Source organism: Natator depressus, chromosome 8 (assembly GCF_965152275.1).
Source record: "Natator depressus isolate rNatDep1 chromosome 8, rNatDep2.hap1, whole genome shotgun sequence".
NCBI classification, from domain to species: Eukaryota; Metazoa; Chordata; order Testudines; family Cheloniidae; genus Natator; species Natator depressus.
The window spans coordinates 87,153,817-87,297,995 of NC_134241.1; the positions used below are offsets into that span (position 1 = coordinate 87,153,817).

The 144,179-nt window shown below is 41.2% G+C and overlaps 3 protein-coding genes across 9 annotated transcripts in view; 1 reads left to right on the forward strand and 2 right to left on the reverse strand.

The window, feature by feature from the left end:
• Window positions 1-12,815: 12,815 nt before the first annotated feature.
• Window positions 12,816-40,272, forward strand: SERBP1 (SERPINE1 mRNA binding protein 1). 5 transcript variants are annotated; one of them, XM_074961562.1, is made up of 10 exons: window positions 12,823-13,325; window positions 18,078-18,231; window positions 19,149-19,295; window positions 19,441-19,512; window positions 20,769-20,843; window positions 28,278-28,455; window positions 32,195-32,242; window positions 34,206-34,379; window positions 35,773-35,811; window positions 37,334-40,272. In XM_074961562.1, the coding sequence occupies exons 1-10, from the start codon at window positions 12,938-12,940 to the stop codon at window positions 37,388-37,390; spliced, it is 1,332 nt and encodes a 443-aa protein (XP_074817663.1). In that variant the 5' UTR covers window positions 12,823-12,937; the 3' UTR covers window positions 37,391-40,272. The 5 variants fall into 5 exon arrangements, with proteins under 5 accessions (XP_074817665.1, XP_074817663.1, XP_074817662.1 ...); XM_074961561.1 differs by having other exon boundaries at window positions 12,825-13,325; window positions 19,417-19,512; XM_074961564.1 differs by lacking the exon at window positions 19,441-19,512 and having other exon boundaries at window positions 12,816-13,325.
• A 10,240-nt stretch (window positions 40,273-50,512) lies between these two features.
• On the reverse strand, window positions 50,513-84,989 carry IL12RB2 (interleukin 12 receptor subunit beta 2). 3 transcript variants are annotated; one of them, XM_074961567.1, is made up of 17 exons: window positions 84,883-84,989; window positions 84,450-84,592; window positions 79,906-79,996; window positions 77,999-78,214; window positions 76,847-76,961; window positions 75,177-75,352; window positions 74,738-74,880; window positions 73,217-73,292; window positions 70,173-70,252; window positions 64,697-64,916; window positions 63,329-63,520; window positions 62,164-62,265; window positions 61,924-62,079; window positions 57,008-57,145; window positions 55,364-55,451; window positions 53,022-53,121; window positions 50,513-52,708 (listed from the first exon to the last, which is right to left on the reverse strand). In XM_074961567.1, exons 3-17 carry the CDS (start codon window positions 79,961-79,963, stop codon window positions 52,163-52,165), a joined length of 2,406 nt encoding a protein of 801 aa, XP_074817668.1. In that variant the 5' UTR covers window positions 79,964-79,996; window positions 84,450-84,592; window positions 84,883-84,989; the 3' UTR covers window positions 50,513-52,162. The 3 variants fall into 3 exon arrangements, with proteins under 3 accessions (XP_074817668.1, XP_074817667.1, XP_074817669.1); XM_074961566.1 differs by having other exon boundaries at window positions 73,217-73,361; XM_074961568.1 differs by lacking the exon at window positions 62,164-62,265 and having other exon boundaries at window positions 73,217-73,361.
• A 23,610-nt stretch (window positions 84,990-108,599) lies between these two features.
• The window catches only part of IL23R (interleukin 23 receptor), a 37,768-nt gene continuing 2,188 nt past the window's right edge, over window positions 108,600-144,179 (reverse strand). The window contains exons 2-15 of the mRNA XM_074962273.1: window positions 139,312-139,413; window positions 136,894-137,190; window positions 135,099-135,222; window positions 132,651-132,811; window positions 131,823-131,968; window positions 130,183-130,342; window positions 123,632-123,714; window positions 121,964-122,180; window positions 120,815-121,012; window positions 118,483-118,584; window positions 113,438-113,512; window positions 112,072-112,168; window positions 109,950-110,040; window positions 108,600-109,241 (exon numbers count right to left, since the gene is read on the reverse strand). Of these exons, the coding sequence (XP_074818374.1) occupies window positions 108,600-109,241; window positions 109,950-110,040; window positions 112,072-112,168; window positions 113,438-113,512; window positions 118,483-118,584; window positions 120,815-121,012; window positions 121,964-122,180; window positions 123,632-123,714; window positions 130,183-130,342; window positions 131,823-131,968; window positions 132,651-132,811; window positions 135,099-135,222; window positions 136,894-137,190; window positions 139,312-139,369 (2,451 nt within the window). The 5' untranslated portion in view covers window positions 139,370-139,413. The remainder of the gene's footprint in view (window positions 109,242-109,949; window positions 110,041-112,071; window positions 112,169-113,437; window positions 113,513-118,482; window positions 118,585-120,814; window positions 121,013-121,963; window positions 122,181-123,631; window positions 123,715-130,182; window positions 130,343-131,822; window positions 131,969-132,650; window positions 132,812-135,098; window positions 135,223-136,893; window positions 137,191-139,311; window positions 139,414-144,179) is intronic.

Genomic DNA, 144,179 nt, shown 5'->3' on the forward strand with positions numbered 1-144,179 from the left:
AAAATGCCACATTGATAGTGCTAGGGCGTAAGGTATTCTGTAATCCACAAAAAGTGCGACCCGGGCAGCAATAAAGCAAGATTTACCACCAACGCGTCTCTCTCCTGACAGAGGTGTCATTTATATAATTGAGTACGGTGGTAGAAAGGGGTTGGATGCCAAGTAATTTTCAAAGTAAAATTACCAAAATAAAACAATTATCAAAATTAATAAGGAGAAAACAATTAACTAGATTACATTATTCATTGATTCTCCTATGACTAGTTCAGGAAAACCAACTCAAAAGATGGAATTATTGATTATTGTTATTGAGATTGCATTCAAGGAGTAGCCACATAAATTTCACCAAGGATTCTTTCTCCTCTACACTAAGGGATGCCCCAAAATAAACAATTGAACTTGACTTTGAAATAAAGAAATGTTTATTTAAATCAAAATGATAAAAAAAACCCCAAACAATTAAATCAACAACGATTAGGCAAATGTGATACACCAGACAAAAAGGTAAATAAAACAAGTGATTAGCAATAAGTGACAAGCAATATTTAAAACAACACAATTGTAAAATATAAAGTACAATAACACAAAATTGGCTAACTGTATTGAATGGACTAGTAGTATACAACTGAGTGTAAAATTCAAAACCTATAGCATCAACCACAGTGGTATTCACTTAGGATACTAACAGCATCAACAGATAGTCTTAATTACAATAAACAAACTAGCAGCAAACGTTATTATCATCTAACAACTAAGCTTAATACTTTGTTATATACTATTCCTTTAATGAAATAACTAGATTACAGAAATTATAATTCAACTTTACAGCAAAACTCTTAAACTAATGAATGAATTAGGATGAAACTAGATTGAATAGGACAATTTAATTGAAAGTAGTGTTAACTTAAACAAAAGCTAGTAAAACCATTACTACTTCTATTACTTCTGTCTTAAGAAAATAGTATTCTGAGGCCTGGTCTACACTAGGAAATTAAGTTGGTGTATAACTACGTCGCATAAGGGAGTGAAAAATCCTCTTGGCGGGGGTGGAGTACCTATGCTGACAGGAGAACTTGTCCCATTGATGTAGGTAGTGTCTTCGCTGACGTGCTGCAGTGGTGCAGTCGCTGTAACGATTTATGTGTAGACATACCCTGAGGTTAACCATAATTCTTAAAGCAAGTTCACAGTCATATGACCATTACAGCTCAGAATTAAGCTGTGTTTAGAAACATGTACGTAGCTGGAAATGTTACAATGATGCATACAAAGCTGAAGTACCAGAATCACCAAATGAGAGATCAGCTATGTCTACACTACAGCTGATGTCGGCAGAACTTAAGTCACTTGGGGCGTGAATAAAGCACCCTGCCTCCTGAGTGACATAAGTTACACTAATGTCAGCGCTGGTGTGGACAGCGCAGATATACCTCTACAAGCGGCAGAAGCTAGTTTTGTTATGCCAGATAGGGAGAGCTCTCTCTCGTTGGCCTAGAGTGTCTTCACCAGACGTGCTGCATCAATGCAGCTGCGCCACTGCAGTGCTGTATGTGTAGACATGCCCATAGATACAGCAACCCAGAGCAGATCAGATAAGCTCTGATATAGTGGAGTCAATAGTCAATTTACAACTCTAAATGTTTAGAAAGCAGTTTGATTAAGCAAGGTATTAAAATTAAAGTTAATTAAACAGGTTGAGGGAGTGTTCGTAGAGAGCTGATAAGTATTGAAGGGAGATCCTGGTGTCTGAGTTAATTGGCAGAAGAAATTATTAAAGGTAATACTATGCACTTGTTTAAACACTGCAATACTTTTCTGTATTTAAATATTATAAAGTACCCTGCTTTTGGTATTTAAAATAGACAAAGGTAAGATAGTTACTAGTTAGGTTGCCTCATCAAGATTGGAAAAAGGCTAGTGTGGAATGTAAGGTATAAAAATAGATTAGATAACTTAGTAGTTAAAAACACACACTGTTCTCTCACTGACAGGTAACTCGTGTTATTGTAGCCATGTTGGTCTCAGGATATTAGAGAGAGAGAGAGAGAGAGAGGTGGGTGAGGTAATATCTTTTATTGGACCGACTTCTGTTGCTGAGAGAGAGAAACTTTGAGCTTACACAGAACTTTTTTTTAGGTCCGGAGAAATATACTCAGAGTGTCACAGCTAAATACAAGGTGGAACAGACTGTTTAGCATAAGTAGTTAACAGTTATAGGGAAGAAATGGGGGGAAGGTTATATAGATTGTTGTAATAAGCCATAAATTCAGTGTCTCTATTCAGTCCATAATTTTTAATATCTAGCAAATTATGAATTTAAGCTGCTTGTCTTTTGAAGATGTTATACAGGTTCCTTTAAGGATAAGGACTGATAGGTCAGATACAGAGTTATCATTCTGTGCAAAATATTCACTCACAGGTGATAGGGTGTTTTTGTCTTTTATCATTTTTCTGTGTGAGTTCATTTGAGAGCATAGTTATTGCCTGATTTCACCTACATAGTTGTTGTTGGGGCATTTAGTGCATTGGATGAGGTACCCTATGACAGGCATGGATCTTGAAAGATGTGTTGTGGGCAGTGTTGATCATTGTAGCTGTGCAGATATGTCTACAGGTTTTGCATCAGTTGTTGTGGCAGGGTCTGTTGCTGCTTTGAGTTGGTGTGTTTGGGGAGCTTGCTTCTGATGGTGAGCTTGGAGGTTGTTTGATGGCCAGAAGTGGGGGCTCAGGAAAGATTTATTTCAGGATGTGATCCCCATCAAGTATGGGCTGTAATTGTTTAATGATACTCAGTATGAGTTTCAGTGTGGGGAGGTACATGACAACTGGAAGTGTGTGGTCAGAGGGGGTTTTATTTCAGTATTGTAGCAGGTTTTCTCAGGGTATTTGGGTGGCGCATTTCACAATGCAATCTACTTATCTGGTGGGATATCCTTGTTTGGTGAAGGCAGTTTTAAGTGTGTTAAGGTGTATATCCTGGACTTTCTCTTCAGAGCATATTCTGTGATATCTGAGTACCTGGCTGTAGCTAAGAGATTTCTTAGTGTGTTTGGTGTGGATACAGGACCTGTGAAGGTAGGTGTGGTGATATGTAGGTTTCTTGTATATTGCTGTCTGTAGGATTCTTTTGTTGAAGCTGATTGTGGTGTCCAGGAAGTTGATTCTAGTGGGGGAGTGTTCTAAAGGGACTTCACTGGTGGTGGTTGAAGTTTTGGTGGAAATTTATGAGGCAATTTAGGTTGTCTGTCCAGAGGATGAAATCTCATTGATGTATCTCAGGCATATCACTGGTTTCATGGTGATTTGTCCAGAAATCCTTCTTTAAGTTGGATTTGCTAGATACTAAAAATCATAAGGTGAATAGAGACACTTGATTTACAGCTTATTGTAACAATCTATAGCCACTTACCTCCCCACTCCCAGATTTTTTTTTTCCCCTTTCCTCTCCTCTCCCCCATGACTGGACCACTTCACCTTCAATGGTCCCTTGTTGTAATATGGTTACTAGTATGCTAACTACTTATGCTAAATGATCTGTTACACCTTGTATTTAGTTGTGACACTCCACATTTCCCCGACCTGAAGCAGAGCTCTGTGTAAGCTCAAAACCTTGTCTCTCTAACCAACATAAGTTGTTCCAGTAAAAGATAGTACCTCAACTAACTTGTATCTCAGGTAACTTTCACTCACACATGCAAGGCAGCAAAGCAAAATTAACCATTAAACAATGAATTTCTACAAAAATATGATAACTCTCTTAACTGTACATGTTATGTACTTATCAAACCAAAGATTTTAAGGTTAGCTCTCAAGTAGTAAGACAGATAATTTTGTAAGCCAAGTGAAGTGAGCTCAGCACTAAACACCAGGTGTGAACAATAACTCTTGCAGTTACAGGTGACAGCATTGGCACCAAATCAGTTTTAAGTACAACAGTGTTTGATTTAAATCCTATAACTTAGTCCAGTTATGTTTGTAGGAGAATTTCCCCAATTTTAAGCTACTTTAAGGCTCTGTTTCATTTTACATTTCATGTCTACTGTAATTCTATTCTTTGGCTTATTTGGAATCAGGTTATCTTATAGTATCTATGGAAACTGATACATTTATGACTTTGGTATTTTCCAGTGAAGAGGTTTTTTTACCAGCCTAAGAGTCTTGTTTTATGGAATACGGCTGAAATCTAATGGGTTCAGTGTTCTAGGAAAACAATAATTATGCTCTTCAAGGCCAAATTTTGACTTCCTTTGAAGCACAGAAATAATCCATGGAATTTTAGCAATAAGCATTGATTTCCTAAATCTTTCTGCACATTTAAGCAGGTGGAATTTCTCACTCTTCCTTCTGTTGTTTGGTGTGCTGTCTTCTTTTTCGTGGTGGGACTTAGGATTCTGTCTTCAGGGAAATCTCTTTCCCCAAGATGCTAATAATTGTGATTCTGGATGTTAGTTTTCCAGGATCTAAGATTTGTTCTTAGTGAAGGACTCTTAGTTTAAAAAAAAAAATCTCTCTGAGTTAAACAAACACTTTTATTACGTGGAATGGACCAGCTCATTGATCTGCTTAAGGTAGGCTTTGCTGGACAAAGATTTGAGCTTGACAATCCTTTCTATGTATAAATCTCTCCTTTGGTTGCACTGGGGAGCTTGGTCTACCCCAAAAAGTACATATTTGGCAATTTTCCATTGGCCCGTTTTCTTCTGGGGAGGTGGTCGTTGATTAACTGGATAGGTTGAAGTGTCATGGCAAGTTTCCTGCCCATCCAATAGACGGCATTCAAGCCTCACACAAAGTTCCTTTCCAAGGGCTTCCAGCCTTTCCTTGGAATCCTTAATGTCTTCTTTAGCATAGTTAATTAAAATATACACTAACAGAATTCTTCAAAGTGTCTTTTGGCTCACATTTTGTTTCTAGTTCTTGAACCACCATTTAACAACAGAATAAAGCTTTCTCATATTGTAACTAGGTAATTATCTTCCAGAAGTTGTATTCTTCTTACTCTTAAAATTTTCCTCAAATTAAAGTTATTCCAGCCCACTTCTAAATGTGGGAAGAAATTACCCCCCATTTGATTCTAATTTACAACTTCCAGGTTTATTATAAAATCAGTATCTTAACTCCAAATGGTTAGACTAGATTAGCTGGTTTTAAGCATTACCCCGATACTTCAAAACACTAGCAACACAACAAGAGTGCTCCTTCTTACTAATAATGGCTTCTAATGTAATTTAACAGTTGCTCCACTTAATCTTTTTTATACCATGTTTCTAGATTTATTAATATGTGAGCATATACTACAGTTCTATATACCAAAATCATCTTTTTGTTAGTAAAAAGATATTTCCATATATATGTTTGTGGTAGTGTTGTAGCTGTGTTCGTCCCAGGATATTAGAGAGACAAGGTTGGTGAGATAATATCTTTTATTGGATCGACTTCTGTTGATGAGAGAGATGAGCTTTCAGGGGTGCTGGAACTAGGGATGAGACCCATACCCTCTGGCTTGAAGTAGTTTCCATCATATACAGGGTTTACAGTTTTGTTCAATGGCTTTCAGCACCCCCCCCCACTATAAAAATTGTTCCAGCACGACTGCAAGCTTTCACAGAGAAGCTGTAGGTAAGGAGAAATGAGTTTCTCTGTGAAAGCTCATGTCTCTCACCAACAGAAGTTGGTCCCCTTAAAGATATTATCTCACCCACCTTTCTATATATATACATATGAACTTATTCAGTGGTACAAAAACTTACTTTATTAGAAAAACCTTTGTTTGATCACTTTAAACCAGGGGTCGGCAACCTTCGGCACGTGGCCAACGTAAACAAAATGTCTTGCAGCCCGCCTGCGGATTACCCTGATGGGGTTGCTGACCCCTGCTTTAAGCCTTAACCAAAAAGTCATAATGTGATTTGGTCTTAGAGTTTTATGGCTCTCTAGGTGGCTAAAACATTAGTTGTTTACTTTTGTTCACCTTATGAACTAGGGAATGTTGTGAGATTACTTATTAAGTTAATTTATTTATTTGCACATTTCTAAGAGGTGCATTAATGGTTGTGATGGAATCATTTAGTTTGCTCCAAGTGAAGAAATAAGCATTTCCAAAACAATTTCGGAGATGTTGATTTTAGAAACACTTGGGTTTATAGTCCCACTTTACTGGGACCTTGACTCATTAACAAGGAGATATTGCTGGAATGGGAACAGAGAAAACAGATTGTAGCATCCTTTGTGAGCAGGTTTCTGTGTCACTTATGAGGAGATTAATTGAAACATTTGTTTTGATATTACCTATATTTTGAGAACTCTTTGGCATGTTACCTTTTGTTTCAGACTTCATTAGTGATTTAGTTTAATACAGGCTTATTCAAGATGTTAATAGAAATCTAGATGAAAGCGGGGAAGGACAGGTCACTCTTTAAGGATCTTGAATGTGTGGAGATATGAAGGCCTGGTCTCCACTGCAAAGTTAGGTCAATGTAAGAAGACTTGGTGTTGATCTAGTTGTGCGTGTGTCTATGCTTAAATTTGTGTCCCACCATGGGTGGCAGGTGGAACCCCCCTTTGGAGAGGCTAGCCCTTGGCTCCTCCCTTTCTGCCTGTGCCCTCCCCACGGCTGAAGCCCCCAAACTCCCTGCCCCACCTGCAGCTGGAGCCACAAGCCCCCTCCACCCAGACCACACACCCCCTCCCTGGGCTACAGGAGCCACAGGCCAGCCGCAGCCTGGAGCATGCCACCCCACCCTTGGCTGCAAAAGCCCTGGGCTGGCTGCAGCGCCGAGGCACCCCCCTCCCCTCCGGGCTGTCTGAAGCCATCTGTTAGAAGACACTTTTGATATGCCCCATGCAGATTCTGGGGCAGCAGAGGAGGCATATGTGCCTCCTCTGCTGCCCCAGAACCTGCATGGGGCATAATAAAACAAACCACCTCCAAACTCTGCAACCGGGGGTCTGGCAGCCACGCCAAGGGAGGCAGAGCCTCCCCGGCTTATTATACCCACCATCCATCTGTCCCACCTTGTAAGTGCCCCATTACAGTGAGGCAGTAAAACCACCTTCCTGAGCAGCGATGAGCCATGGTCAGTGTATTGAGTCAACACAGCATGAGTGTAGACTCTGCGGTACTTATGTCAATCCTAACAGTCCTCTAGCAGCTGTCCCAGAATGCCCAACACTGACCACTCTACTCACAATTGTGAACTCCACTGCTCAGGAGTCACAGACACCAGAAGCCACCCCCCCCCCCGGCCCCCTTTTAAAGCCCATTGAATTTTTGAAATGTCTTTTCCTGATTGTCCAGCTTGGTGAGCACACCTTGCAGCTCTCTGTTGTTGTGAGGAGCTGACCCTGCCGGAGCCACGCTCTGGCTTAGAATAGACGAGATATTGGATCTCTGCTGCCTGTGGGCAGAAGAGGCTGTCCAAGCACAGCTACAGTCCAGCCATAGAAATGTGAACATCTACCAGCAGATTGCATGGGGGATGCAGAAGGGCTATGACAGGGACCAGCAGCAGTGACGTGTGAATTGAAGGAACTGCGTCAGGCATATCAGAAGGCCAGGGAGGCCAACACTGCAGTCGATCCAGTGCCGAGCCACAGACCTGAAGCTTTTACAAAAGGCTGCATGCCATGTTTGGCAGAGACCCCACCTCCACCCTGCAGACCAGAATGAATCCCACAGCCCCCTGGCATGAACCGTGAGGAGATGGAGGAGGAAGATGTGGGACATACAACCAAGGGATCAAGTTATGCCATTAGCCAGAACCTGTTTGAGACTCTCCCACAGTCCAATCAATCCAAGCAGCCAGGCATGGGTTAGCCCAATGTAGGGGAAGGAAGCTCAGGTAAGTGTAATTGTATTTCCCATTGCAATGACAGACTGACGGTGCTCCCAACTTAACAGAATTCATTAACCTTTCGTTAACTTACCCATACCAGAACAGGTAGCAATACAACAAAGAGAGGAAGAGTTATCTCCTTTTCATTCCCCTGCAGAGTTGGGCAAGATGGGTCATGCAGAGCAGTTTGTTTGTTTGTTTGTTTATATACACAGGGGTGTTCCTTGAATCCTCCTGAGAGATCACAATGAAATTTATGTGGCGGTACTCTGCAGTCCTCTTCCGACTGTTTCTAGGGTTGGCAGTCTTATTTCTTTCTCTGCGGTAGGATGCTTCCCCACACAGCAATCACTTCAGCAGGCACCATTGCAGCAGGCTAGCAGCATACGGGCCCAAGCGGCTCCAAGAAGGCCGCAGAAGCTGTGCTCTCTGTGCCCTAGTTACCCTCAGGAGTGAGATATTAACTAAAATCACCACTACCTGTGGAAAACGGTGCCAGTGTTCAGTGCCATTGTCCTGTACTTATAGTTTCATGTAACCAAGCAATTCCCTCCTCTTTTCCCTCACCCCTGGTGGGCCATACTCACCATGGCTGATACTGTGAGCGGTGCCATACACGAGCACTCTGACGCAGATGTGTCAATAAGCATGTCTTGGTTAAAACTTTAAAGGGAGCAAGGGAAGGGGGAGTTCAGAATCTTAAGTTTCACTTTCCATTGTGACTATACTGGTGATACTATATCTGTGTTTTTATCCGAAGCTGCTGCTCTTGCAGCCTTGGGGGGTTCCCCCTCCATACAGGAGTCCCTAGAAATGGGGGGGCCATCGGTACCAGAACCGTGTCCCACCCCCCCACTTGCTCCTCTCTCCCCACTTGCCCCATTGCTTGCCCATAAGGCAGGAAAAAAAAGCACTCCCGCTTCTGTAAGTGATGGGGCCATGGCCCCCCTATTCAGATGCCCCTTAGCTGAGTTGCTCCAGCATCAGCACATACAGCCTCTCACTGGTTGGCTCAGCTGTGGGACTCCTCCTGGTGTGTGTGCAGAGCCCAGAACAACTTAGCTAAAGGGTGCCTGAATGGGTGGGAGGGGCATAGAAAAGTAGATCTTTCTGTGGCAATGTGGTCTGGTGCCAAAAGAGGGATATTAAAAATGTATGTGCAGGGGCCAAAATCAGACCCTTTAGGCACTCCAAGTAATTCAGCCCCTATGTCTATTAATCCTAGGAACTTCTGCCAAGTTTGTAAATCAGGTACCAGATGTAATGGGTGCTTTTGTCTGATGATGTGAATATTCATCCACCAGTACCTAGGATGAGATCACCCAAACATTTTATAGAGGACCCAAGCAGGTGATAACTAATGTTGATCATTAAATCAAAGCTGGATTTGATTTGGTGACCTAGAGGTGTGTGATAGCTGTGAAATATGATGGACTAGGTGGTAGCACTGTTTTCTTCTCAAATTTCTGATTCTCTGAAGGACTAGGATTGCACATCTCAAGCACTAAAGTATTCTCCCTGGCTCATAATACAAGAGTAGAGGGACATTTAATTATATGAAAAGGTGGTAAATTAAAAACTAATAAAAGGACTTTTTTCACAGGTGTGGTTTAAGTGTGAAACTTACTGCTTTAGGAAGTCACTGAAACCACCAATTTAACTAGATTCAAAAAGAGATTGGACATTCTTTATCGTAACTCTGGGTATTTTTAATAGCCATATAAATCACTATGAAAGAATTGGAAGGGATATTAAACTCATGCTCCAGGGTTTAAACCAGTCTCTATTGGAGACCAGAATGAGACCTGTGTTAGGGGCAGATTATCCCACATCTGCCTACTGCAAGGTTCTTACACTTTCCTCTGAAGCATCTGGTACTGGCTGCTGTCAGAGACAGGATAGTGGACTAGATGGACTTTGGATCTGATCCAGTCTGACAATTCCAATGTTAATGCATCTTTCACATCCTGGGTACACAATTCTTTAGTGACTTTGCTGGAACATGTTTATCCTCTAATTATGTGGGGGATAGAGGGGGTGAGGTTTCAAATGTTCACCCAGGATTTAACATGTAGGTGATCTTCACGCCTTATCTGCATTACTCCTAGGACTGATTTAACAGTTCTTCTTCATCATCATCATCATGTAAGAATCCTCTTAATCTCCAAATCAAATAGTAGATAACAGTAACTGACATCTTTCTGCCATTCAGTGCATAGCGCACTAACATTGTTTCCTCCTCCTTAACATGTGAAAGTCCTGAAAGTGGCTATTAGATGCATCTGAACTCAGAAATAATACAACAGTAGAGGATATGGGAGCAACAGCGACATTTTGTCACATTGCATGGAGCCAGAAAGGGCCCTATGTTTCAAAAGGTTTGTGCTAGGAGCTTTAATTGCAACAAAATACCAATTACTGAGTACAGTACTTTCAATATTAAAAAGAGAAGTGGGGGAATCTAAACAATGTTTCCCACTGGTCAATAGGGCAATAAAAATAAAAGTAAACGAAGTGATCTCAGATTTCATGGATGGATTGATACCTATATTTTAGATTTTAAAATACCATGTAAAATTATCTGAACATATAAGTCAGTCACAGCTCTGTGATTCTTGCCTTCACTCTGGGCTATCAACATACTCTTAAGTTTTTGTACACAGATAATTATATAAAAGTACCTGAAAATTGTAAATATACAGTGGCCAAATTGAGTCATCCCTGAAATAATGAAATATGAATTCAGCCATCCCTGAAATGGCTTCTGTCTCATTTTAAAAGTAGGATTAAATGTCCTCGGAAGGATACCTGAAGAATATTTCACAAGTGGTTCCACACCCACAGGGGAATCCTGAAATGCAGTGTTTCTCTATTGACTCCTTATCTGTGGGTATGTACTAGGCTTGTGATGAGGTGTTTTGGGCAGGTAGCTGACATGGATATTTTTTTAAAATATCACATTCAGATATGAGGAGTTGAGAGGTGCAACACCTATTTGGATTTTGCTGATTGCTTGATATTTATATTACTGTAGCACCTGTGATTATTGAGCCATGTTAATACTAAATCATTTTTTGTTTGTTTTAAAGTATTTAAGTTACTCAATAGCTTTCAGGCATGAGTGCTTTTATTCATTAAAATGTGGTGTAACTTGCAAAAACGTTTAAAAATTAGGTTTAATTGTAGATTTACCAACCTTGACAGTATCTCTTTAAGGTAATTCCTGTATTCATGAAGTTTTTCCATTTCAACAGTTAATTCTGATACATTTCTGATTATTGCTAGTGTAACCCACTGGTCAGTGTGTGTTATGAGATACACAGGTACACAGAGGGTAACAGAAGGTATTAATAAGTTACAGCCCTGATCTACAGCACCTAGTTCAAGTTGCCAAGACTCCTGCTTTCAGCTCTGGAAATCCCTGGTTCAATCTTTAGGTTGGTGAAGATGGCTGCCATCACACCAGCAGTATGGTGGGTACAGTTAATGACATAGCTCAGATCATATTGTTAATGGATGTGTTACATATATATCTGCTGTGGAGCCCATTTCAGGCTTAGAGAGAGCCATATGAGCAAACCTCTGTTTGCAGGGAGTTTCAGTAGGGGACTGTACAGGTGCAGAGTTCATTGTAGGAGTGGAGCCTTAGTTAGTAACACCTAAAAATATTAAAATTGACTTTTATTGTCCATGCTGAGATGGCTGACAAGTTAAAAAAAAAAAAAGCATAAATATGGTAAAAAGTAAAATAGAGACTTAAAAATGGTCAATTTTTAAAAAACCAGTTAAAAATCTTGTCAGGCTTGAGAGTAGAAAAGTCTGAACAGCATAGTTTCACTTTGGTTCATAGCCAATTTGTTTCTACTATTGTAAACTATTAAATGTCAGGTTTACAAATAGAGAGACAAGGTGGGTGAAGTAATACTACAGCCAAAGTTTTGTTTTAAAGTAATTGTTTATACTCGCACTAAAACAAACCTATAAAAAACTTCTTCTACCAGTTCTAAAAGCATGATTTTACCATGGCCAAATCTGAGTTGCCCCTTAACTTGTATGGGTTTACAATCAGATTTTCCTGTTTTAAAAAGTGTCTTTCGCAATAGGTGAGGAAGAAACAAATGCACTGTGAAACTGGCCCCAAGGTGCTCTCATGTGCACAGAGTAAGCTGTAGCTCACAAAAGCTTATGCGCAAATAAATTGGTTAGTCTCTAAGGTGCCACAAGTACTCTTTTCTTTTTGCGAATACAGACTAACACGGCTGCTACTCTGAAAAGAGTAAAACACCGTACATTCCTCCCCCTTCACTCACTCATAGTAACCTTGTAACAATAGAAAACAAACATCACTTTTGCCTTTTTTTTTAAAAAAAAGCTGTAGGTATCCCTGTAACAGGACCCATCTGTGTTCAAACACAGCAGGGGCTAGGAGAGTTTCGGCTCCAGTGTGGACATGAGTTAGCTGCAACCAAGATCCGCGGGATGAAATACACCAGTGTTCACGCACTATTTATGGTAATACACTGGGAAGGGGGTGGGGGGCTGCTCCCTGGTCATTTCCTGCACAGGCTGTGAACACCCTTTTAAAAGTGATGGGGAGCCAGCTCTGAACAACGGCGCTGGCTGCAGCAGCGCCAGGGAGGCTGGGCTTGTGCGGGGCCTTGTTCCCCTCGCAGCAGCAACTTGCCGCCCCGCCAGCGCCAGCACCGCGCGAGGCACTGAGGGAAGGGGAGGCCTAGCCCACGTGCGGAGCCATTGCAGCTGGGCCTGCGCGAGACAGGTGTCCGGCCCGGCCCCCGGTCCAGCTCCGCGTTAGTCTCCGTTCGCCACCCCTCACAGCGCACGCTTCTTCACGCCCCCCCCGCACTACGCGGGTCCTGCGCTGCATCCTGGGAACTGTAGTCCCGCCCCATCGCCCGCGCGGGCTCCCGTCGCGGTAGGCCGCCTCCAGCTCCCGCGATGCTCTGCGCGCGGCAAAGCCCGGCTGTTCCTGGCGCCGGAAGAGAAGCGGGTCTCTTTGGGGCCGGCCATCTTGTGGGGTATCGCGAGCAGGGGGCTGGGGCCTGGGCAGCATCGGAGGAGGATCCCGCCGAGAGGGGCCCATCATGCCCGGACACCTGCAAGAAGGGTTCGGCTGCGTCGTCACCAACCGCTTCGACCAGCTCTTTGACGACGAGTCGGACCCCTTCGAGGTGCTGCGGGCGGCCGAGAGCCGGAGGAAGGAGAGCGGCGGCGGCGGGAGCCAAGGGGGCGGCGGCGGTGGGGCCCGCAGCGGGCAGGCGGCCCAGGCCAACTCCTCTGGCGGGGTCGGCAGCGGGGGCTCGGGCCAGGCTGGGGGAGGTGGCGGCAGCAGCAGCGCGGCCAAGCAGCTGCGCAGGGAGTCCCAGAAAGAGCGCAAGAACCCGCTGCCCCCCTTCGCTGCCGCGCCCGGGGGCGCCGGCGACCGCAGGGAGGAGGGCAGCGGGCAGCCCGCCGCGCCGCTGAGGAAGGAAGGTGAGCGGGGACGACGGGCGGGGAGGCGGCCCATGCGGCCCGCGCACAGTCCGCCAGGGCGGCGGGAGTTTGAGACGCCAGACATGCGGTCGCGCTCCCTGCCCTGGTGTGGGGCCCTGGAGGGTCCGGGCTCAAGCCCCCGCCGGTTTCCCTTGGGGAGGGAGGGTCCACAGCCGAGCAGGCTTCAGACTCTTTAAGCCACCTTGGGCCTGCAGAGAAGCGGCGCATCCCCCTCCTGGCCTGGGGAGGGAGAGCTGCCGCCCCTGGGTGACAGCCCGTTCCCTCCACACGCGGCCTGGCAGCGCAGGCTGAACTTCGTGAAAGCCCCAGGTGGGCCACCTCCTGCTAGATCCCCTCAGAGGCACCACCTGCTCCTTGGGGTGGCGGGGTGGAGTAGTCGCAGGCCGGGGTTGTTGCTTCTCTACCCACGTGGGGGGAAGTGAGGCCTGTCGCACACGCTTGTTGGGAAAGAAGGGGCTGCATCCAAGTGGGGGCGAGGGGGTGGGCGGAAGAGGTTTTAACAGTGTTAGTGGCCGGGGATGGGTGGAGGAGGCTCGGGGTGACCCAACTATGCAGGGTTAGGAAGGAGGATTCAGTAAGGTCTGCTGGTGCTTGTATGTTACCCAGTACTTGTGGCCCCGGAGCATTGCACCGACAGACTTGTGGAGGCTGGATGACCCTGCTGACGATAAGAGTCTGGGTGGGATGGCAGCCCGCGTGTGAGGACGAAAAACTGTCCGCAGACTCTGTTTTTCCAAAGGGAGTTGCATCACTTTTTAAAGCACGGTAGCCGCATGTTCGTGTTAGTGCAGCTGTGCTAATTATACCTGAGCCACGTGCGTTTTCAGTGTGTTGTCGATCCCTTTTCCTTAACGCAGTAGCTGAAGCTATCTGCCGCCGCCTTCCACCGCCTGGGAAGCTCAAAATGGAGCCGTTTAATTTGTGGTGCATCTGATGTCTTTATTTTTGTATGTTTGGACCCAGTTATGATAAAATTTTCATTGTTGAAGTGGGGTACTCACCGATCTGGCAAGAGAGCCATGAGTACGGAAACATATTTGGGAATATGAATTAGAGACTGATTAATAATCGGCTGTTAAGCCTAAAGTGCATCTGTAAGGACATGTCCCATTTAATAGTTTCATTCTGAAATACTGTTGGTTTACTAAGGATAATTTGGATTGAGATTAGTAATAAAAGTACATTTTCTTTCAGATACATTATTACTGAAGTTACACTCATATATAAATGTATGGTAAACATTTTTATGGACTGTAACAAAGTTTAATTTCTCTTATGATCAAGTGAAGGAATACGAAAATATAGTGACATTAAAATTAATGTCTTTGATTTACTTTTTTATGGGTTGATCCTGCAAAAATTATACTTAATTTTAACCATGTGTATAGTTCATTGGCAGATAATGTGGGACACTAGATCTCAAAGCACTTTAAGGAGGAAATCAGTATCATTTTCCCTGTTTTACAGATGTCGAAACTGAGGCATAGGGAGGGAAGATACTTGTGAAAGGTCCCCTAGCAGGACAGTGATAGAGGGCTTTTTATGTACATAAACTTCGGCACATGCATGATTGAAAGATTGTGGCCAAAATTTGTAGTAATCATCATATAATTTTTGAGTGCATTGAAAGTGCTTGGTAATATTTGGATAAAGAACTATTTGGCAAACTAATAAGATAATTATTACTTAACCAACACTAAATGACCTCTTAAAAATCTTGCTCCCCAGAAGAGTAGAAATAATTACAGAACTAAAGATTAACACATTGCATTTCTTTTAAAGAAAAAATACATTGCAATATTGTCTCCGGGTGCTTTTTTTGAACTTTGGTAAGAGCGAAATTATCTTTAACAAAATATGTCACTTTAACCAAAGAAATACTAAGTAAAGCATTTTTTGTGAAGGACAAATAGGAAATAAAAATCAAAAATGTGTGTTTTACATTACTGTGCCTATGGACATCTTGCACATCAAAGTCTGGTAGTTGGATTTTTTTTCTGAGCACTGGAATAAAAGGTTCAGAAAATACCAGCTGACATTTACTAACCTGGTAGCTTTTTTGAAAGACCAGGTATCATAAACTAGCTCTGTCTTCCCTCATGAAATAGATTTTTAAATGTGTGTAATATTCCTGAATAAAGCTACAGAACAGTAAGATTTTGACCCTTAAGACAACTATCATATTATAAGAGCCTGACTTACTTTTGTTTCTTCCTGACCAACATGGGTGTCTACCAGTTCTAAAAATTTTCTCAAAAAATGAACAGTATCTATATGGAAAGAAATAACTCAGTATTTTGGGGATTTATAGTAGAAATCTATTAAATAAGGGCAAATCCATTCACTGAAATAATAAAGGTAGAGGGAGTTTTAAACTTGGCATATTGTATTAAGGGAAAATTCACTCATAAGTTTGTAAGCATGCCTGATTTTCTATAGAGCACAATTGTTTTATTTCACTTTTAATGACATGCTTAATTTTATTTTCCAAGTAAATTTGTATATTGGTACATGTGTAAATACAGTCGCCAGTCATGAATAGTCATGACATTGTCTAAACTGCATCCCCAATATATTAGTCTCAAAATATAAGAGCTGATGAACTGCACCTTCAGGAACTCATAAAAAAGGCTGCTAGAAATGAGAATTTTTGTGGTGAAAGCACTGGACTTGTACTTTTGAGATCTAAATTAAATTCCAGGTTCTGCAGCATATGTCCTGTACGGCCTGAGGCTAGTCACTTAATTTCTCTTCCCTTCACCTGTGCATCTGTAAAATTGAGCTAATACTACTTTTCCTCCAAAGAATTTTATTAGAGTAAATCTCTGAGAGTTTAACTTCTATCTTTTCATATGGAAAAGGATTATTTATCAAGAGTTTTGGGTCTTGAAAACATGTTTGTAGGGTAAGGAAGTTATTGTTCATTTGTGTGTGTTTGGCTTGGATATCATTACAAATGTGCTAGTTCTTATATCTCCACCCAAATATGGCATTGCTTGTTCTTTAGGCGTTTGTTCAGCTGGCTTATAGAGATTGAAATTTGGCAGTTTTAAATGTTGGGATCAAAGACAACATGGCTTGACTCTTGTAGGCTCTTATTCATAAAACAGTACAGTAGGTTAATGGGGAATATGGGTGTTTTCATAGCTGAATTGTGGTTTTTAAAAAAAAGTTTAAAAAATTACAGTTTGTGTGGTTGTGTTGCTTTTTTCTAATGCTGATATACATTGTTTTCCTGCTTGTTTTGATTTTATGTTAAAGCAGCTGATGTCTCATGAAAATGTTTTTTTAAAAAAAAAACCAGCTTTTGTATATTTTTAGCATTCTGAACTTTGCAATACAATACAAAAGAAATTTTCGTAAAAGCAGGGTCGCTTCTTCCTTGAGTTCTTTTGTCCCTTCTGATCATAACTTATGAAGTCATAATGGTCTTTTTGACATAATCTAATTTTGAAGATATCAATTAACTTCTTTCCACATGAGGAGCGAACAACATGAGGATATTAATACCAATAAACAAAGGTCCCTTTTTCATGAAAATAACCTTAGTAGCATAAAACAGGGAAATGAAATATCTAAAATTCTCTAACTAGAATGTGTTTAGGAGAGAATCCTAGAAATCAGGGTGTTTCTGTTGCTTTGAAATGATGTGGTTTGTTATGGAAGATAATGGCAGAGTGGAAAGCAAGCTTAAAACAAATTTGTTCTGGTGACCTGACTGTTTTCATTCTAAAGAGCAGTAAGCTAACTTTTTCTAAAAGAACAGTACCATACAATTGTCTATTTGAGTCCTCCAGACATCCCGCAGTGAAAAACTGGTGATGGCCCTTTAAAAGTGACTTGCAAATGGGAGTGGGGAAAGTGAGCTCCTGCAGGAAGAAAATAAACTTACAGCTGGTGGCACAAAGTGTTCCTAAAGCTTATAAAGGTTTGGGTGAATCTTTTGCTGTCACAGAGCCAGAATAGCTAGTTCTACACCATTTGGTGGGCAGAGGGAAAAGTTTATCCGGTGCATATCACATGGGGTCTCTGTCTATGACTAGGGCTCCTAGGCACCACAGTAATACAAATAACAAACAATAATATCTGGAGTAGGAGGATGCTTGGTTAGAGCACATGGGGCCCTGGCAATCGCCAGCCACTTTACCAGTTCCTAGGATGAGTGAAGATGCAGCAGAAATGTGATGTAAAGGCACTTTCATTCATCCACATCGCAGAGCAGAGCTCCAGTGCATCTGATGCAGATGCTTACTTTCTCTAATGTGCACCAAAGCAGTGACACATCTGAAGCACAGTTGCCAACTTTCACGTGGTGAATAAGCACCCTGACTTTCACAATAAGCCAAAAATCAAGCTAATCCCATTTCAAAACAAGCCAATCCCTAAGAACCCCAACACTCCATGTGACTAGATCCCCTGGGCGTGCAGTCTGGGACTGGTGGGCCTGCTCTACACTGCTTCCCCTGCCGCCCCCCTTTGCCCCTACTTGCCAGGAGCCAATTGTTTTTTTTTTTTTTTTTTTTTTTTTTAAAGGGAACAAGCTGCTACATCGTGGTAGTAAAAGGACAAAACATTACTTGTAAGAGGAAATCCTCCCAAACCTCTGGCCATCAGGAGATTGGAAGTAAAACCTAAACGTCAATTCTGTATTGTGTTTTGCTTTTGTGCTGGTAGAGTCACAATTTCTTGGTTGCTCAATAATTTGCTGATGCAGATTGTCTACTATTTTAGGTATAAGACGAATTGGCAGACGGCCTGATCAGCAGCAGCCTCAGGGTGAAGGCAAGCCTATTGAGAGGAGACAAGAGAGACGACCGCCTCGTGAACGCCGATTTGATAAACCTGCTGAAGAGAAGGGTGAAGGAGGGGAATTTTCTGTGGAGAAGTAAGACTTTTTCATCTTGCAAACAATCTTTGTGGTGATTTGGGTCAGTACTCTTATTTCCATCTACTGGTATACAAAATTAATAAAATCTTTGAGCTGATTGGATTAGAACACTGGTATCTTAATTTTGTTAACTTCATCAGAAAAGATGTGTAATCATGCAAAGTAGAATAACTATCTTTATCATTATTGCATGACTTTTTTTATATACTTGACCCAAATTAATGTGGACCCAATGTCTAGTGTAAACAGATAGTTGAACTGATTTAACTAAAGATGTGTTTTTTTGAACTTGTGGAGAACTCTGTCCGGACGCTGTTACAGGTCTAAATCAGTTTAGCTTCTGTCATTCAGTTTATAGTCAAAAGCTAAACTTATAGATCAAGTTTTAAGCCGGTATAAGTATGTGCATACAGGGGATTCTGTCAGTTTAATTAGAGGTTTTCAAACTGATTTTAGTTAGACCAATGCAATTTGTGTGTAGACAAAGCCTAAGTTATGTGAATTCCAGAATTGTGAGTTTTAAATACAGTGCTACCAGGTATTATAATTTTTAAGCAATTGTGCCACAATGAAAATATAAAGAAATAAGCTAAGGGGAGAAAGACCATTATTAAAGAGAAAATGTGGTGCTTGTGATATTTGTTGTATTACTTGCAATAATATGTTGTTTACTAGATGAAATAAGGTAAGCAGTTGACTTTTTTTAAAGCATTGTTTCAGGATTTTAGAACTCAGGCAGCATTTAAAATGCTATTTTTTTCAGATAGTAATTAGATGGTAGTATTCCTAAATGATGATTATATTTGACGAACAATATACAGCATAGAGTTTAAAAACAAATATATTGAAAGGCTCTGTGAGCTGTGCTTTACATTTTGGAAATGTAATATTTAATGGCCTCTGTTCTGTGATAGACCCATTATTGACCGACTTATACGTGGTCGTGGTGGTCCAGGCGGAAGAGGTGGACGTGGTGGTCGTGGACGTGGAATGGGCAGAGGAGATGGCTTTGACTCCCGTGGCAAGCGTGAATTTGACAGGCATAGTGGAAGTGATAGATCGTAAGTCTTAAATTTAAACTCCTCCTATTGTGTTTTTCACTAGCCTTTAATAGAATACAATTCTTAATTTGCCTTTGAATTTCTGTATCCAGACACTATTATGTTAACTCAGTTTTGTTAGTTCTCTCTCACATTCCCATTTCAGTGGCCTAAAGCATGAGGATAAACGTGGTGGCAGTGGATCACACAACTGGGGAACCGTCAAAGATGAGCTAACGTTAGTAATTTGTAATTTCTTGAAATTTTTAAAATTAGAAAAGTTTAAACAGGTCCCCCTGTTTCCACTGGTTATAAAATATAAAAAATGTATTTGCCTTTCTGGAATTTGTATTTTTTTGTGGGACTTTTTAAGTCTCCAGTGTTAGTGGAAACAGCATTAGTTTGTTTTCTTAAACTCAGTTTTGAAACCTTATTAACACTTGCCAAGCAAAAGTTACCTAATAGCTTGCTGGTAACATTTGAGGTTACTTGGACTTTGACTCTGAGTTTAAACTGATGTTTTTCTGTTGCACGTTTTGAAAAACTTATTGTCACTTTGCATCATTTTACATCTACACTTTCTCAAGGGCTTCATTGTCTTTCTAGTCCTCAATTTAATGCCTGGGTCAGTTTTACGTTTGAGGAGGAGGCAGGACACTTGAAGTATTGGGGATTGATACTAAGAGCGATACAAATCTTGGGGAAAACTGCCCAGAAAATTGCAGCAAATGGCCGCCTTAAATCTATAAAGAGACTCACGTTTTTCATGAAATAGTGAGAAAAGTTCAACTTCATGACCAAGGCTCTGTGTTCCACACAGATTCCGTGACCTCTGTGACTTCTGCAGCGGTTGGCCCGGGGGCTGCCTGAGCAGTGCAGGCAGCCTCTGGGCCAGCCGCTGCTGAGGCAGTCTTGGGCCCCTCGTTCCCCAGCAGCAGGAGTTTGGGGGTGTGTGGGGTCTCAGGGCTGGGGATTGGGGTGGGGGGCAGTGCTTACCCGGGGAGGTGGGGGCGGCGCTTCCCGGACGGGCGACAGCAACTCCCTTCGCTCAGGTCCTGCAGTCACTGGCCACGGCTCCCAGCCAATAGGAGCTGCAGAATCGGGGCTTAGGGCGGAGTGGAGGCAGCAGGTGGAGCTAGGAGCTGGGGTCCCTGCTTCCCAGAAGCAGGATGGGGAGAATCAGCACCCCTTCCCCCACCCTCTCCCGAGCACCCAGGCTGTGACCTGCGGTGCCCCCAGGGCCGCCATCCCAAGTTGCACCCCCCCACCCCCCCAAAGTTTTACTGAGGGGTATATAGTAAAAGTCATGGACAAGTCACAGGCCATGAATTTTTGTTTATTGCCCGTGACCTGTCCATGACTTACTAAAAATACCTGTAACTAAAATGTAGCCTTACTCATGACAATTAAGTGAATCTGAGTTAGAGATTCAGTAACATCTTAGTAGTTTTAAACAGTTAGGTGCTGGTTTGGAGAAAAATCTCTTAATTGCAGTGATTTGGATCAGTCAAACGTGACCGAGGAAACGCCAGAAGGAGAGGAACATCCACCTGCTGATTCTGAGAATAAGTGAGTACTCTTCTTTTTACAACTTTCTTCAATTGCTTCACATACCATTTTTGAACTACACCTCTACCCCGGTATAATGCAGTCCGATACAACGCAAATTCGGATATAACGCGGTAAAGCAGTGCTTTGGGGAGCGGGGCTGCTTTACCTTGGTATATCCGAATTTATGTTACCACAAGCGGTTCCTTTGCGCCCCTCCCCCCCACTTGCTGTGGCCCCCCCCCGCACCAGCTCACCTCCGCTCCTCCTCACCTGAGTGTGCCACCATCACTCTGCTTCTTCCCCTCGCTCTCCCCCCAGCTTGCCGCAAATCAACTGTTTGGCACGGCAAGCCTTGGAGGGAGGGGGGAGAAGCGGAGCGGCGGTGGCGCACTCAGGGGAGGAGGCAGAGGCGAGCTGGGGCAGGGAGCAGTTTCTCTCCCTACCCCAATATAACGCAGTCTCACCTATAAGACGGTAAGATTTTTTTGTTCCCAAGGATCGTGTTATATCGGGATAGAGGTGTATTTTACGCTTTAGTTTCTTGGGTTCTTTGGCCATGGTGCCATTGGCATGAGCTGTTACCTGTGGGACCACTGGTATTTCTTCCACAGATATGTAAATGGTCATAGTACTGTTGAAAGACTGGGGAGAAGAGAGGCATGTTCTAAACTACCTTTATTTCTAGATGGTTACGTGTTATTGGTTCATCAACTGCTAGGCCGCCTTTAGATTTATTTTGCTAGTAATCAGTTAAATGATAGTTTTAATATGCTTCCAAAATAAGATCTTCAAATCAAAACAGAAAAACTTGAAAGCTACCCAGCCACATCTGAGCAGAGTAACTACGCAGGAGGAGATAGTTGGTAGGCAGCACGTTTTTACTTCTGGGTTTCCAAAGTAGTTGTATTGATGATGGCCAAACTTTTGAGGAAAATATTGCATGTCTCCCCAGTTCTGTTGTTGTGTGTTTGTATGATTTGCAGATTAACTTGACTACTTTTAATTTAACTTGACCCTCAAAGAAAGAGGGAACCAGAGAATTGGAAATCAGTGATTTTAACACCTGTTGGATTGGTTTAATAAAAGCAAGTGGCTATAGGAAACAAGATAATCAGTAGTGGGACATGGGGTTCATGAAAACGTAATGTGAAACTTTGATAAAATGATAAATGTAGCAGATGAATGAAATGTAGTTTATCAATTTTAGTATGGCATGTGATACGGTTTCATGTGACAATGTCATAAGAAAATGACAACTGGATTAGAGGGCATCTCAGAGTATACATTTGTCTAAGAAAATTCTAATAAGGGACGTAGTACCAGTCAGTTTTCTCATTAATGACTTTGTGAATAGTCATAAAGAGGAGGGCAAAATTATTATTCAGTGAGGGAAATTAGGTAAGCATGAGAATCGTCAGACCAAAGGTCCATCTAGCCCAGTATCCTGTCTTCCGATAGTGGTCAGTGCCAGGTGCCCCAGAGGGAATGAACAGAACAGGTTCTCATCAAGTGATCCATTCCTTGTCGTTGTCCATTCCTAGATTGAATATTAAAGGCCAGTTTTTGCCCCTCCAAGGCTGTGGAAGACTCTGGTACAGCAGAAGTGCAGTTTGCCCCATGTCCCATGCATCTCTGTTGTGGTGAAGATCCCCACCTTCTAGTATGTAGGTGAGCAGAAGTGGGGTCAGTGGATCCACCAGCAGATTTCCCGTGCACTAGGGTTGGTGGGGAAGCGCTCAGGATGCGGAACATCTTGATTGGTCCTCCAGAGCCTGAGGCAAGTGTATGTGATGCATTTTCAGGGATTTCTGGCTCAGTCTAACCACTTGCTGCATGCTAGTGTTTGAGATTTGGCCCCTAAAACAACAAACAGTAACACAAAAATCTGCTGTGGAAGGGAGACTTACTCAAGGTTAGAGTAGGGATCCACTCAACAGGGAGGGTTTACAGATATACTCAATTCTGCTGCACTGTGGAAAATGTGGTTATGATGCACTAGATTTCCACTACCCAAAATGATAAATCAGTTCTTAATATAAAAATGTTCTTTAAAACAGATTATCTCTGAAACACTTGATGTGAAGTTGGGTGGATGAATGAATGAAAGTGCATGCTTAAATGTTAACATTTTGTTCTTTACCCAAATGTAGCTCCTGACATCACCCAAAATGCCCAACTAGTAAGAACAGGGTTTTTTTGTTTTTTTTTTTTAATCAGCTTTGAGAGCAGTAGTATGATAAACATATTACTGATTAGATTATTTAAAATAATTACATTGACATAATTGAAGTTTTGGAACGGAGTCCATTACTACTTGTTACAGCTGTTTAGACAGTTTGGTTCATGTTGAAAATTTTAAAGTGTGAATCACATGGAAGTCTTGCATTTGCCTCCCAGAAGTGCATTCAATATATACTTTATAGGAAAACAATTGTTAAATTTAAAACCACTAATTTCTGTAGCCGTAATGTTAAGCATATTTTGCTGGACATGTTAGAAGCTTACAGTTTGTCATTATTAAAGCTTGTGTTAAAAATCAAGTGTTTCAAACCAAAACAGACTAACGTTACTAATATTAAATATGTTTAATAGTTGATCAAACAATTTTTGCTTCTCCTGGAAGTTATTGGAGTAATATCCTATTCCAGCATGCATCTCAGTAGCATACTAGTGTGAATCTCAGGTGAGCTGCATTTAATGAAAATCAGGTTTCCCCTGCAGCATGGAGTAGCTTAGGTACCTTTGAAGCAGATCTGGAGTATAGAATGCTAAAGTAGGAGAAAGAAGTCTAGTCATTTTTATTTTGGTCAAGTTTAGGTAAAAGATGGGTGGGATAGAAAATAAGAAAGGAAGTTTGCAAGCTCACACACTGCTGTACATCTTCAAAGAGCAGTGCGTAAGTTTATGAGTGTCTTATTGAATTAGGATGTGTTTATATTGAACCATGGGGTGGTTTACATAGAATTTCACCGTAAATTGGAATAGCAATTTGTAATCTGTTTAAATAGCATGTAGGACACTTTCCGTTAGTAAAATCTGCAGAATGCCAACAGAAGGGACGTCCTTAGCCAAATAGGGACAAATAGGTAGAAGGTAACTCGGACACGGGGCACTGGTCAGTAAAGTTAACTGTGGATGTGTTAGTCTACATAAGCTTCATGGACCAGATTGGAAGGGAAATTATCCATTGGGAAGCTGCCCCCACCACCTGAGACAGCATAGAAAGTAGCATGGAAATGAAATTATGCAAAGAAGATAAGAGGTGGTTGGTCAAACAGGCTTGAGTGCGAGCATAAGAGATGTCTGTCTGGATGAAAATGGAAATGATGTGGGTAAGTGGGTACTGATGTTGTGTTCTCATGTAAATGGGGCTTCTGTTCGTACAGATCTATTTATATATCTTGGAGTTTACACTGAACTCATTTTATTTACGTTAGATTTATTTTAAATGTTTATTTAACACATGGATCATACATTTCAACATTTTTTTCCCTAAAAATGTTCTTTAAACGATCAAATTAAAATTATTTACCCCTTGTTAGTGAGACAGGTTTATAGATTAACAGAAAGCTCTCTGAGGTTTTTAAAATTTTATAATGAGGTATTTGGTAAACTTCTTGTTGGAAACGGAGATGAGGGAGGGAAAACTAAACAAATCCAAACTACTTTGCCACTAATTTTTTTTATTATTTCTTTCGTTGTAAGTAAAGACTTTTGAATTCAGTTTTCTCCTGATTGATCTCATATTGAAGCCACTATGGCCATATGATATTAAGGAATTGATTGCCACAACTGATGACTTCAGGGTAGCATGAACTAACAGGAGAGGAATATACTTGAATTGAGAAAACCCTGGCTTGAGCGCTAATAACTTATAAAGTCCTTCTTTAGGCACATCATGACCTACTGGTATTTGTTAGAAAGGGCCAGTGCAGTGACTTACTGTAGCTTTTTGTATTGATAGAGAATTTTCCAGTGCTGGAGAAAGACAAATCTCCTGGATGTGTATTTGATTTATGAGGCATAAAGCTGTCTGATTCAATGGCAGCATGTATTCCATCCAAAAAACCTACACTAAAAGAACATGAAGGTTGCAAAATCAAGTACTCAAAATTAGAAAATGCCAGAATTAAAGGTGCCTGTGGAACCTTAATTTGGCGCTCTTGTGTGTATGCATTGTGAAACAGTCCTTAACTATAAGAGCACATGACCCTTGCTTCATGCACAGGTCTGTGCCCTGGGGGGTGAATCAGGGTTTTGTAGTTGTCTGGAGGAACCCCTACCTCGTTTGTAGTGGAAGTTGGAAGATGTACAGTGAATGAGGCATGGAATTGCAGGTAGAGAAAGAATGTGGTTAATATAATTGAAAGCCACCCTTGAAAGATGGATTCTATCCCTGCCTCTGCCAGAGAGGAGTTATAGGATTCTGGGAAAGTCATGTAAACAAAAATTTTCATAGGTAGTTCTAGGTTTCTCATTTTCTGGTTACCCTGTGAGACATCCAGGGTCTGAGTTGCAGCGGTTGGGAGCGCTCAGAACTGCAACTGTTGTAAATGGGGGCTCTCGTTTGAATGTATAAAGTGCTATAAAAAGCTAAGTAATATGAAAAAACAGGCCGTAAATGTAAATGAGGTACTACAGCAGACCCTCGCTAAAGCGTGCATCGCTAGAGTGCGGATTCGCATATAGCGCGGTTGCAGCGCTGTATCCCAGATTTAATTTTGGCTTTAATCTCTGTCTCAGTGGATATGATGCTACTTCGCTTCACACGCGTGTTATGAATCATTTTTACCTTCATGTTTGTAAAGCAGTATATTGTCATAAGCGCTATAGAAAGGGCCCAGAAGAAATTAATGATACTGTTTTCAGGTTTGGATGAAGATAAAAAGAAATATTGAATAGCTTCCTTGTTAGTGAGTGCTGTCCATCCTGTGTTGAATGAGGCTGGGTCATATGGGGGAAAATAATATGTGATCATGTAATTAAAGACAAGATCATAATGCATATGTACCAGAGGGGCTAATGCTGTACAAGCAAACTTAATTTTGGAATTTCCTAACTTTTGAGTGCTTGACTTAGCAATGTTAATGTTCTTTTAACATGATTTCTGGGTGCAGTTTCCTACGGTTTTTTATTTTTTTTAAAGCTTAAAACTTGAAATTAAAAAATCACGTGGAACTATATTGACAACCGTGCCCATGGGTCATCAGCAGGTTGGGATCTTTAAATTCACAGTAGTCCTCTACTGCTTGAGCTAATAGAGTAACTGTGGTAACAGAAGAAGGTTGTGTATCTGTGTGTACCTGCCATTAGAAGGAGCTGTTTGCTAGACAGGAACAGAAAGTTCACTCAGGAATCATGAAATCAATTCTAGGTCCTCTAAAGGCACATCTACACTACAAAGTTAAGTCAACCTATGTTAGGTCGACTTACAGCACCGCAGTAATTACTGCGGTTTTTCATGTCCACACTGCTGTCCTTCTGTGGGTGCTGTCCCTCCTCACTAGGAGGGCTTGCACTGACTGCAGGGGGCAGTGTGGGGGGCTGAGAGCCCAGGCTCTCAGCTTGGCACCTCGGTCAAGCCGGAAGCTTGGCTGCTACCCAGGTTCTCAACTCCCCAGGGAGCTCCCAGTTGGAGGTCGGGTACTACCGGGGCTCTCCGCTCCCCACTCCGTGCGGCAGACAGTATACAGACGCTGCGTCACCCAAACTACATCAACCTAAGCTGTATGCCTCTTGTTGAGGTGGATTTACTAGGTTGGTGTAGCAGGCAAGTTACTGTGGCAGGAGGAACACTGTAGTGTGTACGTTTACATAGTTAAGTTGATGTAAGCATGTCCTAAGAGAATGTGCTTTACTGGTTACAGACCCTTTTGCCCTTGCCTGCCACTTCTGCTCCTGTCCCCTCTGCTGCTACTCCTTGTTGCCTCTAGTCTTCTTCCCCATGCTTTTTTCCTATCTGCCCAGCATCACTTCCCCTATCATCCTCTTCTGCATTTGAGCTTCTTCATTTTCCATCCATGCTCCATGGGCACCAGGAGCGGGTAGTATTGAGGGTGAAAGACAGGCATTCCTGTTTTTATATCCAGTGCCCCTAGGGATAGCACATGCAGTCTGATCTCAGGAGCTGTGCTGTGCTGAGGAAATGGAGCATGCTGAGTGCATACAGAGTGTTTGGAGAATTTAGCTGCCAAACTGTAACAAGTCTCTGCTGAACATGTGCAAACTGAGATATTTTTGGAGGCTTATCTTTCTACATCTGTGCAAATTTTCACAGAGATGGCAAAAGGCACATTCCTGAAACCTGGGTGATCCTCCTCGCCAAATTTCAGATCCTTCCTCCAAAGCATGGAATAGTAGAGCTTTTCAGCAGAGTAGCTGAAAACAATTTTTTTAACATGTCCAAACATATTTTTCAATAACCGTGTTCTTTGAAACAGCTGAACCATTTCAACTGAGTACTTAAGTCTGAGTCTTTGTTTAACATAGAAAAAATACTTTTCCATTATCACACCAAAAATTAAGATTACTAAATAACAAGAAACTTTCTCATTTAGTTGATGCTTTTATAGTATCTTACATATGCCTGTGTATACCATTCTCCCAAAAAGTCCAATGAAATGTAAATACTGAATGTAAGCGGTATCATTTGCCCCATGTAAACATACTAGGTGAAATAGGTACAGAGTTTGTGTTCTCAGTATGGATAACTAGAGCACAATCTGTTACTGAACACAGTGATCGAGTATGTATTTAAGTTACAAAATAGTTTTTTGGTTGGGATCAGAGACACTTAGTGAAACTGCAAAACTTAGGAATCAGATCTTAAGTTGTTTACAATTACTGTTTCAAGCCAGGTGAAACTATAACTGTGATCAGCTGGTGGAGGTGTAAACCATTTTGCGCATTTTAAGATGGGAAATTGAATGAAGAAACAAAATTATTAAAATACGTATTTGAAAAATTGCTAAGACTGAGAACAGCATGTGACAGTGTCCCTCACTTAATTTGCTTACCAGTCTTATTTTCATCATCTACTATCGGACAGCTGAAAAACTGATTCCATGGCAAAAGATAAAAATCTCATTTGCAGTGAAAAATAACGTTAATGCGTATAGGGATACCTTGGGCCACCACTAACTTGAAACTGTTTACTGTGCTATACTCCCATTTTGTTGTTCAGAGGCACCTTGCTCTGCTGTTGCTGAGTGTTTATTGGTTGGTTGCGGTGGACATCCCATCTTACTTTTGAAAAGCAATACACCCTTTCTGTAGGGCAGAGTTCTGAAGATTTTCTACTCTGTATCCTAATAATTACTACTAAATCTTTGACGTAATGAATTCCCATGTATTCTGACACTGATGCACTGTTTTTGGATTTGCTATGCATAGTTATTTAAAATATTAATGAATAGAAATTAAGTAATCATAATAAAAATGAATTTCATTCAGAGAGAATGAGGTGGAAGAGGTTAAGGAAGAAGGCCCAAAAGAAATGACCCTGGATGAATGGAAAGCTATTCAGAATAAGGATCGTGCAAAAGTTGAATTCAACATCCGTAAACCAAATGAGGGTGCTGATGGGCAATGGAAAAAAGGATTTGTTCTCCATAAGTCAAAGAGTGAGGAGGTAAAGTAAAACTTAATGGTATTCCAAAGTACCTAGATCTCATGCTGTTAAAATATATTTACTGTTTGACTTGCAGATTTTACTTCTTGACATGTGAAGATTATGGCAATAAAATTGCTGTTTAAAAGCAGGAGTAGGGTGGTTTGCTACTAAAATTTTTAAGCAGCATAAATAAAACAATGTTTAGTGCAGTCAGTTTCCGCTACTGGGCTGTCTCTTTTTAGCTTAGTGGGTATTATATTTTTATCCATAAAAGTAATGTGTTAAACTCTGGAGAGGTAATGCAGTTTTGATAGGTTCATAAGGAAGCTCTTTTTGAGCATTTAAAATAAAACCTTACCTTATCAACATGTAAGTGCATTTAAACAAATTATATCTTAAACTTTGAAAGGCATTTGATCAAGTATCAAATAATACATTCAGTAATTTTTTATTGTTACTATCATGCCCAAAGGTCTCAGTCAGGATATGAGCTCGTTGTAGTAGGTTCTGTACAAACGTGTCTGAACATATGGGCCCTGTCTGAAACATCTTAAAATCTAATAGAACATCTAATTTCATAATGCTGGTATCTTGATGTTTTGCCGTATAACTGCATGACTACCTGGAGTGCCTGTAAAGAATATTAAATTCAAGAAACCATGGAGTACTTGCTATTTTTCTGTAATGTTTTATGAATCAGAAGCAGGGAAGTCCTGTGTTGTGAAGAATCACAGTATCCAATTCCCACAATATCTAGCGGATTATTGGACCTCGCACACCGATTTTAGAAGCGTCACAGATGCAAATTCCTTTAAGTTTTAGGAGAGGAAGCAAATTCAAACTGCATCGTTTTCTAATGCAGCCTAGCCAGTGGTTTAAAACAGCTTTGAAAACAGCTGTTAAGGGTTTTTTTAGTTGGTCTTTGTTTTAAATATTAGCTTCAAAAAAGGATGAATGACCTGGTCTGTGACAAGCCAAGGATCTAGACTTTTGTTCCGTAGTTTGCACTGACTCCACTAAGCCAGTATATTGTCATTACTCTCCTTAGTTTTTCTAATTGGATAAATTGATGCTCTCAACTTTTTACATCTGTCACTCTTGTTAAGTATACATACCTAGTTTATTTTTCATAGAATTTAAACTACATGTATGGATAGATGAGCACTCTAGCCCCAGTTCGTTGTCTATAAAATGAGGGTACTAATATTAGCCTCTTGTTGAAGAATACATTCTGAGACTAGGCAGTACTTGGATAATACTGTGATTGTGGCTATATAAGTGCTTAGATCTGTGCGCTGTTATACACTCAATACTTTCCATTTTAGTTAAACTAAAGAATATTTAAAATTTGTCAATAAAAACACTTGAATGTGTTTGGCATCAGTAGAAAATAATAGGTTTTTTAATTTAGTTTAAATTTTACCTCGCAGTATAGAAATAAATGAATTCACTCTTTTGAAAAGCCTTTTATAATGACATCATTGGGAGTCCATATTTTATGGGGAAAATAAGTTGTAAGCTGGGGGGCAGTGACTATCTTTTTATTCTGTGTTTATACACTGCCTAGCACAGTGGGGTTCTGATCCATCAGTAGGGCTCCTAGATGCTACAGTAACACATAAAAAATAATTTCCTGGGTTAATTTTGTGTCTGTAATAAGACCCAGCCTTGCTAGAAAGGCTAAGTGGTGAATGACCTGAGATTATACTAAGAAAAGCTGACTTCCAAGGCATATAGACCATCTAATCCCTTTAGAGCTAGTGGCAGAGAGAGAGAGAGAGAATTTTCCAATGATAGTTAGATTGATTTTTATTTACCTATATGTTTGTGCGTTAAGGCAATCTAATATGGTTTTGGAAGTTTAGCAGCTCTTGAAGTCATGCAGACAGGCTGGAATCTTTTTTCTAAACCAGATTGGTTTGGTATCTGGCCAGGGAGACTTGAATTTTATTGTCTCCTCTAAAAAATAAAATAAGGGTGAAATACTGCAGCAATACTGTAGTCATCTTAGCAGCACATGCAAAGGTACATACATACTATATCTTTTATCTTAATTAGTAACTATTTTGTTTTCTGGAGTTGCAGTTTTCAATATTTAAAAATGTTTATAAAGACTTTCAGTATTTCAGCCCAACAAACATCTCTCCCCACCCCATATTGATCTGTCGTTGAGTCAAAGAAGGGAGATAAATTTTTGTTAGCGAAATATAGAAGGGGAGCTTTTGATAACACAAAAGTCCAGAATAGCAGTTGCATGAGCTCTCTACCAACAGATTGAGGAGTACAATAATCCAAAAGTGGTCAAACAAAATCCAGAAATCGATTATTTCCATTCTTCCTTCTCTCATACCACCTGATCAACCATGAAAACTACTGATGTGATATGGAATAATTCACATTTAGACCACTTGTGCAAACCTTGCTCTGGTCGATAGCAATCAAAACTTACCATGCAACAGTGGTTTGACTTATATATAGGTTTGAGGTTTCAGTCGAGGTCCTTCTGGACTGTTGGTGAACAATACAGATGATCACAATGTGCCTCAATTGATAGTCTTAACAGAGTAATCAGGGATTGAATGGGCTTGGTGATGGAACAGTTTTCAACCCTTCAGCTACGTTTTGAGGTAATTGGTGGGCAAGTGCCACCCCGAGCCTTTTTAAGGATAGAGGACTAAAGTGTCCAGTGTTCATCATCTGCCTTAAAGTTGTGAAAGAATTGTCCCCCATATCAACCTCAGTTTTCTTTTTTGCTGTTTCAAGGAGTTACAGCCAAGCATTTATCTAGCTGTTTTATCCTTTTCACGTTTTCCATGAAACAGTAAAAAAAAAAACAGTGGATGTCTAGTAAAATTCACTCAAAAGTTTCTCATTGTTAGATTTAAGATGAGATCTGTTGAATTTTGGGAATCTTGATCCAAATCCAATAAAACCCTTTGCACATACACATTACATTGCATTGTGTGACATAAAACAAATCTCAGTGTTTCCCTTCAGATTTGCTTTACTGAGTCAAATACACAAATTCTGTTGAAGTAGCTGAAAAATCAAAATGTAAATGGCATTGTGAAAAGCATTTAAAGTTTCAGGTGTAAATAGTTTTACTGGTGAAAAGCTTGCTTGCTGGAAAATCAGTCTATATCAGACATGTTTGCTATGCTTCCAAGCTTTCTTGCCTCTCCTAATTTTCATAGTGAGAGATGTAGTGTGATGGGAGGTACCTGAAAAAGCTTTAAATTGTTTGTTGGAAAATACCTGATATCTTTGAAAATTCAGAAAATAGTAAGTCATCTTTGAAAACTTTTTCTTTGGTTTTTTTATGACCCTTTGTGGAAAAACACAAGATTTCTTACATTGAAGGCTTATATCGGCGTTACAGTTGGAACAGTGACACACAAATCCAAACTATGTGTAGATTTTTTTTTTTTTTACCGGATGAGCAATACTTCAACCTAGGTTCTTACACTGTACCACTCACTGTGGTGGCTGAGAACCTGAGATGTGAATTTGCATCTTGGTTTCCTCACAGGGTTTGCAGTTGTGGTATTTTAAATTTGATCGCTGTTGAATCAAGATACTTCACTCCATAAGTCTTCTTTGTGGGTACTTGTGTAGCCTTTTGTTGTTTCATGTACTCAGTGGCATATGTATTCAGTGGTTTCACTTAATCTTAGTGCCTGGTATTTCTGTATGTAATGGAGTCTCATTTCTTCCTTTCGTTTTTATATCTTGGGTGTGGACACACAACTTGCATCAGACAAAGGGGATGACAGAAATGCCGGGGAGTCCGCTGGAGTCAAATGAGGTACCTGATCCTTTATATCTGTAATTAAGGAGGTCACATCAAAACATAAATATCACTAATAAGCTAATCATTAGATGAAAACATTTATATGTAAGGAAATTAATAACAATAGAGTATATAAATATATGGTATACAACTCTTCTGTCCATGCCCGGTGCCTTGCTGTGTATCATGTATGACCGTTTCATAACTAGCATGTTTGCTTCCTAAGTGTCTACTTGTCTGCTTCTTTCATAAGTTCCTCTTACTTTTTTCATCCAGTACCTTATACACAGAAGCCACTTCTCTGAGCCCATAAAGTTCTTTTTCACAACCCACCTCAGGACCCAATTCTGCCGTGATGCCTACAGGAAACCATCAGCTGATAATGGCGAGATAGTGCCAGAGAGAATTGCTGATGTTTATTCATACTTAGAATAGCTTTCAAAATGAGGTGTAAACATCAAGCATATAGTGTGCCTGTGTAATCATATATTCTTATTACTATTACCCTCATCCCTTTCCTGTTTTTTTTACTCTTTTGTTAGTTTGTCTTAAATTAGATTGTAAGTTCTTTTGAGCAGGGACAGTATCTTCAGATATGTTTGTATAGAGCCTAGCACAATGAAGCCTCCTTGATCCTCAGTGGGGCTTTTATGTGCTACCGCAGTTTACTAAAATAGATTCACTTTTTGATGTGTTATGCAGCCTGTGGTTGTTCAAGCCATAATGTGTATTTATTACAATAGTTGAATCCCACCCAAAAAAAGCATAGTAGAAAATGATTGGTCTGAAGTTGACAGACATTTATTTTGTCAGCGAAAAAGGGGAGATTATGTTCTCTTTGAAATTAAATTAAATTATTTAATGTTAAGTATTGCTAACTGACAATTGCTGTTTATGGCTCTTTATTCTGATAAAATCTGTTTTTGAGTAAGCTAACTGTTTTATTAAAACTCATTCTTCTGGTGGGCCATTAAGTGTTCAGTTACAGTAAGCACATTTCAGGAAGCCAGCTCAAAAAAGATGCGTGTAAATGGCTTTTTAATGTTGATACAGTTTTCTTGACTTCTCACTGGTGTTTTTTTTTTCCGTTTTTTTTAATGATTAATTGTATTATGTATGTGTTTGTTAATAACACCCCCAACCTTACTGACTTGCCAATATATATTTTGGTACTAGAATTTAGGATTCCTCAACACAATAAATGGTGAATACCTGAGGGATCAACTAGCTCCAGAAGACTTTTTTTTTTTTTTTTAAGTATACGCTAATATGGCACAAGGTTGGGGCTCTTGTAAATTTTCACTATAGCTGATGATACCAATTTGTTCTTTATTTAAGCATGGTATGTTAGCTGCCATCATGGTTGCAGTATATTGTGCATACATCTCATCCATTGGCCATTGGGGCAGATGGATTGTATGGTGAATGAAGTACTATAAAACTTTTTTCTTGGCTTTAGATAGTACAGCGGGATATACAAATGGAGAAAGTTAAAAAGCAGTCATGTTAAATATGCAAAGGTTATTGACACTGAATGAATAACAATTGAAATATAGAACTAGCAGGAGTCCTGGAAGAGGACTTTTTATTGTTTTTTAGTGAGAAAGATACGGATGTTAAGTAAATTCTTTCAGTTCTGTTTTCAGAAAAGCTAAATCAGCTCTTGTTCCTTTAATGGAATACAAGAAAGATCTAGGAATAGCCCAGTGTGTTTCATTTAAAGTTCTTTTGGTAAATGTTTCCTTTGCTGTATGCTAGCTAGTATGTTAGTGGAGTTCCTGTATTATTCAAACAAAGTTGATATATTTCTCACAAGGAGAAGAACCTGCTGGTTTCTTGATCCTTAGACTCTGAACCTAGCATACTTTTGTACTACTTGCTTAAAGCTAAGCTTATAGATAAGTGATTGTAAAAGTAGGGCTTTAAATTGGAAAAAAAAAAAATTAAGTGGTGGTGGATGCTCTCGTTTTAATTTTAGGCTCATGCTGAAGACTCTGTAATGGATCATCACTTCCGTAAACCAGCAAATGATATTACGTCCCAGCTGGAGATCAATTTTGGAGACCTTGGTCGCCCCGGACGTGGTGGCAGAGGTGGTAGAGGTGGCCGGGGACGTGGTGGAAGGCCCGGGCGTGGAAGCAGAACTGACAAAGTAAGTAATCTGTGCTTAGATCCACAAATTATTTTCTTTTTAACAGTCTCTTTTCCAGCAAATTGGGTTAATAAATAAATAAAGCTTTTCCAGAAATCTTTGCCATTTTTAGAGAAGCCATTATTTTTACCATGAGAGTAGTTAACAAGTGTAACAGTTTACCAAGGGGTGTGGTGGTTTTCCATCAGTGACAATTTTTAAATCAAGATTGGATGTTTTTCTAAAAGATATTTTCTAGGAATTATTTTTGGGAAGTTCTGTGGCCTGTGTTGTACGGGAGGCCAGACTAGATGATCACAGTCGTCCATTCTGGCCTTGGAATCCGTGATTTATGTGTATTCTTTTTATAGAGATCATTGTTTTAGTAGTCCGTCCTTTTTCCTCCTGCTGGAGTGGAGAGAGAGCCTGTCACAGCTAGGAAACACATAATCAGCACTTCTATGGTACTTACACGCTAATTGTGCAGTTTATCCCTTTAAGTTTCAGGTAAACTAGCTTTCTGCTAGAACTTAAGGATGCAGCTTGGTAATGTTTTCATTATTGGCAAAATTGACTCTAAAATGTTAGTCTCTCTCTACAGGGATTCTTTCAGGTTTCATCACAGGTTACAAAGTGCCTAGGAATGCTTTGTCATCTCTAATTGTCTATATTATCCCTGACACAAAATTCCCAGTTTATGGTTGCATTTTCTCCATTGACTCAGACATGTTCCAGAAGATGTAAATTTTCCTCTAGAAAAGTATGTAAAGTTAGCAGACTGTAGAAATCGGGTCTTCATGTTTTCACCTAAAATACTTCTTAGTTCCCTCTACCTTTTCTTGTCCTTGGTAGACTTCTGTCATTACTGTTTTAGTAGTTTCTGTTTTCCTGGTTTCTGCAATAATTCTCTCTCACTAGAAAGCAAAAGCACCTAGGGCTTGTCTGCACTGGAAGAACAGTGTAACCCTAAAGCAAATCATCCCTCCTGTAGGTACAGTACGAGCAAGTTTAGTTGGTCATTTAACCAGTTTAAGTGCATCTGTGCTGGAGGTTTTCACCTTTAAATTTATTTAGTTGCAGCCCTGGTGCAGTTTTTCAAATGTAGGCCTGCTTGTAGTCACGCCTTATTCAAAATACCTTGCTCACTTGCACCACTCACAGAAATGTGGTTTTCTTTTCTCTTCTGCATTAGCTCATCTTGGATGTTTAGAGTTAGTAGTTGGGAAATGGTTCTACAAATGCAGTTGAATTGGGTTTTCTGTCCTTAGAAGCATGCCCAAAATCCAGGTATTTCTTGTTCTAACTTGGTACTCCAGTATGACATCTAGTTTCTTTGACTGTTTTTGTGATGGCATTCTTAAAGGCTTTCAGGTCTTGCAGCTATTTTGTGTTGACTTTGTGTGTTTCCTTCCAGTTGGTGAAGGAGTTTGACGTGATCCACACACCCAGTCAGGTTGGTGATTTACAATGATAGTGTTTTGTTTATTTTACCTTTGAATTAGGCTAGCCTATTGTGGAGACAATTGGTTTCTGCGTGGATTGGCTTTTATGGCTTATCTTTTAGTTTTGATGGAATGGAAAAAGGGGAGGGCTAGAGACCTGTCATAGCAGATCCTTGCCCTACTGATGTCCAGCAGTGTATGTGTGTGTATGGAATAGGGGACTACTTTCTTGCCTCAGTCTTCTATTTGCTTTTTGGCATTTCTGTCCCCTCTGTTTGTTTGAAATTCCTTCTTGCTTGCAATTGCAGTTTGGATTTTTGGGTTGAGTAATAATAAATAAATGGTAACCTATACTGTAGTGCTATAACTAAACCTCTTTGCTCCTGGTGAATGAGTATGCCCCTTTCTCTTCTTCTCCCCACCTCCCCCACCCTTTCCATCCCCTACAATATCAAGGGGTTAGAAGCCTCTTAATTCCTAATTTAGTCATTACATCCTTATTCAGGTTCAGCCTAGCAACCTTCTTCATAAAAGATGGTTGAAGATGTGCTTAAGGGACCATTTTTTTTTTTAATTATTAAAAGTTCAGCTTTAGATTGCCAATTGTTGCTTGGTGTATTTCAACTCTAGTATATGTTAGCACAGGTTTCCACTTGAACTCAGACTTGCATTTAACAGAATTCTGTTCCTGAAAAACTAATCTTTCTTAAAATTCTGTGAATTCCCAAGAAACTTATTTTTCCCAGTTCTATTGTATATCTCTGTATTGGCATGAATAGTTACATATTTTAAAGTGAAAAAATATTTATATTTTTATCTATGAATAAAAACTATACAGTCAACAAAACAGTTGTGACCCATCCCTTCATGCCATGACAAGACTTAGAATTTGTGTCAATATATAGCCACATCACAGGTTGTCACTTTGTTTGTGTCTAAGGTTGTACTTCTAATAGAATGGGATCAGCCATCTGTAAGGTACTTCACACACGGAGATAGTTATTTTATACCTTTTGAAAAACACATGGCACTATGAGAGAGAGATTCTGTAACTATAGTGAGTAGGTTGACCAGATGTCCCGATTTTATAGGGAGAGTCCCGATATTTGGGGCTTTTTCCTTATATAGGCTCCTGTTACCCCGCACCCTTTGTCCTGTTTTTTCACACTTGCTGTCTGGTCACGCTAATAATGAGGCGTGAACATGGTTAATAGATGCCCAGAATGGATAACTGAATAGTGGAGTAGCAGCAGTAAAATGTTAGTGTGAGAGATCTGACAGTACTTAGCCTAAGTCTCAGTGTGATTTACTGTGGAAAAAATCATAGGAAATTTCAGTAATTTTATTTTGACTGTTTTATATACTACTTTAAAATGCCAAACAATGGGTTTTCAGCCACTTTTCTTAATTTTAAGCTTCCAACTTGCTAGACACAAGTGTATCATTATGCATAACATTAAAAAAGATGAAAAGTGTAAAGATTAAAAACTTTGTGGTTCTCCAGTTAATTTCTATAATATGTTTTTCTTTCAGTCAAGTGCTTCTGCTCCTGATGTAGATGACCCAGAGGCTTTCCCAGCTCTGTCCTAAACTGGATGTCATAAGCCAACTCTACCCCCTCGCTGGGCCCTCCTCTACGAGGCTTGCATGCTTAAGGATCCTAAACAACTAAGAAATTTAAAAAATGAGACTGTCATTCATACCATTCACACCTAAAGACTGAATTTTATCTGTTTTGAAAATGAACTTCTCTCGCTACTCAGAAGCAACAATATGGTAGTCAGTTTTGTATTTAGAAATGTAATGGTAGCAGGGATGTTTTCATAATTTTTTCAGAGATTATGCATTCTTCATGGATACTTTTTTGTATTGCTGCTTGAAAATATGCGTTTCCAAACTTGAAATATAGGTGTGAACAGTGTGTACCAGTTAAAGCTTTCACTTCATTTGTGTTTTTTAATTCGGGATTTTAGACGTTTTCCCCAAACTACAAACTGTTTTTTAAATATTGCACATTATTTCTGTTTCCTTTAGTACCTACTTAGCAGATTTTTATCAACCCATGGTCAGTTGGGATATGTAGAATTTAATTTGGCAAATTGTTAGTACCATGTGGAATACTATTCTGGAATAGTTTAATTTAGTTTTTAATACTTAATTTCAGACTTGGAAAAACAGTCATTTTTCATCTATCTTTGGTAGTTCATTGTGTTTGCAGAATCTTTATACAAAGTTGATATCAAATACTTGAAAAATAGTCAAAGCACATTGGTTTATAGTCAAATACCTGCATATCGATCCAGCAGTGATGTGCAGATGATTGGTCTAAAAAGTTTTTTAAAATTATATTACACCTTTCACTCACCCTTTTTTCCTTTATTCCTTTCTCCTTTCAACAGAACTAGATACTTTATTGATAAAAGTTGTTTATCCTACTGAATATTATTCTTTGAGAAAGTATCCTCTAGACTGGGGTAATTCTTTCTGTTCTACAGGACTGGGAGGTGGGAAAGAGAGCATCGTCTATTTCTAATACAGTCTATTTAAATTCCATTTGGAATATGGAATTTTGGCAGTGCAGTCTGTTTATATAAATACATCACTATCTGACGTATTTACGCACTGTTCCATTAGCTGCAATTCTTATTCTGAAGAGGAAAACGACACCATCTAGGTCTGGGAGGAGAATATTTGACTCATTTAAGTCTGAGAACAAATCCCTTCGAAAGGAGACATCTGTGGTCTACATGGGATACAAACCAAAAAAAAGCTTACCTTTTGCTCTAAATTTTGTTCTGAATTTTTGTTCCATTTCTTCACCCTTTGGTCTCTGATTACTCGCTGACAAATAAATGTTTTTCAGAGGGTGATTGTAAGAAGACCCACTACGCCTTGTAGAAATTCCTTCTAGGTTAATTTAATCCCTGTGAACAGGAACATTACCACTTTCCAAATATGAAAGGACTTGAGAGAATGACTAATAAAAAGAAAAGATTTCTTAGGTTTTTTCTTTTGTCTGCAGCATTTGTTAGGAGACTAGAAACAGGTTGCTCATTTTATTTAATGTTTTATTCTTAGAGCAGTTTATAAAATATTTGTAGTTTCTTAACCAGGTAGATAGAAAACAAATGGTAATGCCCTATTTTTTTAAAAGCTGTATAGGACAGGCAAAAAATATTGGTAGCCTTTGGATATGAAACTTTTGCTGTTTAGCTGGCTTGCTTTATCTAAACTATTTTCTACCCAAAAAACCCCAATACACATTTGTGCTGATTTAAACAAATGTTAATACCATTGGATTAGACTCTTGTAGTGCACTCACTTATCAGTTTAAAATAGTAGGCTGTGTGAAGGAGTAAATTTTTCCAAACAGTGGATGGTAACATTTTTTGTTCCTGGGTCAGATCTTCTGACACTAAACCAGTTTTACACAGGTGCTTAGCATTGGTGTATTCCAGTTCCTGGCACCAAGAGGTAAACCTTCATTAATTACTTTTGCTCCCTTTGCAATTGCACATTCCACACCATGGAATGTGTTGAAGGTTATAATGGCATCTGTCAGGAATACAACTGTGCAAATAGCTTGATTTCCAGAATCACCTTAATTGGAAAGCTTTTGCTGTAAAAGAACCCCTTCCACCCAAACTATATATTTGCGCTCTCTACCACGAATCTTAACTTTTTATCCAGACTACTCCTGTGCCAGTCGAGCATTTTGAGCCTTGCTACCATGACTTTGTCACAGAAGTTGTCTGCCTCTTTGCATATCAGAGTATAGAGCAATACCTTGAATAACATGTCAGATATAATACACCTTTTAAAGACAGCTTGTACATAAAGTTGGTCCATCTGCTGTTCTTCTGATAGATGTAAATTTGCCTCTTTTAGTCCATTTATGTCAAGAACTAAAACTGTGAAGTTATCTCTCTCTAATATTAGTGGGTGTTAACTGACGTAAAGGTTTATTTTCATGCTCTTTTTAAAAATGTCCTGAAAACAGATATAAGAATCCATTTAGGTTCAGGCGTCTCTTCTAGTTTGGTCCCAAGTGTTCTAAATCTTGTGGTGGTGGTGCCTTGGCATATCCATTGCCAGCAATGGACTTTGGGTAAATGTCCCTCCATTGAGTAGTTCCAATATTTGCTATTGATGAGCTTCTCTTCAGTAACTTGTCTTGTCCTCTTGCTTGCTCATCATGCTGCCATGCTATGACTAGAGCTTGTTCATATTTAAAAAAGCTGGGTCAGAACAGAAAAGTTCACTCAATGTTTGTGGAGGGAAATGGACAGAATCACAGTACAAATTGGCTTATGATTGTACTAATTCAAAGGCTTGAGCATGAAAGTTCATCTTATAACCTGAATACCATTGATCCTGGTAGAAAATATTAAGATTGATAGATAAATACAAGTGTTGGCCTCATGGAAAAGGGCATAAACTATTTGAAGGAAAATTAAACAAGGATAAAAAGCCTTTTTTGTGGATATGGTGTTTGCACCTGTTACTTTCAAAGAGAAAAGATTTACTGTCATTTGACCCAATACCTTTTGCCCAGTGACATTGATTTGTATACCCATGTCCCTTAATAAATGCAGTACATCTGCTTAGGACTGACACTTCCAAGCGTTTTCTAACCTATTTTATGATTGATTATAGGGATAGCGTCAGCCTCATTTAGCATCAGTATCCCTCCCACGTCTACATTTATTTACACTTGGAAAAATTGCTAGTTGTAAAGTTAAAAGCTACCACTTCTGTGTGATGTGATTAACACACAATGCAAGTCTGCATAATGCTCTACAACAGCACTAATGGATGCACAGATTCCTGCTGATCTCTTAAGATCCTTGTTCACTGATCCATACACCCAGGCAGCTGTGTTGGCTTTGCAATAAAAACAGTAAAGTAACATTCTTGGTAGTGAAATAAAGAAAAGTTGGGGAAAGAAATGTTTTATTCTCACTTACGAGCATTTATACAGACTATGGAGTTTAAGTACTTTATCTCTGGGTCTGAATGGATTTTATGATTGATGCCAATCAATCTTTCAAGCTTGAAATGAGGCTTTTAAGCAAGTTTCACATTGAAACTGACTACTGGGTCAACAGACTTCATAGATCTTAAATTCTATAATAGCAAAGAATATATTAACTGCTTAATTACAGTTATTGATGCTGAACTTCTAGAATCAGCTTGCTGTACTTGAAGTGATGTGCAGCAGTATGTAAAGCCTAAGTGGTTGAGTGCTAGGAGAATGTTTGTCAAATAAAATAGCTGTTTTTAGACTCCCATTCTCAAATGATTTATAATACAGGCATCTAGTTTGGTTGTGGGAAGATGCCATAAGGTACTTACCCTTAGGTACTAATTTTTCTTTGACATGCCCTACTAGAATCTTCTACCAAAGTTATTAACGGATGAAATATGCAGCTCTTGAAAAGGGTGAGATCTTGGATGTCATAGCCAAATATGTTGTATTGTCTGACTGTTAAGTCTAATAATAAACCATTGGACACACAGGACTGAAGACCTTTGCATGTACTCCAGGCTGTGTGTTGCTGTAGAGCAATAAACCTCTGGGACCTGAAAATGAAGCAGATAGGGTAAAAAGCTGGTAGTATTTCCTTAGGGAGAAAAAGTGTCTTTTTGTTTTGCAGACCACTTTCATTAGAAAGTGGTCCTGTATAAAGCTAGGACAAAATTCAAATGTAGTATTGGCTGTCTGCCAGGCTGCTTGAAGCCCATGTGGCGTGACGATTTAAGTGTACTTTGTTCACAGGTGAATTTTCACTTCCATTGTAAAGATTGCTCTTCCTTCAGAACAAATCTTTGTCCTGACATAAAGCTATTTTCATTTGGCCTTCAGCAAGCTTTCAGTTTTACATAGAATAAGAGTAAAAGAGCAGGTCATTTCTGTTCTTGTCACTAGTGATGTAGTTGTAGTGCGCACTGCTCTGATAACCGGCCGTCTGCTCAGAGTCCTGGGACTGTTAGAGCTCGTCCAGGGTAAGATGCAGTAGCAGTCAGAAGAGGCTTGCAGGATACCACACACCTGCACTACTTGGTTTAGCCTAAGGACCCAAAAAAGCAGCGGTTCCACTTTGACTAGCTGTAGCCTCGCACTTACACATGAGAAGTCAGCGCTCTCTATCAACATTCCCACTGCTGGCTGGAAATTCAGTGGAAACTGCAGGTGTTCAGCATCTCTGACATGCATTTTAGGGACCCAAGTAGAATTCTGGCATCAAATTCGAGGGTTATAGTCTACCAGGGTTTCAGGCAGCTAGGTCATTATATGACCACTTCTATTCAAAGATCAAAGTATTGTTTGCTGGCTGCTGTGCTTTTTGAGCTGAAAAGAAACCATTTTAATATGCTATGTAGCCTCATATATACTTGTCTTTTTAAAATGAATTTAGCAGTGACTACAAATACTAAACGTTTTTCATTTTTTTCAGCTCTGCGGCAAAACAGTGTTGGACATACAGTATACCTGTTACGCGTGTGTGAACAGTTTAAAATAAGGCCACTCTTTATTGCATGTAATGACATAAAACCACTTCTGTGTCTGAGAAAATTTGTCTATGCACCAATTCTGTAACGGCCAAACTTATTTCAAATGTTTAGTCTTAGACAAGGCCACCATGCTGCTTAATAGTGCCAAGTGTGGGTGGCTTTACTCTTGCCAATGTTAGCACTCTCACTTTCATAAACACTGAATTTTCCCAGTGTTTAATGGTGGGGAGAGTATACAAGTGACATCGGATTGGTCACAGGATATTGCAGTTGAGTTAATTAACACGTGATCAGTATATTAAGCAACCTTTAAGATGTGCACTTCAGAGAGTTCACATTGTTTGTTGTAATTCACTTTTTATACAGAACACGGAACAAAAATGAAGACTTCACTGTTCTCTCTCTGATCACAAGGCAACAGTTGCTCAGTTTTTAAAGTCTGATTAAATCCAAAATGAAATACTGGAATCACAAGATAAAATTGCAATGAGCAATCCTGTTCCTTCAGCAAAATGGTAGCACTGAGACTTGCATTGCTACATAGAAGATTAACTTTCTAACCATAGATATTTAAGACTATTAAGGTGAAAAGAGACTGAATTGTCAGTTGCTGGTGATAGTATAACATAAACATGCAGGTTTGGGGTTTTTTAATAAAAAAATTTCCCCTTCAAGCCCCTTCTAATATCACTACAAGTCACCATTTTTTTGTTCTGTTTGTATATTAGAATGGGCTTCTGGTCCATGACCTGGTGTCCTAGGTGATAATACAAATATGTTCTAGAGTTCAAATACCTTTATGTTGTACTCGAGAGAAAATATGCTTTGTCAGTAGCAGCACAAACGTGATGGTGATATTCTCTCTCATTGCAAATTTTTGTGAAACTACTGAGCAAGCAAATTCTTTGGGAATGAAACGACCAATTTATTGCTGCATTCGTTTTCAATTGCTATGACTGTCTCCATCCTTAGCTATGGTTTGGCCATCCTAACTGCAACAATAAAATGAATATTGAAAGTGATCCTAGTGATCTTAAAACACTTGTTCATCCTGACTCCCAGGATCAAATGGTTTGGGGGAGGGGGAGATCCAGGTTCCTCCCACTGATATGTGTGGGGATTAGAGGGAATATTCTGATCAGGGCTAATGGGTTTGGGGCATAAATACCTTGCATGTCAGTGGGAGTATACACCCCAAACACAAGTGGTGGGCTAGTAGTAATTATGCACGTACATTGGCATGGGAGGGAAGCTTGCTTTCTGCCTTTCCTTAGTCTATAGTGGATAATTTCTACAACATGTTTGATGACAATTACAGTGTGAAGTGTTTTGACAATAAGCATAAGTAGCATCTGTCGTCAAGGGAGCACAATACACTTTACAGTACTAATAAATAGCCTTTACAACAGCGTGAAGAGTAGAAATATTCCAATTTTACCATGCAGAAACAGGCTAAGGGACTTGGCCGGGGTGGCACAGCGAGTTGGGGATTGAACTTGTCTCCTAACTGCTGGTACTGGGCTTTATATTAAGTTCCAGTCATAACAGATTGAAACTCTGTGAAGCCCTTGACACAATGAATGTCAAGTTGTGTAGTTCCTCTGCTAAGGCTTGTGATTGCAAATGAGCATGGTCTTTTTTTGTATTGGAACGGTGGCAAGGGAGCCATTACAAAGCTTTGTGAAGATTTCCCCAGCAATAAAGCACATCACTAATTTCCAAATTAAAAAGCGGACTGGAAGAGTTCTTTAAAACTGCTGTCCCCATTTTTCATTGCAGAGCAGCCTAAAATATGCATAGGAAAGACTTTTAACCCTTGTATGATTTGAGTGGCTTTGAACTCTCTGCTGATGGCCATTATCTGCTAAGTAAGATATAAAATGAGGTTCCTTTATAGAACTTCACGCGATTCCAGTGTGCCTTTTTGTGGTACAGTTATTTTGCTGAAAAGTTTCTGGAGCTTCTAATTTTGTGTAATCCATTTTCCTGTTCCCAGATTTCCTTCCAGCTCTGAAAAATTGCCTCTCCAAATTACATATAATCCTACCTCTTAAAGGCCAGCAGACTCCAGATCTCCCGAACGTTAGTTCAAGCCCGAATTAGGTGTAGAAGAGAGACCATGAGGACAAGGTTACTTATTTTTGCCTCAGTGGCAATTGGCAGATGTTCAAAAATAGACTTTAGAGCTGCTAGACAAGCTTTGTGGTATATTGGATTCAGTTGTCATTCATTGATCAGATATTAAAACCTTAGCTCAAATGTCTTTAAAAGTGATTGTAATCTTTTCTACCTATAAAGGACCTTTCAACGGTGGGGGAAGAATAAATTACCAATTCTAATTTTGAAGTTCAGTGACCTATTGCAGACTAGCAGAAATGTGTAGCATTGAAATAGTAATGTTTGAGAAGCCATTGGTTACTTGCGATCAGACTACTATACAATTTAGAGATGGAAAGCATCAGTTGGAATCTTTCAGCCCACCCACTGCAAAGGTAGGTTATAGATAGGATAAAACATTAAACAGACACTATGCCTGATGTTAACCAGAAGGCCAAGGAGGAGCAATTGTTGAGGTAGTCGGGTTGGTCACATTAAGCCTTGTCTACACAAGGAAATTACTGATTTAGTTAAATTGGGGCAACTCCCTTGTGCAGACACTTGTACTTTAGTTAGAGTACAGACCTTAGGCCGAATGCTGCAGCTTCTGTTGTTATTATGGCATTCATCTGGAACAAGATGTAGTATAGCAGTTCATGTACGTTTGTCAGTTTTAGTCCTCCCTCAGGCTTACTTGTTGATTTATACCAAAGCACTTTTTTAATGTATCAGTTTTGCTACCCAAATTTAAAAGTAGGTGGTTTTAAAAAAAAGACTAATAAATATGATGGAAATAAACTTTCTTTAAGACTGTAGAAGTATATCGATGACAACTAGCTAGATTTACTTTATTTGTATGTAACCTATTTTCATAAGCCTAAGTTATATTCTTGTTCGTTAAGATGCCATGATTGGTTGTATGAAGGTAACGCATGCACATGTCTAATCGTATGACAGAGAAGGAATTTGATGTAAGGCTCTTAACTGAGTCGTCTTCTCAGCCCAGGAATAAAGAGGAACAAGATGACAATTTTTCGGAAGGGCTTGTTAAAAGCAAAATGTATTTGAAACCCTGCGGGAACCATTTCAGAGGTGATCATAATTTGGCTATTTTAATTCTAAGACTAAAATTTGCTTTAAAAGAAATCTTGCGGGCATTGGAGCCTCATTCTGCTGCTAATCTGTACAGCAACCGGAAGGGTACTCCACCTGAGAACCTTCACATCTCTTCTTTCCAACTAAAAAAAAAAAAAAAAGCTAAATAAGCTATTTTTCAATATGTAAGTTATTTCACATGCACAGCCTGTAATTTAATAAAATGAATCCCTATGTACAAGCAATATCAAACTATTAGACTGATGTATAAGACCATAAGATAGTATTTTGTTGTTGCTAATTATCTTTGATTGTTTTGATGCTTGACTACAGACCAAGTACAATGACTACAGGGAAATGTGTGTGATTGTATTTCATGCAAAATCCACAGGAATGTCATGACACATCTTTTGATGTTGAGGACAGATGTGCTAGGTTCCACAATGGTAAGTTTCTATGTTGATAAAGAGGCAATAGTTGGAATAAAAAGTCTTTTGGAACTGTGCAGACAAATAAAGGGCTTCCTCCCTGCCCTGCAAGAGTTACTTGAGTTTAGGTCCTTCACTTCTGAGTATGGATGCTATGTTGGTCTCAGTGGAAAAAGCTATGTTTCAAATGCAGCAGTCTTTTGCAATAATGGTGCATTTCTACTACGGGGGGGGGAGAGAGGGGAGTATGGGAAATTCTCCTTTTGTATTACTGCTTTGGGAGTATAGATCTCTGCAGATTCACTGAGGATTGTTTCATCAGGAAATTAGAAAATAGCATTTCAACAGTAGCAGTTTGTGATAGTATTGAAATAGTTGCAATGCAACAAGCTAAAATCTTAATCCATTTGTTGAAGCACTTGCTTTACCTGCCTTGAAAGGGGAACTGCTGTTATAAATTGTGAGTAAAGGAGGTCAAAGGAACACATTAAAGGTAAGTCAAAAATCTGAACTACTTCAGATCTGTTTGAAATGTCTACCTTTTAAAAAACCTCATATTAAAAACACAATCTGTGGCTGTAGCCCAGAATGTGTGATCAGTCATACGGCAGCTAACAAGTCAGTATCCAATGGAAAAGAAGATTATGTGAACAAAGCAACTTAGTTTTCAGATTTCCAAGATTTTAAGTGAATAAAATCACAGAATGTATAGAAAATATTTTAAAATCTGTATCTAGAATATTTTAATAAACAGTCAAAGATTTTGCTGTTGGCAGATTCTTGTTGCCTGTTTGTTCATTCCTGGAAACTATTCCTCCTAACTGCCATTGGTTCACGCAAAAAAGCAAGATCACTTTTGCTTAGTGATTCATATAACCTGCTGCAAAAATGTAGTAGGAAGCCCTTTCTCCAGTTACCCAGGTATACCTCTGTAATAGAGTGGGCAAGGGCACCACTCTACTTACAGTTGAGCATAGTGTACTGCTTAACCAGGGCAAAAGAAAAAATCAGTGAAGTGCTCTAAAATTGTGCATATTTCCGGTGCCTTGCAGTGAACTGTGCTTCAGCAAGGCTCCGGGTGTGGTCTAAGGCTGGAGTTTGGGTGTGGCGCTCTAGTGTCCTTAAAAATATAAAGACCATGTGACCTCAGTTTTACAGTGGGTTTTTTTGCTCATACTTGGGGCTCAAAATGGTGATCCTGATTCACACACTCAGCCTGGACTCAGCTCATGTCAGGCATCCCTCTGCCCCTTTGGCGAAGCGATAGTTAAAAAGTTATGCAGGGTGAAAGTTGGATCTGCAGGTGGCACCAGCCAAGGTGATGTGCCAAAGGAAGTCATTTTGTGCATGTGCAGCAGGACAAGGATTCAGACTGTTAGCAGGCTCCTGCCATCAGAGGAACCATGCTGTAGCCCTTGAACCTGAGCAACACCCATGTACTGTGAGTTCACGTCCTCCCCTTTGCACATGACTATTCCGCCTGTACTCGAATGGTAAATGCAGTTGAAGGGCTCCGGCACTAAGAGCTTAAACAGCCTCATTTTTCAAAATGAGGAGCTCTGAGGAGTACAACTCCCTACCCGGCCCTGTCTGCAGCTGAGTTAAGGTGGGACCTGCATTGCTGTCAGCTCTGGCCTCCAAACAGTGCGAGGGGCAGCGCTAGGGCTGTAGTGCTCCTGGGAGCCCAGCTCTGCCCCAGTCCTCAGTGGTGCAGCTCCTGTCTGTGGCAGGAGAAGCTGGGTTGTTCACAGCCTCTCAACTACCAGAGGCCCTTCTGTCCCTGCCCCCACCCCCAAACCTGAAGGGGCACAGAGGGGGAAGCTGAGGGTTGCAGGGCTCTGAGGTCTGTGGTTCCCAGCCATTCCTGCTGGTCCTGATGATGACTCATCCATGGCTTTACTAGATGATGAAAGTCGTGTGTGTGTATATAAATAAAATAAAGGTAATTTACTGTCTGTGTCTTGTATGTTTACTTTACAGCACTGCTGGCAGTAACGGCAGCTGACTCTGAAGTTAGATATTGCAGGTGATGGACATTCATAACCCTCCGAAACAAAATGGCAACAAAAGTCATTCTCACTCTATTACTTAAGTACGCTGCTTTTTAAAAAAAGATTGTAAATGAAAGATTCCTCCTACTGCAGCTGTCTGTACCACTGTCTAGGTGATATAACTTATTCTAAGCCCAGTTTTATAGGGAAAATAATAAATTGTAAGGACTATCAAAATCTATTTAAACCCTTATCTCTAGCAACACATCAAACTGCTTGGGGGGAAAAAAATCTTGTTAAAATTCATAAAAACCTAATAAGACTTTACTTTCAAACAGGAAATCTTCACTTGAGATTTATTTGTACTGAGCAACAAAATTCATTTCAGAAGTCCACCAGTAACAGTAAAAAGGTAATTCCCACAACAAACTAACGTGACAATTATATTTTGAACTTCAAATGTGTAATCCACACAAAACACAAATTTATGACAATCCTCAGCAATAAAACATGGTAGGCAGTCCATAAGAATAGCGCAAAAATTAAGTATACTAACCAGCTGATCCAGATTGTTCAGAGATGTCCATGTAATCAGAGTCAAAGCCATTCCTTTTGAAGAGCATTTTTCATGTTTCATTCTGACAATCAGGTCTTGCATCTGTTTGTTTACGTGTGGTATGTGTTCCTTTTTTTAGCCAGAGGTCTGGAAATTTCTTGAAAACATTCCTAAATAAGGTCTTTTTTTTTTTTTTTTTTTTTATGACCTACCAGCCTTGGCAGTTTTTTCCCCTGCAGTTCCCAGGTGTTGAACTCAACACTAGAGGCTGCACTCTCAAGACTTTTGTCTCTTCTTCCCCATGTCTGATTTTGACACCAATGTTGCTCCTTTCTGGTTGCATACTTGCTGCTTCTCCCTTGTTATGCAGCTCCCCTGCCCCACTCCCACCCATACCCCCAGAAAAAACAAAAGAACTAACAATCCAGGACTTCTGCTGATGAACCCACATGCCGTTTGCATGGTAGCATTTTGTTTAAAGCAGTGGTTTTCAACCTATTTACCATTGTGGGCTGCATATACAGCTCTCTATATTCTTATGTGGGCTGCATCCACGCTATATATATACTCCCTGTATGGCCCTGAGGATGTCACATGGGCTGCAGCTGTGTGCTGATTGGGCCACAGGTAGAGAACCACGGGTTTAGAGATGGAGAGGGCAGTTGAGAAATGGATTTCTTTGTATCTCTGTCAAGGTACAGGTGCAAGTAGACAAGTACCCAGAACCAGCTAGAAGCAAGGGCTGGTCGTTTCTGAGCAGATCAGTGTTTTCCCATGGGCTGGAGAGTAAGTTTCCATGGTAGATGGCGTCACAATTGGAGAACTGAACCAATTGGCACTCGGGGAGAGAAGCTATAAAATAGGAGTATGAGACCACCCAGTGGCTCACTGTATGATCCTGATGAGATGATACATAATGGTGTCTCCTGGAGTCAGAGGCCAAGTCCCAGTGCCTGTGATGACTTTGCCAGGGTTTTGCAGCCAGGAGCACAGCGCCTGGGGTCCTCCACAGGATAAGTCCTTAATACTGTACAGGACCTATTTGTGCCATATTTATAAAACTTGACCTCAAAAGTTAGAATCGGGGGGGAAATATCCTTCATCTAGCAAAACAGCCTTTAAGTTTTAGGTAGAGGCTCCAGCATGGATTCAGCATATTTATTTAAAATGTTTTATCATAAATTTAGGCTTTAACATAATTAGTTTTGGATTCAGATTTCATTTTAAACAGGTTTTTTTTTTTAAAAAAAAATCTAAAATATTTAAATAAAAAATCCAATTGAAATAAAAACCAGGTGGTTGGGGTTCCCCCCCCCAAAAGAAATCATTTATTTATTTATTTATTTATTTAACATCACCCTGGTGGGGGTGGTTTCTCCTCCTCTCCTTATGGCTCTGCCCCATCAGAGAAGCAGCCCCTTTGGTGACGATCTCTTATGCAAATTTTGGAGAAGAGGAGTGCTAAGGGTGAGGGAGGAGCTGTCCCACCAGGGACACTTCTGGGGCGGCAGGAGCAGAGATGAGTCAGAACCTAGAGCCCCCTTCCCCTGACACTCCCTCTGTCACACTCAGGTGCAATCCAAGCCAGTGAGGGGTTGTGTCACCTCCTGTAGGCTACCTCACAACACCTTGCTGCTGTCACTCCCAACCTGGGCCACTACCAGCATGGAGATCACACCCTGAGTATCTGGGCATGGCTGTGGCTGGTCCAACAGCTTTGACCCCAGCAACCTGTCAGCAACACTCCAGTCACGCTCTGGCTTCCACCAGACTTAGTTACAACCTGCAGGGTGACCCCAATGCACGCCCAGTCCTGGAGTTCCGCAAAAACATGTGTTCTGCAATGTCCAGCCCTCTCCTGGACAGTTCAGACGTTATGGTTTATTGCTCCTGTAAAGAGTCAATATTTTACCATTTGTTAATTTAATTGGTGTTACCAAACAGTTCAGTTCACACACAGCACTGGATTGGTTTAGATTAAAAATAAAACAAGTTTATTAGTAAAAAAGATTTTAAGTGACTTCAAGTATGAAATAAAGTGAGATTGTTACAAGCAAATAAAAGTGAAACCACGTGTCTAAAACTTAAACTAGCAAATTTTGGTTGAAGGCTTTGTTTTAAGGTGGCCTTTCTCACCCCCAGTCTGCCAGCACCAGGGTGACTGACCCTTTCCTTGGTTAGGATCTCTCCTAGAGGCCCAAAGTTGCTGGTGCCTTTGTTGTCTTAGGTGAAAGATATAGCTTGGGCATCTCTGCCCCATTCTTTTACAGTCTGATGAACCTTTGAAGTGGATTCTTCTGAGGGTCACTCTTCAAAGTAAAGTTCATTCAATCAGCAAAGAAGGTAACATGGAGTCTGGTGGTGAAGGAGGCTCCATGCTTTCTTCCCCTACTTGTGTTTGCTGATATCCAAATTGTTCTGTTTCCTGCCATCTTCTCCCCCTACTGTCTTGAAGACCCTGTTTACATCTTATATGTAAACTGAGGTAAACTCACAGTTCTTTACTTAGAACAGGCTTGTTTAACCACTTTTGCCTAGGCAGAGCCAGCTGGTTTTGGAACATGTGCTAATATCAGACAGGGGGAATTCATAACTTTACATAATATATAATGTTGCTACATACATTTCACCATATTTTGACCAGCGAGTTACTAATTTTCAAAAGATACCTCACAAGGCATAATTTGTACAAAGATTATTACAGTAATGCGTAGGGTGTGAATACAGGGATGCTTTCGATCATGGTCTCCCTCCACAAAAATAATCTGAGACCTCAAAGATGGGGACGGGGTGGGCTGTCTAAAGTTGATGAGAGAGGGTTGTGTGTATCTGCCCTCTGTATTTCTTCGTTTTCAAAGGTTTCAGTGTAGCCATATTCTGCACAGGTACAAGGCAGGGATGGGCAGCCTTTACCCCACATCAGTGGTTCTTCAATTTATTTGATCGCACCCCCTCCTCCCCCACTCTGCTTTGTGTTTGTAGTAGTCCCCCCCACTAGCACATATACCAATTTAAAAAAAAAAACATGCAACTCTCACTAAATATTAAAAACAGTAAGGCACTGATTCAAACAGAGCCGTTTAAGTTTAAGGGACTTCCACCTTACCACCTTCCTTCAGCTCTGAAGGCAGTGTCACCACCAGCAGCAGTGCAAAAGAGTGGCATATTGAACAGCTGCTAGGGTGTAAGATGGATGCCCTGTCTCCCTCAAACCTCAAGAGTTATTCATAGCTGTGGGTACAATGTGCACAGTAAGGGTTTTTTCCCCCTAAAGCTTCTCATACACACCCAGAATACATTCAGTGCCATTTCCCTCCCTCACCCAGTTAGAGAACCTCTGCTCTACATTAAAATGGAACTTTTGGCAGTTAATATATAAGTATGCTCTGTTGTAAGAACTCTCAACTTCTTATCTGTATGAACATGTCACCTACCTCAAAAGCAGGTTCTCATAAGATCCACACAAGAAAGAGGTGTAAAACATGTACTATCTCACAAAGTAAGATACAAAACACAACTCGAACCATTTGTATGTTTAGATTGTACACCTTTCCTTTAAATTTCATGAAGTGGATGAGTTGGTACTATCAAACTAAATACAATTTTGTGATTTGTGTATTTGACTAAAGTGCACAGAACCTGGCCAGAATACCAAAAAACAGACATACAAGCTGACTGCTTAGTCTGTGAAAGAATTGCAGTCAATTTTTACTGCATCCAAAGTAAGTTTCCCTCCACAAGAAAACATTGGCATCAGAACAGAAGTTGCTGGGAAAATGGAGAAGGATTTGCATTCAAATTCATTGCTTTCTTCATTCGTGTCCATAATGGGAGACAATATGTTTGAAGGCAAATAGTTCACAGTCATGTCTGTAAGTGGATTGGTAAGGTACTCAGAAACCGTTTGAATTTGCTCTGTTTCCTCCAGTACTACTTTTTTGTACAAGTAAGGCAGGTGACACTTATAATTGTCTCCATCATCTGGTGAGCTGGGGGCCAAAGGTTTGTACTCAGAGTTGTTTTCAGTGGATTCCTGTTTCTCGAAGCTGTTTTCTATTGTCTGCCAATCATGACCTTCACTGTTTTTAAAGTTGTTGAAGATGGGTATGTCCTTGAAAGCCATTGGTTCCCTTTTTATGAAGACTTCCTCTACTTCTATAGTTTCAGGCTCTTCAAAACTGCTGAAGTAGCTTAGGAACTGATTGGAATCTAAGTTCAGGTCATCCTGATGGGTGAGGAAAAATATTAATTATTCAGATAGTATCTTCCACCCTGTCAAAATGCAAATAGCTTCCACACAACATCCTTTCTAATACTGCTACTCCTAAAAATAAGTTTCTGCATTGTCCTTGTATCAGGCTGATATGTGATAATCTTAACAGGCCATAAGATTCACAAAGTAATTTCCTGCAATCAGCACACTGATAATAAATTCACACTTTTTTTGTACCGAGAGATTATGGACATGTATGGCCAAAATCATTTTTAAGGTGAGCTTGACAAGCTTAGTATAAAAATAATTTTGAAAGGTGACTTACCTCTACAGAGGAGTACTTTTTAGCCCACGTAGAGTTAGCTGGGTCTGGAATGGCTTTTCTGTACCACTGAGGTACAAGGACAGAAAGGAGTGAGCATAATCTACAAACAAATTGAGCATGTTGGCATTACAATCACAATTGCTAATTCCTGCAAATGTAATGGCCCTCATGTTTAAATCTGACGTATTAAATTGGGACACCACACAATGCCGAGATACCAAATAATCAGTATTTTGCTCAGTGTAGACTGCTTTAGTCTGGACCAGTAGAAATTCCATCCTGCCAGTATTTGGTAATTTGCAATTTACTTTGTTGGAACCTGTATTAAAGCAATTTAGTTTAAGATCAATCTGGATAAAACTGTTGTGATGTTGACTGGTAGGTTCTCAAATTCTTCGCTTTGTTAACATCTGTGGCTGCTCTCTCAGCTGAGGGCACCTGCCAACCTACACTCAGATCATTTGCAAACTCAGGGTCTTGCTATTTATTGCTGCTCCTGGATTCCCCAGATGGCAACAGCGACAAGAAATCTCTTATTCAGTTTTCAACTGGCCAAGACATGCACTTTTTCCTCTCTGATGTGGACCGCACATCTGTTTACCTCAAAGCTTGACTATTGCAGAAACCTCTGCCTTGAGTTGACCTTGAAGAAGCTAGTCTGGAATGCAGCTGCTTGACTTGTCCAGATAAACAGGAGCACTCTTACACCTGTGCTCTGCCCCAACTGCCAGTGACTTTCTAAACTCAGATATGACCACATTGAACCCTAATGGAAGATGCATCTCTGTCCAGGCTTTCCATTAGATGGACTTTCAATTTAAACCATGTAAAGTGTACACTAATATTGCATGATGTACACCCCTACAAGCCAATAAACTGTCTCTTCCCATCCCTGCTCCTAGTGCTGGGATGTAAAAAAAGGTCCTCAAGCATGTTTGTCTTAGCCCCAGTGACTCTGTGCAGAGCACCTGACAAGGCTGAACTTTCACCTAACAGTGTAACAATACCTTCTAGAGGCTCCAGTCAGGGATTGGGGGCCACGGTGCTAGGCACTCGTGTGTGGGTACCTAACCCCCCGCCCCACAAAAGTCAATTCCCGCCCCCAAAAGTTTAGAATCTAAATTTCTGGCCAGTTCTATTAGGGATTGTAGTTCAACTCTACATTCTGGGCTGCTGTTTTCATATCCTATCCTAATTCTTCACAGCTGCAAACACTACTCTCGCTCCTGTGGCCAAGAGGACAAGGGACTGTTTCTGAGACACTGATTCTGCATCATAATTTACCACAAAGTAGACAAAACACTGCAAGTAGCTCCCACCTATAATGTATCACCTCTGTGATGCTGCTCCCTTAGAAGTATAGGAATTGCCATACTACATCAGACCAGTGGTCTGTCTAGCTAGTATCTGGTAGAGGCCAGCAACAGATGCTTCAACAGAAACTCATGCAGTAAGCAGTGGTCTGTAAGAGTGGTCTGTCTTCAGGAAGTTTCATCCTAACACTGATAGTTACAAGTTGTCTTATGCTCAGAAGCATGAGAGTTACATCCCTTCCATAGCTCTTGTTTTCCATAGCTCCTTACTAAGGTAATGCTGGATATTTTTGTTAACCATATAGACTGAAATTTGCTAAGCTGGAGGCCCAGATAGTGACTCTTCTGATGTAGCTCCCAAACTTCGTTGTCTCTGCTGTTAGCATTTTGTGGTGGTCATTGAGTCAACAAGCTGGTATATAATCTACTTTGCCTTTTAACTTTAAGTATATCTTAAAAAAAAAAAGTGGACCCTTCAAGTTTTTAAATGAATTAAATTTGGAAGGTAGCTGATATAGGGAAATCCTTGTGGCATCAAAACTGTTCTGTAACCTCAGATAATTAGAGAGCTCTTCTGTTCTATGACCTATATTTTGTTCTGGTCTCTAGACATCTATTATTTCCTTGGTGTGTGTTGCTTTATGAAGACAAATTCCTCCTCCAAAGAGTTTTCAGTCTAAGGGCTGGATTGTGTTCTCAGTGAAGTTAACAGGAGTCTTGTCATTCATTTCAATGGGAGAAAGATTAGGTCCTAAGGGTTAAACTTGAAAAAAAAATTATATATAGGGGGTGTGTGCGCATTCTCAATTGGTGCATTTCTGAATCTGCATCTATTTACATGTACAAATACCTAACTTTGTGCTCTGTTTTTATTTAATATCACTTATGCATTTTGTTTGGCATCTTATAAATTTCAGGTAAAATTTCAAAGACGTTTAGAACAAGTTGTAAAAAGATATGATTATACATTCTAAAGAAAACCCTACTTTATTTTTGGAGTTCAGATATGATCAAAAAGAATTCACTTACGCTTTTTGAACAGATTGCACAAAGCAAATGCAGGTTGAAATGCCGAAGAAGATGCAAGCAGCTGAAACAATAATCCATTCAGAAGCACCTGCAAATCCAGTAAATCCATGTTGATAAACAGCAACAATCAGGTTTTAAATATGCTGACTCAACTGTGTGGATGGTTTAATTATGATAGTCCTGGGGTATGCTCTCTTGCTCATAAACTAAAAAGAACTGAGTACATTTAAGAACTGGAATTTGGCACTGCTGAAATGCTAAGAAAAAAGAGTACTTTGTAACATGGGGCTCTCCATTTGGCAATTTCACCCAAGACTGTCTAACATATGCAGCCCTTTAATCTTGGTCTTGGGCCACTGCACTTAACATCGACATATGCAGCAAATAAAACTAGAGTCAGTAAGATGGACTGTGGTAGCGAGCGCTAAGCTAGGCAGAAAAGCTTTTAAACAGTAAATATACTATGCTGTATCTGTGAAAATCAAAATTAGAGCTGGTCAGGAATTTTTCTGACAGAAAATTCACTCTTTGCAAAATCAAAATTCATTGGGGGAACATTTTGATTTTGCTGAAGTTTTTAATTTTTTTGTTAGGGAAACTGAAATGAAATATTTTGGTTTAGATCGACTCAAATCTGAATACTTCAGTTTGTCGAACTGAAACAAAATATTTCATTTAAGGTCAGTTCAACATGAATCTGTGTCTGCCTCAGCTGCCACAGTGCCTCATGGGAACTGTACCTGGGGTGCCTCATGCCCCCATTCACTACAGGCCAGGCTCCCTACCTGGACTTCTCCCATGATGCACCATGGCCTCTCCTCTGAACTGCTGTGGTGCATGATGGGAGTCACATAATCACTGTACATTGTAGGAGAGCTGACAAACCAAAATGAAACTTTTTGATATTTACTAATCACAATTTTTCTGAACTTTCTGTTATATGTGTAAAATTTTGTTCTTCGACTTTCTGTCCCAATTTGAGATGAAAACAAATGTCAAACTATGGGAATTTCCCAGGGGTTGGAAAGTCTGATTCTACCAGCTCTAGTCAAAAAATGTAGAAAGGGGTCTGACTTTGTAACTGGCATTACAGGCATAATTGTGTGGAATACACACACAAAGAGAGAAACTTCTGAATATAGGAAACATCTGAAATAGCTGAGAATTACAGGAATTCAGAAATAATACTATTTTATTTTATTTATTTACTGGAGTCAGTGGGAATTTTGCCATTCTCTTCAATGTGAGCATAATCAGGCCCTACTTTATCCCTAGCTTAAATATGTAAGTAGTAATTTGAGGCCAATGGGTCTGTTTACATTGAAGTCTGTGCCAAAACTCCTATTACCTTCAGTGAGGTCAAACTTGCCTTACTCATGCGAACAGTCCCACTGGGCTCAAATTACTACTTGCATATCCTATTTGTCTCTACAGATGTCTTGGGGGAAAGTGGGCAATTGGAAGAAAAAAAACACACGCACAATTTTATAACCAGCTGAAAATATCTGATTATTTACTCTCTGTAAGGATTAACGGGAATAGGTACAATCCAAATCTGTGTGAAAGGGCTGGGGCAAGGGATAGGCTAAGGTGTCTTTCTGCTGGCTCCTCACACAAAGATCTTAAGATGAAGCTATTCGTTACTTTCTAGGTAAACCAGTTCCTCGTTCCCCATAGGGCTTTCTCCAGCCATGGTTGAAGCTGTCATCCACAAAACGTAGTTCACACCATGCTGCAGGTTTTTCATTAAAAATGAATTTCTGGAAGTCTCTTTATGGATGACTGAAAAGAGGGGAAAAAAAGAGAAATCAACAAAGAATGCAGTGTTTTTATTTCTCTTGTTTAATTCTAAAGAACTGAACCATCAATTCTCCATCTCACTTCTTGCTCCCTCCCTCTCCTTGTTCTCCAAATCTTGTCTTCACTACTTTCTCCTACTCTTGGCTACCCATCTTTATTTTTCTTTATGACCTGTGCTCTGAACAGGCTCCTCCTTCACCAAGTGCCCTGCTTTCTCCTCTAAATCTCTGTGCAGCTTCTTTCATGAAGCTTTTTCAACCCAGATCTCTGTCCCCTTTGCCCTTTTGAATCTGAGCCATTGTCTTGTTATCCTATTTGTCTGAATTAGATCATATGCTGCTCAGGGTAGGGACTATGATTGCTATGTTTGATAAGCACTAAGTATGCTTAAAGGACTTTGTAAATAACCATGTCCTGTACATAAAGAATTTAACAGTACCATTTTCTGCCCTACTTTAACTGGTGTGATTCCTAAACTGTAAAGGAACACTAAGCATAGATTAGTAGTGTTCATATTTGAGCAGCTACTTTTACTTTTTATTGGCTGCTCCTGCAATGAGCTCCAAGAAGGATGGACTCAAATTCCCATTTGGAGCCCTACTTCAAGTCAGTGCAGCTCCATGTGGTCACAGGGGTCTGCTTATGCAGCATTTGTAATAGGACGGCGGTGGGGCAGGTTTATAAATTATATAAATGTGCTTTCATTTTCTACCCCAATGATTAAGGCTATGATTCTGCCATGGAGGTCATGGATTCTGTGACTTTCCGGGACTTCTTTGGGGGCAGGGCTGGAGCAGCTGTCAGCCCCAGGGCTGCCAGAACAGCTGACTAGCGGCGGCCAGCCCCAAGCCACTGAACAGCTGACCGGCAGGCAGCCCCAGGGCCACTGGACCAACTGACCAAGGGCTCAGCCCCAGAGCCTCTGGAGCAGCAGACCCCTGGGGCTGGAGCAGCAGTGGTCAGCTCCCTGCCGCAGGAACAGTGGTGGGGCTAGAGCAGCTGCAAGTCCCAGCAGCACTCTGTCCCTCCTCCTCTCCTAGGTATTTTTAGTAAAAGTCAGGGACAGGTTGTGGGCTTCCATGAATTTTTGTTTATTGTCTGTGACCTGTCTGTGACTTTTACTAAAAATCACCTTGCTCAATCAGTCCTTCAGCCCTTGTATAGTTTGCACCGATCACAACACATCTGCCATTCTTCTCATATCCTGGCCTCCCTTCTCCATGTACGGCCATGTCTTTTCACAATAAAATCTTCCCATCTCTTTGGAGGTCGGCCGAGTGGTCGTTTCAGTTCCCATGGGTACCACTCAGCAACAGCTGCAGTCCATCGATTGTCAGTGAGCCTCATTATATGCCTGGCCCATTGCGTTTTACTATGCCTACTCTCAATAACAACGTCTTGCACTTCACTCTGCTGTCTGATCACTTCTTTGGGAACTCGGTCGCGGACTGAAATTCCCAGAATTCTTCATCGCCCTCTCCGTGACAGACAGTTGCTGCTCCTCTGACTTCATCAGCGTCCATGTTTCACTGCCATACAACCTTGCTAGCAGTACTGTTGAATTGAAGAGGCTGGCGAGTGTTGCCTTGTTGATTTTTTCCTTAGAGAACATCCTCGATAGAATTGAATGCGCACCAGCCTGCTTTCTTTCTTCCCAAGAGTTCACCTTCCTGATCGTGGCGCATGTTAATTTCTTGGCCCAAATAGACATATTGCTCAACTTCTATTTGTTCTCCCTTGATTTGTTATCTGGGTTTTTGGCAAGGTATCAGACTGCATAAATTTAGTTTTGGAGCAGTTAATTTTCAGTCTGACTTGGCTGCTTTTTGTGTTGAGTTCTTGCAGCATTTTCTGCAGTTTGATAGTATTTTCGGCCATCAACACTTACTAAAAATACTGTGACAAAATCTTAGCCTTACCGATGATTCATTACTAGTTTTTCTGAATGTAAAAAATCCCTGCCTGTAGCTCCAAATGGATCAGAAGCCCCCAGATCAAAAACTGGTCTGTTCACAGGATTAGGAGCTAGCTAATAGTTGCTCATTGAATAGATCCATAGTGAGTGTCCTATATCTAAGCTTTTATTATTTTATTAAATCTCATCAAAATCCCTGTGGTAGCAAAACTATTCCTCAAACTGTGAACTTGGATGTAAATCAGTGCAGACGGTGGCATGTTTTCTTCTAGCCCAGTGGTTCTCAAACTTGTTCTGCTGCTTGTGCAGGGAAAGCCCCTGGCAGGATGGGCCGGTTTGTTTACCTGCCGCATCCTCAGGTTCGGCCGATCGTGGCTCCTAGTGGCCGCAGTTCGCTGCTCCAGGCCAATGGGGGCTGCGGGAAGAGGCGCGGGCCGAGGGACGAACTGGCTGCCACCTCCAGCAGCTCCCATTGGCCTGGAGCAGCGAACCGCGGCCAGTGGGAGCCGCGATCGGCCGAACCTGCGGACGCGGCAGGTAAACAAACCGGCCCGGCCTGCCAGGGGCTTTCCCTGCACAAGCGACGGAACAAGTTTTGGGAACTGCTGTTGTAGACAATAGCTATCTTGTACTGCCCCGTTACAGTAGTACATGAACACCTCATAATCTTTTAATGTATTTATTCTTTCAACACCTGGTGAGGGAGGGGAGTAATACTGGCTTTTTTTTTTTTTTTTAACTGACAGGATGTTGAGGCACAGAGAGGCTAACTGACTTGCTCAAGGTCATACAGGAATTCTGTCAGAGCAGGCAACTGAACCTACATGTCTCAAGTCCTAAGCTAGTGCCCTAACCGCTGTCCTTCTCTGTGTTAGCTATTTGTGTAGAAATAAACTGCATTTACATAAGGAAGAAAACCAACTGGATAAAGCACAGAGGACAAAATTAAAAACTAAACTGGCTCCTATAAAATTACTTTAAAGGTGAATGAGAGTGTGTGGGGTTTTTTTTTTTTTTTTTGCTTCTTTCTAATATATTTTTAAAAAAGGGCCTGAATGCATTTTCTCAGGAGGCTGTTGGGAGTAAGGGGGCCGGGGGGGGTTTGCTTTTGTTTGTTTTTTAAGTGTGGAAGTGGTTTTTGCTTTTTTTTTTTTTTCCTCTCTCTTTCTTAGAAACAATAAATCGTCTCTCTGTCTGTTGGCAGAATTCTTGGCTGCCCCAGAAATGTGAGCTGGGAGGGTTCTCATTCCATAATGTAGGAGCCAGCTGGCCAAATCCTTATCCAAGAAGTTTTCTCCAATTCTTTAGTTAAAAGGGATGTTGTTAAAAAAGAAAAAAACCCATAGTTTTAAGCAGTGACTATAAACAGCTTCCTCTCTCAGGTTCCAATTCTGCAAACACTTACACTCTTAACTTCACTACTATGTACTGTCCCATTGATTTCAGTGGAACTACTCACAATAATAAAGTTAAACACATGCACAAGCAGCATCAAGGTCTCAATTAGGTTTCACTTCCTTGGTATCTCTGATGTCATAAACTTACTAGTTCTCTGGTCACCCAAAATACCTGGGTAGATAAGACCTGAATTTCATTTAAAGAAAGTCAAAAGAAACATGTCTTCTAGGCCATCTTCATACATACTTAATGAGCAGAAGACCCACCCCAGCATCATGGAGATACTACAGGCTGAGATTTGTGGCCTTCCCACAGTGATTAATTGACCTAATCTTACCCACAGGTGCTGTCAATAAGAAACTTGAGAGCAGACAAAAAAGTGGGATTCAGGGTTTGTTTTGTTTGGTTACAGTGTAAAAGGTGAGTCTATATATGGTTTATAGTGGAAAATAGAATCAATAATGAAAAGCAGCTATGTAAAGACAAAGATGTGTGACTGGGGAGAAGATACTTGAGAGACCCAGTTTTCTAAAACAGTAAAGGACCTTGCAGTTGAAGTGATGCAAGTAGGAGTAAGGAGAACAGAGGGGCATGTGTGGCTGCAATGAGGTAAGTTTTTTTGTATTAATCTTGAGAACCTAGAAAGCATACAGAAGATTTAACACTATTGTGGGTGTAGTAAGACTTGTATTATCCTGCAGTACAATGATTATTAGATATTGCCTGATGACTGGATATTTTTATCCTCTGCATATCACTGGTTAGTGGTGAAAGATCACCCTTGCCTCAAAAGATGTTTGTGAGGTGACATTTTGAAAGGCATATTTGTGTTTTAAGAACTCTGTTGTTGCAGTGCCTGGATACAATTGAGAAAGGAATGTATATGGGTTCCTCTCTTCTGAGAGGGGGTGGTGGATATAGGAATTACAGTGTTCATGGGACAATAGATGATTTGCACAATAAGAAAGTGGGGTGTGTGTATATATACATATATAATGTATGTACTGCTTAAAAACTTCATTGGTATGTGTATATCCTGCATAAATCTGTTACCTTATCCAATCTATGACTAAAAAGGACTACATCAATTACTGTTTAAATAACTTAAGTAGATAATTCAAGAGTAGCAGTTTGCACCAATATCAAATTGCATTAGTTTATTCTACTTTTGTCTTGCTAGTACAAGTGACACATTTTTTAAAAACTGACTCTCCAGTCCCTTCTGCAGATATTTTTTAGTAGAGAGGGGCCCAAACCAAAACCTGGAATCTGTTGGCTCCAAATTCTGGGGAAGTTCAGCTCTGGAGCCAAGCCTTGTGGCTTTTGGGCCCACGTGTATCTTTCTGAATGCGTTTTTTCTCTTACCTAGAACAATGGGGTTCATATTTTCAAATGTCCTGTACAAGAACAGGGTTTATGTTCTACTTATTTTTTGCCAGATACCTACCATAAACTTTAGGGCCTTCCTCTGAGTTTTTCTTCTGCAAGTATATTTTGTAGCTAGTGATACAGCCCATTTGCTGGTGGCCTGGAATTTCTTCCCATGAAACCCAAACACCATTTCCTTTTACTGCTGTATAAACCTGGGGGCCAGCTGATGGTGCTGCAAAACACAAGATTTTCTTTTAAGGACAAATGTTTAGGCTAGTTTAAACAAAACGTCTCAGACTGAATAGCCAGAGCTTGCCTTCCTGTTTCGAGTATCCTCTAGCTGAAGCCACTTGCCCAGTTCTGTTCCTATAAAGTGCAAATACGTTGATGTCATAGCACACATCATGCTTTATGTTCTCTGAAATGAGAGAGATTGGATATGTGGTCAATTGAAATATTATTAACCTAACTTACCATCTAAAGTGGAGACTAGGCTTCAATTTTATTGCATGTATTCTTCAAATTGAGCAAGAGGCTCTTTATGTTCTCCTCTCTGGCAGCTTTGCATCATCTCTCTGTCTGTGTAAGTAGCTTTAATGTTTGTGAAAGATGTCAAGCTAACAGTCCTGAAGACCGAAGTCCTTTATATAGCCATGGAGTGGGTACAGCACAGGCCACCACAGTGGAAGAAAAGTCAAAAGTCTGAGGAAAATCTCTTCAACCATTTTTGAGTAATGGGAAAGCAGAGGAGGAAACAAGCTGTTACACGGTTCACAGCTTTAATATATATGATAGATGGCTGCTGTAGCAAAGCCAGACTGGAAGCAGTGCCAGTGATGGCCTCCTATCCCACATTCATAACCATGGAATATGAGCACCTTCCCACTAGAAGGGTCTCCGGGGGTTGTGAGATGCTGCTAGTAACTCACTCTGCTCCTGGAGAGTACAAGATAGTAGTAGCATGAGCTTGCTTGTTGTTTTCTGAGCTACTTCAGAGACAGCACAGTCCTTACTCCTGAAAGGCCCAGCCAACAAGGTACAGTCCTAATACAGTATATTAGAAAGACTATTTATTTATAGCTGTAAAAAGCAAAGTACTAATGCCTAGATGGTCCTTCAGCATACTTTGTACTGATTCTATGGTACTGGTGGGATTAATGATAAAGTTGCCTTGTTAATCTGTTTGTGTTCAGACTTTGTGTAGCACTGTTCTTAAATCATCTGGAAGGACTACTACTTATGGAATGCGAGAGAACTGACACAGAACAGTCCATTTACCAGTTACAAACATACAGGGAGTCACTGACAATCTTAGTTGCGCTAGGTTAGACTATTATATAGCAGCCACTAAATATTTTTTAAATGCTTTAAATACTGTAACTGTTCATCTTGGTCTAGTAGAAATTAACAGTGAATCAGATGGTTCCTAACAAAGAGCTTTCTAAATGGAAGGAGAATCCACTTCTAAACTGTACAATTACCTGATATTGTTGTCGACAAATTGGATGCTGGAATTTTTATCCAGTTCAGATGGGGTTCAGGGCTACGTGTCTCTGCCCATTCCACTATATATCCATTGATGAAGGCTGCGGATTCAACGGGAGGCTCCCAACTGACAAAGATGCTGTTATTCCCCATTGGTTTAACAGAGATGCTTTGTGGAGGAGGTAAATCTTAAAAAGGAGGAAAAAAAACCACACAAGTTGCCTGTTACACTTCCTTAAACAATATGACTTATTTGAATCTGTTACTCATGGTCTGTTGTATTTTGACTTGTGAGAGGACACATATCCAATCTACTGCAGTTGCTGCCTTTCTTCATCTTAGTGCTACACGGTGTACAGAATCCTTCATCGGAGGGAAAAGCTCTTTGTGCTAGTCTGATTACAACTAAGCTGCTAAAACAATGGGGTTTGTTCGTTGGCTGTTTTTACTGCTATCTTGTATCATGGTACAGCAACCGGAGCAGTGCTAGCTTTACACCTTAATCCCCATGGTCTTCACATGGCTTCTACCTACTAACCATTCTAATAATGCCCATGGTTCCACCAAGAGTCTGGAACATGTGTGATCCACATAATAGTAAAATTTTGCTTTCAGACACAGGGCCACATTACTCTCTTCTGCAGGGAAAAGCTGTGGGAGGGAAGCTGGTGACGAAGGTGGGTTAGGAAGTTTCTGTCTACCACTGAAGTATGACCATGTCACAGATCTGACCTTGGTACAACAAACATGGTTGAGGTGTTTCCACGCAGCCGCTTTTTTTCACAATACAGCCATGTATCAACTGTCTCTAGCCATCTCAGGCAGCCTAAATAAAGAGGGCCTATATCAACACATTCTCAGCAGATATGCCATACTGTCTCAGCTGGGGAGAGAGTGTCTAGAAACAGTAATGCAGAGCAGAAAAAGCAACACGTGGAGTAATGCACCCTGTGAATATCCTACCGCAAAGTTAGGACAGGGCCCAGTAGGGGATCCTATCAATAGCTTAAAAATAAGCATTACTCCTGGGCTACAAGAAGGCAACTATGTGCCAGCCTAGGCTGCAGAGAAGGATGAAACCCGGCTAGCTGAGTCCAGCTGCTGAATATTAACCATGATACATGGACACAATGTGCTTAGAGCCAATCATATTGCTCATTAATTACAAGCTCTGACAAATTATAGCATAGACAGCAAGCTTCATAAGCACTAATCTTAACTGTATAAACAGGTAAGAGGGCTTTGAATGACCTTCTAGTTTAGGCTGCTGTAGCACAAAAGCTGAATACTTCAGAATGCAGAGTTCTGCTCTGTTCAAAAGCAAGAGCCAATATTTCTCGTAACTCAAGCAGTAAAGGTGTTACCTAAAATACTCAGATCAGTAATGATGGATGTTGGAGGTGAGTTTCCTTTTGAATTATGAGCATAGACCATTATGTTATAATCCACCTTGGGGAGGACTCTTGTGTAGTGGGTTTGTGTGGTAATGGTCACGTTTGTTGTTCTAGGACTCGTCTGGTTTAGTGCTTGAAAGTCCAGTATGTAATGCAGGATCTTTCCTCTTGCTTCTGACTTGCTCATAACCTACGAAGAAATATACTGTATTACTTTTCCCCATTATTTTCCTGGCAAGATCACAAATATTCAAAAACAGGAATTTGCCAAAACTGTTAAGAGCACCTTGCACTAGTACTGTTCAACTGAAATTAGTTAACTGAAGTGCTTCAAGAGACTTTGGAAAGTTTTCACATCTGCTCTTGGCTAAAGATGTTGTTAGCTGTCTGAGAACTATACATCTTACCAAAAGCTATGGCTAGCAGTTCACAGGAGCGTCTGGTGCCTTTACAATAGCCTGTGCATAATGCAAGTACAGTATAAAGGTCAATATAGTAATAATTAACTCAGTAAAAGGTACAATGCCTAAAAAAATTAGCATAAAAATACATGCCAGCAGAAGAGGCTGTAATAACTGATGAGGAATCATGTCTAGAAAAATACATGAATTCAGATCAAATATTTGGAATATAATTGGGGTGTGTTTTTGTTTTTATATACATAAAGGCTTTTCATATTCAAGATGTACCAGAGCCTTCTACACAGTAACATTCTGTTTCTGAGAATTCTGTAAGTATGAAACAAATGCTGCAGCTATTAAAGAATCAGCATTGGATGTTAGAAAAGATATTATGAAGACTGGAGAAAGTTTACGAGGATCCTGCCATTTCTACTCTATCAAAAACAGCAATGAACTCTTCCAGCAGAGACAAAGAGAATGAGATACAACAACCCTGGATGACCTTGTAAACTGGAGTAATAGTAATAGGATGAAATTTAATAGTGAGAAGTGTAAGGTCATGCATTTAGGGATTAATAACAAGAATTTTAGTTATAAGCTGGGGATGCATCAATTAGAAGTAACAGAGGAGGAGAAGGACCTCTGAGTATTGGTTGATCGCAGGATGACTGAGCCGCCGATGTGATATGGCCGAGAAAAAAGCTAATGTGGTCTTGGGATGCATTAGGCGAGGTATTTCCAGTAGAGATAAGGAGGTTTTAGTTATACAAGGAACTGGTGAGACCACACCTGGAATACTGTGTGCAGTTCTGGTCTCCCACGTTTAAGAAGGATGAATTCAAACTGGAACAGGTACAGAGAAGGGCTACTAGGATGATCCAAGGAATGGAAAACCTGTCTTATGAAAGACTCAAGGAGCTTGGCTTATTTAGCCTAACCAAAAGAAGGTTGAGGGGAGATATGATTGCTCTCTATAAATATATCAGAGGGATAAATACCAGGGAGGGAGAGGAATTATTTAAGCTCGGTACCAATGTGGACACAAGAACAAATGGATATAAACTGGTCATCAGGAAGTTTAGACTTGAAATTAGACAAAGGTTTCTAACCATCAGAGGAGTGAAGTTTTGGAATAGCCTTCCAAGGGAAGCAGGGGGGGAAAAGACCTATCTGGTTTTAAGATTAAACTCGATATGTTTATGGAGGAGATGGTATGATGGGATAATATGACTTTGGCAATTAATTGATCTTTTAAATATTCATGGTAAGTAGGCCCGATGGGATGTTAGATGGGGTGGGATCTGAGTTACTACAGAGAATTCTTTCCTGGGTATCTGGCTGGTGAATCTTGCCCACATGCTCAGGGTTCAGCTGATAGCCATATTTGGGGTCGGGAAGGAATTTTCCTCCAGGGCAGATTGGAAGAGGCCCTGGAGGTTTTTCGCCTTCCTCTGTAGCATGGAGCACGGGTCACTTGCTGGAGGATTCTCTGCTCCTTGAAGTCTTTAAATCATGATCTGAGGACTTCAATAGCTCAGACATAGGTGAGAGGTTTATCGCAGGAGTAGGTGGGTGAGATTCTGTGGCCTGCATTGTGCAGGAGGTCAGACTAGATGATCATAATGGTCCCTTCTGACCTTAATATCTATGAAAACCCCTACTGTTGAAGGGAAGTGTGCTGGTGAAAGCCCCATCTACTGATGGAGAGTGCTGCAATTACACTGACAGAATCCTCCCAAAGTAGCATCAGGCTTACAATTTTTGTTTTTGTATTTTTGCCTTTGCATCAAAAACGGAGACTTCAACTTTTGTTATGTACTTTTGTTATGAACCTGCTATCTTCAGTTTTTTAAAGAATCCATTTAGATGGCATAGGCATATCTTGGGGTTTTTTTTTTTAATTTATATGCAGACACTAGAGCGATCAAAGGGACACTACTCTGTAGCTTAGATACCAAATTACAATCTGACAACATTCTCTAGTTACCTCATTTTTATTATTGTTCATAAGCCCGTTGCAATTTATACAACAAAATACACAGCAAAGAGATGTGGGCTGAAGTTCTGTGGCCTGTGTTCTACAGGAGGTCAGGCTAAATGATCATCTAATGGTTCCTTCTGGCCTTAAAATCTTTGCCAAGATAAATACTAATTCTATGGCAGAGAACCTTAATTATATAGTAATCACAGAGCAATCTCTCTACTTGTCTATGATTTCTACAGCTTTGCAAAACTTTTAGCTCATAAATGAACTATTTGAGGTGTAATTATACCTTTAAGGAAACGTCCTAGGCAACTCAGTAAGGCTGTACAAACCACTATAGGTCTTATCCCTGCTACAGGATTTTATAGGTTGGTTTCAAATTATACAGAAAGGTCATCATTCTGTTAAATTACTTTTCCTTAAGGGAAACAAATATATAAAACTTTAATCCAGCTTTCCCTCTCTGTAGAGGAGAGGGATGGAAAGCTGGTATTTGTGGGACCTGTGGTAAAACAATGGCTTATGTCCTGGGTGGTGGTTCCATGGAGGCTAACGCACTTTGTTTCCCAGAGCTGTGTCCGTAAGCTAACAAACCTGAGATCAGCAATGTTACCTGACTCCATTCAAAAACCCAGAAAAACAATGCAATTATTTGCTAGATAGCTTTGTGTGCATCTAAAATAACCCACTGTGTTTCTGCTTCTGCTCAAATGCATCTTCTACCAGGTAGCTACACGTAATTAAAGTAACGCTTATGGCTAGGATTTTCAAAGGAGTTTAAGGTAGTTAGGCACCTAAATCCCATTCAATCAGATCAGTTCACTGGGAATTGGTCACCTAACTTCTCCTCCTTTGAGAATCCCCATTGCAAAGTTGTGCCATTGGCTGCTACCTTAGCTTCACTTCAGTGCTGAAAGGATCCCTTTTTTTTTTTTTTTTTTTTTTGACAAAACGATTAATTAGATGCTGCTATCCAGGGACAAGGAGAGAGGGAGGTGGAAGTCCTGTCACTGAGAAATATAAAGAAGAAAAATCGCTGCTCATGTAATACCTGCAAAAAGATATTCTACCTGTCCTCCCCCTGCTGTGGAAAATTACTAATGAACACCATCTTGGGATCTGTGACAGTTCTGGAAGCACTGATTAGAACAACAGAAATAGTAATTCCTAGATCTGTCTGTCTGCCTAATACAATGAAAGAAAATGGATTCTTGTGCCTCCTCATATACAATCTCCCTGTTGTAAGTTTTTATAATATGAACATACTACGCATGGGCTTTCGCTTGTCCATTAAAGGCTCAATTTCAAGCCCACTGTCCTCCATGTAGTCTTTCCATACAAGCTTTGAATCAAGCCCTAATTCAGCATCTCCTCTGATGGCAGCTGGGAGAGCTGTCATTTCCTGGAAAAAATATACCAGCACATCTTTCCTCCTTTCTAGGAAGGGGTATAGTCTGATGTGCGTGTATTCCTTATGAGAATAAAGAATTGGAAAACAAACTCAGGAAATCGGAATGACTTCAAGAACAGCTGCTGTGCCTACCAATCGTCACTACTGTGGTCTGTCACTAATCTGAATGACAAACTGTTTGTTCAGTGCTTTTTACATCTTCCACATCTTGCTTCAGAAGCTCAAGCTGCCTATTTTAAGTAACTCAGCCACTGTTCCTTCCAATACCCATTTCAAGGTGAGGTAACGTTTTTCTGATTCAGACAGCTATTTATAGTAATAGTCCTCTTTGCTAGAAAATGACACTCGTATCAACAACTGTCCTTTAGTAACAAATTTTCACTTCCTCCAGTTTCTGGAATAGAGGTAGGAAGGAAGTACAGTAACACCCTAGGCATTATTTGAAAGCTTATTGAGACTGGTTAACTGTAACTCATTATCAGAAATTAGCTGGTCAGCGGTGGCACTTCATGTTGGAGAAGGCCTGAATATATTGCTTTTAATTAGCAGAAGCATATTTGTTGTGACTAGAAGTAGCAGCTACTGTGTCAATAACTTACCAGATACAAAGGAAGTGTTACTACTTCATATAACACAAGGACCTGGGAGTCACCCAATGAAATTAATAGGCAGCAGGTTAAAAACAAACAGAAGGAAGTATGTCTTCACACAGCGCACACTCAACCTGTGGAACTTGTTGCTAGGGTAAGTTGTGAAGGCCAAAACTATAACAGGATTCAAAAAAGAACTAGATAAACTCATGGAGGACAGGTCCATCTTGGCTAATAGCTAATAGTCAGGGCTGCAACCCCACGCTCTGAGTGTCCTAGCCTCTGACTGCCAGAAGCTGGGAGTGGATGATGGAATGGAACATTTGATGATTGTCTGTTCTGTTCATTCCCTCTGAAGCACCTGGCATTGGCCACTGTCGGAAGACTGCATACTGGGCTAGATGGACCACTGGTCTGACCCAGTGTGGCCATTCTGATGTTCTTAAATTTTGAAATGCCCCATGAAACTTTCTGCATTTTAGAAGATCCTCAGACTAAGATGATATAAATAACACCACAAAAGATATTTCAAAGTATGTCTCCCCACAGCAGGGATGAGAGTTGAAATGTTGGGGAGGGGGATGAGAACATGGGTATTGTCTCTCCTATCTCTGTGGAAGGAAGAGGGAAGTAGTGATGAAGAGCATTCCTTTTAAAGGAAAGGTTTCCCACCCCTAGCTGGGACACTTTTACTCCCCTGATCAGGTACTGCTACTCGTACTCCATCCACTGGCAGGACATGTTGGAACCCCAAAAACTCTTCAGCCAGGAACTGGCTCCTCTTCCTCCTTCCTCTTCACATTCCCCTGCCTGGTGAGTCTTTGCTGCAGTGATCAAAGAAGAGAAGAAAACTCACAGGTAGCTGGATTTCCTCTCCTTCTTGGTCAGTTCCCTTAAGAGAGGCAAGGAGATAGCTCTCTTTCTCTGCTCTTAGCAGGGGAAGAGCAGCTGTGTTTTTCCTTGCTCTAAGACCTTTCTCTTCAAACACATGGTAAGACACAGTCCCTGCTTCAAACTTAACTATATGCCTTTAAATTCACTTACACTAGTAAAATCTTACCTTCCAAAAGAGCGTGATCTTCTGTGTTTGGGAGTCCATATCCTGCCTTCTGTACCAGACATCTAACAACGCACTTGGCACTGGTTGGGGGAGGAAAAATGTGTAGAGTTTATGACTGCACTTTGATACAAATCTGCAAAATGTTGAAAGGTATGAGAGAAAACAAAACTAAACTGAAACAGAAATGTTTTTTAAAGTGCACAAAACCATGCAGCCTGGAATCCCTGAAGGGACCCTTTTGAATTTTTCATCTATGTATGGTACTTAAAGTCTAGGGTGAGAGGCAATTTAGAAATGTTTCTAGACGAATGGCAATATAAGTACTACGACAGGTAGGTTATGTTAGTGGTGTGATTAGGTACAAAAAAACCAAGATTCTAGGGCATCCACCCAAACCATAAAACTCAGATACATTCTTAAGGCTACGTCCTGCCATCACTCGATTTATAATAAAGTGCTAACAAGATCAGCTGCTAACAGTTGCATAACACTTGGAGAGAGTATACCGTTTCAGCACTAAACCAATTAAACCTGTGGTTATGCCACAGCACTCAAGCACTGGATGGTTTTTTATTCTTACTGGCGCAACGTCTGCAAACTTTTCTGTGGCCACTCAAGACAGATCAACAGCTCCATAGATAACATTCTGGTAGGGTTTTTCTTGTACGATTTATATCTATTTGTGACTTACTTTCTTGGTAGAAAGAGCACTTGTTCTAAGCTTAATGGGAATATACTGTTTCTTATTATTTTACTGAAAATAATAAATGTTCATAATAATTAGTGGTGTCAAAAGTTGCAGTTAGCTCAAAGAAGAAAAATGTTCATGAAAGACCTTTTAAGATTTAGCAGAAATAAGATATCTGATAAGCTTTGGCTAAAGTTTTTAACAAACCCACAGTAGCAAAAATCAAGCAAATTGAGTGTAGAGAATGTCCACCAACTTTTGGCCTATGTGCTCAGGTAGTTCAAAATCAGAAAAGTAGCAAGATAAGAAGAAAACTAGTAAAACAAAAGATACTACAGATTGGTTCTTCAAAACTGATTTCACTAATGTATGCTTAAAGAAAAACACCACAACTCAAATAAGAACAAATTGTTACTAATAACCCTAAAACAAAAGCAAGGAGCTCTTGGACAAATCTGACTGGAATGTGATTGGGACTGCATGCAAGGAGGAGATAAATTCTCAATATAAGCAATGCTAAGAACTGTTGCCCGTGATCACCTGTAAATCTCCCACAACCTTATTAATCTTAGCTAAAGGAGGGGAAAAAAGTAGGATTTAGTTCTCCCAATTCTAAGCATTATTAGACAGTGAGAGGGGTGGTTGGTTTTTTTTTTTCTTCTTCAAAGAATCAAAAATGAATTTATCAAACTCAAATATTCCTCCTTCAAGGCTATTTTCACATACATCCTATACAAGGTGCTTGAATGAACAGAAATTTCAGAATGGTGCTTAAATGTAACATGTCCCATGTAACAGGTCTGCAGAGACCTGAAAATAAGTAGCTTTTTAAAAAATGCATTATTATATTAAAAGCAGAGCTTTGAATTCTGCACATTAGTTACTTTAGGTAGTAATGTAGCCATTTTGTACCTATGACTTCTCATTCACTACTCCCATTGAGATCAGTTGTAATGAGGCTAGAGCATACTTGTTGATTAGTTTGAGATTCTTATTTCACATTTAGCTGGGAAAAAGACAAAATGCTTCTCCCCGCCCTAACTGAAATCCTAACATTTAACTGAAATACTATAGCAACCCAATGTGCGTACAAAGTGTTACAAGAAGGAAATTGTTAGTGGGGAGAAAAGTTCACACTTCTCTCTTGCATCAGTCAATGCTTCATACAGAAACTGATGCTGTCAATGGTGGTAAATTGCATGAGTCACAGTAAGATCCAGTAGGTTTTATAGTAACTTACAAATATATCAAAGGAGTTGGTGCCAAATTAACACAACTTTGGGAGACAAACTTCTGAGAAGTCTTCTTCTTTAAGAAGAACTGAAAATCCTGTACTATGTGAATTTCATAGGGGGTAATTTGAAGTCAAGCAAGCAAACACATGACCTGATAGTGAGCATCATACATCTTCTATTAGAGCTGGCACAAACTGATTAATACTAATTTTCTTTATGGTCTTACTATGTGTTCCTGGAAACTGTCACCTATTCCTACAATATGGAATAGTGGCAACATCTCCTGTTCACCTCATACTTTACTGTGTGTTTGTTTGACTGTCAGAACACAGTCAAGATTATGCTCTGTTACAATAGTGTAAGTCTGAAGCGACTCCATTGACTTCTGGATAGAGCTGTTGAGAAATTTTCCAACAGAAAATACCAATTTGGTTCAATCAAAATGTTCCACAGAAATATGTCAAGTTAGTTGAAACTGACAACAGGAACCAGGCAGGTTTCTAATGGAAGCTTGCCTGGATTTCCTGCCACCATTCTTGGCCTCTTGGAGCCCACCTGGTAGGCTGATCGGTAGCTGAGAGCTTGAAAGTCCTGGCTTTCAGGGGTGCAGCTCCTTGGCAACCTCTGCTCTCAGGCTTGTAGCTCCTTGGCAGACCGGGCTCCAAGGGTCCCCAGCTCCAGGGCAGTATGTCAAGCAGACAGCCCCAGAACCAGGGCTTCCAGGTTCTCAGCTCCTCAGCATTCTTAGGAGTCCTGGCTCCTGGGCTCCCTGCCTGTGGGCTCCTGGGCTTCAAGAGCCTTGGAAACATTTCAAAAAGAAAAGCTGAAGTTTCATTTCATTTTGATAATAAACAACATTTTGGGAATTCCTGTTTTGCAGGAAACTTCAGAAATTTAATTTTTGTTCCATTTCCAAATGAATTATTTTTTCTGACATTTTGGAATTTCCCAATGAACAGGAATTCCAGTTTCCCACTAGCTCTACTTTTGAATTTACATGGCCGTAACAGACGGTAGAATCTGCCCCACACTTTGCATTTGTTAATATTAAACTGTTCTCAAACAATTTCTAAATACATGTTAAACAATGGATTAACGTGGCAAACTGCATATTTTATTACCTGCTTCTGGAGTCTGTATTCGAAATGTGCTCCAGTCACTCCATATTCCTCTGTTAGGGTGAAATTTGCAGCAAACCTGAAATTCATACTCTGTATGTGGCTTCAGATCATGTAGATTGTATCTTGTAGAATTTAAAGTTTCAACCTTTAATGGCATTAAATGTAAAGCATATGTAATGTTAAAACTTAAGAGGAAATAAAGGTTGAATGAAGTAATGCTATGAATTATGGATAATTTATATTCTGCCTGAAGCCTGTACTGTTACCCAGGGTTTTCAGAACCCAAAGTAGTGGTAACTTAATGGTCTTTTTTAGGTGGTGTCAGGAATAAATCAATGGGGACAGCTCCTTCGTTTTATAAGTAATTGGTACAAACGAGTGCTTTTACCTAAAACTACCTTTTTTTTTTTTTTTTTTTTTTTTTTTAAAATTAGGTCTTAATATATACTGTTCCGAGTACCCCAAGCCCAGTTACCCAAAGTCTGAGATGGTTCTGAGTGATCACCAGTCAGGCTTCCGGGAGCCCTTCTTCCGTCTGATTGGGAGTTTAGGTGTCAGCTCCTTGCCTGAAGACAAGTTTCCTTAAACTGCTCCAAGGCATATTACCAAGCACATAACTCATAGTGACTCCTAGTGTGTCACCATAGTAACTCCTGATGGCTCACTAATTTTCTAGTTTTAGCAAACTGCTCATTACTGCAGTACTGTCTAGTTCTGGGGTTACTCACTGAAATATGAATTTGGGAGTTATAGCTATCCTCAGGTAGCAAAAAAAAAAAAAAAAAATACAATGCTTAAAACCAATGGCAAACTAATTCAGTGCAACCCTGAATAACCTTTTCAAAAAGAAAAGTGTAATGAATATTTTGGTTTACAGTTTTCCTACAAAATTCTATAGTTAATAACCTGAAGATAACAAACTCTTCCATTGTTCACAAATTCTGTTCTCAATACTTTATATGATTTCTACTTTTTTAAAAACCCTAATGTTTATTTGAGGTCCAACCTGGATCCTGTTAAAGTAAAAGGAAAAACTTCTATTGACTTCAATAGGAGTTGGATAAAACCCTTCTTCAGCTTAACAAGGGTTGTAGTTTATATCTTGTAACTCTGAAAGCATAATAAAAAATTTCTGACTTTTGCTGAGGTGTAGCAAGTTACTTAATATATGTCTGAACACAGGGCTATGTCAGACATGAGGGCCCTGATCCTGAAAAGACACAAATGAATATTTGACTTCACCGGGGCTATTCATATGCATAAAATTAAGTACATGAATACGCTCTTGAGGGATTAGGGCCTCACATGCAGAAAACTTCAGACCAAAGATGGTGTTTATGATGGATGTTTAATTTAAAGTTAATAATTTCTGATATGAATTATTGCATTATCCTAAATATGGTGCCAACAAGAAGAGATGCAAATTTGAAGAAATAAAACCTGGTAAAAATAATTAAACAAAACCAAACATCAATGACCAGCAACTTCTTTTTTTTTTTTCTTTCTTGAAAGAATTATTACCATATTCCAGGAGTGACTGTTAACCGGTCGATATCTTAGTCGAAAGCTTTGTGTCTGTTGTTGATCCCGCCACAAGACAGTGCAATTTGTTTCAGAAACGTTGTCAAATTTCACTAAAATATCTGTTGGAGAATGAGGTTTCACTAACAGCAAAGACCCCCCCCAAAAAAAGAAAAAAGCCAGTTAGATTTTCTAATCACATTGCATTAGTTGTGTAAGATATGATGGAATATAAATTTCCAGTAAATGTACACTGGGTCGCTTGCTTGCTTATTCATTTATTTAGATTGCTGCTACTTTACAATAAGAGCCCCCATCCAAAGCTCTGGGTACCTTTGGCAACCTTTTGAAATTGATTCACTAAGGCATATATTGGTATATTCAACCTCTTCTTACCAGCTCCCTAGATCTGCTCATTTAAGAGACAAGTAACACTTACCTATGTCTATCAACATGAATGTAAAGGGTAGGGAAGAAGCATTTCCTAGTCTATTTGAGGCAGCAACCACAGCTGTATAATTGGATTCAAAATTCAACTTGGTCAGATTCAGTGAGCCGTATTTAGGATTCATACTTTCTTCTGCAAAACTTAAGCATTCTGTCTCATTTGTTAGCCTAGAACAAAAGACAAACCTGTGATTAAAATCTTCAACACACACTCTGTGGGCCAAATCCTCAGATGATGTATATTGTTGTTTCAACTGAGTCATACTGGATTACGTCAGCTGAGAATCTGGCCCTAAAGTTCTTTTTTGAACAACAAAATATTATTAATATGGGGTTGTACTGTTCAATTGCTGGGCAGTTCTGCTTGAAAACAGATGGCACGATCTGTACATGATGTAGCATTTATCTGTAGCTTCTAAAATGCCTAAAATATCATCAAAGCAATGGAAGGTTTTAAAGTAAACAAAATTATACCAAGATGATAGCACAGGGCCCATGGTGTACTTTTAAAACAAAATTATTTCAAAAACTATACATTTCTTGCAGCTTAGAAGGAATGCAGGATAGGTTACTCTTGTAACGATGGGGATAGCAACCTACATCGTATTTCTTTACAACAGTGAGATACACGCTTTCCTCCTAGTCTATAATCTACTTGTATACCCTCTTATAGATTAGAGACTTGAAAGCAGGTTTCCATTACTTATACAAGCACCATTGCTATTATGGCAAAGAGCACAACATGATAGGTGCTCTAGGACAACAAAATGCCTTGTTGGTGTTCAAAGCCTGGCTGGGCAGCAGCTGAGCCTGTCCAGCTGGGCTGTAAAGGATGATAAGAATATACCCCAACTTCATGGCAGATTTGGTACAGCCACTTGGGTGGGAGGAGAGTTTCTGTTAAGGAGTTTCTCACCTCCCGTGCATTTTGACTCCCTAAACGATTTAGTTCTCTTCCTTTCACATACAAAGGTAGCCTGTGTGGGCCGAGAACAAGCTCCCTAGGTCTCCATAGCAGGATATAGGGAAACCTATATCCCTCCCTTGGAGTCAGTCATGGGTCCTCAATAGGATCAGAGGAGAGAGTTCTCCTTGGTCCCTGTGTTTGAGCAGCAAGTTTGGGGAATATATTTCAGAGCAATGGCCACTTTCCATTTCCCTAGCAGAGTTCCATGGCAGAGATACAAGCTATAGGTCTCTTAGTAAAAGTACTTCAGCTCATGCCATAACTGATCAGAGAAGAACCTGCCCTGGACATATATTAGGACACTGGACAGTTTGAGAATGTTCCCTAGGAAGGGGCAAGCTTAAGCAGCTGTTTAATACCAGTTCCGGTATTAAATATCCACTTTCAAGGGGAAAGCATGTCTAGAAATGGGGTATAGTCCCTGCACCTGCCTAGCCCAGAAGGTGCTGAGGTAATGTGGTGCTGCATCTGCAGGAAAAATGTGAGCTGAATAGGCTCCTTATGCAACTAGACTCACTTTCATGAACTTGAGTCATATACTGTCTCCGTTGTGCTTTTTCCCCAAATGGTTTAAACATAAGACAACTGACTTTTTTGGGGCCTTAATATAAAGAAATAGGCCTGCCAGAAATAGTAAGCTTTCAAGCTATTATTCAACTGTAGGTTTAAAAGAACCTTGTCCATCAGTTACTTACTGTACCACATAGGTAGTTTCTATGTGAGTAAGTCTTCCTTTATCCCAAGTGCAAGTAAGGTTCCCATCTCTTCCATACAGAATACAGGATACATTCCCTGGCTGGTCTGGAGGATCTGAACAGACACTCTTGTCAATATTTGAGGTAAACACTGGTAACAGAGGTAATAAGAAACCCTCTTCTACACAGTCTTGAGTTTTGTTTTGTTGCCTTTGTTTTTAAAAACAAAGAATCTGGGGTTCAGGCTGTCTTTTTACCTAGCTCTTTTATGGGAGACTGGCTTTTTACTTACTTAGAAGAACAAATTAAAGCCTTGATTTCTACAAGCTGTTTTGCATGGGCTGACCACTGTGCGGAGCCCCAGTGAAGACAATGGGATTCCACATAGACGCAGGGGCCTCAATTTGCACAGCCTGGATAGGATTGGGGCCCAAAAGCCTGCCTACAGCAACTGACAACTGCTCTTCAAAAGCTTTCTTTCCCCATGAGACAAAAGAGATGCAACCCCAACCCACTTCAGGAGTATTAGCTCCCATAGGCTGCTAGAAACTCTGTGGGATTCCCATTTCACAGTTTCTTATTCACAATAGGATTCATAAGGGAACTACTGGGAGTTTGTGCCCTGAATCACAAATCTTGGGGATCCACTGGATCCATCAATGCCGAGACCCTATGTCTGCATTTTGGGGAACCCTGCACCCTCCAATGGAGGAATCTGTTGGGGATTTTTCCATCTACCACTGCCTTGGAATCTTTTGTCCCCATCACATTAAAAGGGGCATTCCACTGAGGAGGGTGGGAGAGGCACAAACATTAATAAAGCCTCATGTAGTATTTTACAAAGGGGGAAGGGTCAATGTGTATACAGTAGGCTGGTGATACGTATGTCCAACCCCTTCCCAAAGTAAAGCATATTATATTACAATGGTGAATGCCCACACATGCATGGGGGGAGATCAGTGTATGGAGGACCCCGAGGCACAATCTGGCCCAGATTAAATAATTAACTCTGACTATAATAACCTATCCATCACCCAATGGACTCACTAAAGTAGTTATCCACTACTACTTTGTGATGTGCTTCTCAGAGGTACATCACAGCTGATATCTAAGAAGTGTTAGAATAAGAAATAGGAAATGGCTTCTCCTTACTTCCAACATAGATGTCAATTCCACAGATGATTTTTCCATTCGATTTACATTTGCAACTAAATGTGTGTCTTCCATATGCAAGGACTATTTCAGACTTATTGAAAATTAGCTCCTTGCATTGTTCACCCTGTTTTAGCTGGCATGAGAGGGTAACGTTTGATCCAGGAAGAACTACAGAATCTGTGCTAGCGATCATGTCTCCTCTTTTGCAATTTTCTACAATACAATGGGAAAAACAAACAGTATAAATACTCACATGATCCCTTAAGAGTGTGCAAAGCCTTTTGTTTGAAATTTCCTAGAAATGTATCAGTATTTATTGCAAAAATTTATAAAAGGGGTGAAAATCAGTGCAAAAAATTAACTTCAGTTTTTTGGGTAAATATCAGGGTTAATACTGGGGGACAGGGGGAAAAATAGCAACAGATTACTGAGCTGCCATCTCTCTTTCCACAGTGGGGAGCTGGGTCCAGGGAATTCTGTCGCTTTTCTTTTTAAGGACTTGGGATGCATTTGTATGCACGTGCATCCTTCACTACATTGCTTTATTTTAACAGACAGCACCACATTTATACTTAGACTAATTTATACATTTATAATTTACACATCTATCTAATGTAATGTATTGGATTTTTTTTACCATAATCAGTATTTTCATGTAAAGTGGTCTAAAATTTGTGTAAAAGTTGTTTTTCAAAACAAACAAACCAACCCAAGTAATAGCTTTTCTAAAACTTCAGAATTTTTGGAAAAAAATCAGTTATAAACTGAAAAAGAAGGGCCTTAAGTATAGGGTATTTTACAAAGCGAAGGAGAATCCTCCACCATAATCCAGTTCATGATTTGTGCATGGCACTAAATTTTCATTGATTTAAGGGACATCATGAATGAAAGCCAACCTACTTTCTTACTGAAAAAAGTACAATCCAAGGAGCCACCTGATAGCCGAACTTTATTTATCTTCTCTTTAACAAAAAACACTATGCATATTGGTGAAATAGCAGCAATCATGCCCCTATTGAGGTGAATGGTAAACCTCCCTCTGAATTCCATGGGAGATATCCCTTATTTTCCTTTTCATAGCTCCTGTGTAGATGTAAGGATAGGAAGGTGTAACACCCAATTCAAACAGATGTGCATATACATTTGATGTTGCTCAGTGGCCCTTCAGGCTACCCTTTGAATCAATACAAATCTAAAAGAGAAAGGAAACTAAATATTTTATAAAAAAACTGATATGGGCAGTGGAAAATGATGGAGCAGAATTGCTATTTATTTGTTAACGTAGTCAGCTCGGCCTATTTGGAAATGGATTGTATGCAAGATGTGCCTCTCAGGTAACCAACAGCAAACCTCTAACTTTAAATAAATAACTTACAAGCAGTTATTTCCTGTAGTAGCCTTGAATTCACACATCAAACAGAACTGAAACTTTGATTATATGCAGTATAAACAAATGAAAGTGAGTCGCCAATGGTTGCATGTATTGGTTCTTATCTTGTGCACCATTTGGTTCTGAAAAGTACATTCAATAAACACCAGGCCTGATCCTCCAATGCCTTGCACTTTGTAGGGTTGTTTATAGTTGTGCACCGTGGGTGTAAAATGCTGCCAAATCAGAATAGTAGTGTCATACATCCTCTATGACCAGGTGTAAGTGACAAGGCGAAAGGCAGCAGAGAATCACATCCACTACTCTTAATAGCGTTATCCAATTACCTGAAAATGAATTTTTTTTTTACAAGAAAACAACCCAGCCAGGCATCGAAGTTATAGTAGTGTGACCCTCTGGAACTAAGATATAAGGAAGGTATTTTCCAACAAAGCACTCAAAGACTGAAGGAGAAACAAATTAAACTGTTCAAGATTTTCTAAGCGAAGTTTCTGTTTAGAAATCAAACACTTACCTGTTACTGCTTGTACCAAACACCAAATTGCCAAATGCACAAGCCATGTGGAGAACATTTTGCTCTCTAAAGTGAAATAAATTCCTTTTCCCTGTTTTAAAAAATAAAAAACATTTTAAAATACTCCTTTTGTTACAACATTTGCAACTTAGAGCATCCAAAGATGTATCTAATATTTAATACAAAAATAATCCTTTCACATTCAGATAAATTGTGGCTTACTGGGGGCATTGACTAGAGACCTTATTGACTGCTTCTGGCAGACACTCTATCCATGGGAACATATGGACTAAGTGTGCCTCCTTCCACAGCACTTTAAAAGGATATAGCATATGCTTTTCCAACCCCATCCCAATAGCCCTTCTTTATCAGTCCACCAGTCTAAAAAGGCTATGTGGCGGTTAGCACCACTGCAAGTGCTAGCCATTGTAGTGTTTTATGGTTAGGAACCACAAAGACAGACTGTGACTAGCCCCTGTGCAAAGCAGGTGTAAGGATACCTGTTCACATCTTGCTCTCCTCCCCTTTCTTCCACTTCTTTGTATATCTGAGCAGGATTAGTCATCCAGAACTTCTTAAGGGTAACATTCCCCAGCTCCCTGGAGTTCTGCCATATTTTAGTCCTTGCATAGCTACAAGGAAGAAGACCTGCCAGGTAGGGACACTCTGCAACCCTTGTGTGCTACAGAGTTAAACTCTGCAATTTTGCTCTGTAGGAGCCCAGGGAGAAGGAGTTAGGGGACAGGACAAGCAAATGGTGAGAAGAGAACAGTAAGCGGTTTTGCGAACTGGATGATCCACTGGCTAGAAAGCCACAGGAGGGGGGACTGGGAGGGGCACAGTGTTTGCCGCCACTCTTCAAAGTCTGTGTTCTGACTTTTCTTGGTTGACCCAAGATATTGCCCTGAAGTGAGTGAGTGCTTGTGGAAAGGACCAGAATGCTGTCTTCTATACACAGAACAGGTAGGAGAGGCAGTGAAAGCTTCCAAGTTAATGAACTCCAAACTCCTCCAGGGATTAGGGCATAGTCCAGCCTCACTACTGAGAAGGCCACTATGGGAAGTGTTATTCCAGCATGAGGAAATTAGTTCAACCTTGCCACATTCAAAAGATAGGTTATACGTCAAAGGCTCTATGTTCTCCTAGGAATCAGTCTTGCTGACTCCAAGAAAATTATGGACCAGGCCCTACACAATCATGAATTTTTTAAACATAGAAGTGGGGTGGTTCTTATTTGCCTTCTGGCTTTTGAGCCTTTAGGGTTGCCAATTTTGGTTGATGTATTCCTGGAGATTTCATCACATGTCATAATCTTTAATTAAAAAGATTAATCTTTAATTCCTGGAGATAACAAGCCAATGCTGGATGGTTGGCAACCCTACATGAGGGCCATACACAATTTTTTTAATGAAACCTGAGATTCTCACAATCATGTGATTCAAGGATCTAGAACTTTACAAAAAACACCAAATAATGCAAGACTTGTAATAAAATTGTGGAAGTTGGCAATACCACAATTCTTTGATCCATCCACTTCCACAAAATGAAAGGCAGCACTCACGATAAAAACACTGCTGACTTTTAAACCGTTAGTTAAAGTCTACCATACAATAAACAAATGCCCAGGCAGCTGTAGTGGAGGCAAACACTCTTTTTAAAACTAAAAGAGATTTAAGCTTCCAAAGGATTGATACTTTTATTTATTTATTTATTTATTTTATTCTAAATAATATCTGTCTCCAACTGCAAACCTATACTAGTTCTGGTCATAACAAACAACTTTAAAACACAGATGATGTTGAAGTGTTTGAACTTTATATATTGGAGGAGTGAAGGTATATCAGGCATGTTGCAGCAGAGTGAATCTATTATGACTCTTATTGTTTGACATTTTGTAATGAAAATACTTCTATTGAAACATTTTCATGATTTAATTCTTTACTTCAAAGTATTTGTGCTGTTAAAGCTCTGTAAATCCTGACCCCTTTTCATGACATTTTGGGGGACAAGCCTGAGACATTGTTCTGGAAAATCCAGTCTTTGCTAATCTATTTTTACTTTAATATGAAGTTTATTTTCCAGGCTTTTGGGGGGAGGAGAGCGGGTTTAGGCAAAGAAATGTGAACTATTTCCTTTTTTGAGAGGTATCTGAGGATGAAAGACAGAGGGGAGTTGATATGTGGTGGTTTATGAAATATGTAAGATTTTCAAAAATTACAAAGACTATCTTTTTAAACCTGTAATTATAAGTCCTTCAAACTGAAATCTTAAGTCCCACTGTAAAATTCCTCAGCCTCTGCCAAACTTTACTTACAGCAGTCACTGAAATAATCAGCTACCATACTGATGAGCAATCAGAGCACTAATGTGATTCAAGTAAATGGGGTGTTTTCCAATAAACTGAAATTGCCCAGTAACTGTAAACATCCTTCAGACAGCTTGCTTTATGACAGCAAAACCATAGCCATAGTACTGAGTCAACATGCCAACAATGCATCTATTCATATCCTTCTTTGGAGAGTTGCTTATTGCATAAGTTCTAGACAATGAAAGCACTATAAAATGAACTCCCCAAGTCACATATGCAAAATTCATACAGCATAAAATGTAAGAGCAAATATCAAAGGAGATCAGAGGTAAACTTCAAACTTTCTTTTTTAAAAAAACAACAATAACCTTTAAGATTCTACATCAGGAAGGGGAAATTTTGCCACCTGTACACAGACTGAATAAAAGATAACTGAGGTTCTCTTTAAGCTTGTGAGGTAGCAGACCTATGAAGAAAAAGTAAAAGGTACCCCGTGCTTATGCATGCTTACAACTATGAAGTCTACATGATATGCAGAAGTACTGATGACTGTGAATTCTGTGTCTTACAGAAAGTATTACAATTGTCTTAAAGTAACTGATCAACTAATTTTTACTTCTTAAATAGTTTGTGAAGTATATCCTTCACAAAGGCTTTGCAGTTCACCTTTAAGTCTAATGGTTCTCATTCAAAAAGCGAAGAAATTCAGAGTTCAGGCAGAAACTTCATTCTAAGCAGGATATACTGCCATTGATAGGAACATCTGAGATGTCTTTCTAATGATAGCATGATTTCTGACAGTGCATTACCTTACATGCATTACAGCATATGCAGTATGACAGATCACATACTATTTAGGGATCATGAATACTATACTAATAAATCTAATATCTGTCTTTCAGCACCATTACACCACCAACAGTGGTACTGATAGTGTAAAATCTAGTGGACACCAAGAATAGGAGTGTTTACTACTGTATCACCTAACCTCGTAGGTAGCCTGAAAAAACTGCCTGCTCCCTGTCTGTGTTAGTGCTTACGCTGCTGGTAGTACCACTGCAGCTGCACTTTTGCTGAAGATATTTTCTAGACAAGACCATGACGAGTTATGGATAGAGTTACAGCACTTATGGAATGTCCTTGCTTTTGTGGGTTGACAGACTTTAATGTTGAGCAAAGAAAGGTGTGAATATAGCTGTATGCAGATGTCGGAATGACTGGAACTATAGCGTTTATATGACAGCCTAACCATTCTGCTGTTGGGTAAACATATCTTAAACCATTTTTTAAAAATACCTGTAACTTACTTAACACAATCATATGGTCTTGGGGGAGGGGGGTGACCCTCCAACTTTTTTTTTTGAATGTGGGGCTTTTATTCAAAATATTACATTTTTATAGTTTTCATTTGGATTATTGACAACGGAACCCATTACAGGGTATAGTGTGAATCCAATAATAAGAAACCATTCCATGGTAATATGGATTTTTATATTTAGCGATAGTTATGCAAAAGCTCTTTAGGGTGGGATTGGTCTCTTTGTTCTCTGTTTTGTACAGTACCTAGCACACTGGGGTCTTGGTCCGTGCCTACAGTTCCTAGGTGCAATGGTAATATGAATAATAAATGTATAAAATATTTAACCATTAATATGGTTACTCTGGGCTTCATCCTCCTACTGAAATCAACAGCACAGCTCCTGTTGGCTTCAATGGGTGCTGGACTAGACCCATTAGATAATAGAAATATCTTAATTTCCATTCCTATGCATAAATGGCTTGCAAAATGTATTTTAAAAATGCATATTTGAATTGTGGAAGTATCCAATATGCATTGATATAACAATAAATGTAATTGTAACATAAAAAGGCAGGATGTCCTGCCTGAGTAACAGAAGTAAGTATTGAATCGCTAATAATAGAGTTCAGCGACAGTGTAGTGTCAGTACTTATTAATATTCCTACACTGTTTCCTAAAAGACGTAATGACAGCAGACATTCTCAGCCTGGAGTACAGAGTCTCAAAAACGTTTGTGAGCACGTTCTCAGGGATAAATATATTTGAACCCATGGCCTGCAGTTTATCGTTCAGGATAGTCTTTCCTCCTTCCCAAAAGCTTGTCTCAACTAACTAGAAAACAGGATGCTGATCCAGCCGGGCCTCTTCCATCTCTAACTTCTGTGGACAAGACACTCCTCTCTCTGTCCTTTTATTCTGATCACAGAATAGACTTGCCTCGTTTCACTGATGTGGCTCCAGTCACCAGGGGAGAGCTCCTGAGGTACCCAAGAAAGGCCGGCTCCATCTCCACCACTGACCCAACATGACACGTCCCTTCCAGCGTGTCTCTACAGCGGGCTTCAGGGGGCGCAGCTTTCCTGTTCAGAGGGAATTTGGAAAGGGGGGGGGCAAAGCCCGACCCTGCATGAGACTCCCTCAAAGCCCAGCCTGTGGGGCCCGGCGCTGAGCTGCTCCCCTCACCCCCAAGCCCCACAAGGAGCCCCCTGTGCCCTGGTTGCAGTGAGCTGAGTTCAGGTGAGGGAGACAGGACCACTCCCTCCAGGAGGGGACCCTTGCCCAGGGAAGAGGCTGGAAACTCCCCCCACCCCGTTCTTGGCAGGCCGCGCTGCCCCCCAGACTCTCCCCTCACAGCCCGGGGGCCACTCACCCCCCAGCAGCGCCAGCCGGGCTCCGCGCTTTCGCCGCCCCGCGGAGCCGAGCACACGCGTGCGCCGCGCAGCACCAGCCGGGCGAGGACAGCGCTCCTGGCCCTCCCCCGGCGCCCGCCCCGCCCCGCCGGGCTTGCCGGCTCGCGGCCTGGCCCCGGGCCGAGCGGCGCTGCTGGCGGCGGCCCTCAGCGGGTGCGCAACCCTCGAGCGCTGGGGGAAGTGGCGGGCTGGGGCAGGGCTCAGCCCTCCGCGGGAGCCGGGCTCCTCCGGCTGCCTGCCCGGCTCCTGGGCAAACCGCGCCGCGGGGGCACCGGGGGAGCTCGCTGCTGCGGAACCCCCCGCGGCGCCTCTCTGCCCCTGTAGGCGCCGGCGCCCCGGCCCCGGGCAGGGCTGGCCGCAGGGCGGGAGGCGGGGGAGAGAGCCAGGTTGGGCGGGGGCGGGGATAGCGTTGAGCATACTCAGAGCGGTGGAAGCTGGTGAGAGGCGCTGGGTACCATCGTGACCCCCGCCCCCCGTCAACTAAAGGAGCCACTGGGCAGAGCTCAGGGGTGCAGGTGCTGGAACTAGGGGTGCGGCGGCACCCCCTGGTTTGAAGCGATTTGCCTCATATTCATGGTTTAGGGTTTGGTTCAGTGGCTCTGAGCACCCCTCACTCACACACACACCCACCCACACACACCCCCAATTGTTCCAGCACCCTTGGGTGCTTGTATTTATTAATACCACTCTTACTCGCAGTCTACCCCTGCAGGGCCAGCTGTATGGCTGGGGAGTGTCCTGCCAGCCCTTTGGCTCACACCTTCCGTCCCCTCCATGGTTGGGAATGGGGGTGGGTTGTTGTTTAAAATCTCTGCAGTAGCATCATCAAATCTACAGGTTCTGCTCCAGTGAGAGACTTTCTCTTAGGTGGGTGTTGGATCATGCCCCTCGTAATGATTATATGATTTGTAGTGCCTTGGAGCCCCAGCCACTGACAGGGACCCTATTGTGGTAGGTCCTGTACAAATACAGACAGTCCCTGCCCTAAAGAGCTTACAGTCTAAAAGCTTGAAATCCGCTGAAGTTGCTTAAATCACTTGAAGGATACATTCTATTTTTAATCTTCACAAATATTCCAAAAAAACCCAAAACGCTTCTGGAGACGGCAAGGAGGCTGGAGTATTGACAGCAAGATGGAAAAGGACACGTTAAGAAACAACAATTAGGGAAAGTCCAACCTTTTCTGCTGCTTAACCAACTTTTGAAAACGGTGTATTCCCCAACTTCAAGCTGACCCTGACCTACATTACAGCTGTTTAAGTGGGCAATGTCTAACCCAACACACAATCTGCTGTGTATGCCCACTCTTCAAATATTAATTACTTTTAAAATTCTTTTTAAAAAAATACAAACAAAAATAGCTCTCAAGGAGATGGTGGGCTGAGGGGGGCAGTCCTCTGCATTTTTATTTTTATTTTTTTTTAAATATGGGCTAGGTGACCAGAGTATAGGATGCGTATACTATTGTAACATTCTAGAAATTTGGAGAGAAAGAAAAGGAATTGCTGAAAGGATTTTGCTCAAACATTCCCTCCCATCTAATTTTTTCTTTTCTCTGAGCAGTGACACAAAGACAAAGCTATTGTCATTGTATTTTCCTGTTATAGGAAAACTTGGAGAGTAGTTTTTGTTCTGTGCTTAATCCCATGTGACTTTTTCTTTCCATGTGCTGGAAATCCTTTGCCTTATAGTTTCTCCTGTTTCAAACTACGTGTTCCAAAGAGCTTTTTAAAGTTAATTTTCTGTAATCACATGCTCAGTATTATCTGATAGGACAGACTACAAAACATTACGGAAAAATACAGTCAATTTCTACCTAAATTTAGCTTTTTAAAAAAATGTATTTGTATATTTGTCCTTGCTGCTTCTCTTTTCAGGATCTGACAACAAGAGGGCACAGATAATAATGACATCCCCTTGACTAGCTTGAATTTCAGAAGACAGGTATTCTCTGGACGGCCATCCAAATGAATGCCCAAAGATGCATATAAAGTCTGCAGGGTCCAAAGGATTAATCTGTGAACTTCAGCTTCCTCAGCACCTCCATTTACCAAAACCCAAAGTAGTTTTAGTAAAAAAAAAACTGCTGACAGTTCACAGCACTGGCTTGTGTGAACAGTGCAATTTTGGACCACACATATTATGAAAACACAAATTTCCCCAGTTTCAGTTTAGGTGTGAGTTTTTCCCCCCCACTTCTACATGTTCTTATACTGAACACTTAATTTTTCTCTTTTATTTTCAGAGTTCTTTGCATTACAGTTGGTTCCAGCATAGTCTTTCTACCATTTGTAAAACAAAGATTCCTACTATTCATAAAGGACTAGATTCTGACTCCCTTGCTCATGCTGGGGCTCAGTTCATCAACAGGGCACTGTGTGTAGTCCTTTGTATCAGTGGAAAGTGGGTGCAAAATGCTTCCAAATCAGAAGATCGCTCACTTCTCAGAATAATCACTTAAGCGAATGCATAGCACATTACTATACAAGTGGAGCCATCGAAGTAAGGAGCACCTCACAGTGAGCGAGGGTATCAGAATCCAGCTTAGTGTTATGGAGTCTGACAAGAAAGGAAACAAAACAAAAAGTCAAACTAGAAATTAAGATGCAATCTCTTTAAGCCTTTTAAAAGAATAACACTTGCTCAAGTAATTAGATCTTTTATTTTTATTTGTGTATTGTGGTAGTGCTGTGGACTAGGACCCCATTGTGCTGGTCACCATACAAACCCCATTGCCCTTTTCAAGGCTTTATTATATTTGAAATTATTTTTATTATATCCTATATGCAAATGCTTTACTGACAATATACTGAGCTTGTCAAAAAGTGGAGGCACTAGACAGTCACGAAAGATTAAAGCAAAACTCTTCACAGTGTATTAAATCAGGAAATAGTTTTGTTTATAAGCATTTCTACTGTGTTCATCACCGCCGTCTCTGTGCATCATTTTGTTTCTCTACAAAGGATTACGCAGGTCAGTTTTACAAAGATCAGTACATCATTTAGCAATTTAAAACAGTCTGGTGCAGAACTGGGAGATACTATTCACAGGGCAGCTAAAAGCTGGGGAACAACTTGAGTAGTCACTCTTTTCAATGTGGTTAAGGGCTCAATCCTGCAATATGATGAGTATTCTGGCCCCCAATCCAGCTAATCATTTAAGCATCTGTGATTACTTGTGTTCAAAATTAAGCACATTCTTAAATGCTTTTCTAGACTGAGGCCAGCGTGTTCTGCACCTTTCAGAATTGAACCTTGAAAGAAAGAGCATTTCTTGCTATGTGTCCCATAAATCTGAGAAAAGACAAATACATCATCTACTCTATTCCCCTGCCATGCAAACCATTGTTCTTTGTATTACCACATTGTCCAATCCAATTTAGAAAAGTCCCAAGTGACCACGCTTCCATCTCCACTCCTTGTAAACTATCCCACACTCTGCTTGCAAGATCTCAGTCAACCTACATTTTCTTTTTAATTTTGTTTAATATTGCTACACTGTCCCTAGCTATATTTCCTTGTATCACCATAAATAATTCCTCTCCGTCCATGAAACATGCAAATATTTCTAGACTGTTACCGTATTGTCATCACTTACCTAAGCTATTAATACTTCTCTTTGAAGTCACTCCTTCCAATCATTTTTCTTCTCTGAATATCCCCGTTAGTCAATATTGTTCTGGTAATGAGGTACCAGAACTGAATGTTCTATTCTAGGAGTGATCACACCCTGGACCATATAGAGACAGACTTCACTATTGCACTACTGTGGCAACGCACTTCCTCCACCTCCGCAGGCTTAGCACTTCCCCCTCTGGCGGTGGGGGCCTGGAGTAAACCAGCTCCATTCTGGACAGTGTTTACTCTCCCACTTGGGGGTTTATTTCCCAATATTTTCTAGGCAGGCCTCAGGGCAAGCCCAAAGAGCGCCCCTCCACCAAACGAAAACAAAAATAAACCAATTTCAACACAAAACAGACGGGAATAGCTTTCCCTACCCTCACTCTGAGGGTGGGTGGCCTTGTTATTGGCCTTGGGGGTGCCCCTCCTTCCTCTAAACTAAGCAGGCAATCTGTTATGTAGCTTCCTCTGTAGAGAGGAGAGCAGCCATCCACCTGGGGGGCACCCTTTCTTCCTGCTGCCACTAGCCCTGCAGCAGCTTGTCTCTCCTCCCCTCTCTCACTGGAGGTGGAGTTTTTAAAGGTTTCAGGCAGCCTTTAAATGGACATAGGGATCCCTAAAGTAATCCCTTTTCAGTTTATAGAGAAAAGAGTCTTTATCATTCTAGGGTTAATATACCTGTCTTCCAATGCCAAGCAGAGATCAGAAGTATCCTGTCAAAAATACAGGAGTCTATTATCTAACGAGAAGCGGAACATAAAACAATAAGGAAGTGAAAGATCAAGGCTCCTGTAGAATTATAGACTTGGGCTGACAACAAAGTAGAGTGTCTGACCTTGATCTTCCCATGGATTATTGGAACCTGAAGTTCATTTTATGAAATGTATAACAGGACTGACTGTGTTTCATTGTGGAACATGTATGTTTTTGTGAAGGTTTCAAGCAATTCCGTATATTGAGTCGACCACCCTCTTCAGCTCTCTAGCCTGACTTTGTCACAATTACATAGTGTCTCCACTCAAGCAACCCAAAAATATGTTGACCATATTGCCAAGTGCCGTCATGTTGCATTACAAATTCATGTTTAATCTCACGTTCACTATTATGCCAAGGATACTCTTGTCATCACTACTTTCCAGTATTCTCCCTCCCATTGGATATGTAGTTTAGATTATTTTTCTTCAGATAGAATGAATCTCTGCAAGTTAACAGATCAGCATACCATTTTCCCCCAAGCTTTCATTTTGCTATCTTTGCCCATACCTTTAACTTCTCTTGCCCCTTTTGTTTTATTTTTCTGTTCTGTCTGATGTTTGCAACCCCTTACAATTTAGAAGTTATGCACGTTTCACTAACATGCTGCTGCTCTCTTCCTCTTTCAGATAGCTCTTGCCTTATTTAACATGCTCATGAACTAACAGTGATTCCTGTGCTACCCCCATAGACACCCATTCCCCAGTTCAATGCATTCCCATTTACCATTACCCCTTGCATGCACTAATTCAGTCAGTTTTCCTCCACGTGTCGTTATTCTTGTCCCTCCAAATTCTGCTCCAGTTCTTACTCTGTAGGCCTTTCCCATGCTTTGGTCGGATGGCAGCCAGAATACCAATAACTCCTTAAGGCCAAGACCGTTGGTTGATGTCTTTGATCAAGAACACAAGTTGAGTGATGATCATTAAAATAGCTTGCAGCAGTAACACTGAGTAGCTTACATAATACAAAGTTTATTTAATGTTGAAAATATAGAATAAAGACAAATAAATTGCTCCCCTCCATATTGCTGTAGAGAGTTATCACAGGCCTCATGGAGTAGCTGGAAAGGCTCTTTATGTTACAGCTTAAATGAAGTGGAAATCAAAGAATCTTGAATCCTCAAGCCATCCGTGTCCCCATTTGACCATATGAGCTAGTATCATTCAGCTGCCAGCCCTCATGCTTCTATTTTCACTCCCCCCTTTTTTTTCCCTAGCATCCTGACTAACCATGGTATCCGTGGAGACAGTCCTCCAGAGCCCCATGCTAATGATTCAGTTGTCCAGGCCCTTAGTAGGCCAGTTTTGAGGTGGTTAAACTTTCTTCCTACTGCTTCCCACACACACAACCAGCTTCCAGGACTCAAGCTACAGCTCCTCACTTCATCTCCCTTCTTTGCAACCATTCTATTTAACTCTGAGTTGAATGATCTGGGGCTACTATATTGCTCACTTGGTTTGCTTCACAATGCCATGCAAATGAACTCTACTCTGGCTCTCTGCGCGTGTGTGTATTGTTTATCTCAACAATTTTGTTCAGTGCAAGTTAGTTATCCAGCAGTATAAAAAAAGTTATATATCTGTATCAAATATAGTTTCCCCTCAACTGCTCTCCCATCCACCTCAGTACTGAAGCCAAGTTGATTTAACTTTGAGAGTATGATTTTGTAAGACGTACCAATAATCTACTAAAATCTAAATAGCTAACAGTTGTTGAATCTCCTGCCCCTGCCCCCACCCCCTGTGGTAAGATTGATTCTTTATTACTTCTTAGGTATGTAGATTATATTGGGGAGGGAGCAGTCCAGAAACCCCCCACGATAGATGATGCTAATTGTTCATGGTTCTTATGATTCTCTTAATCCCTTATGTTTAGTGTTTGGTTATTTTCTCCTAATATTTGTTCCATTATTTTACTAGACATTACAAGTGATGTTGTAAAACTAACATTCAATGAAGCAGGTAAATGTATAAAACCACAGCCATGACTTCTCACATCCTCTTCTAGAAACTACATATTTAGTTTCATTCTCTGCTGTTGCAGTCAGTCCTCCTGGCCATGTATGTACTTAATCCTCAATAGTGCTAACAAAAAATACTAGAGACCATACTGAATCATATCATTCTAATAGACATTCATGCTCTGCTTGTGTGACCACTTGAAATCTGATGTTTTCCGTTGCTTTGTTGTCCGGGTGATTTTTGATGTACCAACTGCAGTTTATTTACTGCTTTGCTTGTGTGTGTCTGCCTGAACTTTAACCTTTTATCCTTGCACTCAGAAAGCCAAAAATGCTATGGGTTAGTGCTTCAGCATCACTACTTAACACTGTAAAACTTTAGTTTAGTCTTTTAATCCAATTTGTAGTCACTTCAACATACTTACCTGCCAAAAGCTTTATTCTGTAACTCACTGGTCACAGAGAATATTTAGACACCTTTTTATGGTGATGTACGGTAAAACTAAGCATTACCAGATTATTAGAAGAGTTATTCTATTCTGTTTAGTGTTTTAACACATTACTTGGTTCCTACATAGCACTTGTCATCTGTAGAGCCTAAAATGTTTTACAAAGGAAGGTAATTATCATCATCCTAATTTTATAGACGTGAAACTGAGGCACAGTGATTGGCTGAAGGCCACACAGCAGGTTAGTTGCAGATCTGGGAATAGAACCTAAATCTCCCGACACTGGTCTAGTGCCCTATACATTAGTTCACACTTTTACCTCCTCCTCTACATAGCATCCACACTGTAATAGCTGAGTATCTATGTTAGACCTTCAGAAGTGTAGATCATTCTGCAATAACAATGCATGTTTAATGGAATAATATTTAATTTTGAAATGCACTTAAGAGACCAACACAACAACTGAAGCAAAATAACAGACTCCATAATCATTACTGTTCTAACTCATCCCACTGAGCCTAAAGTTTGTATTTGTCTCAGGAGAATTCCTGATATGCCATCTTCTAAAGGTATGACAGGGCTGAGTTAAGGATGATATCAAAGCCTTGAGCTTGAATGTTTTTGTTCTTGTGGGTAAAATCCAAAAGCCAGGCTCTTAATGGATTACTGTACAGTTTTTTGTATTTTTTAAATTTTTTCTTTTCTTTATCCACTGATAGGTCCCTCCCATTGAGATTGCATTAGAGCTGTGAGAAACAATAATAATGGGACTAGCTTAGCTCTTTATTGTGTAGAGTATGATGCTAAATTAAGACATACTATATTTACATTGAAGGTCATAATAATGTCATGTACTGGCATGATATATGCATGCACCAGTAGGCCTGTTATTCAGGAGTTCCTCCACAGGGTGATACGTATGAATTGTGAGTGGGCCTGTTACCTCGCTTGCATCTGCACTGACTCCTACAGCAGAGGATGTGGGACCACAGCTTTTGTGCATCATAAAAGGCAACATCAGCGTGAGAAGCTCTCCCACACCATATTCTGACACCAGCCAGTTCCTCTGCACTATGTACAGAAAGAGTATGCCTGGCTGTCATGAGATAGCAGGTAAAGATTTTGCTCAGTGGTAGGATGCATGCAGCAACACACAGACATTTCTACTAGGGCTGTTGATTAATTGCAGTTAACTCACGCGATTAACTAAAAAAACCTGTGATTAAAAACATTAATTGTGATTAATTGCACTGTTAAACAATAGAATACCAATTGACATTTATTATATATTTTTGGGTGTTTTTCTACATTTTCAAATATATTGATTTCTATTACAACACAGAATACAAAGTGCACAGTGCTCACTTCATATTATTTTTTATTACAAATATTTGTACTGTAGAAATGATAAACAAAAGAAATAGTATTCAATTCACCTATACAAGTACTGTAGTGCAATCTCTTTATCTGAAAGTGTAATGTACAAATGTAGCTTGTTTTGTTTTTGAGTGCAGTTATGTAACAAACAATGTAAAACTTCAGAGCCTACAAGTCCACTCAGTCCTACTTCTTGTTTAGCCAATCGCTAAGACAAACAAGTTTGTTTACATTTACAGGAGAGACTGCTGCCTGCTTCTTATTTACAGTGTCACCTGAAAGTGAGAACAGGCGTTCGCTTGGCACTTTTGTAGCTGGTGTTACAACGTATTTGTGCCAGATATACTAAACATACGTATACCCCTTCATGCTTCAGCTACCATTCCAGAGGACATGCTTCCATGCTGATGATGTGTGTTAATTAAATTTGTGACTGAACTCCTTGGGGGAGAACTATATGTCTTCTGTTCTGTTTTACCCACATTCTGTCATATATTTCATGTTCCAGCAGTCTCATTTGATGATCCAACACATGTTCTTTTTAAGAACACTTTCACAGCAAATTTGACAAAATGCAAAGAAGGTACCAATGTGAGATTTCTAAAAATAGCTACAGCACTCGACCCAAGGTTTAAGAATCTGAAGTGCCGTCCAAAATCTGAGAGGGACGAGGTGTGGAGCATGCTTTCAGAAGTCTTTAAAGAGCAACACTCAGAGGCGGAAACTACAAAACCCAAACCACCACAAAAGAAAATGAACCTTCTGCTGGTGGCATCTGACTCAGATGATGAAAATGAACATGTGTCAGTCCACACTGTTTTGGATCGCTATCAAGCAGAACCCATCATCAGCATGGACACATGTCCTCTGGAATGGTGGTTGAAGCATGAAGGGACATATGAATATTTAGTGCATGTGGCACATAAATATCTTGTACTGGCGGCTACAACAGTGCCATGCAAATGCCTGTTCTCACTTTCAGGTGACATTGTAAACAAGAAGCAGGCAGCATTATCTCCTGCAAATTGTAACCAAACTTGTTTGTCTGAGCGATTGGCTGAAATAGGATTGAGTGGACTGGTAGGCTCTACAGTTTTACATTGCATTCAAAAATAACTTATTTTTTGTACATGAACTTACAAATGTAGAATTAACTTTCATGATAAAGAGATTGCACTACAGTACTTGTATTAGGTGAATTGAAATATACTATTTCTTTTGTTTTTTACAGTATATTTATTTTTGATTACAAATATTTGCAAAGTGAGCACAATATACTTTGTATTCTGTGTTGTAATTGAAATCAATATATTTAAATAAATGGTATTCTATTATTGTTTAACAGTGCAATTAATCGTGTGATTAATTGTGCGATTAATTTTTTTTAATGGCTTGACAGCCCTAATTTCTACACCTATGTTTGAACTCTGCACTGTCATGCAAGATCAGCTAAATCCTACTGATGTGCCAGAGCTCAGTCATGCATTCTAGAGCAGCCAGTACATATTTTCCGCTGTCCCTGGACTGGTGGGAGGAAAGGTGGTGAAAGACCGAAGTAACAAAAAAGAAAAAAAAAAAGCACAGCCCTCAAGTTTGTAAACTTATCCAGGAAGTACTAGTAGCAAACCAAAGACAGATTCTATGGAGCAAGTAGTGGCATATAGCTCCTTTACACTTGGTGTATTGTCATCATTTTTTCCTTTATGCACTAAATGGCTCTATAGCTATAAAACTATTTCTGAAGAGCAATGGTACTGCAGGGTTTAGGTGAAGGAACCCTTCCCTGTAAAGTCACAGACTGAATTCTAACAAATGTTGGTTATAGATTGTAATGACTTTCAACTACCAGCAATGTGGGGGCCTGCATGAAATTAGCAAATGTTCTCCATCCATTAACAAATGTTCATACATTAAAATCACCCTCACAATGGGCAATGATCGGAAGACTTAATGAGAGTCTCAGCAGGGAAGTCCAGACTGGAGGAGCATGGACACTGAACTATCCACTTGCCCTTAGAGGTCACTTCATCTGTGTCAGAGTTGAGATTCATTGCTGGGGAATTAGACAGTAACAATGGCCATGTTTTTCACCTGTTTTTTTGACTAAATCTAGAACTTCAGTCCCCTGGGTTGTTTATCTGGGATCTCACATGAGTAATATATTCAAGATTTAAACCGTTTGATAGTTTAAAAATTATCTACAAGATCACTAACTTCTGTGCTTTGGGGTTTGTTGTAGTTTCTGTTAAGGAAGTCAGTATCTGTACTATTTAGTAAGGAATCAGGTTTGCCAGGACACTTCAATTATAACTACATGAGTTTTCAGTTCAATCAAAGTGTGCACAAGTTGATGGAAATAGCTCTGTCACATTGGGAACACTCAGACTTAACACACATGGTGGCATATTTGGTCTCATTCTAACAATACACCTGTGTATATATAGTTACTGCCATTCTAACACAATATCTAGCCCTGCAACATCCTATGAATACATGGAAGGGATAGAAAACAATTAATTTTGCCCTGTACTATGATCCAAGAATGAGTAGAGGACATGGTGAAACTGAAAGGCAATGCACTTAGAAAAAATAAAAGAAAATTCTCCAACATCCAAGTTGTAAGTAACCCATGGAACAGCCTGCTGCAAGATAAATGAGACAAATGGCTTAAATATAATTTAAGAGGATTAGACATTTCTCCAACTCAGAATCCAAGCTGGTTTTCAGGGTCCTCTAACACCTAAAATATAATGCACATTCGAAATGTAATTCGGATCATTCCATCACAAAAAGATCCAGCAGAATTTTAAAGGACTGAGACAGGATGAAAAGAATAGGCATGGAAAGACTTTCACATGAGGAAAGACTGAAAAGATTTAGATGGTTTAATTTAGAGAGGTTTCAGAGTAACAGCCGTGTTAGTCTGTATTCGCAAAAAGAAAAGGAGTATTTGTGGCACCTTAGAGACTAACCAATTTATTTGAGCATGAGCTTTTGTGAGCGGCAGCTCACTTCATCGGATGCATACTGTGGAAACTGCAGAAGACATTATATACACAGAGACCACGAAAGCTCATGCTCAAATAAATTGGTTAGTCTCTAAGGTGCCACAAGTACTCCTTTTCTTTTTAATTTAGAGAGAAGATTAGTGCAAGGGGACATGACAGAGGAATGTAAAATAATGAATGATATACAGAAGATGAATCAAGCCTTCCTATTTATCCTTTCTCACAATAAGAATAAGGAAACAATGAAATTGAGTTTAAAACTGTTAAATGGAAATAGTTTTAGACCATTCATAATAATCTGTAGAACACATTGCCACATTCATAAGTAACGTGGAATCCATTACCACAAGATATCAGAGCACAGCAGAATTCCGAAAGGATTAGACAGATAGATGGGAAATGAGAACATCCATAGTCACACTAGATAGCATAAAATATTTTTAGAAGGGATATAAATTCTCATCCTTCAGGGCATGAGCCATCCACTAACTGGTGTGGGGGTTAAAAAGAAACTTCAGCATAAGATTGTTATTCCACATTGGATCAGGCCACTGAGACTTCTCACTTATTCCATAATTGTCTGAAGTAGTGATGTGGAAGTGGATAAGCTAACATAACCAAAACTCCATATTCCCCAAATGAGAAGTGGGTAAACTCAGTTTACACATGTTTAACCTAGACCACACTACTGCCCTGAGGCATCTGGTATAGTTACTGTCAGTTAGCATACTGGATTAGATGGCTAGGTGCTGTGCATAATCAAAATAAGGCACCATCCCTGGGCCAAAGAGCTCAGAAAGGGCAAACAGAGAGATAAGGGGAAAGACATGCATACGCAGTATATTTCCCAGATTTGAAGAAGAACTCTGTGTAAGCTGGAAAGTTTGTCTCTTTCACCAATAGAAGTTGCTCCAATAAAGATATTACCCCATCCATCTTTCTACATACAACGAAGTTGTATGGAATTGTGCTTAAGATATCCTGTTGCTGGGGATTTGCAATGTGAATGAATGATGATTGTGACATGTTGTATTTGAAATATTTGTTTTCTTCATATACCTGTCAAAACACAGACCATCCATTCCAGCCCTGGAGTTGGATCAATTTCCTAGAGTCAAATGCAGGACTGTTTGACCAACACCATATTTGAGTTGCACTCATTCAACTATGAGGAAAGATGATCTGGGCTCAAGTATAGGGGCCCTGTTCTGCATGACTGGGAGGGAAATCCTGAACCCACTGAAGTCAATGGGCGTTTTGTCATTGACTTCAGTGGGGTCAAGATTTCATCCCAGGTATTTGGATGACAAAAGGAATGCAGGATCAGACCCTTCTGGTTTGTCAAAGAGAACAATGAAACATTTCCAGGTTGTGAAGACTCCTGTGCATTTCTTGCTCAAGTAGTGTCTTGAACTGAAATGTCAGGATGTGGACAAGAAAAGGGTTTATTAACTTCCACATCTCACATTTTGGGTGGTGTGGCTGCTCTCTTACAATTTCCTTCCTGCACAAGTAACGATCACTACTTTTAGACCAACTTGCACGCTAGAAAAACAATGATGCTTGGAGACAGTTTGCAGTTTCTAAAATACCACCACAACTACCGGCTTAAAAAAACTTACCTGGTAATAGAGTACTCTGTAAATTAAGTAGAAAGGTGAAAGATTTCATGGATCTGAATAGCACACTGCATATTACTAGGAAGCAGCCACAATAGTCCACAACTATCTCCGCTCAAAAGCCAAGGACAAGCAATTAGAAAGATCAGTCATTCGGTCATCCGTTATTTGAGAAGAGCTTACAGAGCCTAGCACAATTTGAGAAAAGCCTGCAGAGTGCTAGCACAATTGGGTTCGTTGTCCATGACTGGGGCTCTTAGGTGCCACAATAAAAAAAATAAATAGTAGTAGTAATTAATATTAAAGTGCCATGTTCCTAGATAGCTTGGTATGGATTTTATAATTTCTGAGCTTTAAGACTATTAATACACTCATACAAAATCAATATTTGTTTCCTTTTAATATTTCACATTTCAGCTTGGTAGAAGGCATTCAAAGGTAACACTTCCTTTAAATATAATTATTATTAGCTTCATCATTACACAGCGAGAGAGGGATAGCCCTACAATTTGTGTATCCAATTAAGTCATGTATATATTCTCTATGACTCCAAGCACGTCCGAGACACTTGTATAAGCTTCTTTGTCACATAGTAAGAAGAATATGCCTAACAGGCTTGTACTTCCTATGAATAAAATAAGCGTGCCCAAAATACAACCAACAGGAACAAATGCATCTTACGGTGACCCCACCTTCTCCCTCTTATGCAGGCTGAGGACAATGCTTGGTCTTCTGCAGAATTTTATTTTGAGTCAACTAAAGCAACCAACAAATTGTATGAATGTACTCCTAAAAACTGGTGTACAACCAAAGATTTTGGCTCTGACCATTTATTTTTAATAAAAATAAAAAAGTCCATATGCAAATAAGATTGGGCCCTGGGCTCCTGACAAGCTACTAATGTGACTCTTGATGTCTTTTTGGGCATCACATGGAAGTAATCGCAGTACCTCAGAACCCAAGTCTACTCCATTGAAGTCAACGGGTGTCTTGCCATGCTCTCCAAATGGAGCAGGATTGAGCATGTATTTGCATACAGGGTAAACTAGGTACTAAAATATCATCAGAACTGAAAATATCTTAGAATTTGAGAGAACCTAAAGATCTCCCCCCTCCCCCCCCAGATTGTGTAACGGCAGCAAGCCAAAGCCTACAGCCCTTATTCAGACCTTAACTGTAAAGCTTGCACTGAAGGCAATGGGCCTGATTCTCACACTCACTTTATAACTCCACTGATTTCTCCACTAGGCTTAATTCTGTTTTCATTTCCACTGGGGTAAATTGGGATTAACCCCACTGAGGTTGCACTGGTGTAAACAAGAGAAGAATCCAGCTCAGTAAGTCTTTTAGTTTCATTGCTTTATGGTAAAAATTATAGAGCAACTGCAGTAACTGTACCAGAAAAGACATGCAAAATTTGTGTTTACATAGAATCTGAACCCAAGTGATTCTGATACTATTACTCAAGATGAATTGCACATTTGAAGACAATCTGACTACTCCTGGGGTGAGGTACTATTCAACCCAAGTAAGGCTATCAGAATCTGGGTCTTGAGGAAAAAACTTAAACTCAGGCCATGTCTTCACTACAAAAGTAGGCTGTCACAGGTTATGTTGGCATAAAGCAGACACAGTTAGTATATTGCTCATGCATGTGCATATTTAGGTCCTTGCATCAGCACAGCATGTACTCATCAGGTGTCCCTGTGTCAATTCACAGTGAGATGTATGGAGAGATGTCTCATTGTGCACGTCACCATTGTCCTGTGCACTGTCTTTTGGGAAATTCGGGCAATGCATATTAGAGTGGAAACAAGTAGCTCAATGGTGACTGGGAGCTAGAGGTCAAGTTCCCAGCATGCAACTTTTGCCAACCCACACTAGCATCCATATCCCATAATTTTTATGCCATTTTTTAATATCCCACAAACCCATGTGGCATTATTCAGTGTCAGCCATCTCTGACAGAAGCATGGAGCCCACACAGCTCTGTACTAGTCTCATGACTGCAGCAAATACAGGACATACGATTCTCCAGTGTTAGAGCTGCAGGAAGAAACAAAATGACAGGGGACATGACGATTTCTTCAAGGACAGATTTCTGAGCTACATAGCAAAAAATAATTCAAGGGTGTTGGTGTCATTCACAGAAAAGCTTCAGACGGTGGATCACTGCTTCTGGGCCGAGAAACAAGCGCTGACTGGTGGGATTGCCTCATGACTAGCAGTAGCTGCAGAATTCAGATACACAAAGCCATATTCCTGGATCTGTGTGCACTGGCCATTCCTCCAGAGAGAGCATGGACACCAGAATGATAGTTGTGTTGACAGTTGAGATGCAAGTGGTGATCACACACTGGAAGCTTGCAACACTGGATTGCTATTGGTCCGTATGAAATCATTCCGGATTTGGAAAATCCACAGTGAGGGCCGTTGTCCTGTTTCTTGGGTCATTAATTGTGTCCTGCTGCACAGAACCAGGGCTCTTGGCAATGTGCACATTACAGTGGATGGATTTGCAACAATGGGGTTCCCAAACTGCAGTGAGGTGACAGATGGGAGGCACATCCCTAGTTTGGCACCAGCCAGCCTTGCAACAGAGTACATCAGCAGGCCAGGCTATTGGTCTATGGTTATGTAAGCCTTGGCAGAGCATGTGTGCACTGGTCTGGAAAGGTACATGATTTTTGCACCTTTAAGAACACAGGACTGTTCAGAAAGCTGTAACCAGGGACATTCTTTACTGACTGGCCGATTGCCATTAGTGATGTTGAAATGCCAATACTGATCCTGGGAGACCCAGCCGACGCACTGCTTCCTTGGCACATGAAGCTGTACATCGGCTACCTCAACAGCACCAAGAAAAGATCCAATTACATGCTCAGCAGGTGCAAAATGACTGTTGAATGTACTTCCGGATTGGTTCCCAGTGGTTATAGCTGCCTGTTGTGTCCTGTGTAATATCTGTGAGGTCAAGGAGGAAAAGTTGGTGCCAGGTAGTGGGGGGGTGGCTGTCTGCTGAGTTTGACAAGCCAAACAAAAAGGCTATTAGAAAAGTTCAATGTGGAGCTGTGGCCCGAGGTGCCCAGGGCCAGGGCCAATTGGGGGGGGCAGGGGGGGGAAGGGAGAGAGGAGGGCCATTTGGCCTGGGCCTCAAGCTCAAAGGGGGCTTCAGATTTAGGCACTTGTTAATTTTTTGGCATTTGATAAGTTTCGCAACTTGTTTTTATGTGCATCCCTATCCGGCCAAAACGTGACACACTCTCAGCTTAGAGATGCAAATTTAAGCAAATAAGAGATGTGATTTGGTAAAAGATGTAATTTTTTTGGAAACTGATATAGATTGTCATATTAAAGAGTTAAAAATGTTCATAAATATTAATAAAAATTGGGTCTGATGGCACAAGATTAAACCGTGATGAACGTGTCTTCTCAGATCAGCTGATTATATAAACAAACCACTACTAGTGGCTGGTGCTGGATCAAGTGCGTGTTGGAAAGTAGAGAATGGTTACATTTTAGTGCCTTTAGTTTTATTTACGTCTAGTTGACTAAGGAATTATTTATGTGTGAGAATCCTTATTATCTTCATATGGTAGCTAAAAGAGGTGACTGGTTGGTTGGTCGAGCCCTAGCCTGGTAGCTTGGTCATCATCATAGGCTTTCATAGTCTATAGGCCCAGATTCAAGGTGAAAATTTGTACAGTGAGTTTTGTGAGGACACATGTTTGAAATTTTTGGACATTATCCCTCTGTCTGTATCCGTGTTTTTACTATATATATGTGTCATCCCTTTGTCTTCAGCTCAGCCTGTTATATTATACCTTGCGTGCTTGAGTTTTGATTCAGTGATAAGGATAATAACCTGTCTGACTGCTTCATTTTGTGTTCTTAATTAGTATTCCTTTGTTTTAAGTCTTTTCAGCATTTGTGTACCATTCAGCATTTGTGTACATGTTTACAGTAGAAGATTTCAAGTGTGGATAGGCTACATATTGACCAGATAGATCACTGTGAAGAGGAGATTTGAAAGTGGTGCAAGCAAGAGACAGCAAAAACAACTGAGTGAAGCAGCAGCTAAGAGCTCAAAGCCAATAACTTCATTCCTCAAACCACTGGAAAATACCCAACAAACCATGCTACAGATAATGAAAACTCTGCAATTACAACAGGTGATATTTCGACACCAATACCTGAACATGAGGACAGTTGTCAAGAAGGAGATGTGCCAACAGTAACAGATGCAGCAGAAGATCCTGTGTATGATCAAGAAACTCAACAGCAACAGGAAGATGTAGATCTTGCGTTGCAAGAGCAACTCATGAGTACTACAGGTTTGACCGTGACTGTCACTGGAATTACTGACCAGAGCAATGCTGCCCAAATGCAATCATTTCTTCAAATTAGTTGTTTTGAAATTCCAAGTAACATTCCACGAGATGCTGATAATCATGCTTTCCCTACTTGCCCGCTGACAAAAACTCTTCCAAATGGTGAGACCTGCTAAAAAGACTGGTTATGCTGGAGTATGTAAAAACGATCTCTGTACTGTGCACCCTGCTTCATTTTGAACAAAAGTGCTGCAAATGCATCAGTTCTCTGATCAATCAGGATGGAGCATCAACAGAGGTTGGAGGAAGTTGACAGACCGAATACCATCATATATGAGTTCAACGTAGCAGAAAGAAAACTATGTTGCATGGAAATCAGCCAGTAGGGCAGCATCAGCTGAAAGTTCAGTTGAGAATTTACTCTTGACTGAACTCTCTACAGAAAATAATAACTGGAAAAAACTTCTTGAGCGCATCCTGAATGTCATCCTTTTTCTTTCTGAGCAGGGATTGGCTTTCTTTGGCTCCAGTCAACGTATTGGTGATCGTGCAAATGGAAACTTTCCAGGCTTAGTTGAGCTCCTCAGCAAATATGGCCCACTTTTATCAGAGCATGTTAAACATGTTCAAGAATTGCAAGAGAATCAGAAGCACATGCAAGTCTATTATCTCTCCACATGCATATAAAATGAGTTTGAGCTATGTGGGTCATTCATACAAACAATTCTTGATGAGATTCGAAATGCCAAGTATTTTTCAATCATTGTTCTCACAAGGAAGACTACTATGGTTATTTGATATGTTAAGATTGTAGACAGCTCAAAGTTTTCAATTGAAGAAAGGTTTATTTTGTTTGATTTCATGAGTAAAACTGGAAAAGAAATTGCTGCTTGAGTACTAGCAATTCTAGAAGGTTTTAAGTTAGATTTTCAAGTCTGCACTGTTCAAGCCTATGACAACGGATCTAATGTGGCTGGGAAGTACAAAGGTGTATAAACAGTTCTGCTTGAGCATAATTCAAACTGCATTTTCTCCAGCTGTGGAAACCACACCCTAAACCTTGTAGGTGTTGACTGTGCTGAATCATGCAAGGAGGCAATTTACTTACTTTGGAACTGTTCAGCAAATGTACAATCTCTTCAGTAGCAGTCCACAAAGGTGGGAAATTCGGAAGCAATATCTTCCTGCTTCACTGCATGGGATGTCCAAACTAGATGGTCTGCATGGATTGATAGTGTTCAACCAGTTGTGCAATATTTGAATTTAGTGAGAGGCTTTAAATGAGCATGAATCTCTCAATCTCACTGCACAGGCTCAAACTGAACTTCAGTCTATTCAGAAGCACATGTCCAGATTTGTACACATTCTGATGTCCTCTTTGTGGATGAAGCTACTTACAATGATCCACCAAACTGATCTGGCAATTGAAGCACGCAATGCTACACTTGATGTTAAGAGGGATAACACTGAAAGTCATATCAATGACATTCAACAGATACGTGAACAATGGGATGAGTCCAAATTAGTAGCACAAAATATTGGCATTTCATCTGAGTTCTCCACCAATCGGAACTTATCTACTGAATCTGATGCTGTAAAAGAGCGGACTCACCCTGCGGCGCCTCCTGCTGGTCATTGGGAATTAGCTCTTTTCCAGCCTGGAGCGCCCTCTGCAGGCCGGTGATCCACCCAGCTCTGGTCCCCGTGTCCCTCATGGACCCCAGTGCCCCTTTCTCCTGGGTTCTGCCCCCTGGCCATACCCCCACACTCTGCTTCTGGGTCTCTCCTTCCTGGGGAACCCCCAACCCACTATCCCCACCTGGCCTCAGTCTGGGCTACTGCCAGTCATCACCAAGCCCCCGCTCCCTGGGGCAGACTGCAGCATAAAGGCCATTCATCATAGGCAAGGGGGTTTGGACCTGCTGCCTTCCCCTTGGACCAGGCCCTACAGCCTGGGGAGTTGCCAGCCTGGAGCACCCCCGCTCAGCCTTCTCCTTCCCCACTGCGGCACCACCCTCAGTACCCTGTCAGCCAGGCCCTGCTCTCTTCCAGCCTGGAGAGAGACTCCTTGGGCCTCTGGCTCACAGCCTTTTTATACAGGCCAGCTGGAGCCTGATTGGGGTGTGGCCCAGCTGCGGCTGCTTCCCCAATCAGCCCTCTCTAGCCACAGCCCTCTCCAGGGCTGCTTTTAACCCCTTCTAATTTAGGAGTGGGGTAGCCACCCTACTACAGATGCCAAGCAGCATTATAGGGTCAATGTCTTCCTTGTCATCGTTGACTCTATTCAATCAGGTCTTACACGTCGATTTGTACCCTTTTTGGGTTTCTTTGGCAGTTCAACAGACTGAGTAATGAAGATCTTCTTTCTGCAGCTGAACAATTTAAGCAACAGTACAACAAAAATTTCAAAAGATCTCAGTGACGAGGTCATCTTCCTCATATGAATATATTCCACAAACTTTAAATTGGATTGCAAGCCAAAGGAATTGCTTCAAGAAATACTCAAACTTGGACTCTCTGGGGTGTTTCCTAATTTCACAATTGCATTGCGTATTTTTGTCAGTTTGCCTGCATCAGTGGCTTCAGGTGAACACACCTTCAACATGTTGAAGCAGGTAAAGAACTATCACCGTTCAACTATGGGACAAGAGCGTTTGAATAGGCTTGCAATGCTTGATATCAACTGTGATATTGCTCGAAAGCTAGATTTTTCCATTTGCACAGAAAAAGGCTAGAAAAGCATTTGTTAAATAAAAAAATATTCAAATTATGTCTCACTCTTTTTTTGGTGCCTTATTTTGTTTTCATGTGTTGTCATTTTTTATTTTTATTATGGCTAGGGGCCTCAAAAGCTGGAACTGGCCCGAGCCTCTCTGGACCTCAGAGAGGGTCTGACAATGGTGTCTGCTGAACTCATCATGGAGTAGCATGGGAAAGTGTCTTCCTACGGAGGAAGAAATAAGGCAGCCAACCCTAGAAACCTCACAGAGTATCTCCATGAAAGTTTCATCGAGATCTCTCAGGAGCAGGGCCATCCCTAGCTATTCTGGGCCCTACGCAGCCCCCCTGCGGGGGTGTGTGGGGCCCCAGGCCTCCACGGGGGTGGGGAGGCTGGCTTGGGGGGCAGCAGGGAAACCATCCCCCAGCACTCAACAGCAACGTGGCTGGAGCTGGGTCGCTGCACTTCCCACCGCCAGTGAGAGCAGGCCTGGCCCTGTGGCAGTCCTCAGGGGCAGGTTGAGGCGGGGCTGGGGTGGAGCAGGGGCGGGAAGAGGTGGGGTGGCGGTGGAGCAGGGCAGGGGCTTTGGGGAAGGGGTGGGAAGAGGCGGGGCTGGGACAGAGCAGGGGCGGGGACCATGGGGAAGGGGCGGGGCGGGGGTTGGAGCAGCACGCAGCTGTGCAGGGCACCAGGAAATTTGGTGCCCCAAGTTTCCTGGTGCCCTACACAGCTGCGTACTTTGCATATGGGTAAGGATGGACCTGCTCAGGGGATACAAGGGACGTCCTTATGTATATCAACAAACTGCTCCACATGCCCTCCCTACCCCCGCCACCTAATCCTACAGGGGAATGAAAACAACTCTACCTCAGCTTGTTGCACTGCAATCTTTTCTCACACAAGTAAACTGATGAAAAGTTGATACATGTGTCTTTGGGAACCTGGGATGGTCCAGGCACCATCTTTCCATTTAAACATTGTAATGGAAAAATACATGCACACACTTACCCAAGTTTCCTTCCCTTTCATCAGGCTCATCTGTGGTTGGCTGGTGGGACTGGCAAGAATGTGGTGGCGTCTCAAAGAGGTCCTGGCTCACTGTATAGCCCATATATTCCTCCTCGTCACTATTCATGGCCAGGGTCTGTGTCTTGGGCTCCTCGGAGGTATCTGTAATGGTCTAAGGGGTGGTGGTGGAGACTTTGCCATACTCATTGTAACAGTGGCAGGCCTGTGGCTCAGCACCAGATCTTGGTCTCCCTGGCCTCATGGTATGCCCGCCACAGTTTCTTTGCTTTCACGTGGTATCTTTTTGTAGATGTCCACATTTCTATGGCTACTCTGTAGCTGTGCCTGAGCAGTCCCTTCTCCCCATGCGCCCAGGAGATCCAATACCTCCTGTCTACTCCAGGCAGGAGCATGTCTAGAACGTGTGACCAGCGTGGTTGGTTGGGCGGTTGTACCCAGCAAGGGAGAGCTGCTAGGGCACTCCCCAGGCTGGACAATCAGGGAAAGGCATTTCAAAAATATGCAGAGTTTTCCAAAGGTGGGGAGTGGCTTCTGGTCTCCAGGACCCTTGGGCAATGAAGTTCACAGTTGTGACCAGAGCAGTCAGTGTCAGGCATGCACTAGAGCAGTGTTTCTCAATGACCAGTCCGAGGACTGGCAGCAGTCCCTGAGATCTCCCTGACACAGTTCAGGAAGGCAGCAAGCCAGTTCCTGGTATCAAAAAGGCATAGACACTGGAAGTAGGAGTGCAGGGGGTGCTGCAGCACCCCCAGGTTTTACATGAGGTCCTGGCGGCCTATCTCGTGCCCGCCCCTAGCTGTGGCCACAGCCTTAGCCCCCTTACTCCTGTCTGGGTTCCCCCTTCCCAGAAACATAGCCTGGTCCCAGGTCTGGGGGGAGGGACGCAGACAGAGGCAAGAGGGCTGGCTTTCAGCACCCCCACTATTAAATTATTTTCTAGCACCACTGCAAAAAGGTTGAGAAACACTGCTAGAGGATTAGTAGGGTTGACGTAGGTCATGCAATATCTACACTCACTCTGCATCAACCTCAGTGCACCAACCAGGACTCGAGGCTGTCCAGGGAGGTCTTGTTACTGCATCACCAGAATGGGACTCTTGTCAGTAGGAGACAAATTTGAGTGTAGACACATGCATGAATTGGTTGATGCAAGATGCCTGTCATCGACCTAACTGTAGCGTAGACCAGGTCTCAGGATAGTGTTTTAAAACAACCCCATAGGTGGAGCTAGACATCTCACAAGTAACATGCTGTTTGTAGCAGGATGGTTTAGGATATGAATAGCTGGATGGCTAAAAACCTTAATATAACAATGATAAGCCAGCAGCGTATTTAAATATTGGATGATGTTTGTAGGTCCAGACCTGGTGCTTAACAAAGACTTTTATTTTAATTACAGGTATTAAAATATTGTTCTTATTTTATTATTTGCATTGCAGTAGCACCTAAGAGCCCTAGTCATGGTGCAGAACCCCATTGTGCTAGATGCTATAGAAACGCAGAACCAAATGAAGGCCCCTGTGCCAAAGAGCTGACAGTGAAAGTAACAAAGGAAAGCAAACGTTAGGAAAGAAAACGTTTCCAAGTCTGTTTTTGAATGGGCTGCTGAAAGTTTGATATAAAAACTTGACACTTTCTATTAATTACAAAATTATTTGAAGTTCTGTGGAATTTACTCTTTTAAACAATGTATTTAAACTCCCTTTACGATCATATTTAAGTCTTTAAAACACATGCCAATTTGTATGCTTTTTGAAAAGTTTTGACTCACCATGTGAAATAAAAATATTAAACACAATAATACAACCCTTTCTCATTTAAAGTAAGTTTCAGAAAGCCCAGGGAACACTATGTGATACCTCTAAAAGCACAGGCTGAATTTTCCATGAGAGCAGGCCAGATCATCCCCATAGGCACATATCAGAAAAGAGAGGCCTGGCTTTTCATTATCTTGATTTCAACAAAACTGTATTCCCTGCAACATACCTAATGCACGTTCTCATTGCCACGTTGCAGGTCACTCAGAACACTGACGCTGGACTATAAGAAAATAATTGATGAGGAAGTAAGAAGTTGGGGGGGCATGGAGGGGAGGTGATGGTGGTAAATCAGTAACATTAAGTTCCCATTAATTTAGTATGAAGAAGTTGTTTTATGACTAGTCTAGAAAGATGTTTTAAGTCAACTGGGCAGGGCAAGGTGTGCTGAAGGCTAGTTCTTCTATTCTTATTACAGGATCGAAGTGACAATTAAATACTGATTTTCATTTGTATGGAAAAGATTTTGGGTTTTCAGACTCCAGGCCTGTATTATACAATATATAAACATCATCTTAAATGTAGTGCCTTTACATTCCTAATGATCCCAAGATATTTTACAAACTTCAGCTAATACATATAGGGATAATTTTATCCTTCACTAAAATGCAACTAGCTCTGGAGTGAAACATATCTATAGCAACTATTTAACATGAGAATGACTTAGGATTTAGGATAGGAGAAGAATTCCATATCCAGTTAAAACTGCAAGGATACTGAAGCAGGCAGTCTATAATCCCCTACATTTGAATTCATCTCAGGCACATGATTTATACACTTACTCTTTTGAAAAGCCAAGGAAATTTAATGACTACAAATGATTAGTGATTTATGGACCCAAAGTGTTTTATCTCATCCAAAAGTCTTTTGATTCAATTTAAGACAATGAACTTCAGATTTTGAATTAGGTTTTCAGTTCTCATGCTTGAAAATTCAGAGAGATAGATGTATTATGGCCATAAAATAGTATTATTTCTTTATTGCAATTATTTCTATCGAAATAGTTTACCAACAGTTTGTGGAAAATAGGACTTTATACCTATGGATTCTTCAGTCACCGCTCCTAAGCAAGAGACCAACTCATCTGGAACTAATGTCTGCTCTTGAACATTTTCAGTGGATAGTGGACTCTTCCACTGGTTTTCCAAAAGTGTATTAGGTTCTTCATCTGTTGTACTGAAAGTGTTGCTCTGTCCGCTTCTGTTGTTGTTTAAAATGAGGTTAATCTTCTCAAGTAAAAATGTATTGCTCCCAGTTCCTTCAGTATTCCACAAGGAAGTAACAGGACTTGTATAATCTTTTAAGAAAACATGTGTATCTTGGCTTGAGAGATATGTGTTTGGATCCAGTGCTTGGGACTGTGTTTCGTAAGTATTACTAAATACGTTTCCCAGTGGGCTTCTGTTGGAAATCTGGGGCTTATAGCCATTGTTCTGCTCAGTGTCTGGAGTGCTGACAAGCAGTGAGTTTTGAGAGATGTCCATATGCTCAGTGGCCACTTTTCTGTTTCCCTTTTTGGTGTCTGTGGTCTTGCACTCCTCCTGCAGTGATGTCTCTAGTACTTCCGTAATGACTGGATCATTATTACCCAAGAACAACTGGGTGGAATTGCTACTCATTAAATCACTTTTTTCCTGAAAAAAAAAATTAACAAATAGATAATATTTTGTAAATGGTAGAAATGTCACTGCTGTTTCCTGAGAGAGAGACAGGAGCGCAGATTCAAAATCCTACTCATTTCACCTATCCTTACTGTTCTCCCTTTCGGTCTCTTTCTTAGCATGTGTTACCATCATTTAACCACCTTCTGCAAAGGGAACTAGAGGGGAGGAGGAAAGGGAACAGGTGAGTGTGCCTGAATATTTTTCAACACACTTCAGGGCCAGTCCTGATTGTAGCACTATTATTTAATATTTAGGTTGCAGTAGAGTCTCCAGATCTCAACCAGGTTGGACCCCACGGTGCTAGGCACTGTACACACACACAGAGAGATGACAGTTCCTCCCCCAAAGAGCTTGCAATCTGATTTCCAGAGCCACTCCAGAATGTCACTATGCTTGCTGTGGAATCACGGTGAACCATGACGCATAACCTGTTCCAGATAGATTCATAGATTCCAAAGCCAGAAGGGATCATTGTTATAAACTAATCTGACCTCCTATTAATGCAGGCCATAGGACTTCCCTGAATTAATTCCTGTTTGAACCAGAGCATATCTATCAGAGAGAGAAGATTTCTCTCACTTTGGTCTGCATTTATTTGTCATAACTTTTTGCATATGGAGTTAAATTTGAGCTGTATAGAAAAATGAAAACAACTGGGATCTTGTTTTGAGTAGTTACCTGGAGTGACTTTACCACACTGCTGTTTTCCACGTTAGGAAAATCTTCAGTCAGCCATTTTGGTGTCAATGATGCAAGTGCTGTGCTAACTCTTACATAAAATAAAATAAGTAAAAAGTTAGTGTATTGTATTAGTCACTTAGCAGGGTAAAATTGCCTCTGGACAGAGTGGCAATATGAGACCTATGCACAACTTATGTCTCACTTCAGCGGCATATAGGCCTTGCATTTGCCCTCTGCCCAACAGTGACATTTACCCTAGGAGTATTAAAGGCTCATTTACTTACAGTAATGTGATATAAATAATGGTGTGCTGTGAATTCTCAGAATTTTTTTGAAAACTGAATCCCATTTTCATCATAAAAATAATGTTGAAACCTCCTGGCAAATTTCAATTTAAGTGCCCAGTTGAGTACCCCTTTCTCAGACTGAGTTCCCACAGAAGTCAGAGAAAGGTAAATGCTGAACAGGGCTCTTTGAAAACATGAAAGTAGTTTGGTAGATGCACACAAGTGAGTCAGGGCCTGATCCTGAAAGGCCTCCATACGTAGAATTCCTAAGGAAACCATGGAGAGCTCCATTTGCAGATTACATGTGGGACTGGGCCCAGAGAATATAGCTTGAATCCCACACATTTCCTATCCCTGTGAATCAGTTTGATGCTAACAGACTGACTGAGCCTGAGGGATGGGGTAGGTTGAGTCTGGCTTCACCCCTGGGAAGGGGACAGGCTCTGGAAATTGCATAATGCTTACTCTGGTCTTATGCTAGGTGGCTGCTACTGAGGAGGCAGTATCCTCTCAGATTCAGCCTTTGCAGCTGTGTAGCCTCCAAGGCCTGTGGTGCTTCCACGAATCAAAAACCACGGAAGCCATTTAAGCCCTTGTGCAAAATGTATGGGTTTAAATTTACAGTGTTGCCAGCTGTCAGACTGGAAAAAACAAGAGGAAGAGGATGCATATGTTTCCTGATCTGTTGAGATTGGCTCAGGCACATGGTCAGAAAAATGGTGGTATTGAACCTTGACTCTCTTACAATCAAAGCTGCTCTATAACCTGCACAAATGAAAATTACTTAAAAGAAACTTTAATTGAGCCAAACTTCCATTGATTTCACTGTGTGGTACAGTGTTCCTGAGGGAGTAGGAAGTCTCTGGTTTCAATTAAGTGCTTTTATTTAACAGGTGCATCAACAGCAGAATAGATGAAACCTGATTCTGTGTTTGGTTCAGAGAACCCCTAAACACCATCTGTCCACATATTTCTCCTAAGCCTACTTTGTGTTAGTGCCATCCTTTGGATCATGCAGGTTAACTCCATATGCAGGTTAATCCACATTAGGAAAACCTTCAATCAGCCATTTTGGTGTTATGCCACAGGAGTCTGCTTGCCCAAGAACCACAGCATTTCACTCAAGTTTCCTGTACAGGTGTGTTTGATGGAGCAGCGGATGGATTCCTAGATATCAATATCTTAGTGAAGCACAAGATTCAAATGTTGATGTCATTCACAAATAACATGCCCATTGTTCTGTGAAGCCCCTGGTTCGGAGGGAAGGAGCAGGGGATACAATACATTTGATACTGTATCACTGGTGAAATGGATGTCAGGAAGTCTTTGTAAAATATTTTAACTGTTCTGACTGATTTTTCTTTCTGCTGCCCCTCTCCCATGATCTCTTCCCGTTTCTAAATATCTTAATGTGGGATTTTGATAGGCAAGCTCTATTTAAGCAGTAATTTCCATTTATGCCTCAGCAATAAAGTTTTAAAAGATCAAATATAGGCCAACATGAGACCAAACTTAATTAGGGTTTGGATTAAGGCTTTTTCTTATTCTTTTTTTTTGTATGCCTATTTTATGAAATACCCCTTGTTCTCTAAATATGGGCTTTACAGAGAAATGGTCAGATTATTTTGTGTTGTGATTATCTACCTTATTGTGTGTGGGGAAAAAAAAAATCTAGGACATCTTTTGGCAACATATAATTATGAATGGGGAAAGTTGCCCTGGATAACAGGGGGCTGTACAAAACTGGATCAATTTCTATAATTCTAGGGTTTTCTGAGAGAGAGGTATATTCTGGAGACTAAGGGGGGAAAAAACTGAAAAGAAAGCAGTACCTTTTTCTAAGTGATTTTTTAAATATCAAAGTTAAGAAAACAATTGATAGTATGATCGCACCAGTGCCTATTCCCCAAAAAACTTCTCCATCATTATCTGAAAAAGGAGGGAAAAAAAGAGAATTAATCAAATAGCTTATATCTTAGGGAAGATTTTTTTTCTAGGCCCCAAACCTGAAAACATGTACACACGTGTGTGAGTTGTCCCATTGAGTTCAATGGGATTATTAACACACACAAAGTTATTAATGTGCATTAGGGTTTGCAGGACTGGGGCATTCGCTTGTAAACCCTGGTGAGAGGACAAACCTTTTTCCAAAAATGAAGCTTAGAAAGGCTGAAGAAATCTTTCTTTCTTAAGAAACGCTGTTGGGCCCATTGCTCAGCTGACATATATCAGCATAGCTCCACTAAAGTCAAGGGAGTGATATTGATTTACACCAGTTGAAAATCTGGGGTGAGATACACAAAATAGAATATTGAGTGCTTGATTCAGCCCATTTGTTTAAAAATGACAAAGCAAGGGAGATGAATGTGCACTGTTGTCCTAATTGTACATTCCCTGTGCACCCCAAGCTCTCGCTGTCTTCAGTGAGTGCAGGACCAGAGGCTAGAGGAGCAGCACACTTTACACTGCAGACTTCTGTACATTTGCTGCTGTGATCTGGCTGTGAGAATCTAGCTGTGGAAGGGAGTTTCCAGGCAAGCACTTCTGAGAAATATGGCCATTGTGTTTAACCATTACCTACATATAAGAACAAATGCGTACACTCCTTTTAAATTGATCTTTTATTTGGTTTTGGCTGCCTGACTCTGAACCAGCAACCAGAAGTACCTTTATTGGTTACAACAAACCAGAAAAGTAACTGAGGTTAGTGTTACATGAGAAATAAACAAGTCTTTGGCTCAAATTATGGAGTCAAAATAGCTCAGCCAACATGCCAATGGGTATGATCAGGAAATGCTATCTTATTCTTTGTCTCAGTTTCTCATATCTTAGCTGTTGTCACATACATTTAATTTTAAGTGTCTTAACAAAACAAAAAGACCTAAAGCATAATTGTTGCAATAGCATAGTATATACAACCTCGTAGTATTATGCCCTAGACTAACCAACATGTGTTGTTTGCTTTATAGGGCTGTAGCATTCTTGTACTGGTGAAAGGGTGTGTTTTTGGCTGGGCCATGTCTCCAGTAACAAACCAAGTGTTACTAACTTTTCACTTCTCTGCTATCACGTCACGAAACTGCCATCCCCTCTCACAGTCTCTGAGATACTATCGGTAGCACATAGTACAGCTAAAACCACCCACTTCTGGTCAAGTAGAAACTCTTGCTTACCCAGTCTGAAATACTATCTTCTTACCATAGGAAATCTCCCCTGTAGCTGTGGTGACGATTACAGGTTCAGTATAAATGCTTGTGTTTGGAAGCCTTTTCACTGAAATAATTCAATGAGGGAGAGAAAACAGTGTTGTGGTGACAACCTTACAGAATATGCTTCCTTTAAAAATTGGATCTAAAGTGCCTAAATCTGTTCAAAATGGCATTTAGGCACCCAAGACTGCTTAGGTGCTTTTTGAACATTTTACCCATGTCCTTACTGAAGGAAAAGAATAGAGCTGTTTCACTCAAGCCCCAAGGCAGCTGTTAGCACCTATTTGCCTTGGTGCCCAAGCAATTCAGTATGGATTTTTGTAGACCTGCCTGGAATTTAGACACAAGTGCAGAATGCCCATACTTACCCTTTTCAGCTCCCCCACTCCGAACTGGATGGCTGCCTGAGATTTCTCTTACCAATGCTGACTGCCAGTAAATCAGTTGCCAAACATCCTTGTCTAATGAGCCTCTTTGTATAATTTTTAAATGGTAAAAGAGAGACATCCCTACGCCACTGTACTGTGATAGGATCCCATCAGAGAGATTTCATTAGCTTAGTGTGGATTTTGATGGCCAAGACCATAGACCAGTATGACAAATTGTACCACACAACTTGCCTTTATTTTAAAAAAACCCTATTTACAGCCATGGAGTCCCATATCTATGTCTATCTATCTATTTTAGGCCTCCATAATCTGGACTCCCAGGAGATGGAGAACACCCACTCAATCATTTTTCCCTGCAGTCTAAATGTCTGAGAAGAAGAATGCTGCAGCCTTGCCTGAATTTCTTTTGAATTCTTTTTGATATCATTCATTTTGACTGGCTGGATGCAGAGCGAAGGCCAGTGATTGTGCGTCGCTTCCATGGAAGGGAGCACATTTTTACTGAACAAAGTCATGAGCATGGTTTCTTGTTTTATTGTGTCAATTCCCTTGGCATCTCCATTTCCCTCAGCCAATAGCAGGTGTCTTTGATTCCACAGAAAACCTCTTCCTTTAATTTTTGAAGTTCCATTCTATGCTTCTCACTTTGTTTTTAAAGTTACAGTCAAACTCTGTGCCCCTAGACCTGGCAGTTCAGGCCAGCAAGTCCAACACTGATACGTTATTTTGAAGGACTTTTTAAAGCTAACAAAGAAGAGTTTACATATACAATTTATCCCTTTTTAACAAAATACCGTAAAGGTTCAAAACTCTCCATCTTATAATATCTTACAACAGGACAATATCATTACACTAAGTCTTATAATAAAATGTTGTAAGAAGTAGAGTTGAATGACATTGAGATTTGAGCCATTGCTGTAGAGTAATGCAGTATTTTTTTTTTATAAAGGAAAAATATATTGTAGGTTTACACATGAACATGTTCTGGATTTCGAGAACTGCTAATCCTGCTAATGATAAACATCATTACAAGATATATTGAATTCTGAACATATGTTTGATTCTCAGGATATGAAATACCATTATAATACTGATTGAATACAAATGAGTCATCACTGTGGACAATTACAGTCCATGCACTGTATAATTTACTCTGTTCTTTGGTTTCTCTATTGTAGTCGTGCCTAGAACAACACAGTTAGTAATAATAATGGTCGTATATAGCGCGAAATCATTTTTCCCCTGTCACTGAGCACCACTTAAAAGAATTGTGGTTATCTCTAGATCTGTGCTCTATTTGGGTTAAGGACATGACCTTCACCTGATGTAATTTGTTGGCCTATGTGAAAACCCATTATATGAAGTTCAATTTTGTCAGGACTTGCTATTGTATGACGATTTTCACAATATATCATTTGTTAACACGAAGAACGATGGGGCGGGGGGAAGCTGTGGGTGTGGAACGAGAAATGTATTGATTTATACATTCAAATATATTTAGCCAATATTAGTGGGTTGAGACAGAATTACTATATTCTACATGGAATGCTGCCATCATGTGGCTCAGGTGGAAAATGCAAATTATAACAATTTACCTGCACCATGGATGTTACTTAGAACTAGTTGAATCTGTTATTGCAAATAGTTTATCTGGTCACTTTGGCCCTTTCTTCTGTTCATGACCCAGTCCTGATTTCTAAGAATATATTTGGTTTTTGCAAGCATTCATAAAAGAGTTTATGCAAACTGATTTCCACAAAGTATTTCTTTCAACTATGTCTTTAACTACTTGTGATTCATAGTGTGTGTGGTTGGTCACCAAAGGCATATGGCATTGTTTTTGTTCCCTGATTGGATGACTAAATACTCTTAAACTCGGGAATAATGAATGAATTATAAGAATAGCAAATAATGAGGTCTGGAATGAAGGAGCACTACAAGAGATCCTGAGGCTCTGGTTGTAGAGACTTGGCTAAACCCATAGTGGAGAGCCTTGCCACAGTCAGGAGGTCTGAGACTTTATCTTTGATTTCAGTTATTTGATGTCTATTCCTTTACCTGTTGGGAAACAGGGAACTGGTAAGGAAGCAATCCAGGAGTCAGCAATATGGCATTTTCAGGCACAGAACTTAGCTGCCTAACTTTGGGTCCTGGATCTGAACCCAGAGGAGAGGGCAGGCTTGGGTTTCCTTACCGTCCCCAAGTGCAAAAGAAGTGATCCCGCTATGCCTGAGCCCGATCACAAAGGGGCACCTCTGGTGCGCACCCACCTGCACAGCACTCCTCCTCTCTTCATAAAAAAACTCACACATCACCTTTTCCGCTATTCAGCTGGCTCTCGTGCCAGTAGTTAACATTTCCTTTTTAAAATGTCTTGGTTAACCAAGACTTTGATGAGAAAGGAAGACTGCCAAACTCAGAGACTGATTTCTTCTTCTTCTCTGGACCTCCTCCACAACTGTTATATGAGATGAAGTGTATGTGTCACAATATCACTGCTGTGTCAACTGTCAAACTATTTCATACAATCGTCTTGGTACTAGTTTCAGTGCAGTCTTTGATCTGACCTGTCATTCAGGCTGACATGGTTTATAATCAAAGGTGGGAAGGTGACTAATTCACAAAAGAAGAAGAAACACTATTCACTTGTTTTTGCCCCAGTGTGATTCACATCTATATTACCTATTTTCCCAATGGACCTGAAATAGTTTTTACATTTTAAGGATTTACGAGCTTCCTAAATCAACTGTTAACAGAGACAAACCCATTTAACTAAGTGCTTTAGAGTAATTACAAAAAATCTCTTGGAAAACTGGGGTTGTGGGTGACTGGGATAAATTATATAAATGATATATGTTATATAGATACCCCAGTCATTTATAGCACATATTTGATTTCACATTTGTAGCTTAAAATCACAATATAAATACTGATATGTTGTAGCTCAACCAGAAGATATGGGCTTGATGCAGGAATTATCAGGTGATATTCTATGGCCTGTGTAATGCAGGAGGTCATACTAGATACTTTAATGGTCCTTTTTGGCCTTAAATCCTATGAATATATTACCGATATGTTCAGTAGTACCGATAACATTCTATACTTAGATCCTGTAGTGTCTTCAGCAGTGCAGCAAACATCACCCTAAGCTATGTCTTGTTGAGAGTTCAAGATTTAGTGTCTTGCTTATACTGATTCTCCCACCCCTCCACTCCCCCAGGAGTAGATGGAATATCTGCAGCCTGGTTAGTTCCTATGGGAACACGGTCTGCTGATCTAGTAACTAGATCACCACATTGGAGACAATCAATTTGTCTTTGAGGAAGGACAACACTGAAGACCGTGATCAAATAACTTTGAGTATTTACTTGAGGTCATGCCTCCTTGGTGGAAAACATTGGCAGGACTGCCCCCGAGAAAAATCCTGGCCAGAAACATAGCCAGTTTGTCTTAGGGGCAATGTATGTAGAGCTTCAGGTAGCTCCTCTGGAAATATATTCAGAGCAGCATGAAAAATTATTTTGTGGCTTTATGGAAAAAAACGCACATGTTGTCCTTGTCTCCGCTTATGGGTACAGTAGCTTTTCTTTCCCGAAGAAAACAGCCAGTAGAATTCTGATGGCCTCCAAAAGTGTGTCTCTATTGATCCAGAACAAAAGATCAGGTTTGGGCTTTGTGTACATTACAGATTTCATGAGTCCAGGCCAGGAGAAAACAGGACCCTTTCCCTTTGATTTGGGTGTGAAAGTATGTGGAGTAGCTGTAGGAGAGGGAAATACTTGTGTTCTCCCATATTGTTCTGAAGATCCCTGACTGGCTGTTGGCTTGTCCCAGTGTGTCACTTCAGCTGGTGGTCTGGCCAAGGATCAGTTGCACAGAACATCTTAATTAATGTTGTGCATCTGGTTCCCAAGCAGAACAGAGGTCAAAATAATGCTAGAGGCCACTCAATTATCCTACAAGGGAGGCAGGGGCATTCAGAATACTGGAAGTCATGCAAAGCTTTCTCTTATTTTTCTATATTTAGACCACGTAGGGCCTGGCCTGAGACCTACACAGCTGCTTCTTGAAGGGAGGTTAGGAAGCGTCACAGCTTCGTCATTTTCTCCCCATAATAATGATGGTGTTTCCCCACATTGCATGGGCTTTAATTGTCAAATGTGCCCCCAAAAGAAGCAAATTTTGTCCTCTTCCATTACAAAAAGTGAAAATTCTCCCCATGAACAAATCTGCAGATTCTAATGAAAATTCACAAACACATCAGTATTTGCACCATTTTGAAAAGTGAAAATTGATTCCCTTGAGCATCAGCTTTGATTATATTGTGTCCCATGAGCTACAAACTACATTATACCCACACAAAGGCAAAGTACAACTGTATTGACAAGGTCCCTGCTAGTGGTGTTCTGGTGTCCAAAGAAAACCGCCTTCCTTCAAACTCCTTCTAAAGTTCTGCTTTTCTCTATAGTTCAAGGAAGGTGGGAGAAAATTGATAGGTTTAGCCATAGTTTATAAAATCAAGTAACTCTACAAAATTGCCAAATCATGGAAAGATCTGGGGGAAGACTGTTTTCCATAAAAACCAAACACTGAAATGTTACTTCCATCCCAGCATGCAGTGACTTTACCACAAGAGCACACTTACCTAAATCTACCAGATAGAGTTGGCCAGGACATGGCTTACTTATTCCATCATGATATACTGCATATACTGAAATGTTCATGTGAATTCCTGCTGTGATGTCACCTGAAACGAATGTTAGTGTTTTATTTAAAATTTCTGTGCAAGTTAAAGTTAAAACTGCAGAAAATTCTAATGGGATATTTAAAGAAAAGGTGAAAAGAGGCCTGGTCTGAATATATGGGAGCAGGAAGGAGCTAGAAATGCTTGAATTCTATTCCCATTAATCAGACTGACCATCCAGTTTGGGTCAAGTCACTTAACTAGAACTGGTCAGATTTTTTTGTGGGGGTGGAAAACTTCATTTTTTTGCAGTCAAAAATCAACTACTGAATGATACACTCTGTGCTCTCCTTTTGGAGAGGGGAAGCAGTGCATCATGGGTGTCTTTGGCACCTTGCATCATGGGAAGATGTTGTCTGGCTGGGAAGCCCAGCCCATAGAGGACAATGGAGATGTGAGGCAAGTGAACAACACTTCCCAGGAGGCATTGCCTGTAGCAGCATGGCCAAACCTAAATATTTTGTGAGTTTGGCTGAAATATTTCCATTTTCGGGGCTTTTAAAATTAATGTATTTTTATATTAATTTTTGACAAAAAATTCAAATTTTCTTTGAAACCTCTCTCTGCTTCCCCATCTCTAAGGGAAGAGCACTCATTAACATTGCAGTGAAGATTAATTAGTTAATATCTGTAAAGTGCTTTGAAGATGAAAAGTCTTATGGATATTTGACACCACAGTGACTGGTGGTTTTAAAAAATGCCTAGAAAGAGAAGCATATTAGTATTAACTTCAGAAGGAAATTACAGTTTAATACAGACTGAATATAGATCTGTTCTGATACATAAAATTGGAGACGATTGTGTTGTGAAAGAATTTGGGTATCAAATTTTTCACCAGTAATAAAAACTATAGATCCAAACTTCCTGAATCTGCATTGCTGCAGATTTAGCAAAATTAATGCATTTGTGCATATGTGTCATAGCAAATTTTATAATCTCTGTGGTGACATATGGTTTAACAGATGGAAGAATTAATTAATTGTGTGTCAATTACAAAGGCTCTGTTTTCCCCACTGTACATTCCACTGTAAAGACCCTATTCGTTAATAGTTTATGGAAGGGATTTTAGTTTCATATTCATTTACATGTAATGTAATAGGGCATCCAATGAGAAGATGACTACAAAGGATGTGTTCATTTTTTTTAATTTATACAGCTGTATTTATTATGATGAAAGCAGCTACCAGTTTTCACTTGAATTTGGTTTCTCACATTTTCCTCATAATAGATCAGTACAGAATCTTTCTTCCAACTAATACAGTTAACTGGAGTCTCATACGAGGCTATATTGCTACACTGCTCAGGATACAGATCCCATTATATGCAATTCACCAAGACTATGCCGACTGATTTTAGGGGAGTACATATGTCAGTGATCACATGGAAATGTGGGGACCAGGAACACTTTGCTGGCAGGATCTGCATTCAACACATTGGAGAGACAAGGTGGGTGAGGTAATATCTTTTTTATTGGACCAACAGAAGTTGATGATGGTAAAAGAGACACGCTTTTGAGCTACATAGGGCTCTTCTTCTGAAGCTCGTCTCTTTCACCAATAGAAGTTGGTCCAATAAAAGACATTACTTCACCCACTTTGTCTCTCTCTCTCTCTCTCTCTCATATCCTGGGATCAAGATGGCTACAACAACACTGCATTCAGCAAAATGGGACACATACCACAATCCTTATTTTGCCGGATGCTCGACCTCAGTGGGAATTTTGCCTGAGAAACGCCTGCAGGTTTTGTCCCCTACAATTGTTCAGTAACAATAACCGCAGAAGACAGTTGTTGCCTCACATATTACTGCCTCCTCTCCTGTCCTTTCACTTTTTATAGACACATTTCCATATATACCACTCTTCGTTGCCCACGTATGACTTCATTCCTTCCCACAATCTAGCCAAGTTTCGTGTCTTACTGCTTCTTTGTCTTCTCCCTCTTTGTGACTTGGTCCGTCCTTTCACAGAGCATCCTACATTTAGAACAGCCTCCCAATTAATTTCCCCAACCTCTTTCAGACCACGTAACTCTTCCTCCTGCCTATCTGCTACAAACATATACCTGCTCTCCTTTGTCATATTTGTACTGTTAAAAGTACCAGAGAGCTGGGGCTCAATTTAAATTCACACTTCCTTTGTTTTCTTTTGTTGTATTTTGAGCTACAAGGCCTTGTGTACATCTATAGCACTACAGAGAAAGTAGATAGCAAAAAGATTGTTACCATATCTTACCCGCTATATATGTAAATGTATCCTGGCTGGGGACTTTCTTCCATAAAAAATCGTGTTGCTGATTATGCTGAGCTGCAGAAATCCATTCAACTATGAACCACAGAACTGATCTTCCAATGTATTTAGGCAGTTCCCATTTGATAGAGATTCCTCTGTTGTCATCATGGCTAATCTGCATGTTGATGGGGGATAGGAAATCTGCAAACGAGGTAGGAGGAGTGATATGACTAAGGTGGGCCGGATCCTTCCAGTCATAGGAAGGCCCATTAAACGGCTCATTCTGCACAGGGAAACTGCCTATGCTCTGAAATAGTTTAAGAACTGATCTTGAAATGAGAGAGAGATTTTACACATACATGGAGCATTTTATATATTAAAGGCCCATTGTCGAGTTTATCGCACTTTCTCTCTCTGAAAATCTGTATCCGTTGCTTTTTACAAGAAATACCTCTGATTCTTCTAACAGAGAGACTCAAGAACAATCTGAATTTTCCACTTTATTCACCTAATGCACTTTTTATTTAGTTATTTTCACTATATAACCCCTTTCACTTGCAGTGTCTGTGGGACTTTCCCTCACTGCTGAGTGCAAGAAACATTTTAGAAAACAGGAAAATGTGGTTGTGGAAAACCACAGTCATTGGCCTGGGGAGTCTGAGGCAGATGTAGACCCTGAAACTACTTCTAATTCCCTGTTGTTTTGTTTGTTTGTTTGTTTTAAATGATGAGATGTAAAGGTGAAACTGCCTTTATGGGAAATGAAAGGGGTTATTTTCACTAAGGTCCTGTGTACTTAAGGAAAACGCCCATGTTCTGAGACTGCTTTCAAGACCTAATTAAGCAGCACAGTTGTGTCAGCTGGAGCCAGCCAATACAGACAGCCCAAAACTTATTTTTAAACCTATTGTTGAACATTGTCAGAGAGGAACATTTGAAATATATGGCTGCTTATTGTCTCCAGGTCACACAGTCTGGCGTCTTCTGGAGAGCACTAAGTTCATTTACAAAAAGGAGTGGGTGGGAGCAGAATTTCCAGAGGGTTTTCTCCAATTTAAAGCAATAAACAGAAGATTTCCCCCCCACACACCCCCCAGTTCTGACAAAATCAGATTTCAGTTAAAGCCTATGATGAAGTGTGCATAATCTTACCGTTAAAATTACTGTGCTCTTGGGTCACTGTTATACTGGCTGGCATGGAACTTCCCTTTGAATTATATGCAGTCACATGGATGGTACGCATTGCTGGGGAAACCAGAACTTTGCATTTGGTGTCTGATGTGTTACATAAGTTAATCATTTCTCCCCGGCTTTCATGGAACACAGTGTAACCCAGAATTCTTCCTCTGGCATCTTTTGGAGCGAGAGGCTGAAAACAATGGAAAATAAATGCCCTTATAGAACAGTGTGTTATTTGCTGCCACTGGGGATTACATTCCTCAGTTCACCATCCCCACGCATAGTGCTCTGCATGAAATTGTAACTATGTGCCAAGAGTATTGTTAATTGACAGAGGATCTCAAAGGACTGGAGTGAGACTCATCAACTTAGCATGCAGAATACTCCGGAACAATTTCCTCTAAAGGAATAGACACAAACAAATTTTGCCTTAAGTTTCTACAGGCATGTCATTGTTTTTGTTCTCTTTCTTCCCTTGAACAAACTGGCTTGTTACTGCTTATACAAGGAAACCATCACTTTTCCTTGTATCTTTGAGCTCCCATATAACCAGGATGTGGAACGCTCACCGATGAGCCCTAATTTTGCTCGGCAGTAGAGCCACAAAACTAAAATCTCTTCCTTCCCCTTCTCCCTGAGCCCATAATTCTGCAGGGGAGACACCCTCACCCCCCCCCCCCACCTCCCTTATGTGGTATCAGGATCCAGGGGTTTATCTCCTCCCCCCACCAGGTGGGCTTGGGAGAAAGATGCAAAGACCAGCCAGCCAGAGGGGCAGAAACAGCCAAAGCAGGGACCTTTGTCCTTTTTGGAGAACTTTCTACAGTTTTGACAGGACTTCTCTGCTCTTTCGTGACTGGCTGCTTACTCCAGCCATCCCCCTCTCCCTCCTTCATAGGGTATGTCTACACTGCAATTAGACACCCACAGCTCAGCTGGCCCATGCCGGCTGGCTTGGGCTTGGGCTGCAGGGATGTTTCATTGCAGTGTCGGCTTCTGGGCTCAGGGTGGGGCCCGGGCTCTAGGACCCTGTGGGTCTACACTGCAATGAAACAGCCCCACAGCCCGAGCTAGCTGGCAGTGTAGACGTACCAATGGTCTCTCTTCATCCCAGCTTCACTCCTCTTACCTTCTTCTCCCTCTCCCTGTCCACCAGTGTCCCCTCTCCCTTCTACTTAGCTGATATCCTAACCCTCCTTCCCCGGAAAAGTACTGGCACTAACATGCTGTTTGCTGCCATCACACTGTTCCTGCTGCTGACGTATTCTGCCCCTACCCCACCCTGTGTCTCTTTTGTCTACTTAGATTGTAAGGTCTTCAGGACAGGGGCTGGTTTTTTTGTTCTGCGTCCGTACAGCACCTAGGGAAACAGGGTCCTGGCCCACGACTGGGGCTCCTAGATGCTACAGTAATGCAGTAATAATAAATGGTGTTTTAGAATCCCATAGACGTATTGGAGCATAAGCTTCCGTGGGTGAATACCCACTTCTGGGTATTCACCCACGAAAGCTCATGCTCCAATACGTCTGTTAGTCTATAAGGTGCCACAGGACTCTCTGCCGCTTTTACAGATCCAGACTAACACGGCTACCCCTCTGGTGCTTAGAATCCCATGTGGCTTGAAAAAGAAAATGGCATTACCTTTATCAAGACCGTGACTTCTCGGCTACCGTTCATGTATACTGGACCCATAACCCTCCACACATCCAGGATTTTAGAAGGTGCTGCATTCAAAGGAAGTACAGTAACTGAATCAGTGATTTCTGGTATTAACATTTAAATGAACAAGGTAATGGCCATGATTTGGTATGTGACTTAGTTCAGTTTTAAAATCAAATGAAATGGCATCAGCAAGTATTTTCAAAGCACCCCCTTGGGGGCATTCTGAGACACAGGCTCTGGCAGATATGTTTCTATAATCTTTCTAATAATAATTAAGAACTGAGCTGCCTTTAGTTTAGCTCCTTAAGACAGCAGGGAAGGAGTTGATGATGCCTGGTCTCAGGGACCTGCTGGTACACAGCATGTCTCTCACTGCCTTTCGGGCACCGTGTGAGCCCTATTTGTAACTGTGACCCGCTGGGGTCCACTCCCTTGTTTGTGTGGCTTTTTGTACCGTCTACCTGACTCCCCCACCCTGTCTGTATGAGTTGGAAATTGTCCTCTTCTATTGGTAGATAGTTCCCATGAGAATCCCAGGGTTTTCCTCTGAACTATATTTAGTGCTTATACCCAAACATCAGTGCATCTGATTTGGCTGACTTTTCAATTGAAGTTTTGTGGTTTGGTTTTATTGTTTGGTACTTATAGATGCTTTGTGATGGGCCCCCTACCAATGGACGATTCATGGAGTTTAAGGCCAGAAGGGACCATTAGATCTGCATCACAAGCCATATTTCACCCATTTACCATTGCATTAAGATAACTTGCCCAATAACTTGTGTTTGGCTAACTCCTATCTTTCAGAAAGGCATCCAGTCTTGATCTGAAGACACCAATAGATGGGGAATTCCCTTGGTAGTTTTTTCTAGTGATTAATCACCGTCATTGTTAAAAATCTGTGCCTAATTTCTAATTTGAATTTGTCTGATTTCAATTTCCCACCATTGGTTCTTGTTTTGCCTTTCTCCACTAAATTAAAGTATTTTCTCCTTGTTAAAGTATATTGTCATCACAAAGTACTTGTACACTTTAATCAAGTCACTTCTCACTCTTTTTGATAAGCTAAACAGTTTGAGATTTCCAGACCTTGCATCATTTCTGTGGCTCTCTTCTATATCCTCTCCAATTTTTCAACATCCCGGTTAAAATGTGGACACCAGAACTGTACACAATATTCCAGTACCAGACTCACCAATGCCATATACAGAGGTAAAATTGCCTCCTTACTCTTACTCATACTTAGAGATCCAGGGATCACATTAGCCCTTTTCGCCATGTTATCACACTGGAAGCTCATGTTCAGTTGTTTTGTCCCCTAAATCCTTCTTAGAGTCACTGCTTTCTAGGATACAGCCCCCCATTCGGTAAGTGTGGCCTACATTCCTTGTTCCTAGATGTGTATTGTAACTTTGCATTTGACTACCTTAAAATGCATTTTCTTTGAATGGGCCTGTGATGGGGTGTCTACCCCACACAGGACTGGAAGGCGTTCAGATGGCCAGGAAGGCCAATTAACTCCACAGACTGCACCTGGAGGAGGAGCCAGGCAGCAGGGAATTGACTGGGAACAGATGCAGGGCAGGAATAGGTGGGACTTCCATAAAGCCAAGGCGCATAGAGCAGAAGGGGGAACTGGAGGGAAGGAGTCTCCAGTCGCTCCCTGGGAGAAGGGAGGTGTATCTGGGGCTAGAGACAAGTAGCTTAGTTACTCCCTGGGAAGAGGGCTGTGGCATGGCAAGCCCAGAGCAGGGGGAGAGCCAGAGAGGGAGGCAAGGCTCAGGGGAAAGAGCAGTGAGGTATGGGGTAGGTCAAACCTTGGCTGCTGATGAGAAGGCCCCTGAGCCAGGACGTGGAGTAGAGGGCGGACCTGGGTCCCCCTACCAGCCACTGACAAAGTGGCACCAGTGGGGCAGTGAGGAGGAAGAGAGCCTGAGCCAATTTGCCAAGAGGGACTTTGATACTCTGGAAGGTGGGAACGTGTATGGTGACCCAGCCAGAGGGCCGAGTCACAAAGAGGAGGCTAATATCAGAGCGGTAGCCATGTTAGTCTGTACCCACAAAAACAACGAGGAGTCGGGTGGCACCTTAAAGACTAACAGATTTATTTGGGCATAAGCTTTCGTGGGTAAAAAACCACTTCTTCAGATGCATGGAGTGAAAATTACAGATACAGGCATAGATATACTGGCACATGAAGAAGCAGGAGTTACCTTACAAGTGGAGAACCAGTGATAAGAAGGCCAATTCAGTCAGGGTGGATGTGGTTCGCTCCCAATAACTGATGTGGAGGTGTCAATACCAAGAGAGGGAAAATTGCTTTTGTAGTGATCCAGCCACTCCCAGTCCCTATTCAAGCCCAAATTAATGGTGTTAAGTTTGCAAATGAATTGTAGCTCTGCAGTTTCTCTTTGAAGTCTGTTTTTGAAGTTTTTGTTGTTGAAGGATGGCTACTTTTAAATCTATTATTGAATGTCCAGGGAGATTGAAGTGTTCTCCCACTGGCTTTTGTATGTTACCATTCCTGATGTCTGATTTGTATACATTTATTCTTTTACGTAGAGACTGTCTGGTTTGGTCAATGTACATAGCAGAGGGGTATTGCTGGCACATGATGGCATATATCACATTAGTAGATGTGCAGGTGAATGAGCCCTTGATGGTGTGGTTGGGTCCTATGATGGTGTCATTCAAGTAGATATGGGGACAGAGTAGGCAATGGAGCTTGTTGCAGGGATTGGTTCCTGGGTTAGTGTTTCTGTGGTGTGGTGTGTAGTTGCTGGTGAGTATTTGCTTCAGGTTGGGGGGCTGTCTGTAAGCAAGGACTGGCCTGCCTCCCCAGGTCTGTGAGAGTGAGGGATCATTTTCCAGGGTAGGTTGTAGATTGTTGATGATGTGCTGGAGAGGTTTTAGCTGGGGGCTGCACGTGATGACCAGTGGTCTTCTGTTATTTTCCTTTTGGGCCTGTCCTGTAGTAGGTGATTTCTGGGTACCCGTCTCGCTCTGTCAATCTGTTTCCTCACTTCCCCAGGTGGGTATTGTAGTTTTAAGAATGCTTGATAAAGATCTTGTAGGTGTTTGTCTCTGACTGAGGGATTGGAGCAAATCTGGCTGTCTAGCTATTTGGACTCTCTCCTCAGACCCTACGCTACCAGCACTCTTAGCTGTCTTCATTGACTTCCTAAGGAAACTACAATGCCTTGGTGATCTTCCTGAAAACATCATCCTGGCCACCATGGATGTAGAAGCTCTTTACACCAATATTCCACACAAGGATGGACTACAAGCCATCAGGAATAGTATCCCTGATGAGGCCACAGCACACCTGGTGGCTGAGCTTTGTAACTTTCTCCTCACCCACAACTATTTCAGATTTGGGGACAGCTTATACCTTCAAGTCAGCGGCACTGCTATGGGTACCCGCATGGCCCCACAGAATGCCAACATTTTTATGGCTGACTTAGAACAATGCTTCCTCAGCTCTCGTCCTCTAGTGCCCCTCCTCTACTTGCACTACACTGATGACATTTTCATCATATGGACCCACGGAAAGGAGGCCCTTGAAGAATTCCAGCTGGCCACCCCACCATCAACCTCAGCCTGGACCAGCCAACACAAGAGATCTACTTCCTGGATACTACAGTGCAAATAAGTGATGGTCACATAAACACCACCCCATTCCTGAAACCTGTTGACCACTATTCTTATCTACATGCCTCCAGCTTCCATCCAGGACACATCACACAATCCATTGTCTACAGCCAAGCCCTAAGATACAACTGCATTTGCTCCAAGAACGTCACAGAATACCTGATGTGGCCAAAGTGGAGGTGGGTGGAGCTCAGGAGAAAGCAGAGGCTGCTGGAACATTAGAACCTTCTCTCTCAAAGGGGAGATGGGATATTTTGTGAGGTATCTGGTGGTTGCGAGAAAGCCATTTCCCATTGAGTAGGGTCCCTATGTGAAGGGGAGTTGAAGGAAATTAATACAAAGCCCCCCCCCCAGGGGAATGTATGTAAATGCAAATGTAACCAACCAACCCTGTGACTGCATTATTAAAACAGAATCTCGAATGCCCTGATTAACAGGGATAGAGGCGGAGCAGGCATCACACCAGTGTGTGGGGCTGGAATCAGGACGGTTCCAGGAAGAGTTGAGACGTCTGCTCCTATAACAGTTGGTGATACATCACCTCTAGATGGAAGCAGAAATCAACCAGCAAGCTTTCTGGCTACTGACAATGCCAGACCCAGAATTAGCCAGCAGAGGGCACCAGCAAAACACTGCTGTGAGACCACTTCTTTCCTAGATGTGCTGTTAACTCCATTCGCCCATCAATTTGTGGGGCATTTGCTTATGCTAACATGTGGGAAGTTACTGGGGTGTGTTTGCAGGATTGGGGGGGGTTAATTTATAATTCTGTTCAGAATCAAGTGGCACTCTGCACGACAGCAGAGCACATAGAATGACTGAATAATCCAACTCGGCATAAGAATAGGATCAAATTAATTATGCGGTTGATATACCAGGAAATAGCCTCTGTTGTACTTTCAAAGATGAGGCACACTGCAAACAGGTAAGTAGCATAGTGCCTTTATGACAAGTGTGTGAGTTCTACCATGGTTCATCTATCCTCCCTGGATGGAAGTACTCATGGTATCTTTGAAAAACTATATCCAGTAATGAGATGCTAATCAGGGGCCTGATCCAAAGCCTAATTAAGTAAATGGAAAGGTTCCCTTTGACGGCAGTGGCTTTGGCTCAAGCTTTGGATGGTGCTGCTGTATCATTCCTGCATGTGCCATGGATGGGAGGCAGTGATCTAAGGAAAGGTGTCACAGTGCATTGGCCAGGGCTGATGCCAGCTGAATTAGAGCAGAGGCAGAATGGGTACAGCAATTATTTTACTAGCTCAGTTTACACAGGACAGTAACTAGCACTGATACTCTGTGCACATATCAATGCCTTTCATGTGAAGATCTTTATATACGTTAAGGCTCATAATGACCCTATGAGGTAGATGAGTATTGTACCCATCTAGCAGGTATGTACACTGAGGCGCAGAGAGGTTTAAATGATTGCCTAAGTCATTGTCAAAGCCAGGAACACACTTGTGATATCCTGACTCCAAATCTCCTACTTTAACTATTAGATATGCTGTCTCCTTTGACTGATGTTGTTTGTAGTGTTGTCGAAGCCATGTTGGCCCCAGGATATTAGAGACAAAGTGGATGAGGTAATATCTTGTGTTGAAGAAAGAGGCAAGTTTTTGAGTTACAAATGACCTGAAGAAGAGCGCTGTGTAGCTCAAAAGCTTGTCTCTTTCACCAGCAGAAGTTGGTCCAATACAAGATATTACCTCGCCCACCTTGTGTCTCCATTGACTGAGTCATTTAAAAAATGGCACTAACTATTCTAATGACATCTATTCTGATTGGTTAAATGTCAGAAAAGGTTAAAGCCCAAACATTACAAAAAGTCAATCTCTTCTTTGCAGATACACTTGTATTTGTATTTTTGCGCGTGTTTGAATCCCAGGTGCAAACCCGGGTACTTGCATCTCTAGCTACCTAACTACAGCTGTCAAAAGGGAGGTTGCACCTCAGCCCTTCTTAAAAAATGTACCCTTTATGCTTTCAAGTGGGAAATGATGTGTCACATGCCATCATAAATATCTTTACAGTGGGCCTTTATTCCCCTGTAGCTTGCCAACCAGGAGGAATGGGAAGTGTTTGTAGCAAGAGAGAGTGTCACACAGGGCATGGCTTAAGTGACTATTTTTTTACATTTAGTCTGATTAGAAAATCAAATGCTACATTCCTGTTTTACATGGTAAGGGACAAACCCTGGTCTCTTTGTTGGATTAAGGTGGAAGAAGATGTAAGGAGCATTCTTTATCACCACCATAGCACAGAGACAGGATTTCTCATCAGTGATTAAGATCACTAAGAGGTGGGCCCAGCTAACATTCCCATTCCTTACACCCTGGCCCAAAGAGACTCTGATGAGCCAGCAGAGGTCTGGAATGGCTAGACTTCCAGCTGGCATGCGCTGACCAGGGAATCTGAACATAAGAATGGCCTACTGGGTCAGACCAAAGGTCCATCTAACCCAGTGTCCTGTCTTCCAACAGTGGCCAATGCCAGGTGCCTCAGAGGGAATGAACAGAACAGGTAATCATCAAGTGATCCACCCCCATATCACCCATTCCTAGCTTCTGGCAAATAGAGGCTGGGAACACCATCCCTGCCCATCCTAGCTAATAGCCACTGATGGACCTGTCCTCCATGAATTTATCTAGTTCTTTTTTGAACCCTGTTATAGTATATATAATCTGCTGCTCCAGTAAGGTACACCTGACAGTCCCCATGTTCCAATAGCAGGGTAACTGGAAGCCTGCACCATTCCACTCCCTTTGACAATTGCCCCAAACAAGGGGGTGATCTCATTCAAAGTTTTTAAAAAATGAGAAAAAGTGATGCATGACAGCAAGAGACAGAGAAATCCTCTTGTAAGCCTGGGTGTGAACTCACCTGCTTCTGGGGTTGTGTAAATAAAGGGCTCACTCCATCCACTCCAATAGCTTTTGGCAAGAATTAATCGGCATCTCACTTGAAACTCATACTCTGTGTTCGACTCCAGGCTGTAGTCTGTGTGTGGCCCTCTTGTCACATTTATGTCCCATTCTTTCATCTAAAATTGACAAACAATATAACTTTCCAAGCTGTACTAACTAGCCTCATGAAATTAGACATTCTTTCAAAAACATGTACTGGCACCTATTAATGATGTTATAACAATCCCCGCCCAAGTGGCCTAGCCCTGAGGGAGTAGGCCCCAGCCTCCCCAGAGCGCCTAGGAGTCCAGGATCAGTGTGGGCACTGCACCGTGCCTTAGCCTAGAGCTGTGTTCATGGCCAGCTCCTCATACCAATGTGGAGGGGGGCGTGGCCATGGCCCTCTGTCCTCCTTATCTGTTCTGGCTGGGTTTGCACCTCTGGGGGTGTCAGGAGGAAGCAGTGCTCCCCCAAATGGAGGGATTGGGATTGTGCCCTGTCCCTCTGGCAGGGTGTGAGGGGTGGATAAAATTCTCCACATACACCCTGGCCCTTTTGCACGGTCAATCAGAGGCGGGGCACAATAGAGACCTAACAAGCTGATGTTAAATTGACCTACAAAAGCAGTCTCATCTCTTAGGGATCTTCTACATGGGACATTATACCAATATGATGGTGTGAATTTAATCTGCAATAGTTATTCTGGTATAATTCCCCTGGCGGACACTCTTATTCTGGTATGAGTGGCTTTTCTAGCTCAGTTGGTCACTTTGGAAGTGATTTAAATTAAACTGTAACACTGGGAAATATCTTGAATATTGCGTTAATTTTCCTTTGCTTAGTATAGGGTTTATCTAAAGAATTCTGCAAGTACAGAGGTAAATTAATTTGAGTTACAAAGCAATGCAAATCTGCACGTGGCAGTGAGTGGGTGTTACTCAATAGTTCAGTTGGAGCCTCTCCCTTCCAAATTACCTGTTCGAATCCAGCCTAAATTACAAATGCCCTAATGTAGTTAGTAATCTCATGGTTGTTTGAGAGTCTATGTGAAGTGACGAGGTGGTCTCAGTCCAGGTGTGAGTGGACAAGTCCACCGCACAAAACCAACATCACTAATTGACTCCTGGTAGGAGTTTCAGTGGAAAAGCTTAGAGTACCCCTCAGAGGAGGTGTCTCTAGGTTAGGTTTGATGCACACAAACAGGATAGTGCAAAGAAACTTTCACCATCCTGCCACTGCTGTACCTGTCTGAATAAACACAAGACTTCAGTCTCCAGGATTAGTAGCTTTGCACCTTTTACAAGTATTTAGTTAATTTTAAAATGTTTTAAAAACAACCCCTCCAAATACCCTTGTTGTTATGGTGCTATTATGTCCGTAAGGAGGATGTGCAATTGCTTGCAAATCCTTGTTTCATAGACGTTCTCCTCTCCATATTTGAATACAGCAAATGACTGCATGGAAAAACGCCAGAGAATTGGTATCAATAATCTAGCCCAGCAATCTTTCACGCAGGGCCCAATCCTGCTTCCACTGAACGTAGTGGGAGTTTTGCCATTGATGTCAATGGGAACAGCAGCAGGCCCATGTTATGTAGTTGAAAAAGGGTTGCCTCACATGCCAAGTTTGGTCTGCCAGTGCTTTGTATCTCTCTTCACAATATACGTTCTCCATGGATGTTTGCTTTTTCCAGTGGAGCATGGTTTTCGGTGCTGAGCTGTCTGTAGTTTCAACATTGGTGACAACAGGTGTAGCTGGTATCACTAGAAGAGAGACAAAAGAATGGTGAATCTATTCTGAGCCCATGAAGAAAACGGTGCCAGTCTATCACTGTTAGGCTCTGCTATAATGATTTTTTAATACACTTTACTACAGAGGACATCTGTTCTCTCCTGAGAGAAATATATCTTGATTTTTCAGTTTAACCTGCTAAAAAGCCCTGTCAGAGAAAAATCGCTGGACAAGTTCACTGTCAGTTAAAGATAACTTTCCATTAATCAGTTTTATACTTTCATTAATGTACACTGGGAATTTAAAGTTGGAACTAACAGACAGGCAGTATGAGACTTGCTGTAATTGAACTGTACTACCAAATCACAGGCTTTGTGAGCCTCAATGTCAAAGTACTTTACTCAAATCCAGCACATCGCAAAAAACTAAGGAGAGAGCATACTGACCAGTGAAAGAATATTGATGGAAAATACTACAGACCAACTTGAGAAGAACAAATAAGAGAGGGCCATAAGACAGTGTATTGAAATGTACATCAGCAGATGGTTCCCTAATGTTAAACAGCACTCTATCAATTTATCACCGATGCGCTCAGAAATCTTCAGTACTGCACATCCATCTAGACGTAGATTTTATCACTTTGTTTAGGGTTTATTTTAGTTCATACATATTACAACCTGCTTTCAAAGCCGTTACTGAGATGCCACATGTTACCTAAATCCTCAAGGTTAACTTGCAGATGATCCGAATGTGCTGTGCCTAGGTCGTTTTTGGCTTGGACCCAAATAGAATACAGTTTGCCTCCTTGTAATTTGCTCAATGAAACGTTGAGCGCTGCATTCGAAGGGAATGCTTTCTCCTCCTCTGTCTGTAAACTAAAAAAGCAAAAAGCACCGGGGTAAATTCCGGGCCCCATTCAAGTCAATGGGAATTTTGTCATTGACTTCAATGAAGCAAGGAAAGAGACAGCACGAAAGCCAGTTTAAACCAATATAATTTAAAAACAAAAATCCCCGAGAATGGGGATGGTAGGGCCACCACATCGTTACAACGGTTTTGTCAGTCTTATCTCCTGCTGCAAATGCAGCCCAGCAGCTCATTTAAGATCAGTGGTATGATAATAAATTGATCCTCCTGCACTGTGGCAGTCTCCTACGTTCCCGAACAATCCCCAGTTGGTCACCCAGACCAAATAGGACGACTGTCGGGCTAGTGATGCCACCTTTTCCCTTAGCAATATATACCGTTGCCAAATTGATACTGCTGTAGTAGCCTCTTTTCCTACTACTTCATTGCATCATAACCCCATTATTTCTCATTTGCCATCCATGTCCAGAATTCTAAACAAAAGGAAAGACGGTGATTTCTCATTCACTGGATACTTTTTTGTGAATCTTTGTACTGACAGTGTTGTTTTTTCTGAATAAAATAGAACCTGGTGTATTCAGTTTTCATGGATCTACTTAGAAAGGTCCAAATTGACAGGTGAGAGCTAAGCAATGAGGAAGAATTCTGCAGTAAACACTACAGTATTTTAGCATTTATTTAAATTGTTGCTTTACTGTCTCAAGACATTGTGGTAGATTATAGCATCTCAAGACCTCTTCCAGGGCTGGTTAAACAACTTGATACGATCTCTGGACAGCGGGTCCTTACTGACAAATAGAAACATATACATGCCATACATTTGAGGGTCGGAGGTTTACTCTATATTTCCTTCCTTTTCCACCCCACCCTTCTGTTTCTGACTTGCCTATTTCTCACTTTCCAATTCACAGTTTTTTGATTAATCTGCGGGAAGTCAGTTTTCTCTCTGCTGTTAAGTTTCATGAGTATGTGTACGCTATCGAAAGAGGATGGAACTCTAGAGGGCTGGGTTCAATTCCTGGCTCTGCCACAAACTTCCTGTGTGACCTAAGGCAAGTTACTTAACCTCTCTGTGTCTCATCTGTAAAATGGGGGTATTATTTTCCTTTTCATCCTTTATCTGTCTTGTCTGTTTAGATTGTAAGGTCTTTGGGGCAGGAAGCTATCTCTTGCTATGTGCATGTCTACACTATAATTGGAGGTGTGATTAAAGCTAGAATGAGTATGCCTACCCAAGCTGTAATCTAGCTAGCACAGCTAAAAATAGCAGTGAAGACACAGTGGCATGGACCCCAGAGCCGGCTGTACAAGCCTGCCTGGAACTCTGGGTACGTACCAGTAATGCTAGCCTGCAACGCTGACTGTGCCACCGTGTCTTCACGGCTCTTATTACCTTTGCTAGCTAGAGTAAAGATACAGTGCAGATGTGTGCACCAGAGCTGCAATTGCCCCTCCGATTTCAGTGTAGCTATACTGTGTTTGTACAGTCCCTAGCACAATGGGGCCCTGATCTTGTTGGGAAGGCTAAGTGTTACAGATAATTAATGCTGTCTAGCACCTCCCAACAGAGCATGTGGCCCTTTTCTCCCACTGCACTACTCCAGTTTTACAGAGGGATAAGTCCATGGAGTTCTACGAGCATGAGATACGTCGGCATACAAGTAACATAACACAGTGATGGCTCAGGCCCATTGAGTAGAAAGCTGGCTTTTGTTTTACATTCTCGGTTTAGGTTTGACTAGAAACACGTGCTCAACTATGAGCCAAATAGCACTGATTAGACAAGTAATTACAACACTGAGCAGAAACCTAGGTCTTAAAAGATTTAAATCCTAAACACCACCTCATTTGCGTTAAGTGAGAGCTAGCCATATACACAAGGCAGTTCACCTGAAGAGATCTGTAAGGTGGTGTTCTAGAAAGTGTAACTAGGACACTCTGTCTTTCCAGTCATCAAAACTAGAACATTTATATAATCGTGCTTGGTTTGTGGCTGCTGTTACTCTGACCACATACGATTAGACCGCATAGTCATACTGGTACTTCAGGTTACAAGAGCTCCCCAGTCTTAACCATTGCCCCCAATTAACCTAGTTTGTTCTGCTGTTTTCTTTCCATACCATTAGCACCTTTACCACAAAGCACGCTTGCAAGTGAGAGAATCAGTGAGAGCCTCTTGCTTTTATTCCTTTCAAACACTCAGAGCCACATTCTAAGCCCTGCAGAGAGCCCTCTACTTCAATTGTTCTTGGTTTTCAACTAAACATGGCAAGAAGCTGTCCAGGCAGGACTTACCTCTTCAGGAAGAGAATGTAATTAGTACTTAGGTAGGTGTACTTCCCTGCATCCCAAGCACAAGTGAGGTGGTCTGAATGTTCATAAATGACACAAGTTAAATTGGTCGGACTGTCCGGTGGATCTACAAAGATAGATTATATGCAAATGTACGTCAGTTAGGTAGTTAATGGGCAGCTCATCCAATGACTGGACATTTAGACATTTGAAACTGTAATGTCCTATAGAACCTAAACATAGGGCTCTATATCTTTGAACAGAAGTTACGAAGACGTGCTGCATTTTACCCATAATTGTTTGATACCAGAATCAGATGATTGTGTTATTCTGTGCCTTTCCATAGTGGGTTTTAGCTGAAATTTTAAAGTACTCCACTAGTATTAATGAAATTAATCTTCCACTGGGCTGGGATGCTGGAACTCATTGTCCTAAGGATGGAGCTTGCAGGCTGCAGGCAGGGCATTCCTGGCACCTATGGGATTCACTCTGCCAGAAACACACTTAAAATGTGAATCTGGGCCTTAGCTGACAGTCCAGATAGTCTTCGCTCAGTCTTAAAGCTACAGGCACCAGGGAAACGTAGTGTGTTTTCTCCTCTAATTTAGAATGTTAATGAGCCAATTTAAGCCATGTCAGTTTGTGGCCAGATACCATGTGGATGGGCATCTTGGCATTTATTTGTTAGAAAGATTTATCACCTCCATGGGGTAGATCAGTCTTATTTTACAGATGGGTACAGTGAGAAAGGTAGGCATGAAGGGGCGGGGGACAGCCTGTCAAAAGCTCAGAGGCGGTGGCCAAGGATCTGAAAGCAAAGACTGCTCAAACTCTATTAATCTCAGGCCAGATGTGTGACTTCCAGCACACTCAAGCACACTGGTGGTAAATCCAGCTGTACTGCTATCTTACGGCAGCTCTCCTGCCAGCAGAAGTGTTCATGTGGCTGCTGCAATGAGGGGCTCTGGAGTGTGGGGAGGGATTTAATGTTACTCAAAACAGTATTAAAAATTTTGCAGCCATGTCTGCATAAAATGCACGGATTTGGAAAGGAAACCATCTCATTCCCAACTCCTTCCGCACTCTGGCTGCCCCATCTTCCTCCTCTCAACTCCACATGTCAGGGTACCCATGCTAGCGATTGTGTAGAAGGAAGTAAACTATGGCACATCAGTTTGCCTCTCTGTGCCTCAGTTTTCCTGTACGTAAAATGGGGATAATGGTAGTGACCTCCTAGTAAAGCGCTTTGAAATCTACCACTGAAAAGTGCTGTATAAGAGTTAGTATGGTGGTATAGCCTGGAATGATGCACAAAGTCGCTTCTGTTACTTGACTCAGGGAGTTCAATAGCTCCTTGCCATTTGGGCAAGCACATGCCAGGACAAGGATAGTTTCAGTGTCACGTCCAGATACCTGTACACTACCACATGATGGAATATGCACTGAAGTTGCTACTAATGACGTATATCAGCTGACTCCAGTTACAACATAACTTGCTGGTTAACTACAATATAGGTGTAATTACTAATAAGACCCCAAACCTTTTATTGTTAAATAAATAAAATAAAAAATGGAAGTTTCACTTTTCAACTGGAAAAAATACCCACACTGCTTTTGTGTGATTGGGGGGAGGGGAGGCATCTAAAACTATTAAAAGGTCTAATTCTGTAAATCCGAAAATAGCCTGCAGCCCCCAAAATACTAACACTGTCTAGGAAGGAATAACAGTTTACACCATCTTAAATGGGATGAAGTAGAATTAGTGGGGAAACCATCATACACACAGCAAATTACTTACGTCCTGCAGAAAACTGTGTGCCACATACTACCATATTTGCCGCTTTGCTGGGACACTTGGCATAACACAGGACAGTGGAATATGGTTTCCTGAAATCATGAAGCTGAAGTTGCACTGTAGTTTTGTTTATTGTTGTTAATAATTTGTCTTCTATATGAGTTTTATTTAGTATCATGTATAACTTTGCCATTTGACAGTTTACCGTAGAGTGGCAATTTATAGAAATGTTCAAACCCATCTGAATGACTGGAGCTGGCTCTATCCACACGTATCCAGAGCAGCGAACGTTTATGACACCTGTGAAAGCAGAATTTGATTAAAATAAGGCTCTGGTTGCTTATTGAAATAGAAGAAGCGAACGTTTCGGTTATGCAGCACATTTGGCTGCGCTTCTTTTTGACGAGTCAAATGATTCCAGTGGACGCTGCTTAAAACCAGACCTTAATGAATGAGGTCAGACCTAAGTCCAACAATTGTCCCTGGTTTCTGCAGTGCTCCAGAGTAGCGTCCTGGAACTTCTACACCCACTTCAGGTATAGATTAAACAATGGAGGATGTCTGTTGATTTTAGTTATGAACCTCCCTTGTAAAGCACTTTGAGATCTACTGAGGAAAAGCATTATATAGGAGCTAAGTGTTGCTTTTGTTAAAATGAATAAGGCAATCAGTATAATATCCCTTGTATTATTTATTTGGATACTAAGTGTAACCTGTTTTACCCTGCACCTGCAGTTTCAGTTTGCCACAGATTTTTGCACTGAGACTGTGTGAGAAATACATGTTTGAAAACATAAGTGCTCGGGGCTGCGAGCTCCTGCCAGGCAGCGCAGTGGTGTGGCTGGCTCTGGGCGGGTGGCGAGGCTGCCTGTCCCGCTACTCTGAGCGGTATGGTAAGGGGGTGGGGAGCAGGGGGTTGGATAAGGGGCAGGAGGTTCCGGGGGGCAGTCAGGGGACAGGGAGCAGGGGGCGGTTGGATGGGGCGGAGGTTCTGGTGGTGGGGGCAGTCAGGGGACGGGGAACAGGGGAGGTTGGATAGGTGTGGGAGTTCCGGGGGGGGGGGGCGGGGGCATGGATAAGGGTTGGGGTGGTTAGGGGCAGGGGGCCCCGGGAGTGAGCGGTCAGGGGACAGCCTTGTCTGGCCCTCCATACAGTTTCGCAACCCCGATATGACCCTCGGGCCAAAATGTTTGCCCACCCCTGTGCAAAGCTATTGATAGCTAATGAGAGCTTAGAGTTTAGATCACAATGTCATGCTAAGGGGAACATTTCTACAGCAAATCAGTGGCCGTGAAATCCTGGAGTACAGAAGCCCTGCCTTCCAGACCCTCTAAAACAGGGGTCCCCAACGCGGTGCCTGCGGGCGCAATGGCGCCGGGGCAGTTGTGTGCGCCCGCAGGACACCGCGCCACCAAAATGCAAACGGGAAGCAAAGTGCTAGTGAACATTAGTAAGGATGTCAGAATATGGCTCCATGGCCAGTATTTATCAATGATCATAAACTTAACTGACAGCACCAGTTAGCATGGGGTGGCAGCGCTGCCACCAGGCCTCCATATGAGGCAGCATGTAGCTGACCCAGTAACAGACTGGGAAGCAGATTTTGACTCTAGAGTCAGTCGTACTCCCAGCTCACCCAGCTGTGACAAAGGGGGAGAGGAAAGGTAATATATATGTGATCTATCATACATCCTGTAGTACACTGACTGGTTCATTGTGGGCATGAAGCCAAGGTTCCACCTGTGTGGGAGGGGGGAAACACAGTGACTCGATACATGCTGTTCTCCCTTCTGCACAGCTCTCACTGGTACAGGTCACGGTGCAGAGATTAAGGGGGTGCCTCATCCCCAACGCCCCCACATTCTCCTGTGAAGGCACATAGAACCTGGCCCTCTGAAATGTCAGCAGTATGCAGTAAGAACTCAGATAGGAATCACCTGACTTCACAAATTTCAGATTGTGCTTTAATAATGACTATAGGGAGATAACCTTTTATAAACAGATCTGAGCTAAAGCAAATATAAGTGGATTAAGGCAGCTCCACGATAGAAGCACAACGGCCCCTTATGATCAGATTACAGCTCTGCACCAGAGATGACAAATTTAGCTTCTGAGTGATATCAGACGTGATCTGTTCTTCCTGGAAAGGCGTGGCTGCCTTGAAACCTCTGACTTCTAAAATGTGCAATAAAACGAGGCATAGCTATATGTCTGTAGGTGGCAAACAGCTAATAGAAGGCCCCAAAATAGTTTATATGTTCATTTTATTTCAACTACATTCACTTTATACTTGGCGGTTTATCAGCTCTGTGTTCCATTATGTTAGCTGAAATGTATTTATTTCTCTAAGACACAAAACTATACTAACAATTGTTCCTGAATTCAGCACTGAGAAGTGGTGAGATGGAAGACAGACTATACCTCTGTAAATCCAGCTGAAGAGTATGTGAAGCGCCACTGCCACTTTAAATCTAACCATGGCCTGATTGATTCGTGGCTGATGTCAGTGGAAAAGCATGGCCTCTGAAAAAATGAAATTAATATTAGACCTTTCTCACACTAAACAATACAATTCTGAGACCAGGTTCTAAGACCAAACAAAACTAATAACATGAAAGGCCAGTATCAGGACCTATAATACACAAATGTCATTGGTCCTGCTAGTTTCTGGATCTGTACACACTGCTATAGCTCTGGTCCTACCTAACTTCCAGACCCACAGAAGGGCCTAAGGCAATTTCCCAGATCTACAGCAGCAAAAATTGAAAATGTTGGTCACAGTAGGATGAATCCTTAGATGCTGCTAAATACAGTGGACCAAATTCATGACTGGGGCAATTCCACTGAAGTTAATAGGGGTGTGAATTTGGCGAGGCGTTGCTTAGAGCTGGTTGAGGAGGCAATATTCAGAGATCTGAGTTCCAGGGCTAGGGTTTGCTAGAGAGGAAAGTATACAGAAGCTATAATGTGGAATCTTAGGTCTTTCATGGTGAGTACTTAAAGTAGATATGGCCTGATTTTCAGAAGTGCAGACCACCCACAGCTCCTGTTTTTATCTGGCTCCTTTCTGTCAGTTAGAGAAAAGGAAAATGACTTGCTGTAAGGTGGAGCACTTGGTTAATTTGCCTGCTGGTTATGACTTTGTTTCTCATTTTTCTATTTCTTTTCTTTCTTCTGCTTTGTTTTGAAGATAGACTTTGACTTCTTAAGAAAGATGTCACATCTACTGCAAATTCACTTGAGTACTTTCTAATTAGTACTTTCCTGTGACACTTTCTGGCACGTTCTGATGGTGAAGGGGATTTTTACCCCCAGTAATCTTCAGACACCCACATCCCCTTTGGTAGGGAGACAAAGTGATTTATACCCCTCCTACTCCTGACCTATTGTGCAGGTGCCATCACACTCTAGAAGATTTAGATTAAGCCTCTGAAGTGCCTAGTAATTTTGGGTGTCTCTTGGAGCCCAACTTGAAACACTTTTAAAGTGGCCAAAGGGTGGGTACTCAGCACTTTCTCCAAATCAGGCCCCTTCAAGGTAGTCTCAAAGTTGAGCACCCAAATTCACTAGTCACTTTTGAAAATCTTGGCCTTAAGCCTCACTGCAACCTGATTGCTCTAGATCAGTTTTCCCCACTCTGTAGGCGTGCCTCCCTAGGGGGGCGTGGAGGAATGTTCGGGGGGGTTGCGGTGGGAACTGGGCCAGCCCCTATGGGGGGTGGGAAGGGAGCACCTCCCCAGCCCCGACTTGCCCCCAGTCCCCTCTCCAGCACTCCAGCCCCAGCCCCACCCCCAGTCAAGGTCCTGGTGTCAGGTCCCGGCCCCATCCATGGCCTGGCCCTGGCCTCAGACCCCAGCCTTGGACCCCGGCTGCAACTCCCATTTCTGGCCCTGGCCCCGCTCCTGGCTGCAGCTCCATTCCTGGCCATGGCCCCAGCTGCAGGGCCAGCCCTAGCCTCGGCTCCCAATCCTGGACCTGGCTCCCGGAGGGTGCGGACAGATTACATTACGGGTAAGGGGAACGTGGCATAGAAAGTTTGGGGACCACTGCTCTAGATGCATCTCTGCCAGCATTTGCAAGGACTTGGAATTTTTGAACCTTGTAAAGATCTAGAGGTTTGATGTCCAGTCCCATGGAGGAAGAAATAGACTGGGACTGGAAATATATCAATGTTCTGAAGAGACAGGCAATCCACTATGTACATGCATTCTTCTCATGAATTCATGACATGCATGGATTTTGGATAAACTTATTTTCTTGGTAAAGCCATCCAGAGACATTATTTCCTTGTAGGCTGCTGGTACTCACCACTTGAAGAGCTCGAATCTGAGCTTGGTTAGAAACAAAAGGAATAGGTGCAAAAATGTGCTGTACCCCTCTCTGCCCTAAGGGCATCAGAGCTTACACCATGTACTGCTACCTGGCATGGCAGAAATGGGACCGAATCTGGCTCTGAGCTGGGTGTGTTATTCCAGGGATATTCGGTAAACTCAGCACCATCTGGGTGACGTGAAACTTCAGAATGGCAGGAGCCCAGGCTCCATCCTCATTAAGCCCTTCTCTCTCTCTATCCACAGCTACTCCTCGCCCAGTGCTAGTCCCTATCTCCTCTCCTTGGAGCCTAATAGGAAGGCTGATCAGTGGCCTGCAAGCCCTCCCCTCACATTCATTGCAGGTCTTCAAGGGCAAGGTTATCACCCCTTTACTGTGCGTCTAAAAGGCATGCTGAGTAGAGGCCTCCTTAGCCTGCCCTTTTCAGGGGGCTGTCTGATGAGACAGCTGTCCCCCAATCCTGGGAAGGTCTTTTAAGGACAGGGGGTGTTTGGAAGCCTCTCTTCCCTTTATCAGGCAGCAGTGTGGCAGGAAACTTCTGCATTCATGGCTCCTGGCTGTAGAGTGACTCTGGGAGTCATCATCAGCAGGAGTAGTTTGCTTCCTACCCCATTTGGGTGATGGAAATGGGTGGCTTCCAGCTCCCTGGAAGACTTTTTTGGTAGGATGGCAAGAAACAGAGAGAGCTACCAGAACACCCTCCTCCCTCCCACCCCTTCACTCCAAGCACAGAAGACGGGGCTAACTGCTGTTACTTTGAAGGCTCTCAGCAGGGAGGGAAGGGGACAGTCCCCAAAGTCAAGACAAGAAGGAAGGGGGAATGGAGCTCTTCCCTGGATGATTTCAGACATATGGGGAATCCAGCAGCCTGTTAGGCAGAGGTTGGTGTGTGCCAGCAATGAATTGGAGGGTGAGGGTGGACATACCCCCAAAGCTTAGCCCAGGCTCAAACCTTTTTGCAAGCCTGGGTTGAATTTTGGGGGTTGTTGTAATCATTTTTACACAGCCCTAGTTTTCACATGTGTGCTTATGTAACCCACACACCTCCTGGGTGTAGTGTTCTGTCCCATCCAGTGGGGGGGGGGGGAGGGGGGGGAGAGAGAGAGAGAGAGAGAGAGAGAGAGAGAGGAAAAAAAAAATATATGAGTTTGCTCTACAGCCTTAGCTAATAGCTAGTTGGCTTTTAGCTCATGCAGTAGAGGCTCATGCACTATGCTCTGGAAGTCCCCGGTTCGATCCTGCTGACGACCAGGGTCTGTTGAAGTTACATTTCGTGAAGCACATTCAATCTTAAACCTGCAGATGAATCTGGGTTAACGTTCATGCATTTATTTGATTGTTGTGTCTGTCTAAATCAGCACAGGCTTGCAAGTCATTTCTTGTCTAGACACACTAGTATCTCTTCTCTAGTTCTGGTGTGGAACCATTCAACTGCACTGAGAGGAACCTGTCTATAATTGTGTACCACTATGGACTACCATTTAAAAACTAACTATTTAAAAAAAAATTAAACGTTAGCTAAATTACAATAATTCAAAAACAAACTAATGGGTAAAGGGAGAGGATTAAAGGGTCAAAAAGACCAATGGATGGAACATGATTTCTGAGACCGCAATACTTAATGGCAGTAGGAAAAGGACCTAAGGAGATTTAGCCTTGCATCAAACATCTGGAAGCATACAATGGAATAAAAATGGCCCCAAATATCACAACATTCCAGCTAGTAGCAAGCTCATGGAATCAAGGTGCATCTTCCCACAAGAGCAGATCTGCAGAGGAAATATACTTGGAAAGCTCCAGTTACAGATGAATAATCTTCCTTATTAGAAGCAGTGCTAGAGACTTCAATGGGACTATTTACATGCATAAGATTATGCAAGGGGTAGTCAATTATTTTTTGTCAAGCTCCAAATTTCTTGGTCAAGATATAGTCAAGGTCCAGACTCCAAAGAAACATTTTTCACACCACAACAATCTTTCTCAATTTCCTAATGTTTGCCAGTTATATAGAAAAGAAATCTGATATATTTCATATTTACTGTTTGATAGCCATGAGTTAGGCTTAATTCAGCTGTTAAGAAAAATGTCTTCCTGATAATACAAACATCAGCCTATTACAAAAATCTCTCCCCCCCGCCACCCCTGAAACAATAATGATGATAAGTAAATAAAAAGATTTTGCGGTCCGTTCAATAGCATCTGGTGGTCCAGATTTGGCCTACGGTCCACCTATTGACTACCCCATATGATGGGAGCTGTAATTGTTTTCCTAGGTCTCTTCCATTTATAATGCTATTAGATTGGTTTTACCTTCCCCTAACTTGTGCAGGATTAATCACTCTGGTATTTTTCTCTAGGGTGTCATCCAGTCTAGTTTTAAAAGTCCCAAGCAATGGGTTTTCTACTTTTCTCATTGGGAGACTAGCTTATCACTCTCAGGAAGTCTTCTCTAATACCTCATCTCAATTTTTCTTTGCTGAACTCGATCCCTTTACACCTAGTTTTAATCCCTCCATACCACCCTGTCCCTGGCCATTTTCTCTCTTATGAACCCACAGCCCTCCAGAGAATGCCAGAAATCCACGTGATATTTCTCAGTGCTGGACTTTTACATTGAGACCCAAGTTAGATGTAACATGGGTAAAATCAGAGAATTCTTGATTGATGATGCCTCTGAAGGGGCTAGACTATGAAATATCTGGAGCTGGTGAAACTTGGCACAGCCATGCTTATTTTTGATGGGTATACAAGCATGACTGATGGGCAGGGCTGAAACCTCTTCCTGGGATACCACATCTATTTTGGAGGCTATCTGCACATACACATTAGCTACTCAAGCACAACTTTGAGGCATATGAAAGTATGCTGCTGCAGCTGGCTCTCTGAGGGGAGTCAGCAGTGTTTCTATTTTGTGAGGCTATGCATTTGTGGATCTCAGTTCAAAACTGAGCTCTAGG

Coding starts and splice junctions, on each gene's coding strand:
- SERBP1 (XM_074961561.1), top strand. CDS start 12,938: ATGCCCGGACACCTGCAAGAAGGGTTCGGCTGCGTCGTCACCAACCGC. Junction 20,844..28,277: donor CCTGCTGATTCTGAGAATAA/GTGAGTACTCTT, acceptor AATTTCATTCAG/AGAGAATGAGGTGGAAGAGG. Junction 35,812..37,333: donor TGATCCACACACCCAGTCAG/GTTGGTGATTTA, acceptor TTTTTCTTTCAG/TCAAGTGCTTCTGCTCCTGA.
- IL12RB2 (XM_074961566.1), bottom strand. CDS start 79,963: ATGTTCTCCACATGGCTTGTGCATTTGGCAATTTGGTGTTTGGTACAA. Junction 62,266..63,328: donor TTTGTCGACAACAATATCAG/GTAATTGTACAG, acceptor CTCTCATTTCAG/AGAACATAAAGCATGATGTG. Junction 57,146..61,923: donor GGAAGGCCCTAAAGTTTATG/GTAGGTATCTGG, acceptor CCCTCTTTTCAG/TCATCCATAAAGAGACTTCC.